The sequence below is a fragment of the Cornus florida genome, unplaced genomic scaffold (genome assembly GCF_030987335.1).
Source record: "Cornus florida cultivar Cherokee Brave unplaced genomic scaffold, ASM3098733v1 CherokeeBrave_3.0.0_Hap2_Chr11, whole genome shotgun sequence".
NCBI lineage: Eukaryota > Viridiplantae > Streptophyta > Magnoliopsida > Cornales > Cornaceae > Cornus > Cornus florida.
Window position 1 is genome coordinate 3083084 of NW_026775581.1, and position 144179 is coordinate 3227262.

The following is a 144179-nucleotide window of genomic DNA, read 5'->3' on the forward strand; positions in this document are numbered from 1 at the left end:
TCAAAAAGGAGGGAGGGACTAATGAGAGCTAATAAGGAGGAAAGTCGGTGTTTATGCATAATTCCCGGAGATCATCCTTAACATTTCTAACTTCTTCCCTTAGCATCATCACTTCATCTCGTGTTTGGCGAGCAATTGCTAAATGTTCTATCATTAGTTCACGAAGAGAATGTTCTTGAGAAGAATCCATAGCTGGTTGAGGTGGTTGGTTGTTGAGGTGGTGAACCAACCTCCATGGGATCATAAGGGATTTTTTCATTGCTGTTGTTGCCCTCTGTTTCTTCCTCTTATACTCCTTCTTCCATTACAACTTCTTCATCATTGCCTACAAACTTGGGGTCAAACCAATTTCCATGATCATCATCCTGTCGCCTCATGCGAGAAGGGCTAATGTATTAAAGCAGTGTGTAGGTAGTAGCTTCATCCGAGTTTACCCTACAATCTTAACCCTTTTTGCCCGAAATATTTTTGTGAGAGTCATGGCATAAAAAAGATGGGTTTTCTGTCTTTTCATGCAATCCATCATGTGGTGGTATATCAAGTAAGCTAGATCAAATTTCCACCCTTTAAGAACACACCAAGTCAGAAATGTTTCCACGAAGGAAACATCAGAAATACCACCGAATTTTAAGATGATAGAATGAATGATAACTTGATTGATCATCCTAGCCTCAATAGATAGTTGACTGGACTTAATGTTGTCAACATTCGTGGTGGTTTTATCATGACTAATCTCTTGGACAGCCGTAAAAACATCAAAATCTTCCCCTTCATACCATGAATGAGTTTCATAGTGTTGAAAGTCTCCCTCGGGAATGTTTAGCAAGGTCCTCAAATCTCTCTTTCGGAGAGGACTTTTAGTTCCCATTATATACATGTGAAGGGAATTAATTCCATCAATCTTTTTTAGATGAGAATAGAATAGGCGTACCAATTTAGGATAGAATGGTACCTCCATTGATAAGAAATCTCTTAAGCCAATAGCATGAAAGAGGTCATAGGTATTGAGATTGTTGTATGCACAATCTTCACTGGTGAGTACCTTCTCGTAAGCAACCTTTTTTTTGAATGAATATGGTTTCGACTATCTCCTTGTATTCAAGAATTTGGAAGGGTTTGAGGTTACGAGGAACTGCAGATGGAACAGGAGGAAGAGGATTTGAAGATCCTGCTTTATGATCATGAGAATTTCTAGTTCTCTTCTCTCGGGTTTGAGTGTCGCGTTGAGGATTCCTTCTGGGACCCATTCATGATGATTAAAGGTGACTCACTAAGAGGGTTTCGGTAGAGATGAGGAGGTTAAGGTTTAGAGATTCGACAAAAAGGGTTTCAGCCGAGACAAAGATTGAAGGTTTGATTAATTTAGAGATGTGTAAATGAATTAATCAATCACTAATTGAAAAGTAACGAAACCTAAATCAAGATTCAAGATTGAAATCATTGAGTGAATGTATTTCATAAATCTCAGTGTATCGAACCTGAACAATTTTCCAATTCCGCAGCCGAGCTAGATCTTAAATTTTAAACTTGAAATTACAACTCGATCGGATTTGTTTTGACACCGAAATTAGCCAATTACAAAAATTATATTTCACAATCTCCCCCTTTGGCAATTTCGTGACAAAACCCTAAAAAAACATGTAATCTACCAAAGTAGAAAAAGCAAATTACAATTTGTACAAGGACACGAAATTCTTTTTATTCTCTATTCTCTTCTCTTTTGGATAAAAATTTACCTGATTTTCTGCACATTGATCAAGCAAAACTACTAGTGAAAGTTTAACAAAAATAATTTATGAAACTCCCCCTGACTCTCCCTTAAGAAATCATCTAGTTTTTTCCCTCTTTTTGGAACAAATTGACAAAACTATTAATGTCAGAGCAAAGAAAATAGAGAGAAATAGTTAACGCAATTAAACATGTCATTAATCCAAAAAGTAATAATATCCACAAAATAATGTCAATGTAAACCGATCAAAATATGATGTCATGAATGTATGATTAGAGAACAAAATAAATCATGCATCAGCATCTCCCAAAAATAGTCAGAAGAATATCAATAATCATCACCATCATCCTGATCATCATCACCATCACCACTATCATCAAATTCCTCATCATCACCACCATCACCACTATCATTAGACTCCCCATCATCATCCTCAGCAACTAAACATGAATCTGGAGAAGCAAGTCTGTAAACATCCTTAGAAGAACCACTTGCCTGCTGACTTCTAATCTGCCTCATCTCAACCTTGAGATCTCATATCTCATTTATCATTCTGCCAAACATGGTATTGTAATTCTGAAGAAGAAGAGAGTACAATAGGTTTGCATCTTTTTTAGAAAAACTGTGTAATCTTAGGAATCTATGACGATGTCTCTTCAGATCCTCTATGTGCTTTCCTAGCATTCTCTCTTGCTTTTGTGGACTTGTTCGGAGTATGAATGTAACGACCCGGTCATTTGCCTTCCTTTCCTTTCTCCTGAAATTTTACGAATGAATTTTTTTCGTTTAATTTTCTTTTCTGAACTCTGTTTCGTGTCGCTTAGTGTCATCTCAAGTGCTCAGAATTGGTTTATGAGACTCTTTCATGTGAATTGACAACTTCCCTTGAGGACCGAGTCATTTTTGCATTTTTTGTTTTTCGGACACTATGCGCTATTTCGTTTTTTCCCTATTTTGTCATTTTCCCTATTTCGTCTTATCTCTGTTTGTCAGTTTTTGACACAACCTCACTTCTCATACTCAGAGTTGGGTTTTGACTTCACGTGCCTTCATTTTGAGTGGTTTCCTCGAAATACGTATATTTACTTTGGCAAGAAAGTACTCTGGTTGCTCCCGGTGTCCATAAGGGCATAGATGCACAATTCTTCAGAATCTTTTTCATTTCTTGGGGTATTTTTCGTAAATATCTTTTGAAGATATTTTATTTCAGGGGCATCTAAGAAAATATCTTTTGGAAGATATTTTCATTTTGGGGCAATTTCGCAGTTAACCCTTTTTGTAGAGGCCATTGTGCACTTAACGAAAGTTATTGCAAAAATGTCTCGTCTGGAGCCTGGATCCTCGTACGGGATTCATTTTCACTTTTCGTTGACTTGTAAATTCATAGAATTTCCTTCTGGTCATTTTTCTCCAGTTTCAGAGTTTTTGGACCCAGTTGCCGCCGAACTTGTTTAGGGCATAACTTTATGCTTGGGACTCAATTTTTGACGCCGTTTCTTCCATTATTCTTATTTTCTCATTTGGAATCTTTTTTGTTCATGGAGTTTTGCCGTTTGAGCGCGTTTGCTCAAAATCCACTTTTCTGGACCCGGCGGGGCCCTTTCGAGGCACTTTTTGAGACTTACTATAAATATAGGACTTAAGAACAAAAAAATTAGATTTCTTCTTCTTCTTCCTCTCCCATGGCCAACCAAGCTCCCTCCCATGGCTGCCACTTTCTCTTTCCTCCTTTGATCCACTTTTCTTTGATGAAAAATCGTCGGCCTTAACATTTGTTATTTGCCTCGTCGTGCTTTACCATTATCCCTTATTAGAAACCATTTTTGACCAAATTTCGAGTTCAGGATTGAGGTCAAGTTTGGATTTTCATGGGGCTTCTTGGGGATTCATATAGATCGTGTTGTCCCCGACAAAACTTAGGAGTTTCGTCGGATTCGGAGCCGTTTCAATTCGGTGGGGATTTGGGATTTTTATCTCAAATTGAGGTAGGAGGTGTTATAAGTTTAATTCTTGTTATATAACATGCTATTGATGCTTATACAACTTGATTGCATGCTTAAATATGAAATCTAGAGTTTTATTATTTAATTTTCTTGTATTGGATTTGATTTTTACGGTTGCTTATGATTTGTTTTAAACATGTGGCATGGTAATATAATACTCTATAATATGGTCATTGACATATATTAAACTGAGGGAATTTGAACAAGTAATAAAGATTTTATTTAATATTTATCATGAATAAAATTATAAATCATGTGGCCTTAACTAGCTTAAAATCAATATGTGTTAGCATATTAAATTAGGCCTTAGCATGCTCTCCAACATAGTTGAATTTGAAAGTAATTGGAGGTGTTTTGAAAATTAGCAATTATTAATTAATTTACCCCGAGTGCACTATTCACTCTATTTGATTTCCGACTTGATATTCTTAATTTACATGCCATATAGCTTCACATATATTTGATTTAGAATATTCGGTTAGGTTTTGAAACCTTTTATTTAATTAAATTCCATATTTAAGATTTAATCCTCATGGTGATATACAACTTGGAATTGTATTGTGGCATGCTAGAAAATTAAGCTTAGGTATAGTTGTTCACATATATTAAATTGGGATTAATTACATGAGAATTGCAACTTTTAATTTATATTTAACTTTAGTGGAAGTTTAATTCACAAGGTCTTAAATTGAATGAAATAAACTTGTAATGTGATATTACATTAGTTCTTGGCATGTTTTCCGACATAGGTTAATTTGAGAGCATTTGGTTAAGTTTGAAAATCAAGAGATTTTAATTAAAAGAATTAATTAAAATCTATTTTGTGATCCCATTAGCTTAATTAAGGTTTTAACTTGATATTTGTATTGGCCATGACTTGTTTACTAGTATATATTAATTTGGGACTATTTGAAGTTGTTTTAGAACCTTGGGATTTAAATTAGCATGATTTAATTAAAGTTCTACTTTGTTATTCTAACAACCTAATCGAGTTTTAGAATGGATATAGGTGATGACCTTGCCATGTCCTTTAACATGTGTTAAATTGAGGTTAATTGGAATTGAATCGGAATCCATAGAATTTAATTGTGTTTATCTATTTAAATTCTATCAATTTGCTCCATGATCTAGTTGTGTTTTAGAAGTGGTTTCTATATTCAAATCATGGACTTAGACTTGTTGTATATTCATTTGGTTATGTTGTGAACATTGGATAACATAGTTGCTATGTTTGTACTCATGAAAATATGTTTTCCTTATTGAATATATTGTTGCCTTGTGTAATGATTTGCACATTTCATATTTAACATCTTTCATGCATAGCGTGTAACGAATCGCACACTGAAGATTCAACATTCATCATATCATATTAGTTGTGGATTTAGAGCACGTATTGTATAGGTTTCCAAATTTGGTTGTGCTTGGTAGATAGTTGATCATTTTACATATTCCTGTTGATATATGTGTTGTTGCATAACTTGTTGATTTTGGAAACTTGGGGATGTCGTTGTTTGACTATGGCTAGGACGTGGTTCTAGTACGGGGGATAGTCCCTCTATATAGTCTAGTGCACACATAGGGAGGTTACCTATGGGCTTGTAACCCTAAAGTAACTGTGTTGTCGGTCTGATCCGGCGTGACGTCCGAGTATCCACTTTGCTTGATTTCGGATTTCATTCTTAAGTTGATAACTAGATGATGTTGTAACTTGTTGTTTCTTATTTGTCGTTCCATTTTAAGTTACATGATGTTAACTTTGCGAAATTGTGCTTTATGCGTTGTATTGGAAGTTCCAATGTTGGTTAAATTGCATCGATATTGAAAATTGTGTTTTGACGTTCTAACAAAGTTTAGGATTGATCCTATTGATTCATTTATAACTTAGACGTTAGGTGGCATGACCCACTTCTGTTGTTTTCGTACTTTAGATTTTAAGCTGATAGCTTTAAGAAATTGTATTTTGTTGTCTTATATAATATGCTTTTATGTGGTTAGATTGCATTGAAGTTGTAATTTGCGTTTTGATTGTTCAGCATGGCCTAGGATGATTCCTTAGACTTATTTAGAACATAGACGTTAGGTGACATGATCACTTTAGTTGTTTCTGTATTCGAGATTGCAAGTTAATACCTTTAAGATATATCTTGTTGCTTTGTATAACGTGCTTCCATATTGTTTAAATGGCATAGATGATGTGATTTATGCTAGAAACACTCTAAGGTAGCTTAGGATGCTCCCTGAGTCTCATTTCGATATAGACGTTAGGTCGCATGAACCCCTTTAACATGTTTCACCTTAAGGTGATCAATTTGTAAAATGCTAGGTCGATGCATGCTCATCTCCTACGAATAGCTTTATGTTACTCACTCCTACGATACTGGGGCATATTTCAGGTACGAAGACTTGGTTCGTGATGCCTAGCATTCCTTGGATGTCGTGTAGCTTTCAAGTTTCCATTTCATGCAAATGTTAGCATGAAATATCATTTTGTAGACTTATATGTCAAAATATGTATATTTGATTCCATGTATGTAATGTATACTTAAGTATACTCCTTTCAATGTATTTGATATGTATGAGATGAGGCCGGAGGCCAATGACCATTATATTTTATGCTATGTACTTTTTAACTTCATGAAATATTGTGAAAATCTTGAAAAATCGCAAGTCATTGTTTCACCATGGTTGCATCGGATGTGGGAATTCCATTCTCATTCTTTCATAGGGTCTCATTAATCTTGTATGAAGTGTGGCCAAGGGCCAAACGGTCAATTGACTCCATTTTGTATTTTGGATTCCATGTTTTTCATTCCAAATCCATTTTTGCCTTTTTGCCCGTTGGGGGGTCGGATTTTGCATCGGCTATGTTTTTAAGCCATGGACCATTGTAGCGCATCTAAATAGGTAAGTTACGTTTGCGTGCATAGTCATTTCCGGGCAAAACCTCATCGTTTGTGTTTTGAGCCTCCAACGGACTCATTTTGCGTTTTTGTTGCATATTCTGATTTAGGGGTATTCTAGACTTTTTAATTCAGTTTTATTTCCTTCTTTCAACATGGTTGAATAGAAAACATGATTTTAGGGGGGGTTTCTTTTTTGTGATTTTCCAGAAAATGTCGTCTTGACATCGGAAATCACTTCCAAAGTTCAGCTCTCAGTTTTTAAACTTAGCAGCTTTTTAGACCCTCTGGACCAGTTTTCTTGGGAGGACATTTTAGGAATTTCACAATGAGTATTTTTCAATTTTCCTTGAAATTCACATAGAAAACTCAATTTTGAGGGGGGTTTCTTCTTCGTGTTTTTCCAGAAAATGTCATCTAGGCTCTCAAATTTCCATTTTTTCCGGAAAAACCCCTACTGCCAAGTTTTTAGGTCGCACCCTTACTGCCTCTTCACATCTAAACGGATAGATGGGATCTCGTAACCGGTTCGATGAGTGTGGGTAGCGTTTTTGTCACTGTTTTTAGCCTCCTAACCGGTTAGGAAGGTCTCCTAACCGGTTAGATGATCTTTGGTTGGCACTTTTTGACCGTTTTGCCCCTTCTTAGCCATATCTTCTTCATCCGGACTCCGAATCAAGTGATTTTTGAGTCTAAGTTCATTGTTTTTTCGTTGTCTTTTCAATGGTATGCTCAATGGTACCTACTTTTAAGCTAGAAATGATGATTTTGCCCCTAGGTTCAATCTTGTTCGTTGTTGAAACGTTGTTTCCCCATTTGATTCCTTTGGATTCCGTGACTTCGTTGCGGGTCATAATGGTGTCTTAGAGCCATGTTGTATCTCTAGAGACCGTTGTTTTGTCTTTTGCTTCCACATTTCGGATCCATTATCGGGTCATCTTTCGGTTCATCACTGACGCACCTGGTTGAAAAACTTGGGCCGTCACAATGAAGATCCAATTCAATCAAGATAGTTTGATGGTAAGCCCTGGGAGGAATCAAGATTTTGTGTTTCCTATAGAAACTAATAATCACCATGGGAAACGGAGATAAATAGCGATGGGAGTTTTTCTTGTAATGAACCATTATCAATTACATAATGGATGGTGCGAGCTGAATGTGTTCACTTGTAGCAAGAAAATATAGAACTTGTGTTCACTCTAAGGTGATTGATCGTGTCTAATTTTACCACTTGCAATAGGACGATTCCGTGTAGAATAGTGCTATAGAAAGAGATGTTGAACCCACAGGGAGATGAGATTTATATTAGTCTTTAATTTCGCTTTATGATTTACAGATAACTTGGTTGGAGAGTTTGTTGGTTGTCACAATTAAAAACAAACTAAAATTAAACTAAGTAATCAGAGAGAAAAAATCTTAGGGCTTTGACTTCATCACAATCATCATACTATAGTTAACTACTCCAACTCTGGGGATTTAACGATTATGTTTTTCAAATGAATTGAACTCAATAACATTCGTTCAATTCGGTTTTTAAAGAAATAAGTTCTACAAAATTCAGTTAACTATAACCTATCTGCGGTTAGTGTGGACTATCCACTTACTTACTCTGACTACTTTAACCACTTTGTAAATAATCCACCTTTCCTAAGCATAGACTATGAAAACATTCTTTTGCAAAAGACATTAGAATACCATCATATGACCTCTATTCTTGTGTCCGGCAGGGCTCTGCCAGATACCGCACAACAAGATAGGTTGAGAATAGACAATACACCATTACATCTAAGATAAAGGAATAACAGCTTATAATATACTAAAGCATGAAAACCAGTTGAGTTGTCTCAATTGCTCATATTCATATAATCAAGTAAACATAATAAAATAAAATCCCAGAGTTAAAACAATCAAACCATAATTCTAGATTGGGTTACATCAGTGCCCTAAGAGAGGAATTAGCTACTCATAATGACGTTGGATGTCATCTGTGTTGGAGTTGTCTCCATCGTCATGGACGGTACTTCTCTTCTCAGGATCTTCACTTTCAAGGTTGTAGGAACCCTAAAAGTCACCACACTACCAACCTTCTGAATAACACCGTAAAAAGAACTTAAAATTTTGGACCCCTTCTATCAAGGCTTACGCCTTCTTTTATAAAAGAAAATAAGGATCTGGTGGGCTTTTAGGTCTTCTGGCCCATCTGAGATGAGATACGGCTGATAAAGAGAGCAATCCCGTACTTTAAATCTGACATGTTATGGAAGGCTTGAGCTTTAGGAACAGAGGCTTGAGCTTTAAGGTTTAGGCTTGAGCTTTAGGAACAAGGTTCGAGCTTCTCTGGATTAATACTCGAGCTTCAAGAATTGGTACTCGATCTTCACATTGACACTTAGCCAATTTTCTTCAACTATTTTTCGAAGCGTCTTTTTCTTCAACACTTAGAATATTTTTGGAATTGAAATCTTTTAACATTGCTCAATCAAAGCTTCATGGGCTTGAGCACTAAGTACCAAGCTCGAGTCCAGGCTCAAGTTTCAATGGATAGTGCTCGATCCTAAAGGTGAGGCACGAGACCTGGGAGCATAGCCTTTCAATTAAAATCAACTTTTCAACTTCCAACGCCTCATGCTCGAGCTTAAGGGTTAAGGCTCGAGCACCCTTAGGTAAGGCTCGAGCACCCTTTGTTCAGGCTTGAGCCTGAAGGTACAAGGCTTGAGTTTCAATGCCTTGTTGACTTTTCTTCTTTTCTTTGCTGTGATGCTTGAGCCTCTACACTTAGGCTCAAGCTCTGGAGCTTGAATTTCTTCAAACTTCACCATTTAAGTTTTTGGCTTGCTCTAAATGACCAGCAACGACTCTGTAAGCTTTGATATCATCATAAAGTCCCGGTTTTAACCATTTCTCTGGGAAAGTACCTGTAAACATACATTAAACATAAATCAGTCTAACTATGGATAGAAGTATCACTTTAGACCTTAACATACATATATTTAGAGGCTCGAATATGCATATATTCAGCGTTTATCACACCCCCAAACTTACTTATTGCTAGTCCTTTAGCAATACAAAACTAAAAAGCCACTTTCGTGGGAATCATAGTTGCATTTAACTTATGCAAGAAGCCTTTAAACCCCTAGGTTACTCATAGTGGACGAGTTATAGTCTCATGAGGGTTTCTAGTGAAGATACCCAAAAACTTCCCAAATTAGTGCCTTAACTGCACATTAAGCTTATTCAAGTCTGTTTTCAAATCATATCATCCTTGCAGTTCATTAATCAGTCAAATACAACAAGTATATCAATTATGTAATCAGAAAAACTTTCAACTTCCAATTTCAATTAAGCAACCATGGTCCCCACATGTCAGTTTAATCACTCATTCAACAATCTTAATCTCTAAAACACTTTTTGAAAGTGATCCTACAATTCAACATGTGGCTTACTGTCCATACTTGCATTTATTCCTTGCTATTCCGCAATTCATAGGCAAACTTTTCAAAGTCCGATTCCCAAGGCATTATTATTTTTCTATGAGTATGCATTTTTTCAAAAAGGATACTGTGCAATGTTCAGGTTTATTAAGCTTTCTAAATCACCCATGTAACGAACTTTCAGTCAGTGACTCCCCGACTAGATGATCTTAGGGCATTAAGTGTTGAAACACCTCTAAGGACTTAATTGTTCAAGTAATCTAGGCAACCTAAACCCCTTATGTAACAAGTTTTCAGTCAATGACTCCCAGACCAGATGATCTTAGGGCATTAGGTGTCAGAACACACCCCTAAGGACTTAATCACTCAAACAATCTAAGTATAAATCTGAACTTGATCCTTTTCTACTTTTTTCTTTCTTTTTTTTTTTTTTTTTTTTCATTCACATAGGTGAAGAATTTTTTTTCTTTTATTGTATTGCATACATATTAATATTTTTCTGTTGTTGTTGTTTTTTTTTTTTTTTTTTTTTATATGCCTTGGTCATTAAAATAATCAAATCCACTTACTCATCTTAGTCTAACTCGAAACAAAACAAGGCTTCCAATATTTACCCCACAAAATGCATGCAAGTGTGAATATGCGTAAAGTGTAGCATCTTAGAGATCAACATCATTAAACAATAATCATCCTAACAAAGTGGACCACAGGCCATCAACTGATTTCAAATTTTTTTAAGGAATCCGTTCTCATAGTATTTTAGCATACAAACCATTTTTAACCAATATCAGACTGCAAACAGAGTATATTACCATCAACAGACTCAAACACATGCTTAGATCATTAACTATCAAATCACATCCTTGTGTAAACATTTTAAATTTTAAATAACACAACCTTACCCCCAAACTTAGTGTACACATTGTCCTCAATGTGTGAGAACAAAAGAGAGTTAGAAAGATATTACCATTCAAGCAAACTAGCAAAGATATGACAAAATAATATATAGATGGGTAAAAATGAATATCCAGTATCGTTTCCTTCAACATAGTGGTTTCTCTCAAAACCACCCAATGGTGATGTTAGGCAAATCACCCCCAAACTTAATATGTAGTATATGGAAAAATCAATAAACTCCAACACACATCAGAGTATTAAGGAAATGGAGTAAGCATAGAGAAATATCATAGTGAACCAAAAATATCAACACAAGGAAAATAAAAGCAAAAAGTATGTATATATATCAAAAATCAGTACAATGCTTTTGAAAGAAAGACTTAGGGCAGATATACATCTTATAAAAATAAATACATCAAAAAAACTGCCCTAGTCAACAAAAAAAATAGGAAAGGCCTAAAAAAACTAATCCATAGGTGGTGGTGGTGGGTCAGAGGAAGTAGATGGAGCGGACGGAGTACGGCGCAGTAACTCCTCTAATATGCTTTGCTGCACAGTCAGCATCTTCCGCAGCACTACCTAGCTATCCTACACCTCAGCCACCCTGGCCTGTAAAGCTCTAATCTCAGCCTGAGAAGAACTCTCAAGTTGGGCTGTAGGAGCTGGCCTTCTCCTTAGTGAGGGCTGGCTATCGAAGAGATCTAACTCCTCTTTTGTAGCCTCATCATCATCATCATCCTTCCTAATAGTAACTGCAATATAACCCTCATCACCAAACTCCACTACATTGCAATGATATGCCGGCATGTGTCTCCATACTTTATCCCATTCCTTCATTCCAAACTGTGGCAACTCATTACCCGACTCTTCTCAGTGACATATCACAAAACCTTGTAGCTTTAATAGCCTGGTAATCATATATGGAAGAGGAAGCGCATGTGTAGAAATATCCTTATGTGTCCAATCTCGGACCAAAACTCCAGTAGCTGGCAGAAAATCATCCTAGGGAACGAATACCAGTGCTCAAACTGAATAACATAAAGTGCCTGGAGAAAGTCAGTATTCCTACTATTCTTATGCCCAAAAGGATGGACATTAGCTCAGATGATAGAATCTAAAATCTATAATCTCTTAAGGATTTTAGCTTTGGTAGTACTACTACGTTTTCTCCTAGCAAATCGACCATCACACAATTTTTGAATCAAATTTTCTACAATTGGTACTCTAGGGAAACGTGTGAAGGTAGGACAGCTACGCCTCTTATCTACAACCTTAGGAAGCGTATGATAGCATTCTAGAGCTACAATAATAGTATTAGGATTAATAATCAAGTCATGCCCATCAATCCTAGTCCTAAGCTCCCAAAGGTCATTCTCACTATAAATCAGATTGAGGTAAAACAAACGAACATGACGAGGATAAGCAACCTGAGTAACAGGAACCATGAGATGAAGAAGGTGCTTGTAACTGAAGAATTTCATAGCCCATCTAGTGCGATGATCATTGATGAACGGCTGATAATCAAAGGTCGTTTCATAAGAAATTAGAATTATCTGCTATGCACTTGGCAACACATCTTTCATCCCTCTAGCGCGCTTAGTAGGACAAGGACGAACCATCCTCAGGAAAAACCTTCAAATTTCCCAAAAATCTCTGGTTCCTACAATCTAAAAACTAAGGCTCGAGCTTCAACTTTCGGGCTTGAGCTTCAACCAATGCTCGAGCCTAAACTTGTAAAGCTCGAGCCTTACCTGGACTTCACCGAATCAGAGCACAAAACTCAGTTCAATAATCAATTAAGAGTGGATCTAAACAATTAGTCTATGTGGATGATGTATAAATGAAATTCATAGACTTATATATCCAAAGAATAACTCATACTCTCCTTCGTTAGATCTAGAAAATTAATGGACTAAGGAAAAGCCAATGGAAAAAGGATGAAGAAAGAGAAATTTACCTCTATATTTCCTGTGGATCTGGGACAAAAATATGAAGCATTAACGAATATGAATATTGAGAGAACTTGGAGAACCTATATAGAGAATGGATATACTTTATGTTTTAAGAGACAGAGTACTCAGTTTCCTGATTTTAAAACTTTTAGAACCTCAGGCTTGAGCTTTAAGGGTATGAGCTCGAGCCTGCGGCCATCAATCTTTACATTCATGGTGATAGAGGGCTCGAGCTTGAGGTACTAACGCTCGAGCCTTTAGTAGCTGTGCTCAAGCCCCAACTTTCAGGCTCGAGCATTGAGACCTATTTTTGGATTTTTGTTATTTGTTATTTTTTAATTTTTATTTTCTTTTTCTATTTTACTTCAACCTAAACTAATCTAAACCTAAATGAAGATTAAAATAAATCTAAAACCTAAAAAAGAAAATAATTAAATCAAAACTAAAATAACAAAAAAAAAATCAAAATAAACTACAGTACAACATACAAATGCTAAGTTTAACGTCAACAGGTCGATAGCATGCTAAGTTTAATGTCATAGCTCGACGTAAACTGACTCTTAGTCCAAGTAAATGGGATCATGAAGTTCTACTGCCTCAACTGTGCCTCTCTGCACACTACCCTCTATATAGGATTTAAGTTGTTGTCCATTGACCTTGGACAGTTGGCCAGTCTTGCAATCTTGTATCTCTATTACACCGTAAGGTGTAACAGAAATAACCATGTATGAACCTTCCCAACGTGACCTTAACTTTCCAGGAAAAAGTTTCAGTCGTGTATTAAACAACCAAACCTTCTTCCCAGGCTCAAAAGTCTTACGCAAGATATGCTTGTCATGAAATGCCTTGGTCTTTTATTTGTAAACCTTAGCACTCTCATAAGCATCAATACATAATTCTTCAAGCTCCGTTAGTTGAAATTTCCTGTCAAAACAAGCAAATGTCATATCAAAGTTGAGCTTTTTAATGGCCTAGAAAGCTCTGTGTTCTAACTCTATAGGAAGATAACACCTTTTACCATAGACGAGACGGTAAGGTGACATGCCAATTGGAGTCTTAAAAGCAGTACGGCAAGCCCACAAAACATCATTTAGTTTATAAGACCAATCTTTACGATCTGGCTTAACCATTTTCTCAAGAATTCTCTTAATTTCACAACTGGATGGTTCAACTTGGCCATTTGTTTGGGGATGATAGGGAGAAACAATTTTATGAGTAATGGAGTATCTTCGCACCGAGGTACGAAAATACCTATTACAGAAAATGAACCCTTCTATTTTCGCCCCCTCAGCAAATGCAACACAAAAACTCTCAAGAACACAATATTTCTCTCTCTAGAATAATCCTCTAACAACTCATAATGTTTTGCAATCATCACCCTTTCTTAAAAGAGGCAAAATGTTTATCAAACCTCCTCAATTTTGAGGTCCCTATCCCCAAAAAGCAATTTACAAATAACCTCAATTAAGGATGGAGTTAAATTAAAAGGTTCAAAATGCCAGCTGAGTCTATATTGTCTATACGAGCGCTCGGTTCTGATGGCTAAGTGTTCCGTTCTGGACAAGTGCTCAGTTCTGATGGCTAAGTGTTCCGTTCTGGACAAGCACTCGGTTAGCTTCGGAAGAGCGCTCGATTGGCTTTGGAAGAGTGCTTAGTTCTCTTTGGAAGAGCGCTCGGTTGGCTTTGGAAGAACGCTTGGTTGGCTTTGGAAGAGCGCTCGGTTCTCTTTGAAAGAACTCTCGGTTGGCGTTGGAAAAACGTTTGGTTCTCTTTGGGAAAGCGCTCGGTTGGCTTTGGGAGAGCGCTCGGCTTACTTTGCCGGACGAGCGTTCAGCTGCCTTTGGACAAGTGCTCGGCTGATGGACAAGCGCTCTACATTGTCTGGATGAGCGCTCGTTTAGTGAAGGGACGAGCATTCTACATGGCTTTGGACGACATATGATGCTAAGGCCTGGAATGACTTAATCTTCAAAAAGCCTTTAAGACTTCCATTTTATTTCTTTTTGGGAAACAAACCTGAAAATACACAAAAACACGAAACTGAAGATAATCTATATAAAATGATCAAATAATGGACTTAACTAATGGAATTAAGGGCGCTTGAATATGCAATATTCGGCGTTTATCACACCCCCAAACTTACATTTTGCTAGTCCTATAGCAAAACTAGAATGAAAACACTTAATGAAATGACAACAAATCTCCTCTTTCGTGAGAGTGACGGTTGCATTTAGCATATGCAACAAGCTTTTTAAACCCCTAGGCATCCCTAGAGGATGAGGGAAGTCTCGTGAGGGTTTAACAGGAATGTTACCCACAAACATCAAACATGGTGCATGAAGATGCACAAAGCTCATTTGCAAACTTGGAACACAGAGAACATTAGAAATGGAATCTGTAATACCCCTAATTTTAAAAGGATAGTCTCGGTATTTATTTATTTGTTTTAATTGTATTTTTTAATTATTTAATTAATTATTTGGCTAATTGCTTATGTGCTTAATTGAATTAAGTATTACTTGATTATTTGATTATGTGTCTATGTATTATTTGTATTTGTCTATGTGTTAATTGTTTAATTAGATTATGTGCTTAAATGGTGTTTTGATTAATTGTAAATTAAATATTTTCTTTTCTTTTATTATCTTATTTTATTTTTCTTTTATGATTATGGTTAATAGTAATGGGCCAACCAATTGGGTCCCATGGACTACTTGGATAGGAAGTTGGATGTGTATGGATTATTACCCATGGATAATGTATGTATATATATAGATATATATTATATACATATATAAAAAGGAAAGTAATTTATTAATTATTTTTATGGTAACTTGGGTAGTAATATTTAATCTGATATATATGTTTTATATTTAAATAATAAAAATATACATAGATTTGATACGTGTTATGTTTTAAGTTACTTTATAATATTATGGTAACTTAAGTATTATTGGATAATCCATTAATAAATAATGGAATGTGTATAATTTATTTATTTAATAAACATATACATAAATTATATACGTAACATATTTTACTTACCTTTTTAATATATATATAAAAGATAAAGTAATTTATTAATTACTTTTATGGTAATTTGGGTATTAATATTTAATCTGATGTATATGTTTATTTAAATAATAAAAATATACATAGATTTGATACGTGTTATGTTTTAAGTTACTTTATAATATTATGGTAACTTAAGTATTATTGGATAATCCATTAATAAATAATGGAATGTGTATAATTTATTTATTTAATAAACATATATATAAATTATATACGTAACATATTTTACTTACCTTTTTAATATATATATAAAAGATAAAGTAATTTATTAATTACTTTTATGGTAATTTGGGTAGTAATATTTAATCTGATGTATATGTTTATTTAAATAATAAAAATATACATAGATTTGATACGTGTTATGTTTTAAGTTACTTTATAATATTATGGTAACTTAAATATTATTGGATAATCCATTCATAAATAATGGAATGTGTATAATTTATTTATTCAATAAACATATACATAAATTATATATGTAACATATTTTGCTTACCTTTTTAATATTTTTATTTTCATTTTTTTAGTTGACTTGGATTAAGAAAAGGGTTAGGGTTATTTTATTTAGCCTATAAATATATAGCTATAGGTTATAAAAGGGGGTTAGAAATATTCACGTGATATATACTGTAGAGATAGTGTTAGAGAGGGAAGGAGGAAAATGAAGGAATGAGGAGAAAAAAACTCTATAGAGAGAAGATCAAGGAAGAAGAAGTTTAACTTTGGATCCGAAAGTTTAAGGTAAGTTCTTCTTCTATCTCTTTCCCTTTGATTCGTGTTTCTGTACATGCCTAGGAAATTTCAGAATTTATTAAACACATAAAATTAAATAATTATGCATGTTTAATTGGGTTAGAACATAGATTTTATGAAATTGGTTCATATCTGTTCTTGTGTTATGAATTGATAAAATGCATGATTTTGATTTGCTTTCTTATGTGAATTTTTACATGTTTAAATTATGTATTTTTCATATCTATGGAATGATGGAACGTAGAAACATGCCTAGGATTCCTGAACATTAAATAGGGACTAGGTTTGGGTTTTAATAAATTTAAATAGACTCAATCAGAATGATGCTTGCCATTTGAATGTTTTAAACAAACGAATGGATTTAATCTTTTAAAATATTTTAGCAATTGAGATTAAATGTGTAGGATGAATTGGATATAGAGAATCCTTATTTAACTGTATAATAAAATATCATCATGTATAAGATTCAGTTTATGTAGGACATATGATATAGGAAGTTTAAAGAAATAATAAGTCATTCCTATTATGTGATAACTTGATATCATATTTATTATAGTTATTTATGGAATGTTTGATATATTTCCTTAATTGTTACATCAATTGTTGGATTGTGTGGTTTAATACACCGGTATGGGACGGTGGCATTATAGGGATGGATTAACTTATCAGTTAAGTCCTACCTATTTTATATAAGGGAATGGATTAACTAAAATGTTAAGTTCTACTTATATTTAAGTCAGGTCAGCTGAACAAGTTGAATGACTTATGGAGGATTAATTTATTATATAAGGGAATGGATTAATTAAAATATTAAGTCCTATTTATATTCAAGTCAGGTCAGCTGAACAAGTTGAATGACTTATGGAGGATTAATTTATACTGGATAGGATGGTTACTAGATTATATATATATAAGTATGGTGCCATGATATGAGCTTGAGTCTCAGGATCAATGGTTAGGGCGCGTATATCGCCAGGGATGTGTAGCTAGATATAGTGTAGTTGTGTACCCTGGTAGGTCTAGGTACTCGTGCCCACTATATGTGCGTTTTGCATGTTGCATACTATTCAGGTTGAGACAACCCTATAGTCTAGTGAGGTTCCTTTAGTGTGTGTATATATATATATACGGACTACTAGTTACTGTTGGATTGACTAGGATGTATACGTGTATCAGATCTCTGCTTGGACTGTAGTAGAGTAGAACTTGTTTGTGGGCCTGACCCACCATTATTTTTCAAGTGTTCGTCACGAGTAGAGGTTGTTCGTGCTGAGCGGGGATCTGTCTACTTCATTTTTCCGATGCTACATAGGAGTTCCTTTATGATTCAGTTTCCTGTTTCAGATTACTGTCATTTGTTTAGTTTGGATTTTTTAGGGGTCCACATAGTATGGATTCCCGAGTTGTATTTTGGAGGATTAGTTGTATCAGAAGAATTTATTAATTAATGGAAATATATTATGAGATTTGTTATTAGATTATCATTTTAGTTTCTTGTCAGCATTTTATTTATTCTTCTTTATTCTTTTGTACTCTGTGTTCGTTTATTATCAATTTGTTTTGATATCCTCGGATATTCGGGCGTGGGCCTGGCCAACCCGCATTCGGAAATTCGGGGGTATCACAGTTGGTATCAGAGCACTCCAGGTTCAAGTGTCCTTTGGATTGTCTTTCGTTATGTGATTTCCGCGTTGCGTCTCTTAAAACTTAGAGCCCATATTAGGATTCGTTGTACTTTATTTACGGTTTGTTAGGAGGAGCTGATGTCAATTATATTCTGTAGTCATAGAATGGTTGGCACTAGAAAAAGGACGAGTTCAAGGCGAAAGCAATAAAGACCCAAAGGAGTAGAGAAGTATGTTATCGATTTCGTTGCCAGAAGGCAGAGTTAAGGATTGACGGTTTAGGTTCGTTTGGCGTTACTTTAAAAGTATAAGCCAAGGAAGGATTTAGGTATACGTGATAGGTCACCGCATATCGGGACCAACACGACTTCAGTTGATCTCAAAAAGGAGACAAGCAAGGAGTAGGAGCCGAAGAGGATCCTAATGAAGGAGATTTATGTGTATCCAATAGAGAGGGTACTAAATCTTGAAGAGGGATGATTACGCGAGGTGATCTGAATTGCTAGTAGTATAGCGAATGTTATTAGTAGAATTGGGGTTGATCAATTTACAAATAATTAAATCTTTCTTATCATCTCTAAAAGAGGTATATAAGAAGTATTGATCAGGAGTTTGGGGATCGGATGTGTTCTTATCAGAACGAAATACATAATTTTTAAATCTCATACAAAAAGGCATTGGTATTATGTTGTGACGTTCTAATTCGATTTATAAAGTCAAGTAAGGCAGTTTACATTCCGCATATAAAGAGGATGAGGGTTAAGCCCTTGGTATTTGCTTAGGAAAACATTTGTGCTTTTAAGCGATATTTTAAAGGATGTGTTTCGAGGTTGAATGATTATTTACAAAACTATAAAAGGAAATTTTGAAACAATCTAGTAAGGTTGATTTCAAAGGAGACTTTCTTTTCTAGAAAGAACGATGTCCTAAGTAGGAGTATATTTTGTTCTATTGTGTTTATCATATGTGTTTTATTTTATTTTATTGTTAATTACTCGAGATTTGGTATGTGGTTTAGTTGGGGACATAAGTGTGTGATCAACCAATTATTGTTTTAATGACATGGAATCATAGCGTTATTTACGCTAAATTTGTGAGCATACAGTCATAGGATTTGGTAGATACACATAAATCTAACCAATCTATTGGACCTGGACATGTGTCATTATGGTGTGTTTTGGGATGGGATAATTAAACCATCACTACGAGTCAAACAATTTAGAACGATTAATTTGATATACTTTACGTTAGTTATGGATTCGTATCATATTACAACGTCATGATATTGGTGATTGTTAATGTTTCGGTATGCCTGAGGTAGTGGTAAATAAAGATCACTAAAATGCCATGATGATATATCAGAGGTGCTAGATTTGCTGAACATCTTCTTAAAAATTTCAGAAGTTGTTACGAAGTCAGAAGGAGGATTTAGTACTGGATTAAGTACTTATTGGAATGACACCGAGTGAGGATAGGAGACTGAATAAATATTCATCAGTAAATTCTTAATTAAGAATTTATTCAAGAGGGTGTGTCATTGGGAGGAATTTGCCGGTGTTGCACATGGAGGAGGAAACTAAGTCTCTTCATTTCCATAAATAATATGGAATTATTTTTTTAGTCACAATTTGCAACAATTAGCTGTTGCAAGGAAATTGATGACTTATGTAGAGGATGGGAAGATTTCATATTCTTTTGAAGTTCGATAAAGAAGTCGGATTGTCATTAACTTGTCTTAAAGAAGCAGGGTGTGTCAAAGACAAGATGGTGAGACCAAATACTTATATAAAGATGAGGTGCATGGTATGTATGGAAATGTCGTAGTTTGTTGACTTTTGTTGAGTTAAAGTTATAGTTAACTATTGATAAATTGAATTACCGATTGATTTTTAATATCGGCAAGTTTATCACGGATCAGTGGTGGATAGATTTAGTTACAGAATTCGCTTTTGAAGATGCTCCAATTTAAACAATGGGTACGGACGAAAGCTGGTGGTACCGGACTAACGGTACTTTCTCTAGACAAATTTGATGGAGGATGCAAGGATTGAGTTTCACAACTCTTAGTTCTTTATTCACCTTAGTAGAAACATGATGCTTCACAGTATAAAGCAGATGTTTGGAGGACAGGCAGGAAGAGGAATATAGTGTTTTTTCTGTAAGTTTAATATTTATTAAATAGTAGAGATGGACCATCAAAGATCACTGGATTCTTGCAGCTATTTTCTATACTGAAGTGAAAATGACAGAGCATTTTCACGGATTTAGTTGAGAGATTGTTGATTTGATGCAAGGGTCAGGATTCTAGATGGGATATTGGTTGACTTATAAAATTAAATCAGTTTCATTTTGTCTATTTTGATCGAGCTGGTAAGATATCAGTTCATACGAATATAACGGATCACGAGACAGCTTAGATGGATGCAAATTGTGAATAATAACACTTGTTATTACCAAGGTAGTTTAGGAGGTCAATTTTGAATATCGGAGCTGACCCTAGAGAAGGTGTTACCTTACTCAGATGGAGTTTAAGGTACTGGAGGAGGAGTTAGTAGTTTCTATAAATAGTGATATGACTGTCGGGCGACTGAGATGGAAATTTATAATTTTTCTTGGTACACCCAGACGGTTAGAAGGTGCATCACGACATCAAATGTTAGTTTTGGTGAACAGGTACGGATAGGGATGTGTATATAATTGCCCTAAGTGTAAAACCTGCTACAAAGGTGGAAAGTTAATCATTAGATATCATAGGAATCTTTAGCCACTTCCTATAACAAATATGGAAGTTGAACTAAACAGGAGTGATAGTTGGTGGGAAGGATCGACATTGATTTGGAATTTTCCATATGGAATTCGAGTGGTGGATTGAGAAAGATCGCTTGAGGACATAAATTTGAGTGATGCTTATTTTAGAACTTCATAGTAGTTATATAGTTCAGTGATAGTGGTTTTATAGCATGTGGATGTCCATATTAGTGGATGCAAAGTGCTATTTCAAAGGAGCTTTATAAAGATTTTGGAGCAGCAGTTCTACTTCATATATATAGACGGAGGAATTAATCGAGAGATTAAATTAGACCATAAAGGATATGTTTGAGGCGTATATCCTAGATTTTCATGGACTGTTGGAAGTATTTACTTCACTTGTCAGAATTTTGTCTGTGATATTGTTGGCACAAGGAGGTTAGTGTGACAACTTTGGAGGTTTTGTATCTTTCACAATGCATACCTCTCATTTGTTGGTTGGAAATGAAAGTAAGAGTTGTACAATCAGACCTCGACTTTATTTAAAAATATGTCGAAAATAGATACTTCCCTTTATATTGAACTGCGCGCGGTTGGGAGGCAACAATAGGATGTTGTAAATAGTTGAACTCGTATATTAGAGTTTTTCTATCAGGGAGTAGTTTGCTCGCCCTGTTTTTTATGTAGGAAGAAAGGCGATTTTTGGAGAAAAGTCAATTTTATTTATTACATTGACTTTTAGAAAATTGTGTTTCGCAATTGAGGCAGTCACCTCTGAATTAGCGTTACCAAATTATTAGCGCTGGTTGCATAGGAGTTTGTGCGTATATTCTATGGCACTTGGAGGTATGTAGATCATTCCCTTGTCGACATAGGAGGATTACGTTGTTATTTGATACAACCTACGCATTGTATGATTATTGTGTTTCTTAAAATATAGGAACTTTGTATACCACTTGGTATATTGGAGTTAAGTGGAGCCCTTATAGTGAGGTTGCGTCTATTTGGGAATATGAGGATGTTTTTCGCTCACAGTTTCCAAGCATAATGGAAGAAAGTAAGGGCGAATTCCGAGGACGGAATTCCTTTTATTAGGGGAGAAGAATGTAATACCCCTAATTTTAAAAGGAAAGTCTTGGTATTTATTTATTTGTTTTAATTGTATTTTTTAATTATTTAATTAATTATTTGACTAATTGCTTATGTGTTTAATTGAATTAAGTATTACTTGATTATTTGATTATGTGTCCATGTATTATTTGTATTTGTCTATGTGTTAATTGTTTAATTAGATTATGTGCTTAAATGGTGTTTTGATTAATTGTAAATTAAATGTTTTCTTTTCTTTTATTATTTTATTTTATTTTTCTTTTATGGTTATGGTTAATAGTAATGGGCCAACCAATTGGGTCCCATGGACTACTTGAATAGGAAGTTGGATGTGTATGGATTATTACCCATGGATAATGTATGTATATATATAGATATATATTATATACATATATAAAAAGGAAAGTAATTTATTAATTATTTTTATGGTAACTTGGGTAGTAATATTTAATCTGATATATATGTTTTATATTTAAATAATAAAAATATACATAGATTTGATACGTGTTATGTTTTAAGTTACTTTATAATATTATGGTAACTTAAGTATTATTGGATAATCCATTAATAAATTAATGGAATATGTATAATTTATTTATTTAATAAACATATACATAAATTATATACGTAACATATTTTACTTACCTTTTTAATATATATATATAAGATAAAGTAATTTATTAATTACTTTTATGGTAATTTGGGTAGTAATATTTAATCTGATGTATATATGTTTATTTAAATAATAAAAATATACATAGATTTGATACGTGTTATGTTTTAAGTTACTTTATAATATTATGGTAATTTAAATATTATTGGATAATCCATTAATAAATAATGGAATGCGTATAATTTATTTATTCAATAAACATATACATAAATTATATACGTAAAATATTTTGCTTACCTTTTTAATATTTTTATTTTCATTTTTTTTTAGTTGACTTGGATTGGGAAAAGGGTTAGGGTTATTTTATTTAGCCTATAAATATATAGCCATAGGTTATAAAAGGGGGTTAGAAATATTCACGTGATATATACTGGAGAGATAGTGTTAGAGAGGGAAGGAGGAAAATGAAGGAATGAGGAGAAAAAAACCCTATAGATAGAAGATCAAGGAAGAAGAAGTTTAACTTTCGATCCGAAAGTTTAAGGTAAGTTCTTCTTCTATCTCTTTCCCTTTGATTCGTGTTTCTGTACATGCCTAGGAAATTTCAGAATTTATTAAACACATAAAATTAAATAATTATGCATGTTTAATTGGGTTAGAACATAGGTTTTATGAAATTGGTTCATATCTGTTCTTGTGTTATGAATTGATAAAATGCATGATTTTGATTTGCTTTCTTATGTGAATTTTTACATGTTTAAATTATGTATTTTTCATATCTATGGAATGATGGAACGTAGAAACATGCCTAGGATTCCTGAACATTAAATAGGGACTAGGTTTGGGTTTTAATAAATTTAAATAGACTCAATCAGAATGATGCTTGCCATTTGAATGTTTTAAACAAACGAATGGATTTAATCTTTTAAAATATTTTAGCAATTGAGATTAAATGTGTAGGATGAATTGGATATAGAGAATCCTTATTTAATGGTATAATAAAATATCATCATGTATAAGATTCAGTTTGTGTAGGACATATGATATAGGAAGTTTAAAGAAATAATAAGTCATTCCTATTATGTGATAACTTGATATCATATTTATCATAGTTATTTATGGAATGTTTGATATATTTCCTTAATTGTTACATCAATTGTTGGATTGTGTGGTTTAATGCATCGGTATGGGACGGTGGCATTCTAGGGATGAATTAACTTATCAGTTAAGTCCTACCTATTTTATATAGGGGAATGGATTAACTAAAATGTTAAGTCCTACTTATATTTAAGTCAGGTCAGCTGAACAAGTTGAATGAATTATGGAGGATTAATTTATTATATAAGGGAATGGATTAACTAAAATGTTAAGTCCTACTTATATTCAAGTCAGGTCAGCTGAACAAGTTGAATGACTTATGGAGGATTAATTTATACTGGATAGGATGGTTACTAGATTATATATATATAAATATGGTGCCATGATATGAGCTTGAGTCTCAGGATCAATGGTTAGGGCGCGTATATCGCCAGGGATGTGTAGCTAGATATAGCGTAGTTGTGTACCCTGGTAGGTCTAGGTACTCATGCCCACTATATGTGTGTTTTGCATGTTGCCTACTATTCAGGTTGAGACAACCCTATAGTCTAGTGAGGTTCATTTAGTGTGTGTATATATATATATACGGACTACTAGTTACTGTTGGATTGACTAGGATGTATACGTGTATCGGATCTATGCTTGGACTGTAGTAGAGTAGAACTTGTTTGTGGGCCTGACCCACCATTATTTTTCAAGTGTTTGTCACGAGTAGAGGTTGTTCGTGCTAAGCGGGGATCAGTCAACTTCATTCTTCCGATGCTACATAGGAGTTCCTTTATGATTCAGTTTCCTGTTTCAGATTACTGTCATTTGTTTAGTTTGGATTTTTTAGGGGTCCACACAGTATGGATTCCCGAGTTGTATTTTGGAGGATCAGTTGTATCAGAAGAATTTATTAATTAATGGAAATATATTATGAGGTTTATTATTAGATTATCATTTTAGTTTCTTGTCAGCATTTTATTTATTCTTCTTTATTCTTTTGTACTATGTGTTCGTTTATTATCAATTTGTTTTGATATCCTGGGGTATTCGGGCGTGGGCCTGGCCAACCCGCATTCGGAAATTCGGGAGTATCACAGAATCATTATGAAGACTACCTTGTGTATATGAAGCATTGATAGAACAAAATAGCTAATCATCTTTTAACTCTCATGTATTAACATCATAATCTATATAAATACTTCATTTGTCATATCTATAATAGAAATTATCTCAAGCTTCATTTAAAGTGAACCGGATTCCCAATATTTAGCTTTTACCCTTTTTTTCCAATTTCAAAAACGCAAGTTTTCAATTCATTGAATTTCCTTTTAAATGGGGTCTCTAAGGCATGATTTTATTCAAAACACGTTTATATATTTATTTAATTTAAATGGTTGTGTAATGTTGAAGTCCCTTAAGTTTTCTAACCAACCTATATAGCAAGTATTAGGCCAACAACTCCTAAACCAGATGGCTTTAGGGTTCTAAGTGTAAGGACACTCCAAAGGGTTAATAACTTGAATTACCAAGGCTACAAACTCAAACAAACCATATTTATTTATTTTTATTTTTGTGAATGACTGTGCAATGCCTAAGCCCCTTAAGCTTTCTAACCAACCCATGTACCAAGCGTTAGGCCAATAACTCCCAAACCGGATGGCTTTAGGGTGCTAAGTGTAAGGATACTCCAATAGCTTAATAACTAGAGTTAGCAATGGTACGAACTTAAACAAGTCATTTTCATTATTCAACTTTTTTTTTTCTTTTTTTGTTTTGAAGTTCATGCCAAAGATATCCATCCATTAGGGTCATCAATTCAAATCAACAGAGTCATGGTCAAGGTAAATTGGGTTGTATGCCTAACAATTAAGTTTCCGGTGTGCAGAAGTGAAGTGTGAAGCATAGAAGAGAGTGATACCTGACGAAAATTTAATTGAAGCATTCATACAAACTAGTTTGAATCCACATGATCATTTCAGATTTTCCTTATTATAAAACTATCATTTGCCTCTATACACAAAGGATTCGACACATGCTTCAATCTCCAACAAGTTCCAAGATTACAAATTCATTGCTTCCCAAAAATTATTTTATCAATTTACATGAACAAGTTAGCACATGCAAACAAAAATTAATACCAAAATATACCCCCAAACTTGAATATCACATTGTCCTCAATGGGTGAAGAAAAAGAATGGAAATGAAACATAGAAAGGATAAAAAGAGCAATAATACCAAGTATGGGCAGAAAAGTTAGTGGCGGGGATTATTTGGTTGCACCCGGTTCTTCCTGGATAATTACCAGTTTACCCTTTTTGCCTTAAGTGCTCATTTTTCTTCGTCATGCCGTTTCTCCTTCATTCAGACTCCAAATCATGAGATTCTTGAGTCCATCTTGATTAGTTTTTCGTTGTCCTTCCAGCGGTGTGCTCGGTAGTACCCAAATCTACAGTTTTTAGAAATGACTATTTTGCCCCTGGGGCTTATTTGTCATATTTTCGATCTTTTGCTTCCGCATCAGTTCTTATTGAGTTCCACGACCTCATGGAAGGTCACTTTGACTTCTTAGAGTCTTGTTATCTGTTTTCGCTTCCGCATTCGGATCCGTTATCGGATCATCCTTATGGTTCATCACAGGACACGCTGGCCTAAAAACCAGGGTTGTCACAATGACCCTGAGATTTAGAACATTCCATTGATATGAAATTTTGTCCAATTCCCTTACTTATGGTTTTCGAAATGAATTTTTTTTTACTGAAATTACATGCTGATTTTCTGCCCAAATTCATCTAAATTCAAAATTTATCTTTTAGATATGAATTGATATTATGATAATATAGTTATTTATCTTCCACTTAGACTTGGTTTCACACAATTTGGTTGAAAAATGAATTTACCATGAAATTATGAAGTTGGAGTCATCTTGCTAGAAATTCTGTTTTGGAGGCAGAATTTTTCACATATTTTCTCATCAAAACTGTTTTAAATGGTGAGGTATTTCGGGAAAGTAGATTTATATTTTCAAACCATGGTCTTTAAACTTTCAATTGACTTTGGATTCATTCAATTTGGATGAGAATTGAATTTTTCATGAATTTTCAAAGTTGGAAGTTACAGGCTGAAAATCTGTTTTCTAGGCAGAATTTAATTCAAATTTTTGTGTCAAAATTGTTTCAAGTGGGAAAGGATTTTGTTAAACTAACTTGATATTTTCAAATTATAGTGTTTAAGCTTTCATTGGGCTTTGGAATCATTCAATTTGTTAAAAAACTAAAATTTTTATGAATTTTCAAAGTTGAAGGTAACAAGTTGAAAATTTTGTTTTACGGACGAAAAATTTGGGATGAATTCATTTCGGTGGTAATTAGGATTTTCATTCCAATTGAGGTAGGGGTGTTCTAAGGTTCACAACCTTTGTTTCTTGTGAATTTAATCCTCCTTAATTGTTTATCATACCATGTTTACACTTGAAGCTTCTCTTTTGAATGTTAGATTTTAAATGTGATAACATGCTTGATGTTAGTGAATAGCATGCCTAATTTATTTCACTTTGGCTGAAAATGATACAATGTTGGACATGTCTTGTTTATTGCCACGTTAATGACTGTGCACTCATAAGCTTTAAGTTGTAATGAAATGTGGAATGTGACAATAATATGGTTTACAATATCATGTGGTCATCTTGCATGGCATTAGGATGACATTGGGATAAAAAGGAGGAATTTTGTGATGAAATCAAAAATGATTTTAGGATGGTTTTGAAATAATGATTTCAAAAACTGGATGACAGGGCTTACTCTGTGTCCATGTCATTAATGATACCTAGAGGGGACATACGGAAACACCCTACGCATGATTGAGTCACTAGGCCCTAAATAATGCTAGGGCTTACTCTAGGTCAGAGATAGATGACCAACTTTCTTCTCAAGGTGCTGGGGCTTACTTTAGGTCGGGTACATTAATGGTTTGACTTTGGAGGCGTTGGATTGAATTTTGTAAAATGGGGAGTGACATTGACATTGGCATTGCCTTGCATTACATTCCATCTTATTATATGATGTTATCTTCCCGAGTAGGCATGATCCCTTATCTTATTACTATTTCTTGTTTGGATTCACGGAGGTAATAAGGAGTTCATCTTAGACAACTCCTACTGAGCTGTTGTGCTCATTCATATTATATATATACATTTTTCAGGTTATGGAAAGGAAGTCATAGAGGACGTCCCTCCCCAGACTTAGGCGGGTTTTGAACTGACTTTTGTAACTTTTCTTTTGTGTAAATGAAAATATGCATTTTTGAGACAAGGCATGTATATTATAAATTATTTTGTAGCCATGTCATGTAGAGACATATAATGACGGACTATAGGACTCTAAACTTGTTGCTTGTTTCATTTCCTCTATAAATGGCAAGTATGGTATATAGTGGTTATGCGGAGTAGATTGTGTGTTGGAACATGATAGTAGGGTTTAGAAAGGTCTTAGAACCCAAGGGGTTCAATTGAGATGAAGCAAGGGTCATTACAAATTCATTTTATTTATTTTTTTGGTAGGTTGCTAGAGCTCGAGCAGAGATCCCTAAGCTCAAGCCTTTCTTGTCCTCTTGTATTTTCACAACCCAGACTCCCGTTTTGGGGATTGACAGTAACCCGAAGGCTACCGATGGTAAAGAAGAAGAATAAGGAAGAGGAAGTCTAGCTTTCGATATGAAAGCTTAAGGCAAGTTGTGATACCCCTTAATTTCAGAACACGGGTTGATCAGGTCCACGCACAAAATCAGGGGATATCAGCCAATCAATAATAGACAAGCATAGAATACAAAGGAAATAATAATTAAATAAATACATAATGCTGAAAGGGAAATCTAAATTAAATAATAGATCACCAATCTCAAATAAATTCTCATTATAAAAAAAAAAAACCTCCAGAGTACAACTTGGGAATCCATACAATGTGGACCCCTAAAAAAAATCCCAACTAAAGACGAAATAAATAAATGTCTAACTCAAAAATAATAAATAACAATGAGAACATAGTAAAGGTCCTACGTCTATAACACGGAAAAGTGATAAAGTCTGACCTCTGCTCTGCACGAACTAACTCTACGTCTGGAACTGTCGACGACCTGAAAAGATAACAACAAAGGTGGGCCAAAACCCACAAACAAACCCTTTCTACTACATCCCAAACCGAGACTCTGCTATGCACGAACTGACTCTACGTCTGGAACTGTCGAGGATCTGAAAAGATAACAACAAAGGTGGGTCAAAACCTACGAATAGGCCTTTTCTACTACATCCCAAACAGAGACCCGATAACAATCCATCCTAGTCCGACTCATGCAATAGCTATGTAGGTCAATATACATAAGTATACACACTATAGACTCTCACTAGATCATAGGACAGCCTCTGTAATGACCCAGTCATTTTTCTTCCTTTTCTGTTTCTCAGATTTTAACGGATATTTTTTTTCCGTTGTCTTTTCCTTTTTAGGTTCGGTTTTTCATCACTTGAGGTCGTCTCGAGTGCTCTGGAATGATTTCCGAGACTCTTTTCCTTGGATTGACAACTTTCTTTAGGGATTGTATCATTTCCATATTTTATTTTTCCAAACACTATTCACATTTTGTCTTTTCTTGTTTATCCTTTTTCCTTACACAACTCACTTTTTGTGCTCGGATTTAATTCCGGTTTTGCATGCATTCATGATATTTGATTTCCATGATAGTGGTATTTTTACTTTTCTAAAAAAGCATGTTGATTGCTTACTTCTTTCATAAAGGATATTAATACATACTTTAGTGTAATTATTCTTAACTTGTGGGGTTTAGTGTAATTAAATAAAGTAATTATTTTTCATCTTAGGGACCATTTTGCAATTAAATTTAAAAGATATTTTCAAAAATGACCTTTTTGCAATTTTTGAAAAGTGTAACAAGTGTCCCACTCTCATTGGTCCACTTGTTGACATTTGTGTGGAAACACTTTAATGCATTGGATGATGACATTTGGAGGGTGAGGATTCACCCACTTGTTGGCCTAGGATTGGTGCACTTGTTGGCTTAGATGGTTGACAAGTGTAGGTGTGGGATTAAGCCTAGGAAGGAGCCATGGATTGGTGATAAGTGTAAGTTCACAATTTAGTCTTGCAAATATCTTTAGGCCACTTTGGGATTATGGTTTTAAAGGAGGGTTTTTATGTAATTGACCATAGATGTGTGTATTGATCATGGTGTAAGAGCACATAGTGAGTGGAGGATTTCTATTTCCTCCACTCACACATTTTCACATTTCATCTCTTTCTTCCTCACCACAAAACCCTAGCCTCCATGGATAAAGCTTGAAGCTTTAGGCATTGACCTTGATCTTTAAGGCTCTTCCACTTACTTTAGACCATAAAGTTTGGAATACTTTTTGTTCCCCTCATCCTCCTCTTTAAAACCCTTGAAGGATCTAGCCTAACTCCTAATTTTGCTTTGGTATCTAGAGATTCAATTCTCTAGTGAGGTATTAATCTATTATTTTGAAGTATTTTTATGTCACTATTGAGTGTTTTACATGCATGGAAGAGAAGGACTTGTATTTTACCCTTAAACTGTTTTAACATGAAATTAATCTTGTCAAATTAAATATAGAATATGAAAATATACTCAATTAGCTTTCATTTAGTTTTGGTTTCATGTAATTTGGATTTAAAATGAATTAGTTATGAATTTTTGAAATTGCAAGCTAGTTGCTGAAAATTTGAAGCTTTTCCTTTTCGGTCCGGAAATGAATTTTTATATGGAGTTGTGGTGCTTCAATTGCCTTGAAATTTTTATTAGAATTTCCCCCATCGGTTTTACACTACTCAGAATTTTTTCACGATTTTAGAGCATTTCTAAAATTTTTTTAAAATCCGAAACTATCTGCTGTCCATGTTTTTATTGCAGCTGGAAAACATATTTTTAGATGATTTATTTCACTAACCTTTTGACATTGGATCATGTCTTAAATTTCCAATTTTATACTCTCATATGTTTACTTCCAAAATAAATTATTTTTGCCCAATTTGGATGTCGAATGAATTTTTCATGAATTTTCAAAGTTGGAAGCTACAGGCTGAAAATGTGTTTTCTGAGCAGAATTTGTTTCAAAATTGTGGGTTAAAACTGTTTCAATTGGGAAAATATTTTGTTAAACTAAATTGATATTATCAAATTACAGTGTTTAAACTTTCATTGGGCTTTGGATTCATTCAATTTGGTTTAGAATTGAATTTTTTATGAATTTTACAAGTTGAAGGTAGCAAGCTGAAAAATCTGTTTTGCAGACCAAAAATTTGGGGCGATTTCATTTCGGTGGTAATTGAAATTTTCATTCCAATTGAGGTAGGGAATGTTTTAGGATTATTTGTGTGTTGTATTGTGTGTTTGCCATGATTATACAACATATATGTATGTCTTATATCAAATCTAGTAAGTTAGTAATTTTTATTTCTTTGCATAAGATTTAAATTTTTTAATGATGTATAACTTTGATTTGAATTGTAACATGTTAGGAAATTATATTTAGATATATTGGTTAACATATATTAAATTTGGATCATTTGATTAAGAATTACAACTTTTATTTAATATTTATTCTTAGTGAAAGTTTAATTCACATGGTTGTATCAAGCATTAAATCAAGTTGTAATGTGGTATTTAAATAGGCCTTGGCATGTTCTCTAACATTGATTAAATTGAGGGCATTTGGAATTGTTTAAAAATCTAGAGGAAATTAATTAATTAGCTTGATTAATTTTGTTTTAAGTATTTTAATCACTTAACTTGTCATTTGATGTTATATATATATGATGACCATGACATGTCTTTCAATATATATTAAATTGAGGTTATTTGAATTAATTTGGAATTTAGAGAATTTAACTATTTATGTTTAATTAAATTCTATTTTATTACTCCATGGATTTAATAGCATTTTGGAAGTTATTTCTATATTTAAATCATGGATTTGGATTTGATGTATGTTCACTTGATTACTTTTGAGCATTGGATAACATAGTTGTTACTTTTATATTCATGAGAATATGTTTTTCTTTATTGAATATATTGTTGCTATGTGTAAGGAATTGCACACTTTGTATTTGACATCTTACATGCCATAGTAGTTGTGAATTTTGAGCATGTATTGTATAAGTTTCCAAATTTTGGATTGTGCTTGGTAAATAATTGATATCTTGTATATACATGTTGATATATATACGTTGTTGCACAATTTGTTGATTTTGGAAACTTGGGGATATCGTTGTTTGGCTACGGCTAGGACTTGGTTCTAGTACGAGGGATTGTCCCTTTATACAGTCTAGTGCGCACATAGGGAGGTTACCCATGGGCTAGTAACCCTAAAGTAACTATGTTGTCGGTCTGATCCGGCATAACGTCCGAGTATCCACTTTGTTTGATTTCGTATTTCAATTCAAGTTGATAACTAGATGATATCGTAACTTGTTGTTCCTTATTTGATTTCCTATTTTGAGCTTAAGATGTAGCTTTGTGAAAGCATGCTTCATGCGTTGTATTGGAAGTTCCATTGTTGGTTAAATTGCATCGATATCATAATTTGTGTTTTGATGTTCAAATGTAGTTTAAGAATGACCTTATAGATTCAGTTTGAACATAGACGTTAGGTGGCATGACCCACACTTGTTGTTTTCGTATTTTGGATTTCAAGTTGAAGACTTTGAGAATCTATATCTTGTTGCCTTGTACAACATGTTTCCATGTTGTTTGAATTGCATGAACAATGTGATTATGATAGAAATGATCTAGGTAGCTTAGGATGCTCCCTGGGTCTCATCTTGACATAGACGTTAGGTGGCATGAGCCCCTTTAACATGTTTCACCATAAGGTGATAAAATTGTAAAATGCTAGGTCGATGCATGCTCATCTCCTACGAGTAGCTTTATGTTACTCACCCCTACGATACTGGGGCATATTTCAGGTACAGGACTCAGGATTTGAATATTCCATTGCTCCTTAGATGGCTTACAGTTTCTAAGTTTCTATTTTATGCAAGTGTTAACATAAGATGCCTCTTTGTAGCCCTATTTGTTTAAACTTGTATTCATTGATTCGTATATGTAAAGTGTACGTAAGTGTACTCTTTTCAATGTATTTAATATGTATGAGATGAGACCGGAGGCCAATGACATGTATCTCGTTTTCTATGCACTTTTGTTTTCAATGTTTATTATGAAAATATTAGAAAATGTTAAGTCAATGCTTCATAACTTTCGCATCGGGTGTTGGAATTTCATATCTTTTCTGCCTGGACTCAGAATCAGACGATTCTTAAGTCTAATTTTGTTCATTTTTCGTTGTCCTTCCAATGGTGTGCACGGTGGCACCCTTTTCAGTGAGAAATGACCATTTTGCCCTTAGTTCATCTCTTTTCGGGTTAAGCATTCTTGCTTCATTTGCTTAGCTCATTTGAGTTTCGTGGCTTCATAGAGAGTCATTTTGGGGCCTTAGGGATGACGTACATCTCTTGAGGTCATTTGGTTTCTTTCACTTTCACATTTCGGGTCCGTCTTCGGATCAACTTCCGGTTCATCACTAACGCACTGGGTTAAGAAATCCGGGTCGTTACAGGTGGTATCAGAGCTCCTAGGTTTGAATACTTTGGACGACAGGTTTTGGGTGCATATCATGCTTATGTTGCCATGCTCTATGTGTTTATATGCTTTATCATAACATGTTTTGGTTTGATAACATGTTTATGTGCTTACGTGCTACATGTGGTATACTGTTTGTTTAGTATGATTTAATTATTATATAAAGAGCATGACATATGATGTATTCTAGATCAGATTTGTATGTGCATAACTGTGTTGCATATTTAGCATGACACGAGATTGGTCATTAAGGCTCGAGTTGAGGTTGATGGTGATTGTAGTCACGATTGTATTGTAGTTTAGGTTATTGTTGACCTAGAGTTGGTTTTGAGGTAAGTGGAGAGACACCTTTTGTTTAGGCTCTCGTGGGGTAAGCCATTGGCACAATCGTAGTACTGGATTTGTTCATTTTAGGCCATGGTTAGGTTTTGGACCTTTTGGGATCCTTGGTTGTTTTGGAAGGTTCCTCTGAGATTGCAATTTTCGTGGGCGGGTACGTTATGGGCCGGTGCATGGCATTGTCATGCTACCGTACTGGCAAGCTACGAGTGCAGTTCGGATGGAATCAGCATTGGGTTTTGTTCCGACGGGTGTAGTCCTTTTGATCGATAATGATGATGGTTGTTTTGGGGATCAGTCGTAGTGATCGATTTGGTTGTCTGATTGTATGGCTAGAGTTGCCATTTTCTTTGAGTTCTCCTTGTACGATGATGTTTTTAGGGTTAAGTCGATTGATAGATGCTTGGGGTAGAGAGAGCATTGCATTGTTAGTGTCACTTGTAGTGTCACCCTTAGATTCAGAGATAGATTGTAAGAGTTTTACCATTGTGGTAAGGGCCCACGCTTGTTTTGAGACAAGTTGTTGTTGCATTGGTTTTTGGAGTCAGTGTATGGTTCGGACTGGTCCTTCCTTTTTACCTAGGCACCCTTTTCAGTGAGAAATGACCATTTTGCCCTTAGTTCATCTCTTTTCGGGTTAGGCATTCTTGCTTCATTTGCTTGGCTCATTTGAGTTCCGTGGCATCATGGAGAGTCATTTTGGGGCCTTAGGGGTGACGTACATCTCTTGAGGTCATTTGGCTTCTTTCACTTCCGCATTTCGGGTCCGTTATCGGGTCAACTTTTGGTTCATCACTAACGCACCGGGTTAAGAAATCCGGGTCGTTACAGCCTCAACCGGATAGTAGATCTCATGTAAGCACACACAAGGTGGTTACGAGTACCTCTTTTACCAGGGCATACACATCCCTTAATCCAGCTACCCATCTCATCTGGCAATATACGCCAATTCTAACCATCGATCACAAGATCTCAAGCTCGTATCATAGTACCCAATAAAAATATATTTATGTAAGTAATTGTAGTCATATCCTGACAATGACACAATTTAAGGTCATAACTATATCCTGACAATGGTATGACAACACGTATGAGTCTTGACATATTAGTCAGTCCATATATATCAGCAAGCCATATCCTAACAATGGCGCCGCTAAGACCATATCCTAACAATGGCGCCGCTAAGACCATATCCTAACAATGGTCCTCCATCACGCACATAAATTCCAATATGTATAAGTATATAAACTGATATAAGTACCATAGAAATGACTTGCAATACAAGTAAAGCCATTTTCTGTTACATGAACAATTAATAAAATAACATCCTATACAATAATTGCTAATACAGTATAACAATTAATGGACATTAAATCAGTAACATACATATGTTATATATAAAACAACAACATACACATGCTACATTTAAAACAATACAACCAACCAACCAATCAAAAGTCAAAAATCAAAAAAAAAAAAAAAAAAAAACCCACCTCTGTAAATTCTACTTAACTTTGCAACACACCCACAGTAGAACAGTTCCATACATATACAATCTATATTAACATATTAACTCTAAGTATTTTTTTTTTTTTTTTTTTTTTACATGAAATAACTACCATCATATTAACTAAATAATAATAAAACAAATTACTCTACTTTATTAAAAGGAACACACATAATAGATGGCGACACTATCAATGGAAGAATCAATTGATTCTGCTAACAATAGTGGCTATAGATTGGTAATGAAAAATTATATATATATAGAGGTATATTTAAAGTGAAAAATATATTTTTGAAATGTCAACCAAACCTTGATCTGGCTAGTCCCATCTGTAATGAAATGACTTTTTCATATAACAGGCCATTTCAGGAACAATATGTTGCAATTTCAAACAACTACATCAATAAATTCCACAATAGAAAAAAAAAAAAATCAGCAAACACAAATACCGTCATATACATAAAATTCACACTGTAATGACCTGATTTATAACAGAACATGAAGATAATTACAGAACATGAAGCATGAACAACAACTAAATTCATGGCATAAAACGGAAGAAAATTATATCGCAATGACCCAATTAATTCATGCAATCACACAAATTTATTTCTTTGTAATTTAAACCCTACAATCATTCTAGAGATGGACTGAACATGAAGCCAAAGAGAATGAATTGAACAAGGACTTGCCTTTTATAAATTTTGGATCGCACTCCGATTTCCCTTTTTTCTCTCTTCTTTCCTCTCTTTCTCTCTTTCTTTTCTCGCCACCGCTCACTGTTGTTTTCTTTTCTTCAATTTCGTGTACAGCCTCCCCACCAGAACACAAACCTATGTATATATACATATATATTCTTATATAACCTAATTCTATACTAACTCCATACTTCCAACCACACCATAGCACACCTAATCCTCATAAAACTACACAGCCCACTCAATGCCACATTTGGCATTTAAAAGCTACCATTTAAATGAACTTTATAATATAAATATAAAGTTTAAATACTAATAACTAACCTTATTAAAAATCCTGTGTACATAAAACATTCTAATTACCTTTAACATAACTGGACATATATATTTTATATATATATATATATATATATATATATATATATATATATATTTACCCATCCATACAACTAGCCAAAAAAAAAAATAACATTAATGGAAAAACAAAATTACAACTACCTAGAAAAATTCTACTAATTAATTCACATTTAAATAACAAATAAACAAGGACTCCACAACTACCTAGAAAAATTCTACTAATTAATTCCCATTTAAATAACAAATAAACAAGCACTCCCCAAAAAAGAAAAAAAAAAATCAATTAACCTAGTAGATAAAAATAAAATAAAATAAAACAAAATAAACACCAAATAAATAGCTTTTAATTGATAAACAAATAAAACCCTAAAACAAACACACAAACAATTTAAATAGCCACGTAGACAAATAAAATAAAACAAAATAAATAAATAAAACCTAGAAAAATTAGAGGTATTACATTCTTCCCCCCTAACAAATGAATTCCGTCCTCTGAATTCATCATTTATCTTATTTAAGTAATTTTGGAAATTTTGAACGTATAACATCTTCCCGTTGCCAAGTGGATTCGGCCTCATTATAATGGCTCCACTAAACACATACAAGAGGAATAGTCTTGTTGTGAAGCACTTGATCACGGCGATCAAGAATACGACAAGGTGGCTCAACATATGTCGCATCTGGTTGCAACTCAATCTCGCCAACATCTATATGCTGATAGCAATCCTCATCTCGCAAAAAATTTCGCAACATGAACACATAGAAGACATTATGAACCCGATGTAGATGATCCAGAAGTGCTAACCGATAAGCTACAGCTCCCACTCGATCCGTAATCATAAAAGAACCGACAAAACGTGGTGACAACTTCCCCTTCTTCCCAAAACGCATTACTCCCTTCATGGGAGACACTTTAAGCAACACCTGATCCCCAACCTGAAACTCTAAACTGCGAGTATGACGATCTGCGTAACATTTTTGCCTACTCTAGGTAATGCGCATGCGGTCACGAATAAGAGTAATCTTCTCAAAGGTATCCTTAATAAATTTAGGACCCAAAAATCTGCTCTCTCCAACCTCTAACCAACAAACAGGAGAACGACATGGTCGGTCGTACAACGCCTCAAATGATGCTATACCAATAGTCTTGTGAAAACTATTATTATAGGAAAACTCTACAAGTGACAAATAATTTTCCCAGTTGCCCTTAAAATCAAGGACACAGGAACAAAGCATATCCTCCATGATCTGATTGACCCCCTCGGTCTTCCCATTAGTCTGGGGGTGATAAGCAGTGCTAAGATGTAGTTCGGTACCCAAAGCCTGGTGGAAACTCCCCCAAAATCCCGATACAAAGCTCGGATCCCTATCTAATATAATAGACATCGGTATGCCATGCAACTTCATAATCTCTGTAATGTAAAGCCTCGCTAACTGTTCTGAAATGAAATCAGTGCGAATAGGCAAGAAATGAGCTGATTTGGTCAACCTATCAACAATAACCCAAATAAAATTGTGGTTCCTGTTGAAATTTGGTAATCCCTCCACAAAATCCATAAAGATACTCTCCCATTTCCACTCCAGTATAGGAAATGGATGCAAGGAACCAGGTGGTCTCTGATGATTAATCTTAACCATCTGACAGGTACTACATTTGGAGACAAAAATGGCTATGTCTCTCTTCATACCTGCCCACCAAAATTATCACTTCACATCTTGATACATCTTATCTCCACCTGAGTGGATAGAGAACTCAGATTTGTGAACCTCCGTTATAACATCTTTTCTCAAATCATCAGCAGAAGGTACAACTTGGCGTCTTTTGTACCTCAAGCCTCCATCTGCCCCAATAGAGTAAAATGGAACATCACCAGAAGCTAACTTCGTAACTCTATCGATGCACTACTGATCTGCAAATTGTGACTTTAGTATCTTGTGGATAATAGTAGGTGTAATTACTATGCATGACACAAAAGTATTAGATAACTCATATACAGTCTTCAAAGCATTCCATTCTGTAGCAAACATTGCAGAAAGACTGGCATTAGGTCGGCGACTAAGTGCATCTACCACTACATTCGCTTTCCCTGGGTGATACTATATAGAGAAGTGGTAATCTTTCACAAACTCCAACCACCTACGTTGTCTCATATTCAGCTCCTTTTGCGTGAAGAGGTACTGCAAACTCTTGTGGTCACTGAATAGTCTGAAGGACTCCCCCAATAGATATGCTAACTCCAAATCGTACATCGGATAGTTAAGCTCATGAGGCTTAAGCTTACGAGACCCATAAGAAATTGATCGCTCCTCCTGTAATAACCCGGATTTTCACGGATAATTTTTTTTCGTTGTCTTTTCCTTTTTGGGTTCGGTTTTTCATTACTTGATGTCGTCTCAAGTGCTCTGGAATGATTTCCGAGACTCTTTTCCTTGGATTGACAACTTCCTTTAGGGATTGTGTCATTTTCATATTTTATTTTTACGAACACTATTTACATTTTATTTTTTTCTCGTTTATCCTTTTTCCTTTCACAACCTCACTTTTTGTGCTCGGATTTGATTCCGGTTTTGCATGCATTCATGATATTTGATTTCCATGATAGTGGTATTTTTACTTTTCTAGAAAAGCATGTTGATTGCTTACTTCCTTCATAAAGGGCATTAATGCATACTTTAGTGTAATTCTTTTTAACTTGTGGGGCTTTAGTGTAATTAAATAAAGTAATTATTTTTCATCTTGGGGACCATTTTGCAATTAAATTTGGAAGATATTTTCAAAAATGACCTTTTTGTAATTTTTGAAAAAGTGTGACAAGTGTCACACTCTCATTGATCCACTTGTTGACATTTGTGTGGAAACACTTTGATGCATTGGATGATGACATTTGGAGGGTGAGGATTCACCCACTTGTTGGCCTAGGATTGGTGCACTTGTTGGCTTGGATGGTTGACAAGTGTAGGTGTGGGATTAAGCCTAGGAAGGAGCCATGGATTGGTGACAAGTGTAGGTTCACAATTTAGTCTTGCAAATATCTTTCGGCCACTTTGGGATTATGGTTTTAAAGGAAGGTTTTTGTGCAATTGACCATATATGTGTGTGTTGACCATGGTGTAGGATCACATAGTGAGTGGAGGATTTCTATTTCCTCCACTCACACATTTTCACATTTCATCTCTTTCTTCCTCACCACAAAACCCTAGCCTCCATGGATGAAGCTTGAAGCTTTAGGCATTGACCTTGATCTTTGAGGCCCTTCCACTTACTTTAGACCATAAAGTTTGGAATACTTTTTATTCCCCTCATCCTTCTCTTCAAAACCCTTAAAGGATCTAGCCTAACTCCTAGTTTTGCTTTGGTATCTAGAGATTCAATTCTCTAGTGAGGTATTGATCTATTATTTTGAAGTATTTTTATGTCATTATTGAATGTTTTACATACATAGAAAAGAAGGACTTGTATTCTGCCCTTAAACTGTTTTAACTTGAAATAAATCTTATCAAATTAAATATATAACATGAAAATATAATCAATTAGCTTCCATTTAGTTTTGGTTTCATGTAATTTGGATTTAAAATGAATTAGTTATAAATTTTTGAAGTTGCAAGCTAGTTACTTGAAATTTAAATCTTTTCTTATCCGATCCGGAAACGAATTTTTATATGGAGCTATGGTGCTTCAATTACCTTGAAATTTTTACTGGAACTTTCCCCATGGATTTTACACTACTCAGAATGTTTTCACGATTTTAGAGCATTTCTAAATTTTTTTAAAAATCTGAGACTATCTGCTGTCCATGTTTTTATTGCAACTGGAAAACATATTTTTAGATGATTTATTTCAATAACCTTTTGACATTGGATCATGGCTTAAATTTCCAGTTTTACACTCTCATATGTTTACTTCCAAAATAAATTAGGGTTACCCAATTTGGATGTCAAATGAATTTTTCATGAATTTTCAAATTTGGAAGTTACAGGCTGAAAATGTGTTTTCTAGGCAGAATTTGTTTCAAAGTTGTGGGTCAAAACTGTTTCAACTGGGAAAATATTTTGTTAAACTAAATTGATATTATTAAATTACAGTGTTTGAGCTTTCATTGGGCTTTGGATTCATTCAATTTGGATTAGAATTAAATTTTTTATGAATTTAACAAGTTGAAGGTAACAAGCTGAAATATTTGTCTTGCGGACCAAAAATTTAGGGCGAATTCATTTCGGTGGTAATTGGGATTTTCACTCCAATTGAGGTAAGAAATGTTTTAGGATTTATATGTGTTGTATTGAGTGTTTCTCATGATTATACAACTTATATGTATGCCTTGTATCAAATTTAGAAAGTTGGTAATTTTTATTTCTTTGTATAAGATTTAAAATTCATGATGATATATAACTTCGATTTGAATTGTGGCATGCTAGAAAATCATGTTTTAATATGTTTGTTAACATATATTAAATTGGTATTGATTGAATAAAAATTTCATATTTTATTCAATATTTATCTTTTGTGAAAGATTAAATCACATGGCCGTACCTTGCATGAAATTGACTTGTGATATGCTTTTAAATTATGTCTTAGCATGTTGTTTAACATACTTTAATTTAAGAATATTTGGACAAGTATGAAAATCTAGAGATTTTAATTAAAATGATTAATTAAAATCTAATGAAGGGTTCCATTGGCCTAATTAAGTGTTTAACTTGATATTTGTGATAATTATGACTTATGTTCTAGCATATGTTAATTTGGAACCATTTGATATTGTTTTAGAAGTTAGGAATTTGATTATCATGATTTAATTAAGTTCCACTTTATTGTTCTTATGGCCTAATCGAGTTTTGATGTGGTGTATGTAATGACCATGCTATATTGTTTATCATGTATTAATTGGAGGCCATTTGATTGAGATTTGAAACCTAGGGAATTTAATTAGTTTATAGATTAAATTTCGTTTCTGTGGTATTATTGATTAACTCATGTATTTGACATTGATAATATGTTTAAAGCATGACTTTTGACTTCTAATGAATTTATGAGTTTATATTTTCAATATTGAATTATATTATTATAGCGTGTAACGAATCACACTTTGAAGATTCGACATTGTCATCCTATAGTAGTTGTGGATTTAGAGCATGTGTTGTGTGGATACAATCTACTTGTGTATGAAAGGTGACTTAGTGCATTATATAAATTACGTATAAGTTGTGAACTTATTTGATTATTTTAGAGTCTTGGGACATTGTTACTGTAATATGACTAAAGTTCGGCTTTAGTGCGGAAGGTATGAGTTCTCCCCAATTGAGATAGTGCGCACTAGGGTGGTCTTCCCAGCGGGTTAATGCTCGGAATAACTAATTTGTTCTTGGTTTAGTCCGAGACGTGATGTCCAAGTCTTCCACTATTTGTTTTCGCATTTAATTCCAAGTTATCAATCATGTTTATATTGTGACTGTGGTTTTGGCTATTGACGATTTGATGTTGTTAAGTACATCCATACTAAATTGCTATATTTAGTTGATTTAGCATTTAGATTTCAAGTTGATAACTTTGAGAATCTATATCTAGTTGCTTTGTGTAAGTATGTTTCTAACTAGTTGCTTTGTGTAAGCATGTTATATCTTGTTGCTATGTGTAGCATGCTCTTATATTGTTGAAATTACATAAAGGATGTGTTTTATGTTAGAAATGATCTTAGGTAGCGAGGATGCTCCCTGAGTCTCACCTTTGACATAGACGTTAGGTGGAATGAACCACAATGATTAAATCATGTAACTTGTAAAACGTAGGTCGATGCATGCTCATTTCCTATGAGTAGCTTTATGTTACTCACCCCTACGATACTGGGGCATATTTCAGGTACAGGATACAAGATTGGAGATTGCAATTGCTTGGGTGATTTGCTGAGTTGAGCTTCTTTAGAAACATTCTTGTTCACATGCAAGTGTTAGCATGTTCATGATTTGTCTATGAAATGTAATTTTTCTAACTTTGAGGTCTGACATGTCAAATGTTGTAAATGAGTTATAATAAGGCTATAGGCCATTGTAGCATGTTTAAAATACCATTTTACACTTGCGTGTATGTTCACATCATCACACAATAGCATATAATGCAATTTGATCATGCCATGGGGAGTCATTTTGATGCCTTAGGAATGACGTACATCTCTAGTGGCCACTTAGTTTCCTTCGTTTCTGCATTTCGGATCCGTTATCGGGTCATTCTTATGGTTCATCACAGGACACACTGGGTTGAAAAATCTAGGGTCGTCACACCTCCTGCATTAAAACATATCCCAGACCCTGCAAAGAAGCATTCGTATAGACAAGATACTCTATCCCACTCTGTGGTGTAGCTCGAACAGGTGCAGAAGTCAACTTACTCTTCAATGTGTCAAATGCAATCTAACAATGCTTATCCCACACAAACGGTACCCCATTCTTAGTCAAATGGGTGAGTGGTCCTGCTATCTTCGAAAACCCCTGAATGAATCTACGATAATATCCTGCCAGTCCCAGAAAGCTACGAATCTCAGTGGGTGAGGTAGGCTGTCCCCACTCTAAAACGGCTGAGACCTTGGCTGGATCTACCGCTATCCCTTTCTCGACACCACGTGACCCAAAAACTTCATTTCTTAATGCCAAAAGTTACACTTTTCAAACTTGGCATACAACTAATGCTCACGAAGTATCTGCAACACTATACGAAGATGTCTAGCATGGTCCCCTTCTGACTTAGAATAAACTAGAATATCATCGATGAAAACAATGACAAACTGATCTAAGTAAGCCCTGAAGACCATGTTCATCAAATCCATAAAGACAGCTGGCGCATTAGTCAATCCAAAAGGCATGACTCGAAATTCATAAGATCCATATCTAGTGAGAAATGTTGTCTTAGGAACATCCTGCTCCCTAACTCGAAGTTGATGATAACCAGATCGCAAATCAATCTTGGAGAAGTAAGTAGCTCCCTTCAACTGATCAAATAAGTCGTCGATCCTAGGCAAATGATACTTGTTATGAATAGTAACCTTGTTCAACTCCCTGTAATCTACACACAGGCGAAGTGAGCCATCTTTCTTCTTCACAAACAACACTGGTGCTCCCCAGGGTGAAGTACTTCTACGAATGAAACCCTGGCTGAGAAGTTGCTGAATTTGATCCTTCAGCTCTTGCATTTCCATCGATGCCATCCTATATGGTGCCCTATCAATCGGTGTAGTGCCTGAAGTTAGATCAATCACGAACTCTATCTCTCGATTCGGTGGCAACCATGGAATCTCTTGAAATACATCCTGAAATTCCTATACAATCGGTATACTATCCAGTGCTACAGTAATCTCCTCCCTAGACTCCTCCTCAATATACAATAAATGAGTGCTCGATCCCCTGTTAGAATGTGGCATAGCAATAATATACATATCCTGACCCGGTATAGCAAATACAATAGACTTATCGTGACAATTAACCTGAGCATGGTAATGAGATAACCAATCCATCCCAAGTATCACGTCATAAGAATGCATATCAAAAACCAATAGGTTAGCTATAAATCTAAGTCTACCAATATCCAGTGTCACAGGCTCATCACTCTCATACAAAATAGAAGTAACATTGATACGTGTACCAATACTACGGGATTGATCACATAACTGTGTAGTCATTCCAGATAAGGTAACAAATGAACTAGACACAAAGGAATGTGTAGCACCTGTATCAAACAAAACAAGCCCATATCTACCGTATATAGGAAACATACCCTCAATAGCCTGAGGAGTCTGAACGTTCTGTGGCATGTGGTTATACACCCTACCATAATGCAACTGTTGCGGTGCCTGCCCCTATGGTGGCGGTGGTGCTGGTAAAGCCAGGAACACCTGTCCCTGAATGCGTGGCACTTGTGGAGCAGGAAAGGGAAATGGTGGTCGCTGCCCCTACTGCACATGATGCCCCTGCATAGCCTTGGGACACCTCTTGGCTGTGTGTCCGAGCTCTCCACAACCTTAACAAAAACCTCTAAAAGGGCCAAATTATTTCTTGTGCTGGTTACCCTGAGGTTAACCCTGTACTATTTGTGGTGCCCCATTCTGCTGCCTCTGAATAGATGCCCCATCTCTCTGAGCATCTAAACCATTCTTGTGCTTTTTCCAAGGCTGTTGTCCCTGGAATCTGCCCTTATCATTCTGTCAGTGCCCGTTGCCATTCCTTTTCTTAGCTGGCTGATTGGCAGAGTCTCTGTCACCCCGCTTCTCACCCCTAGTCTGTCTGAAGTCCACATTTAACTGATAAAGCTATAAAGCGGCATCCACCACCTGAGCATAAGTAGTGTATGCTGGATTACTCGTAATAACTTACTTAATAGACCAGGTCAGCCCCTTAACAAAGCTAGTACGTTTCTTTGTCTCGGTATCCACCTCCTCTGGAGTAAATAGAGATAAGCGTGTGAACTATTACTCATACTCTGCTACTGTCATGTTCCCCTGATCTAAGTTAAGGAACTCCTTCTTCATAGCTGTTCTAATTGCATATGGAAAGTACTTCTCATTAAAGCGAGCACTAAACTGATCATAAGTTAATGAAGTCCTCTCCTCTACGGTGGTAACTGACTCCCACCACTGGAGTGCATCCCCAACAAGCTTGAAGGTAGCAAGCATCTGTTTCTGCATTTCTGTGCACTCAACCAGGCAAAGATGACGCTCTATGTCCTTCTTCCATTGATGAGCCATACTCACATCAGTGGAGCTTGAGAACTGAGGTGGGCTCCCCTTTGTGAAAGAACCCTTAGCCTTCTCCCAAGGACTAGCCTGAACTACCGGTACTGGCACAGGTGCCTGCTAAACCTGTGGCTGATTCTGCAGTGTAGTTGCTGCGCCTGCTCCAACAGCCCGAGCAATGATGTCAGCTAACTGAGGAGGGTACTCAAGATACCTGCCCTGATGTTCGTTCTAATCCCGAGACTCCTGATTCTGCTGCTGCTCCTCCTTATCCTCAAACCTAGGCAGATGTTGCTCCTCTGCAACCTGCTGACATCGCAGACAATCCTGTTATCTACGCGCCGCTCTCCTTTGCTGCCTTTCCCATCTTCTTCCAGCATTAACCATTGTCTGTTAACACGAAAGATAAACATTAGTATGATTTAAGTGGACCGTAAAGGAATTTAAGAATACACTACGCTGAAGTCTTATACGAAAGAACCCTAGGGACACTTAAACCTGGGGTGCTCTGATACCAACTGTGATACCCCCTAATTTCGGAATATGGGTTGATCAGGTCCGCGCATAAAATTAAGGGATATCAGCCATTCAATAATAGACAAGCACATAATACAAAAGAAATAATAATTAAATAAATACATAACGCTGAAAGGGAAATCTAAATTAATAATTAAATAATAGATCATCAATCTCAAATAAATTCTCATTATAAGAATAAAACCTCCAGAGTTCAACTTGGGAATCCATACAATGTGGACCCCTAAAAAAAATCCCAACTAAAGACGAAATAAATAAATGTCTAACTCAAAAATAATAAATAATAACGAGAACATAGTGGAGGTCCTATGTCTATGACACGGTAGAGTGATGAAGTTTGGCCTCTGCTATGCACGAACTGACTCTACGTCTGGAACTGTCGAGGATCTGAAAAGATAACAACAAAGGTGGGTCAAAACCTACGAATAGGCATTTTCTACTACATCCCAAACAGAGACCCGGTAACAATCCATCCTAGTCCGACTCATGCAATAGCTATGTAGGTCAATATACATAAGTATACATACTATAGACTCTCATTGGATCATAAGATAGCCTCAGCCGGATAGTAGATCTCATGCAAGCATACATAAGGTGGTCACGAGAACCTCTTCTACCAGGGCACACACATCCCTTAATCCAGCTACCCATCTCATCTGGCAATATACGCCAATCCTAACCATCGATCACGAGATCTCAAGCTCGTATCATGGTACCCAATAAAAATATATTTATGTAAGTAATTGTAGCCATATCCTGACAATGGCACAATTTAATGTCATAATCATATTCTGACAATGGTATGACAACACGTATGAGTCTCGACATATTAGTCAGCCCATATATATCAGCAAACCATATCCTAACAATGGCGCCGCTAAGACTATATCCTAACAATGGTCCTCCATAACGCACATATATACCAATATGTATAAGTATATAAAGTGATATAAGTATCATGGGAATGACTTGCAATACAAGTACACCCATTTTCTGTTACATGAACAATTAATAAAATAACATCCTATACAATAATTGCTAATACAATATAATAATTAATGGACATTAAATCAATAACATACATAAGTTATATATAAAACAACAACATACACATGCTACATTTAAAACAATACAACCAACCAACCAATCAAAAAAAAAAAAAAAAAAAACCACCTCTGTAAATTCTACTTAACTTTGTAACACACCCACAATAGAACAATTCCATAAATATACAATCTATATTAATATATTAACTGTAAGTATTTTTTTTTTTTTTTTTTCGATAATCTAAAATGAATAAGTTTGTACTCTTAGTTGTTGTTGTTATTTTTTTTATTTTTTTTTTTAAAATGAAATAACTACCATCATATTAACTAAATAATAATAAAATAAATTACTCTACTTTACTAAAAGGAACACACATAATAGATGGCGACACCGTCAATGGAAGAATCAATTGATTCTGCTAACAATAGTAGCTATAGATTGGTAAGGAAAAATAATATATATATATATATATATATATTTATTTATTTAAAGTGAAATATATATATTTGAAATGCCAACCAAACCATGATTTGGCCAGTCCCTATATGTAATTAAATGACTTTTTCATATAACAGGCCATTCCAGGAACAATATGTTGCAATTTCAAACAACTACATCAATAAATTCCACAATAGAAAAAAAATCAGCAAACACAAATACCGTCATATACATAAAATTCACACTGTAATGACCCGATTTATAACAGAACATGAAGAAAATTACAGAACATGAAACACGAACAACAACTAAATTCATGGCATAAAACAGAAGAAAATTATATCGCATTGACCCAATTAATTTATGCAATCACACAAATTTATTTCTTTGTAATTTAAACCCTACAATCATTCTAGAGATGGACTGAACATGAAGCCAAAAAGAATGAATAGAATAATGACTTGCCTTTTTTAAATTTCGAATTGCACTCCGATTTACCTTTTTTCTCTCTTCCTCCTTCTCTCTTCCTTCCTCTCTTTCTCTCTTTCTTTTCTCGCCACCGCTCACTGTTGTTTTCTTTTCTTCAATTTCGTGCACAGCCTCCCCACCAGACCATAAACCTATGTATATATATATATTCTAATATAACCTAATTCTATACTAACTCCATACTTCCGACCACACCATAACACACCTAATCCTCATAAAACTACACAGCCCACTCAATGCTACGATTGGCATTTAAAAGCTACCATTTCAATGAACTTTATAATATAAATATAAAGTTTAAATACTAATAACTAACCTTATTAAAAATCCTGTGCACATAAGTTTACCTTAACTTATATATTTTAACTTTTAATAATAAAACTAACATTCTAATTACCTTTAACATAACTGGGCATATATATATATATATATATATATACACTTTAAATAAGGATTTATGCGTTATATATTTATATATATATTTACCCATCCATACAACTAGCCAAAAATAAAAAATAAAACAAAATAACATTAATGGAAAAACAAAATTACAACTACCTAGAAAAATCCTACTAATTAATTCACATTTAAATAACAAATAAACAAGCACTCCACAAAAAAAATAATAATAATAATAAATCAATTAACCAAGTAGATAGAAATAAAATAAAATAAAACAAAGTAAACACCAAATAAATAGCTTTTAAATGATAAACAAATAAAACCCTAAAACAAACGCACAAACAATTTAAATAGCCACGTAGACAAATAAAATAAAACAAAATAGATAAATAAAACCTAGAAAAATTAGGGGTATTACACAAGTCCTCTATTCTATACTTCTCCTTTAAATCTGTGTTCTGTATGCCTTTAGTATAACTTTAGGATCTATTAAAGGATTAGTAAAATATGTATTCGTGTTTAAAATTGATCTAGAACATAGGTTTTTGTGGATATATGTTCATATTGTCTTTATTGAATGATTTTGTAAAATTGATGGCTAAAATCAGATTTAAGTTGATTTTTAGATGTTAAAGTGATGTAAATTCGTGCATAGATGTTTATGGGACTTAGTAACATACCTTAGGACCCTTAACAAGGAAGAACATGGCTGGAAATAGGAGTTCTTGAGCTATTTCTCGAAAAAGAGCTGGAGCACTCTATTACAACACTCGAGCGCTATATTCTAGTGAATAACGCTCAAGCGTTATATAGTATTTTTAGGCAAACGTATCCCGTTTGGCCCAGAATTGATTATTTAAGGTCCCGAACAATAAGTAGGGACTTAGGTACAGTGATATGTGAATTTAAGGCATGATGATATCGATGCATGTTTATGGGATTTATTCGATTATGAATTTCTAAATTTAATCTTATAAATTATTCTAACAGATGAGATTAAATGTTTAACATGAGATGACACTGTAGATCTTGTTATTTGCTAGATGAATAAATTATCAGCATACGTATATTCTTGATTTATGTTAAAATATCTGCTTGAAGGTTAAAATAACTTATAAGTTATTTTTATGATGTAATGAGCAGTTAATTGTTGTAATAAATGCAATACTTTATAATATGATAATAATCATGTGCGTAGTTGATTTATATGACCTTATACATAATCTATATATATGTGTAGATTGTTTAGGAACCATTGTTAGGATATGGTTCTATGTCATACCATTATTAAGATATGGATGACATGACATTGCTAGGATTTGACCATTTTATTTATTTGTTTCCTACCCATTGTTAGGATATGGGTACGGTTGTTATTGGTGCTCCATTGTTAGGATATGGTTAGCTTTATCTATAATAATATTATGTGTACCATGATATAAGCTTGAGGTCTTGTGATCAGTGGTTAAGATGGAGGCGTATTGTTGTCAGAGTTTTGGGATTGGCCAGGATGGTCCGATCGGACATATTTGGACCATATCTCAACTCTCACAAAATGTCTGGTTTCCGTGGTGCTTTTGGTAATGATCGTTTTGGACATTAATGTCATTTGTATTGATAGGTTTCACGGGTAAGCTAGTTGGGGGCCGGTGATGAATTAGGACTTTATACTATCATGCTACCGTACAAGTTGTGTGTGGTGGGCGAGTGCTAGTTTCCGTCGATGGTACCTTGCATTACCTAGCTAGTAATGTAAGTGTGGGCGGGTACTAGACAATGTCGATGCTACCGCACCTTGAGTACGTCGTGGGCGGGTTCTGGTCGTTGTTCGTACTGCCATGTCGCTCTTTTCTTTTGTCGTGTTTCAACATTTCGTTGTCTTGGGATTCTCTTGGTGGTTGACATTGAATTGACATGCTGATTCATTTGAGGAGTTATTTTCGGTTCGTGGTTTCGAGTTCCTTCAGTTGGATCTTGAGGCTTCTGGAGTTATTCTTTAGTTCTTTAAGATCCTTTCCTCGATGTGACCTTGTGTTCGGTCCTTATTTGGTTTTCCTCGATATGTTCCTAATTTCGGGAACGAAATTTCCTTAAGGAGGGTAGGTTGTAATGACTCGGTCATTTTACTTCATTTCCTTTTTCTGAAATTTTACGGATAAATTTTTTTCTGTTGAATCTTCTTTTCTGAGTTCGGTTACTCATCACTTAGTGTCATCTCGAGTGCTCAGAAATGGTTTCCGAGACTCTTTCCTTTGGATTGACAACTTCCTTTAATGACTAAGTCATTTCCGCTTTTTCTTTTTTTTTTGACACTATTCACTTTTCGTCTTTTTCCCGAGAATGATTTTCTTCGCGTAACCTCACTTTTTGTGCTCAGATTTGATTCCAATTTTGCATGTATCCATGATATTTAAATTATATGCTTTATGTATTTTTACTTTTCTAGAAAAGTATGCTAGTTGTTTACCTTTACGTAAAATGGCATGGATGCATAGTTTCTTAGGAAACATTATTTGTTCTTGGGATTTTTTCGAAATTATAAAAAATAATTATTTTTCTTTTTAGGGACCTTTTTGTAATTTATTTTGGAAGATATTTTCAAAAAGGACCTTTTTGTAATTATCGAAAAGTGTGACAAGTGTCACATTCTCATTGGTCCACTTGTAAACATCTCATTGGTTTACACTTAAAAGCCTTGGATGATGACATGTGGAGGGTAGAGATTCACCCACTTGTTGGCCTAGCATTGGTGCACTTGTTGGCTTGGATTGTTGAGAAGTGTAGGCATTAGATTAAGCCTAGAATGAACCATTAGATTAATGACAAGTGTAGGCTTCTAATTGAAGTCTAGCTTTTGTGTGTGTGAGGGGATGGTGCAAGACTAGATGTGTTTGCCTTCCATTGACCAAGTGAGTAGAGGAATACACAAAAGTGTTTTAATTAATTCATTTTACACATTAAACTTCTTCTTTGGCATATGGGAGTCTTATATATGCCATGGTCTATACCAAGCAAGACATCCGCTATATAATAGGGATAGTCAGTAGATATCAGTCCGAACTCGGACTTGATAACTAGTATGTTGTGAAAAATATCATAAAGTACCTTAGGAGAACCAATGATCTCATGCTCATTTATGGACGTAATGATGTGGTTCCAGTCAGGTATGATAGTTCTGTTTTCAAATCAGAAGTAGATATTATGAGGTTCATGACTTATGTATGTTCACTCAATGGAGGGGAAATCAATTAGTAGATTATTAAGCAGATTTTAACTGCTAACTCAAACCTGAAGGTGGAGTACATTACAGCCTTAAAGGCAGCAAAGGAAGCCTTTTGGTTTGATCTCACTGATTTAGAGGTTGTGGAGCATACTAGCCTGCCTATCGAGCTATATTGCGACAAAAGTGCAGAAGTAGTCCAAACCAATGACCGAAGGTTCCATATAGGAACAAGGTACACTGAGAGGAAAGTATCATGTCCTACATGATATTGTCTGGCAAGAAAATATGCTCATGGCTAGAACATTGCATTGGAACACAACTTTATTGATCCATTAACAAAGGTGTTATCGATCAATAGTTTTGATCATCACCAGGATAACATTGGAGTTAGATGCAATTTGAATTGGCTATGAAGGCAAGTGGGAGCTAATGTCTTAGCCGAGCGTGTGCATAAAATAATGCACAACACTTTAAGTTTGGAAATTAGTGTCAAATGGGCATCATACTTTAAATTTATAAATCGCTTAACACCTATACTATGTAGTATGAGTGAAAAGGGATCGTCCCAAGGGATTGAGGTGTCATACTAGGTTGAGGAATCAAAATTATGGTTAGTAGGTCAAGTGATCAAAATAGTGATTGGTTGGTTGAATTAAACTAGATGCAAATTAAACTAAAGTAAACAATAATGCAATAGAGAGAATAAAAGAGAGAGAGATCTTGGGGTTTAGAGATCACCACTAAGCATAGCTTTTCTACACCTTTAATGAATGATTAATGAGGGGAAGAACATGTATTGCAACAAAGTGTGTGTGTGTGTGGTTGTTTTAACAAGCATGGATAACAAATTAAGCATATATTGTCTGAACAACATGGTGGATAGCACAACATATCAAATTAAGCCATTAATCATTTCTTTAAGCTCACAATCCAAACACATCACAAGGTTAGAGATACATGTTACTTGCTTTTCATAAGTATGGAGCATCAACAACAAGTATGGATTGTCCTCTTATTTAACAACTACACTACAACTCAGCTAATGACATGAAATTAAACTAATTAAACTAAGGGAGAGGTACAATCCATCAACCAATGAATATGAACCATCAAACAAACCACAAGAATATGACATTAAGCACTATGTCTAGACAATCTCTAGATCTATAGCATCAATACACATAGACATGCATCAATAACACAAGAAATAGAGACAAACACATGAACATCTATTCTAGCATACATAGACACATAGATAGAATGAAATGATTAATTGGAAGTATTAAACCACATAAATCATTGAATAAACAAGATCTAAATATATAAGAGTGTCAAGACATGAATCACAATACAAATCCCCTCAAAAATACATAAATCAAGTAGTAGAAAGCATGCTTAGGGCTAACTCTAGCCCCAAGAGGATGTCTAGCCACTCATGGATGATGTCCTCCAACCCTCAAGAGCAAGCTCCATGGAAGAAATCTACTCCTTGGTTGATGAAGAGTCTCCAATGGTGTCTCTAGCCTCCTCCTCTTCTTTGCTTCCTCTCTAAGAGTTCTACAACGTATGATATGATATGATGTAAAAAGTAATCCTTATCTTATATAGGTAGGTCAAATGACACCAAAAATGAGCTGGGGTCGTACAGCAAATAATCCCCAATGATTGGAAAGAGGACAACTTTTTGTGAGCTGGAAATTTAACTTTTTCGCACTGGAGGAAGTTCGATCGATCAAACCTTGGACTTGGATCGATCAAACATGGCTAAAATCTATTGAAATTAAGCTGGATCGATCCACGATGGTGGCGCCTTTTTGGATAAAAACAAATCTAAGATATTTTGAAGATATTTTTGGGAAAAGGACAAAAGCGGTTGGTAGGGTGGTACAACTGGATAAGATTAATCATTTGGATAAGGATAAGAATGTTCGATCGATCAAAGAAGAAAGTTGGATCGATTGAACTTGTGGGATCTTTGAACAGGGACAAACATGGCTCAGATCCATCTTGAAGTGCTGAGATCGATGAAAGTTGGATCTATCGAACTTTTCTTGAGATCGATCAAAGTTGCTGAAATTCCACCCTTTGCTTCCTTTATGCTCTACTTTGCTCCTTTCTTTGATTCATTCCAGTATTGCTTCAATTATGCTCTTATTTGGCTGAGTTAGCTTATTTTAGGGATAAGTACCTGAAAATGAAAATAACACGAAATCAATACAAAATGGTAAAATAAGATAGATAAAGGTCCTAGAATACCTAAGCTTTAGTGATTTAAATATGCACTTTTCAGCGCTCATCACACCCCCAAACTTAAATATTGCTTGCCTCTAGCAATGAACTAGAAAGTAAAGGAATGACACGAACAACCATACAACTATGAACTAGTAAGTAAAGGAATGAAACAAACAATTATATAACTATGAACTAGAAAGCAATAAATGGATAACGCCACTTTCGTAGGGAACATGACTGCACTTAGCATATGTAACAAGCCTTTTAAACCCCTAGGTTACCCTTAGTGGACGAGTGAAGTCTCGTGAGGGTTTCTAAAAATGATACCCACAAACATTAAACTCATTCTTTCAAAAGAGACACTAATATTGCAAACAAGTATTAGGAGAAAACTACCTCAAGTATGCAATTTTTCAAACATTTCTGAGCAATTCCCAAATCTCAACATCAAGTAAGTAAGTATGGTCCTCCACACATTAAGAAAATGATCATGCAAATCAAAACAACTCTAGAATCCTTTTTTAGTGGACCGGCATCAAGTGTGTTGTTATCTAAGCTAACTAAAGAAATAATCACATCCTTATCCTCAAACTAGCACACAAATCTAGTACCAATCAGTAAGACAAAAAGTGAACCTTTTATTAAAGCTTTATTGTTCTAGGTGCGCTTATTCTTTTCACTAATCATTTTTTTTTTTTTAATAGGATCAAAGATGGAAGCATGGTGCAATGTGTTGATCTATTAAGCTTTCTAGCGATCTATGAGGTCAAGCGTTAGGTCAATGACTCCCAAACCAAACGGCTTTAGGGCACTAGGTGTTCAAACACCCCTACGGACTTACAAGCTCAAATCAACTAGGCTACAAATCAAGACAACCTCCATCTAATCATTTCCCACTTCTCACCTTTTGGGAGAAGTCCTCACTTTTTTATTACTTTTGCAACTTTTTCTTTTTCTTTTTTTATATTCAATTATTAACCTAGAGTTCGGGCCCTTCACCTTTCGGCGCTAGAATTTCAGTGCTTGATGAGGCTAGAATCCTGGCTACTTAGTGAAAATGGGTTGTTATCCACCTTTATCAAGAATAAAAGCTTTCAATGCATTAGCTCAATTGGGATATAACCAATTCAATAATCAACAAAGCATGTACCCCACAAATGAATGCTAGCGTGCGCCTGTGCTAGTGTAGAATCCTAGAATGAATCTCAAAATAATCACAAAATCAAGATGATGTGGACCACAAGTGCAAACAAGATATCAATTTTTCGAAAAATTTACTCCTAAATGGCATTCACAAGGCATACAAGGAGTATTGGACTCTTAAGTCAAGCAATTTTTAAATTTTAAGCAATATAGTCCTCAAAAATCAAAATCATAGCTAACATGAATCTCAAATCTCAATCTTACAATTAAGTCTCAACTTAAGTAGAATGCAACAAAGTCACCTTATCCCCAAACTTAAACCGCACATTGTCCTCAATGTGTAATGAGAACAACGAATAAGATGGAAAGAATATACCGTGGTGGTGAAAGACATGAAGCCCGGTAATGATCCAATTTGAAAGACGTCTCCCCCAAACTTGGAATCAACAACCCACTTGAATAACCACACTAGAAAATGCACATCAAACATCAAATGGGAAAAGAATAATCAAGCATTTTAAGGCAATATATCACAAGATGAAAGAGAGATGTGAGATCAAGCCCGATAGAAAAAGTAGCATGACTACACATAAGGGCACAAGAGAGATTTTTTTTTTTTTTTGAATAAACAAAAAGGAATTCAAGAAAGTATAAACAATAATTGCTAAGTTTAACGTTTCTAGCTAGACGTAATGCTGCTTTGAATAGATAAGCTTGAAATCCAAAAAGGGTCAAACCAAAGATGCTCAAATCGATCAAGGCAGATCGATCTCAAAAGATTTTTTGATCGATCGAACATGCATGAACCTGCAACAAAGTTCGAACGATGAGACAGAGAGGTCTTTAGATGCAGGTTCAAAATTTTTCTAAGTGTTGGAACTCAAGATCGATCGAACTTGAAGTTGGATCGATCGAAGAAGTTATGATCGATCTGAGAACAAGTTTGAATGATGGGACAGAGAGCTGAAATATGCAGGTTTTGTTCAAACGATTGGATAGAGAAGGACTTGGATGCAGGTTTGATGCAGGCATGATGTTCGATCGATCGAACTTTTCTTGAGATCGATCGAACAGACAAAAACTCTTCCATTTGCATTACATCCTAGATATCTTCATACACAGGGTCTATTAGATGTGCAGCTTCCAAATGTCTTTGGAAGACCTGTCCCTCAATGTAGGGTTTTAGTCTCTCTCCATTAACCTTGAAAATGTTCCCCTTTTTCAAAGTTTGAATTTCAACCGCCCCGTGCGGTGCAACAGAGATGACTTCATAAGGACCCTCCCATTTGGTTCACAACTTCCCCGGAAAGAGTTTCAGTCTAGAATTGAAAAGCCAAACTTTTTGACCGGGTTCGAAAGACTTCTTCACAATATGTTTATCATGAAAGGCTTTAGTTCTTTCTTTGTAGAGTTTGGCATTGTCATAAGCATTAGTCTCAACTCCTCCAACTCACTCAATTGTAACAATCGGTTCTCTCCGGTCTTATCAAGGTCAAGATTGAGCTTCTTAACCGCCCACAAGGCTTTATGTTCCAACTCAACCGGAAGATGGAAAGGCTTTCCATATACAAGTCTATAGGGAGACATGCCAATGGGAGTCTTATATGCCATCTGGTAAGCCCACAAAGCGTCATTTAACTTCCGTGACCAATCTTTCAGGGTGGTGTTAACCGTCTTCTCAAGAATATGCTTAATTTCCCAGTTAGACACTTCTACTTGCCCACTTGTTTGAGAATGGTAAGGAGTGGCCACTTTATGAGTGACGGAGTACTTAAGAAATAAATGCGAATTGATTACAAAAATGCTTTCCTCCGTTACTTATCATAGCCTTAGGCATACTAAAACGAGCAAAGATATTGGACTTGATGAATTGAATAACCACGGAATGGTCATTTGTTTTGGTAGCACATGCTTCCACCCGCTTGGAAACATAATCAACGGCAAGAAGAATGTATTGAAAACCATAGGACATAGGAAATGGACCCATAAAATCAATGCCCCATATGTCAAAAATTTCTACAATAAGAATGTTGGTCAAAGGCATCATATCTCTTTTCGACATTGAACCCATTTTTTGACATCTCTCACACGACTTGTAAAAATTGTGGGCATCTTTATGGATAGTGGGCCAAAAGAGCCCACTTTGAAGAACCTTCAAGGCAGTCTTCTTAGCACTAAAATGCCCACCACATGCAAGAGTGTGACAAAACACTAGAACACTTGGAATCTCGCTCTTCGGAATACATCTCCTCACAATTTGATCCGGACAATAACGATACAAGACAAGATCTTCCCAATAGTAATTCCAGATGTTGGCAAAGAAACGATTTTGTTCTTTGACCAAGAAGTTGGAAGTTTGCTAATTGCCAAATAATTCACAATGTCAGCAAACCAAGGCATTTGTCTATTAGAAACTTGGAAAAGTTGTTCATCCGGAAAAGAATCACGAATTGGTGGACTAGGAAAAAGTTCTATCGATAACCTAGAGAGATGATCAGCAACCACATTTTCAGTGCCTTTCTTGTCCTTGATTTCAAAATCGAATTCCTGAAGAAGCAAAATTCATCTAATCAATCTAGGTTTTGTTTCTCTCTTCGTCAAAAAATGTCTCAAGGCAGCATGATCAGAGTAAACAACCACCTTAGAACCTAAAAGATAGGATCGAACTTTATTAAGAGCATACATTACGGCAAGTAATTCTTTCTCGGTAGTGGAGTAATTCAATTGAGCTCCCGAGAAAGCTTTACTTGCATAGTAGATAGCACAAGGAAGCTTTCCTACTCTTTGGCCCAAAACCGCTCCCATGGCATAATCAGAAACATCACACATAATTTCAAATGGCAATGTCCAATTGGGAGGTTGCATGATAAGAGCAGAAGACAATAAATTACGCAATTTATGAAAAGCGTCTAGGCATACTTGATCAAAGACAAAAGGAGTTTCCTTGGCAAGGAGATTGCACAAGGGTCTAGCAATTTTGCTAAAGTCTTTTATGAATCGGCAATAGAAGCCGGCATGACCTAGAAAGGAGCAAACCTCTCTCACTGTTGAAGGTGGTGGTAATTCAGCAATAAGCTCCACTTTCGCTTTATCGACCTCAATCCCCCCCCTTGAGATGGCGTGACCCAAAACGATACCCTTTTGAACCATAAAATGGCTCTTTTCCCAACTAAGAACAAGGTTTATTTTACGACATCTCTTAAGCACTAATCCAAATTTTTGAGGCATACATCAAATGAAGACCCAAAGACAGAAAAATCATCCATGAACACTTCTAGATACTCTTCCACCATGTCCGAGAAAATTGACATCATACACCTTTGGAATGTGGCAGGGGCATTGCACAAACCGAAAGGCATCTGTCTATAAGCAAATGTACCGAATGGACAAGTAAATGTGGTTTTCTCTTGGTCCAATGGGTCAAGGGCTACTTGATTGTAAACTGAATAGCCATCAAGGAAGCAATAGTACTGTTGTCCGGCCAATCTTTCTAGAATTTGATCAATGAATGGCAAAGGGAAGTGATCCTTTCTAGTGGCCGCATTTAATTTGCGGTAATCAATGCATACACGCCATGAATTTCCTCACCCTTTGCATTCTCAACCACGATAATCCCTGATTTCTTGGGAACTACTTGAGTTGGACTCACCCATTTGCTACCGGAGATTGGGTAAATGATTCCGACATCTAAGAGTTTAACAACTTCCTTTTTGACTACCTCCTTCATGTTAGGGTTAAGTCTCCTTTGGGCATCCCTAAAGGGTTTTGTATCCTCTTCCATAAGTATGCGATGCATACAAATAGAAGGGTCAATTCCCTTAAAATCTGCCACACTCCATCCTATGGCTTCCTTGTTTTCTTTAAGCACATTTAAGAGAGCGTCTTCTTGGTCTTTTTCAAGACTTAAAGAAATGATAACCGGAAGAGTCTCTTTTGGTTCTAAGAATGCATACTTGAGATTGGAAGGTAGAGTTTTAAGTTCAAGAGTTGGTGGAGAAACTAAAGATGAGATCGGTGGAGTGCTAGAGAGTGGAGGAAGAGGTTCTATTGGAGTTTTCCAAGATGGAAAATCCAAGCTTGCAACAGATTCCATGAGATTGCTTACTTCATCCATTGATTTTTCATCATCAAACCCACAATTTCCATACATTTCAAGAAGACAAGAAGCAAGAGGATCATTCAATAGAAGAGATGAAAGGTTATCCTCAATTGGTTGTTTCATGACCATGGTAGGAATTGATCCCTCAACAATCTCATCCAACACATCTACAAGACAACACTCGTCTTCATCTACGGGATGTCAATTTGCGTTGAAAACATTAAGCTTGACCATCATGTTACCAAACGAAAGGTCTATAACCCCGGATCTACAATTGATTATTGCATTTGCGGTGGCAAAGAATGGCCTTCCCAAGATGATTGGGATGTGATTGGTGGGATTGGCAACTGGTTCGGTATCAAGAACTACAAAATCAACCGGGAAGTAAAACTTATCAACTTTGATAAGGATGTCCTCAACCATGCCCCTAGGTGTTTTGATGGATCTTTCAGCTAATTGAAGCATTACCGAGGTTGGCTTCAACTTATTCAAACCTAGTTGGACATACACGGAGTAAGGAATCAAATTAACACTTGCACCTAAGTTAAGAAGAGCTCTACGAACTTCATAGTTCCCAATCACACATGAGATGGTCGGAGCATCGGGATCTTTGAACTTAGGTGGAGTGTTTTATTGAATAATGGAGCTCACTTGCTCTGTAAGGAACACTTTTTTAGGGCTTGGTCCCTTGCTCTTCCTCTTTTATGTGCAAAGATCTTTCAAGAATTTTGCATAAGGTGGAATTTACTTAATGGCATCCAAAAGAGGAAGATTGATGTTTACTTGCTTAAAAACTTCCATCATATCATGTATTTTCCCTTCTTGCCTCCCATAAGGCTAAGTTTTTTTAAAAGCATAAGGGAATGGAGCTTTTGGCTCATGAGACTTTGCAATTTGAGGAGATGATGGAGATGATTGAGAATTCCGGTTAGGAACATTTTCATTCAAGGAAGTAGGAGTGGAATTAGGAATTGGATGGGTGATAACTTTAGGTTGCACCGATTCACTATCTTTCTTTGGTAGCTCAACCTTATTGTCCACTTGCTTACCACTTCTCAAGGTGGTGATGGCTTGCACTTGAGCTTGGGAAGAACACCCCGATGTAGGGTTTGCTTCCACACAAAATTGGGCTTTTGGATTCCTCTCGGGTTGACTAGGTAATTTCCTAATTTCTCTTACATTCAATGCATTAGCTATGGTCCCAATTTGGGCTTCTGGCTTTGATATGGATTGAGAATGGGAATGCAACAAGTTGGTATTTATCTCTAAGCTACCCAAAGCTACCAAAACCTTATCTTCAAATGTAGAATGGCTAGAAAGTGCATGAGGATAATGAGAGCAAATTTGCGAATCATACATTTGAGGATGTGAAAAGTGATTAGTTTTTTGATGAGATGAAGAAGAAACAAATCCTTGGGAACCTCCTTCCCTTTTATGAGGTGGAATATATTTGCCTTAAAACTTTTTAGCTTGATAGAAATTCGGATTTTCATTCCACATTGGAACATATGCACTTGAGTAAGGGTGAGTGAATGTAGCATTGACTTGTTCAAAGTGCTCATTGAATGCATGTCCATGGGGACAATCGAAAATAGTATGTAAAACACTTGAACATGTCATGCATGGCTCACTAAGATGAGAAGTATGATGAAAAGAAGGTGATTTTATAACCGATTTTTGACTCAACCAGAATTAATTAAGTTTTTGAGAGAGAGTTTTAACCTCGGCTACAATCTCTAATGGACTCTCTACTTGACATACTTGCAAATCTCTCTTCTTTTCCTTTGAACTATGGTTAAATCGAGAAGTATAATATTTTTGCAAAGAGTTTTCGCTCATTTTCTCAAAGAGGTGCCATATGTCATCTTTATGTTTTCCAAAATATGATCCTCCACATGATGTATCGAGTATGTCCTTATGAATGTCGGATAGGCTCTCATAGAAATATTGAACCACTTGCCATTTCGGAATGCCATGATGTGAACATTTGCTTAGCAATTCATTCAATCTTTCCCAAGCCTCATGTAACCACTCCCCTTTCCTTTAAGAAAATTCTCTAATTGAAGCACGCATTACATTAGTCAAACTTATGGGGCAAAATTTTTTCAAAAATTCATTGTGCATTTGTGCCCAAGATGTTATTGAATTTGCCCCCAAAGTATTAAACCAATGCTTTGCTTTATTTTTTAGTGTGAAAAGGAAGAGAAGTAGCCTAAGAACTTCCTCCGGGACATCCATATATCTTACGGTGGAATATATTTCAAAGAATTCATTAAGATGTTTATAGGGTTACTCATCATCTAAGCCATAAAAGAGTGGACACATTTGAATAGTCTCGGGCTTGATTTCATATTGATTTGCTTCAAAATTAGGCAACACAATACAAGTAGGTGCATGATATGCATGAAGATTGTAACGATCACGAAGGACCATTGGAAGAATTAGAGCTTGAACTCCGGGGCCATGTTGATTAAAAGGTGGGTTTTGCATGAAACGTGGGTCTAAGTAGCCAAGATTATCCTCTAGATTTTCCATGTGAATGCCTAGGACGAGTGATATGACAATGACTATCCAAGACTTCTAGTGACACACAAAACACAACAAAACAAGCAAGCACTTCTCCTTCACAACAAATCAACAATCAACAAACTTCCTCCACAATACTCCCGTGCTATCAACAATATGCAAGAAAAGTAAATTACCTCCACGTGGGCTCACGATTTATCTAAGAATTGAAATACAAGCCTCCACGCGGGCCGACGATTTAACTAAGAGTTTGAGTAAAAAGAAGCTCACGAGGGTCCTTTAGCACTTTAACACCAAATTTTTAGCTTAGCTTAGCAAATTTTTAGATTTTTAGTATTTTTCCTTGCTTGCTTAGCTCTTTTGCTTAGAATACTCTTTTGCTCACCTTCTTAGCCCAATGCTCCTTGTCAAACAAGAACAAACACAATAAGTAACAAAATTGAAAACAAAGTAAAGACACGATCAAAAGAGTACTAATTCCTAATTGATTCCACAAATATGATATTGCCAATCAATCAATCCCCGGCAATGGCACCAAAATTATGATGTCTTAGCTGAGCGTGTGCACAAAATAATGCACAACACTTTGAGTTTGGAAATTAGTGTCAAGTGGGCATCATACTTTAAATTTATAAACCGCTTAACACCTATACTATGTAGTATGAGTGAGAAGGGATTGTCCCAAGGGATTGAGGTGTCGTACTAGGTTGAGGAATCAAAATTAGGGTTAGTAGGTCGAGTGATCAAAATAGTGGTTGGTTGATTGAATTAAACTAGATGCAAATTAAACTAAAGTAAACAATAATACAATAGAGAGAATAAAAGAGAGAGAGATCTTGGGGTTAAGAGATCACCACTAAGCATAGCTTTTCTATACCTTTAATGAATGATTAATGAGGGGAAGAACATGTATTACAACAAAGTGTGTGTATGTGTGGTTGTTTCAACAAGCATGGATGACAAATTAAGCATATATTGTCTAAACAACATGGTGGATAGCACAACATATCAAATTAAACCATTAATCCTTTTTTTAAGCTCACAATTCAAACACATCACAAGGTTAGAGATACATGTTACTTGCTTTTCATAAGTATGGAGCATCAACAACAAGCATGGATTGTCCTCCCATTTAACAATTACACTACAACTAAGCTAATGACATGAAATTAAACTAATTAAACTAAAGGAGAGGTACAATCCATCAAGCAATGAGTATGAACCATCAAATAAACCACAAGAACATGACATTAAGCACTATGTCTTGACAATTTCTAGATCTATAGCATCAATACACATAGACATGCATCAATAACACAAGAAATAAAGACAAACACATGAATATTTAATCTAGCATACATAGACATATGGATAGAATGAAATGATCAATTGGAAGTATTAAACCACATAAATCATTGAATAAACAAGATCTATATATAGAAGAGTGTCAAGACATGAATCACAATACAAATCCCCTCAAAAATACTTAAATCAAGAAGTAGAAAGCAAGCTTAGGGCTAACTTTAGCCCCAAGAGGATGCCTAGCCACTTATGGATGATGTCCTCCAACCCTCAAGGGCAAGTTCCATAGAAGAAATCTGCTCCTTGGTTGATGAAGAGTCTCCAATAGTGTCTCTAACCTCCTCTTCTTCTTTATTTCCTCCCTAAGAGTTCTACAAAGTATGATATGATATGATGTAAAAAGTAATCCTTATCCTTATATAGGTAGGTCAAATGACATCCAAAATGAGCTGGGGTCGTACAACAAATATTCCCCAATGATTAGATAAAGGACAACTTTTTATGAGCTGGAAATTTAACTTTTTCGCACTGGAGGAAGTTCGATCGATCAAACCTTGGACTTGGATCGATCAAACATGGCTGAGATCTATTGAACTTAAGCTGGATTGAGCACGATGGCGGCGCCTTTATGGATAAAACAAATCTGAGATATTTTGAAGATATTTTTTAGAAAAGGACAAAAACGGTTAGTGGGGTAGTACAACTGGATAAGATCAATCATTTGGATAAGGACAAGAATGTTCGATCGATCAGAGACGAAAGTTGGATCGATCGAACTTGTGGGATCTTTGAACAGGGACAAACATGGCTCAGATCCATCTTGAAGTGCTGAGATCGATGAAAGTTGGATTGATCGAACTTTTCTTGAGATTGATCGAAGTTGCTGAAATTCCACCCTTTACTTCCTTTCTGCTCTACTTTGCTCCTTTCTTTGATTCATCCCAGAATTGCTTCAATTATGCTCTTATTTGGCTGAGTTAGCTTATTTTGGGGATAAGTACCTGAAAATGGAAATAACACGAAATCAATACAAAATGGTAAAATACGATAAATAAAGGTCCTAGAATACCTAAGCTTAAGGGGTTTAAATACGCACTTTTTAGCGCTCATCAGGAGCTGTTGGGATTTATATGCCCTAGCATAACAAATTCCTATCTGGATTAAAGTGACATATGTTCCTGAAATATCTGAAATATTTATGATTTATATAATTGGTGAATTTAATGTATTATGTTTCAATTTATTATAGAATTGATAGTGTCCATTTGATTACAAGAGATATTTATATATGTATGTGATGGCGATCAATACATGAATATAATACTAATCATAAATGGTTCATAATTGGTAATTATGGATGGACTCATAATTAATTAAGACTTGAACTGGATCCGCGTTAGGTTGAGATATATTGCGAGAGCCATCGTATGCAATTGCTCTCTATCACCGTCATGGTATTTAACTCTTAAGCATGAGAGAAGTATAGACTCTTTTATTAATTTGTAATTACTTTGATTTATTCAGCGGAATCTTTGGAATCCTTAGACCGGCACTTTGGGTAATTATGTAATTAATAGTTAAAGGGTTATATTTTTAATATTTGGATAATTGCTACTTGTATTTATTTTGTATTGATTATGGTTGATCACAAAATAAATTCGAAGGCCTTCGTGTGTTTTTAGACAAAATGATTTATTATATATTTATTTATTTAAATTATTATTTTTTGTCAAACTAATGTTTTATTGTAAACGAGCCAGAAATAATCAATGGTACCAAAATAAATATATTAATTGTGTAGTCGGATTGATGGCTTTATTTATCCGATAACTAATTATGCATGGAGGGGTCAAAGTGCAACATTGACTTAGAGGTTATTTATTATTTAATTGGAGTTCAATTAATTTCTTTTAGTGGAGTAGAAATTAATTTATGAATTAATTGAACTGAGTCCATGGACCGGGCCAATTATTAATTCATTGTAGCCAATAAAATAATATACCTAAAGGATTCTCACTCATAACCCAACTTGATATTGGAATTATATTATATTTGAGACATGTGAATTAGAAATTGAGAAGGATTTATTGTTTCCTTTTCTTTATCTTTATGTTGCCTATATATATACATGGTCTATGTATATTTTAGGGGTGATTTTTGGAAGAAGGAAAAAAGAAATATATTTTCTCTTTCTAGAAAATTAGGGTCATTGTTCTCATCTAATGAAGACTCCCACAAGCCTAGTTTTCCAAGGTCATTCATGGAGGCTTATGAGTGATTCCTAAAGGCAAAATAATTAACAAGAAGATGGAGATCCAAGGAGAAGGCATCTTACTAAAGGATCTACAATAAGTGAGAAAATTCACTATAGAGGAAAGTTTTAAAGGTTTACTTAGACTATTGATGTAAGTATTCAATCTGTTAATTAAATGATACATCATATTTTATTTTTAGATAAAACTTGTCTCTATGTGATAAATCATGATCTATGAATGAAAATCCCTTAAAAAGTTTTCAAAACTTACACGTTTCCCAACAACATCACCGCCGAATATCCCCCTCCCCCTGATCAAGATATTGACTGTGGTGATACTGTTGCGCATGTCGGACCATTGTTGACAATCTGATGGACCATATTGAATCGGTCTAGGGATGAATACTTGGAAAGGATAAGGAAGATTCGGTTGTATGTGAAAGAGTTGTGGCGGAACTTAGGGGATGGATGAGTAGTAGAATTCGAATAAATCTTGGGCTAGTTTTGAGGGATTTGAGGATTTGCTTGGATTCATATAATTATGGATTTGATTGGTGTGTTTGCATTCATTGAGAAATTTTGGGATTGATTCACGGTGGTTCTTGCATGTAGTGAAAATTGTGTTTTTGAATTTTTTTTTAGTTGGTGGTTATGGATGGGGATGGTGGTGGTGGCAATGACATCACCAGTTATGGTGATTATGGTGTAGACGGCTGTGTTGTTGGTGGTGGTGGTAATTCACATTGGTGACCCTAACCCTAATTGTAAAATTAAAATTGTAATTTATTTAATTTAGTTATTCTAACAAATAATTATTGATTTATTTTATTTAAATAAATATGATTTAACTATTTTTTAATTAAATATAATTAAAATATTTTAAATTTATTTTAATTACATTATAATTATTGTAATTATTTAATTAAATGCATTTTAATTACATTTATTACTCAAATATAATTCATTTAATTCCATTTACATTTAGTGATCTCATTTACATATAAGGTGTTGTTTTGTCCATTGATTCAATTAATTATTATTATTATTATTTTAATGGCACTATAAGGGTAATAAAGTCTTTTCTATTTAGCTGAAGGGTATATTTGTCCTTTCAAATCAATTTTCTGACAAAAAGTACTGCTTTTTGTACGGAGGAGGAGGTCTTTGCAAAATTGGGTCAAACCTCAAGGGGCACGTTGCAAAAAAAAATGTAAACCTCAAATTTATTTGCAATTAAGTGAAACCTAATGAGAGGTCATTGTAATTTACCCTTACAAAATTTATATCTCACATACATAAACAAGAAATAAATTTATATCTCAAAATTTATATAATGACATTGCCTAATAAATAGTCAACTAATTTTTTTTTTTTTATAAGAAATAATCACTTTCTATTAAACGGAAACGTTACATTTTCATTTAATTCAACTGGAGTATCCAAAAAATTTTAGTACCGTACCTTCCTATTGAAATTTTGTGTTAATAATATAAAGGTGGTATAGGAAAAAAATGATTATGTTTTGGTTGTTGCACCTACTCATGCACATGGTTATGGTTGTGTATTGTACGTAATATGGTCCATCTTGAAAGTCATTTTCTTGGAATACCAAGATTAATATCAGTTGAAATTAAAATAATAATAATATGATGTGATATGTTTTGCAGTCCTAAATAAACTTATTATTTCCAATTGTCCTTCTAAAATGCTTTTGAATTATAAAAGATAATAATAATAAAAAAATAATAAAATCATTTTGAATTCAAAGAATATTGTTTGACATTACATGAGATCACTATGACATTATGTTTTCTCTTTTATGCGGTTGAACTCAATTTTATTTTATTAATTATACATAATTTAAATATAATTTTATTGGCTTTCCATTTTTTATTTTTTGAGGAATTTTTCTTTGTTGCTTCACATACTTTGTTTAACGGGGAGAGAGGGAGAAAAAAAAAATATCTTTGAAGAATAATCTATTAAGGAATAATTTGGTTCGAAAAATTCCATCAAACAAGTACTTAGAGGAACACAGTTAAAAAAATATTTATAAGAATTTTTTGCAATTGGATAACAGTCAGGGAGGATTTTTTTCAATTCGCCCTTGTTTTAATGATAAATCACAGAATTTTCCTTCCTAGTTACAACGAGGTTGAATGAGTATGGGCCTGCAAAGTCAAATGGGCCAAAATGGACCGGGCCAGAAGTACCAATCACGGACCGTATTCTCTCAATCCCGATCTATTTTATAGAGTGAGTTTTAAAATTATTACTACTAAAAAAAGATAGATAGGGATATTAAATAAGCAGTAATTTTTTTAGTTGATCGCTATTATAATATTACCCCTCTGATGGAGAGAGAAAATGAAGGTAGTAGATAGAGTGGAGAGAAAGAGACATCAAAAGAGATCTATATTCACAAAATATGAGACCATGAGAGAGACGTTATAAATCTATATTCACAAAATATGAGACCATGAGAGAGACGCAATAAATAAATAGTAATATTTTGGTAGGTAATTTACACAAATCTTTTGATTTGTCATAATTACAGACGGTACCTTTTCTGTTCCTGAAATTACGTGATCCTCTCTATTTTTTAAAATATCTTATACGAACCTCCCTTATTTGTGATAGACCGTCAAATACACTAACGGATTTGACTAATTTACTGAAATGCCCTTAATTTTTTATGATAAATGACTGAAGTACCCTCTATATATATATATATATAGAGAGAGAGAGAGAGAGAGAGAGAGTTGGATGCTTCAGTTCAAGAGTTAGACATCTTCTCCATCTTCATGTTGCTTCTGGAATGCAGAGATATTTGTTGCGCTTGCGGCAGTGTTTCGCAAACAACCAGCAAGCTATGGTACAGGAGGGTCAGATGTTGATTGAATATGTAATGATGAATGCTATTGCTATACAAAAAATTCTTAAGAAATATGATAAAGTAAGCATAAAATGGTTTTGCCCCAATTGGATTTAACCAGTATTTAGGATTTCATTGTGCTGAAAGAGGTTCGTTTTATTTATATATATATTTTCTTCCCTTTTAGGTCCATAGCTCTGTCAATGGGAGGAACTTTAAGTCCAAGATGCAGGCTGAACACACAGAGATTCTGCAATCACCTTGGTTAATAGAACTAGGAGCTTTCTATATGAATTTCAATAAATCATATGGTGGAGGGTCTGATGAAATTTCCAGTCCATTCTTTTGTGATCTGAGCGCCACAGAGCCCGTGTTGACTTTGAGGCTTCCGGATTCTGTGAAATTAGAATATTATCTCACTTGTGGTATTTGCTTGGTAAGATCATACTTTTGATTGCAGGCTGAACACGTATGCATTCTCGCCGGAAAATATGATTTGGTTATTAAGATTTTATCAGTCTCTTGAGATTTTATCAGAATAATAACATAACAAAACCAAGATGATTTCGATTCCGAAAAGGATGACACCAATCTCAACCAGAGAATGGATGAACGAAAAAACCCATTAGTTGAAAGTTGTGATTGGAAGAAAAAAATTGAAAACTCAGACCAATCCAGTGACACTGATACTACACAACCTAAGAATTGAACTAATAGTTGGAGAATTTCACAAAGAAAAGTCCCAATCTTTCATGGGCGAGAGCTAACACAGAACAATTCTTTCTCACAATGCTTTAATTGAATGATAACAAACTCAAATAACAAATCGATCAAGACTTGCTTGATCCGAGAATTTTTTTTGGAAAAATGAACAGGGAAATAAAATATACATAATAAGACTACCATGGATTCACATAACTTGATCTGTTGAGATTCAACTCAAAAGATCTACAATATGGTCACCGGTTGAATAATTTAGAGAGAGAAAGTGAGGAATTCTGATCTTATATATATATATATATTTTTAAATATAATATGAAATAATATAAGTAAGGATATTTTTGATATTTCATGAAAAATAGTAGCTGATGTCGTTATTTTTTTACAGTTGACTGACATTGACCGTAACAAAGAGAGGTGCGTGTAGAATATTTTAAAAATCAAAGGGAATTCACATCGTTTTCGAAACAGAAAAAGTGTTATATGTAATTATAACAAACCATATAGGAAGTACGTGTAAATTACCCTATTTTGGTTGTTAGCAATTATTAATTATTATTATTTTAATACAACCTTTGAAGAGAGAGAGAGAGAGAGAGAGAGTAAAGCAGTTGAAGAGGGGTTTCAGTTGGTAATGGTGTTGAGGAGATTGAGAGTGACGACAAGTGAGGGCGTTACCGTAATTTTAACGGTGGTGGTGGTTTTCTCATTCATGTTCATCTTCTCCGGCGGTGATGGTCGGACTGGAGGAGGGATCATTTTCGTCGAGGGAAGCACTGGCAGCGGAAGGAACGGGGCTCTCTTCGGCGGTGCTGGTGGTGGCGGAGGCTTCTGGGCTACGGGCTCGCCTTCCAATGTTGGAATAGCTGTCGCCGTGACGGCCATGGCCGGTCTCGCCTTGGCCGCCACTCTCGTCTATTCGCATAGGTAAACAAACACAATCGATCAGTAATTTCCGCTCCAATTCCTCATCAACACCAAAATTCAAACAAAACCCTAGAAACAAATCGACCAATTTTTAGATATATACATAGATTATAAAGATGCTGACACAACAGAAACAACCCTTAATGAGGGCGCTCCGGCGGAGTCACACTTCGTCGTCACCGTCATCGTCCTCGTCAAATTCTTCCTCACCGTCGTCGTCATCTTCGTCGTGGATACTTTTGCGATCGGTTCTCTTAGTCGTTGCTTCCTCATCCTCACCAGTTTCCTCTGATCGGTGAGTTCCTTTCCATCTTCTCTTCGATCGTCTTTGGCTATTATTCTATTTGCCCTTCAGATCTCGATCTGTAACTGTTAACTGATGCTTCTGTCTATCAATTTGGTTCAAGTAGTTATCAGTTGGATTCGTCCCTGTCTTTCTCTCTATATAGAAGTTGTGAGTTCAAAAAGGATACATTGTGTAGTCAATAGGCTTGGAAGTTCTCAAATGGTAGCAAATTTAGAATCTATTCCAGTAGCATTAGTAATTGGGTGGTCCGAAATGATGTTTTTCCTAGAATTCTCAGCAGGCGGCTTGATATATACTTCCATGATAGAATTAGCACCTCAATCTGGTTTCTCACGAACATTTTGACTACCTTAGCTGAAATGATTGGAACTTCATAGTTTCACAAAGTTGTTTTTTTTTTTTTTTTTTCAATAACATAACATCCTATCCTTAAAAATTCAATTGATTCTGAATGCATGGTGCAGCGTTACATTCAGTCAAGAAGCTATTATAAGCAAAGTCTTCACTTTTTCATTCACAATCTTTACCCTAGACCTGTTTCTACTTCCGTCATTTATCATGGCAACCACTTTCAACTTTTGTGATGCATGCATATGGGGATACACTAAGTTTGCTAAAAAGGAGAATTTGCCATTGCTTTGAACAATATTCCTTTTTCTACAGTGCATAACAATTTCTTTTCCTTGCTTGTGCTTATGCATCTCAGGTCATTACTGGTATCTTTTTGTGGAAAATTAAATATTCTATGTATTTGCTTGCAGGGGTAGCCTTAAATCGCCTTGGTCTCGAAGGAGAAGGAAACATGCCCTTCTGCCCAAACAATGGAAAAGTTTTTTTGATTCTGATGGAAGACTCTCTGATGGTGGCGTCAAGTTTTTGAAGAAAGTTCGAAGTGGGGTATGTTATTAAATTTAATCAGCCAATGTATACATATATGCTTTTCTATGAACCTTGTTTCCTGTTGCCTACTTGCCTGTGTTTCCATGCATGTAATTGTTACCCTTTTTGGAGTTCTAACCCTTATAACTTTGTTGCAGGGTGTTGATCCAAGTATTAGGGCAGAGGTTTGGCCGTTCCTTCTTGGACTGTAAGTGTTGACAAGCCTTGACATCTAATTATATACATATATATTATGATATTATTGATTTAAATGAGATGTGTTTTGCTATTCTTTTATAATTCCATGTGTTTTTCTAGTCAGAAGTCGTAAAATAGCATGTTTTCCTAGATTGTTTCTAGATTGAGTGGTTAGTGGCAGGCTTGTGTGGGCTTCCAGTTTCTTGCTTCCATTTTGCTAATAACTTTTGATAATTTGGTAGTGTATATTTCTTTTTGATTTGATATCTTTTTCTTTTTTCCTTTTTGATTTTGTGCTTCTCTTCACTAAGTTGATATTGGGTTGTATTTATGATCAGAGTAATAGAGTATAACATGAATTTTCTTTTTAAAATTGAATATTATTTGAAATCTAAAAGGTGTGAAGTGTGGGTAAATAGGTTGGTTACAGTGTTAGCAATATTTTTTTTTTTATAAGTAAAAAGTATATTAGAAAAGCGTTCAAAAGGGGAACGCGTCCCTAATACAAAAACGAAAAAAGGATCTAAGAACCAATATCATCCAAGAGATTAAGAAAGTGTTAGCAATATCTATTCAAGTTTTTATGTAACGCTGTTTGCGGGCATTCTTTGCGCTTTTGACGTTCAACTGATAACTATTTCTGCAGAGGGGTTTACATTTTTTGTATTTCCCTTGAAGTTAATGGATACAAGCCATCCATGTATTATAATTACTAGTAAAAAACACACATGGTGCACGTGAGGGAAGGCCTTTATATGAATGTAAAGAAGAAAATTAAAAAGGACAAAAATAAAGTTATTTATTTAATTATTTGCTCAGTTCCCTTTTATGAATTCGGTTTATCAGTATCATACGTTATCATAATGAATCATATACTACATATGTATTGAAGTTTTGTGTTTTTGTACATCAAATATTGATAGTGAGTGAGGAGGCCCAGGATGACATGGGCCGGATATGACTTGCAAACACGACATCCGGTCCGTATAGCTGGGTCGGCCCATAAAAAGACACTGCCATATGGGCCGAACGCGAATAAGCCCATCAAAGGTGACCAGGACTTATGGAGGAACAGGCCCAGATCCAGCAATCCGTCAATATTTGTAAATATCTATAAATAGGAGAAGGAATGGAAAGATTTTTTTTGGGTTGAAATGTAAGAATTCTAGAGAGAGAAAGAGAGTATGAATTTCTTGCATCTTCAATTGGCGCCGTCTGTGGGAAGCGTTGAAGATTGATTGATCAACTGATCAATATCGTGTGGATTCAGACCAATTCGTGAAAACGAAACTCAATCTTTGGGAGTTGAATCCAGATCTGAGCGATTGTGACCTACTCTGGAAGAATCTTAGTTCCTGCTGCTTTGGCGGAAGTGGCTTCGGAACAAAGCAACAACGAGTTGCTCGATTGTGGCAGGATCTGACAGATTTAGAATTCGGACAATTCAGATCTCGTCAACCGTAAGCATAATTCGAAGAATTCGAAACCAGATCTGAAAAATTCGCACTCACGAAGCTCAGATCTACTCACGAATCTGAGATTAATGCCTTTACTCCGTTCAGGAATAATGATAGGTGAAAGCTCCAATCCGATGGAGGCTATCCAGCAAACGAAGCTTGAGGAGTTGATGAACTTGATCGAAGCTCTCAAAAAAGAGAATGCAGAATTGAAAGCTGGAATGCAACATCAGCAAATACCTGCGGTTTCGCATCCACTTCCGGTCGGTGAAGGAGGTGTTCAATCTAATACCGCGCATCAGGGCGAGCAGGACGAGAACAATCAGTCAGCTCATCACCGTGATGAAAGGATGATGGACAATTTGCCGCCAAATGTTCGTCGAGTTGAGGATCACGAAGGATCGACTCACGTTGATCCGCGACATGAGCAGATCAGACAGAATGAAGCCATGACCTTAGATCCACATCAGGAAAGGTTCAACCGAGAGGAGGTGACAGAGGTTGATTGCCGCCGAGTTGCGTCGCCTTGGCAAAGAGAGCTCATGGAGGAACGGTCGTTCGATCCGTCCTACCGGCCTTCCATGGCTACAATCACTCATCGCGGTTCGGAGAGCAGAACCGTAGCCCACAGAGCTACCACTGGCCGCCAAAGAGAGAATGAAGCGCTCCGATCCGCAGCTCGAACGGTTGATTCACCATTCACTGACGAGATCCTGAATGCCCCTCATCCAAGGAAGTTTGCTATGCCAGTGTTTATTCTGTTTGACGGAACAACCGATCCGATCGATCATGTGTACCATATCCAGTTGAAGATGGCCCTGAATACGGAAAACGATGCTTTAATGTGCAAATGTTTCCCTACAAGCCTAGCTGGACCGGCGCTCAACTGGTTCAAGAACTTGCCTAAGAGCTCCATTGGTAGCTTCCGAGATCTGTGCGATCGGTTCATAAGTCAGTACTATGGGAACAAGCGCCCGCCAAAGGACATCTCAAGCCTATTCACAATGAGACAGCACAAAGATGAACGTCTCCAGGCTTTTCTCACCAGGTTTAATCTCACTAAGAGTATCGTGATCGAATGCCACCCTTCTACAGCGGTTCAAGCCTTCAAGTTGGCCATGACACGTGGCACTCCGTTCCATACCAGTCTGGTAGTGAACACGCCGACGACTATGGATGAACTTAATGAAAGAGCCGACGGCTTTGTGCGCCTAGAAGAAGAGGAGGCAGCCAATGCTCGGACAGCATCGCTCGTGTCGACCGAGGAGAAGTCCAAGGCAAAGATCAGGCAGAAGCAAATTCAGCCGCAGCGTCAGACCTCCTGGAAGGCAGAAAAGAGGTCCAGGGAGGAAGAGCTGATTACTCCGCTGAAGGTCACTCTGGCGAGGCTATATCAGGAGAACAAAGATAAGTTTCATCCACCACTGCCAATTAGGCAACCCCTCGAACAGAGGGATCAGACTAAACATTGTGCTTTCCATTCCGATTTCGGTCATCAGACTAACGAGTGCAGGAATTTGAGAAGGCAAGTGGAGATGTTGATAGCTAGAGGGGAGTTCGCGAGTTATGTTCAAGGCTCGGCGATAGAGCAGAATCGACCAGCGGAACAAATAAAAAGGAGTCACAAACAAAGCTCCCACAATTCACAACCAGTTCGTATAATCAATGCTATCCACGGTCGACCCGAGTCTAGTGAAGAGTCAGATGAGCTACTCCGAGCGCGCCTACGGCAGGCGCAGATGAAGAAAAGGGTCAGCAGTGTGAATACTCTACACCAGCAGATCACGTCGATGCAGATAAAGTTCGACAGGACAGACCTGCAGCGTGTTCAAGTCCCCCATGAAGACCCGTTGGTAGTCAGTTTAACAGTGGCGGACTGCTTGGTGCGCAGAGTTCTGATCGATCCCGGGAGCAGCGCGAATGCCATGCCGAGGGACACATTTGATCGGCTCGATATTAAACCAGAGAGGCTCAAGCCCACTGGAAATCCCCTGTTAGGGTTCGATGGCAAGAGGGTGGAGCCCGTCGGGATGGTGGAAGTAGAAGTTCAAGCTGCAGAACGAGCTCTTATGGAAACTTTTGTGGTTGTAGAAATTCACCCCTCGTATAATCTCCTGATGGGAAGAGGATGGATTCACAGAGTCCAAGGTGTACCCTCAACTCTGCATCAGGTCATGAGGTGCCTCGGACTCGATGGAGATAAAGTGATAGACATTCGGGGGGATCAGGTTGCAGCCAAAGAGTGCTATTCCGTCACACTAAAGTCTGCTGGGAAAGGGAAGGCGTCCGTCCGATCGGCAAGCCCCAGATAGCAATTACAGGAACCTCCGCCCGAGCAGAACAAGGTGGAGGAGTCAGTTGACTTGACCGAAGAGCCCCTTCTGGATGTGCAGATCGATCAGTCCAGGCCAGAACGAACTACCAGAATAGGTATAAGACTGACCAGAGAAGAGCAGCAAGAGCTAGTGGACTTCTTGTCCCGCAATGCCGACGTATTTGCATGGAGTCACCTAGACATGCCTGGAATTAATCCCTCCGTATCCTGTCATTCCCTGAATGTCAATCCCAATTTCAAACCAGTGAAACAGAAGCAGCGAAGATTTGCTCCAGAACGCAATCAAATCATAGCGGAAGAAGTCGATAGGCTGCTTGATGCGGGATTTATCAGAGAAGTGCACTACCCTGATTGGTTGTCCAACGTCGTTGTCGTGCAGAAGAAGAATGGGAGATGGCGAGTATGCATTGATTTCACCAATTTGAACAAAGCCTGTCCGAAGGACAGCTTCCCGCTGCCTAAGATTGATCAAATGGTGGATGCCACCACCGGGTATGAGCGTTTAACCTTTCTGGACGCTTATTCAGGTTATAATCAGATCCCTATGGACCCCGCAGATGAAGAAAAAACTTCTTTTGTAACCGAGCGAGGAACATACTGCTACAAAGTTATGCCTTTCGGACTAAAGAATGCGGGAGCAACTTATCAAAGACTTGTTAGCAAAATTTTCAAGAATCAAATGGGAAAGATTGTGGAAGCCTATATTGATGATATGGTGGTAAAGAGTAGGAAGAAAGATGATCATCTGAAGCATCTGCAAGATGTATTTGATGTACTGAAGCGATATGGGATGAGGCTCAATCCAACCAAGTGCTCGTTCGGTGTGAGTTCCGGTCAGTTTTTGGGACACGTGGTCAACCGCAGAGGCATCGAAGTTAGCCCCGCTCAAGCAGAGGCTTTGATTAAGAATGCCGAGCCAAAGACGATCAGAGAGGTGCAAGCCCTCACAGGACGAATAGCTGCATTAAGTCGATTCATTTCAAAATTGTCAGATCACTGCAAGCCGTTCTTTGACACGATTCGGAGCCATGGAAGGCAGGTCTGGGGGGATGAGTAACGACAAGCATTGACTCATTTGAAGGAATATATGCAGAATCCACCAGTCCTGTCAGCCCCGGATCCAGAAGAAAAGTTATTTCTATATCTTGGAGTATCTGGTGTCGCGACAAGTGCCGTTCTGATTCGTTGCAAGGAAGGGGTGCAATACCCGGTATTTTATGTAAGTAAAACAATGACAGAGGCAGAACAAAGATACTCAAAGGCCGAACGGGTGATACTTGCACTTGTAAATGCAAAAAGAAAGTTGAGGCATTATTTCGAATCCCACCCTATAGCTGTTCTAACAACTTTTCCAATCAGAACGCTTATGCACAAGCCAGAGCTCTCGGGCAAAATGACAAAGTGGGCCATAGAGTTGAGTTCATTTGACATAACGTATGAGCCGAGAACAGCTGTCAAAGGGCAAGCGGTAGCCGATTTCCTGCTAGAATGTGATTCCGAGGATACGGAAGAAGACCTTAGATGCGGCTCTTGGAAACTTTTTGTGGATGGCTCCTCTAACCAGATGGGGGCTGGAATTGGGGTCAAACTGCAAACCCCAGAGGGTACTTCTTTAAGTCAAGCACTCAGACTTGAGTTCCGAGCCACCAATAATGAAGCGGAATACGAGGCGTTGCTAAATGGGTTAAAGTTGGCCAGAGAGCTACAGGTCAAAAGTTTGACTGTGTATAGTGACTCGCAGTTAATTGTTCGGCAGGTAAATGGTGAGTACGCGACCAAGGATGACACGATGGGGGCATATCGTTCTGCCGTTCTGCATAAAGCCAAGGACTTTGCAAAGATTGAATTCATACAGTTACCGAGGGAACAGAATGCAGATGCGGACCGGTTAGCATGTAGTGCTTCGAGTTCCGGTGAAACATTGGCGAGGGTGATTCCAGTAGGAATATTGACCCAGCCATCTATTTTCGAAGAACCCTTGGACTCTGATCCTTGGCAAGTCAACGTCATACCGTATGAACCGAGTTGGATTGACCCCATCATTACTTATATTCGAGATGGCGTTTTGCCTATGCAAAGGGATGAAGCTAGGAGACTAAAAAAGAATGCTGCAAAGTACGCCATCGTGCGTAACCAGCTGTACAGAAGGTCCTACTCTGGCCCATACTTGAAGTGTGTCACCCCCGCGGAGTCGCAGCAGGTATTGCGAGCTATTCATGAGGGTGTGTGTGGCAATCATTCTGGGGGAAGATCGTTAGCGCATAAAGCAATGACACAAGGGTATTTCTGGCCAAACATGTCAAGAGATGCGGAGGAGTTCTCTCGAAGGTGCGATAAATGCCAACGATATGGACCACTGATCCACCAACCACCTGAGGAATTGCACGTAATGGCCTCGCCATGGCCTTTCGCGCAATGGGGGATGGATGTGGTCGGTCCTCTGCCAACTGCAAGAGCTCAGAACAAGTATGTGTTACTGGCCACGGATTACTTCACTAAGTGGGTGGAAGCAGAACCATATCCTAGCGTGACTCAGACTCATGTGAGACGATTTATTTGGAACAATATTATCTGCCGTTTCGGCGTTCCAAGATCAATAGTCATGGACAATAGCACAAACCTCGACAGCAGGCAAGTAAGAGAGCTGCTGGAGGAGTATGGAATCAACCAGAAGTTGGCTGCAGTAAGTCATCCTCAGGCCAACGGACAAGCAGAAATCACAAACAGAACCATTTTCGCCTGCATTAAGAAGAAGCTGGAAGACCATAAAGGGAAGTGGTTGGATGAGCTCCCGAACGTTCTATGGGCTTACAGAACCACCCCAAGGCGGCCGACTGGGGAGAGCCCGTTTGCAATGGCATATGGTACCGAGGCAGTTATACCGGTTGAGCACTTGGTCCCCACTATCAGAAGCTTAGCATGGAGTCGAGATCAGAACGACAAGATGTTAAGATTGAACCTCGATATGATAGACGAAAGGAGGGACGCTGCAGCCATAAGGTTAGCATCGTATCAGCAAGTATTGGCGAATAGTCACAACAAAAGAGTGTAACACAGGGATTTTGCCCCTGGCGATCTGGTTCTGAAAAGAAAGGTGGGGATAGTCAAAAAAATGATGCCACCCTAGGAAGGCCCATACAGAATCGCAGAAGTCATAGGCAAGGGAGCATATACATTGGAAACCATGGCGGGAAGGTTGGTCAGCAAGCCCTGGAACGCCACGTCTCTGAAGAGGTACTACCAATAAAAGCTAAGTTTCGGCTTTAATTGGATGTTGTTTGTTGTCAATCAAGTACGTATGAATTTCTTGCAAATTACTGAAGTTTACAAAAATAACTTTCTTCTTCAATGGGTTGCTAAATATATATATATATATATATATATATATATATATATATATATATAATAAAAGCCAAGTGGCAAGTGGCATTCTAGCCGAGCGCCAGGCACTTAAGCGAGATAAGTGGCAGCTGGCACCACAAGTCGAACGCCAGACACTTGCTAAAAATTTAAAGCCAAGTGGCAAGTGGCATTCTAGTCGAGCGCCAGGCACTTAAGTAAGATAAGTGGCAGCTGGCACCACAAGCCAAACGCCAGACACTTGCTAAAAATTTAAAGCCAAGTGGCAAGTGGCATTCTAGCCGAGCGCCAGGCACTTAAGCGAGATAAGTGGCAGCTGGCACCACAAGCCGAACGCCAGACACTTGCTAAAAATTTAAAGCCAAGTGGCAAGTGGCATTCTAGCCGAGCGCCAGGCACTTAAGCAAGATAAGTGGCAGCTGGCACCACAAGCCAAACGCCAGACACTTGCTAAAAATTTAAAGCCAAGTGGCAAGTGGCATTCTAGCCGAGCGCCAGGCACTTAAGCAAGATAAGTGGCAGCTGGCACCACAAGCCGAATGCCAGACACTTGCTAAAAATTTAAAGACAAGTGGCAAGTGGCATTCTAGCCGAGCGCCAGGCACTTAAGCAAGATAAGTGGCAGCTGGCACCATAAGCCGAACGCCAGACACTTGATATAAAATGAAAAGCCAAGTGGCAAGTGGCATTCTAGCCGAGCGCCAGGCACTTGAGCAAGAAGAGTGACAGCTGGCACCGCAAGCCGAACGCCAAGCACTTGCCATAAACAAGCACACGACAGAGTTAATATAAAAGAAAAGAGAGAAAAGGTATATATGTATTGAAAATAGGTTGAACAGAGTACAACACAAAGGGAAAAGGGAAAAAGAGTTCTGTCATTTCATTCATAATAAGCATTGAGTTTACAAAAAATGAGATATTCAAGTCACATTGTTACAAAAAAGTATGGAATCGAAGAGTCCGGAGGAGTCCTAGCTAGCTGCCTCAGTACCGACAGCATCCTGGTTGTGCTGACCCGCCTCCTCGGTCCCATCAGCCGTCTCACCCTCACGAGGTGGGGAATCAAGATGAATGACAGAATCATTCTGCTGGGGTTCAACGTCAACAGTGGCTATGGGAAGTACCACAGTTGACGATTGAGGAGCGGTTAGAGGCAGAGCGGTAGGAGGAGCTGTAATGACCCTTGAGGAAGCAATGTCCTGGCACTCATCAAATATGCGCTCCGCTTTGGTGGGTTATGGGTCAACATAGACCCCCAGAGGGTCGATACCTAGATCCTTGTCGACCTCATCTGGAGTGGAGCTGGTCTGTCCCTCATCCGGAACTCGGTCGGAGAAACCTTCTCGGAATCCTTGAGCATATCTAAGAGCGCCTACCCTTGAGAACCGAGCATGAAGAGCCAGCATCCCACCGTTCACTCTGCTGATTGTATCAATCAGAGCGGTACGCTCGTCCAGAGCTCTCTTCTCAAAAGCCATCCGAGCAGACTGTTCATCAGCCAGAAGGCGCTGGAGCTCTGCCTTTTCGTCTCTAATTGAGTCACGCTCAGTCTGCCAGACGCTCTTTTCCAGCTGGAGGGCATCATTCTCATCCTGAAGAGAGTCGTTCTCCTTCTTCAGGACATCTCTTTCTTGTTCAGTTTTTTCAAGCCGAGCTAGTACCTCGGTATTCTTGCTGGCGAGAAGGTCGTTTTCTTTATTGGCCACCTCCAGGCTATCAGAAAACTTACGAGCCCTGGCGTTCCCCATCTCTACCTGCTTCTGCATAGCCATCATTCCGAACAAAGTCTGCATAGATGTACATTAATAACGGTTAAGCCAATAGTCGGGTCGGGCGAAGGCAAGACCAAATAATATGAGAGAATTCATAAGTTGGAAAATAAAAGTCACCTCCATGGCAGATTGGGGAAAGCGGCTGAACACATCCTTCTGGGATAGGCCCTTCGCCGCCTCAACGTCTTTCGGAGTCCACATGCTCCTATAGTACGCCATGGCGGTCTGGCCATCCTTCAGCATGGTCTCGTTCGGTTTCATGAACGTCCCATCCGTTCGGGTGTACCGAGGGGCCCACGGTGGTAAAGTGGGCAGAGAAGGGGAGCCTGAAGCAGAAGCAGAGGCACCAGCTGCAATAGGCCCGGAGGGGACAGGAGCCCTGACCGGGCGATGCAAGAGAGCACCCGGCCCGGAGACCCGGGTCCTTCTTATGAGAGGTTCCTCCTCAGGATCGACTCCACTGTCAGGATGAGGCCTTTTGCCTCGTTCTTTGTCCTGAGCGCCCCCCGCGGCAGCAGGGGCTGTGGTAATTTGGGGAGACGCGCTCGGGTTGGCAGCAGGGGTGCTGACAACAGAGTCAGTAGCCACCGTGCTCGGGATAGTGTCAGAGATGGTGGCTGAGGAAGAGGCTAATGCAGGAGAGGAGGTTGCCCCAGCAGCAGGAGTGGCTGGGGGAGTATTTTTCTTCCTGCCAAAAGAAGGAATCTGAAGCCTGCTCATGTTGCAGCCGAGTGATGAGAGCGCTAGGAGGTTGTCTGAAGTGAGGAGGTCTGAGCAGGAAGGAATATCGCTCAGAACGTATTTCTTCAAGTAATTACTCCTATCCCTGCAAACACTGTAGCTCAAGTCATCACAAGGTATTCCTAAGGAGCGGCATAAGAAAGTACAAAAGCGAGGAACACATGTTTCGCAGGGGCAATCATGTTTGTGAGATTTGAATTTCTTATATGAGGAAACAGAACAGACGCCAAAGGCGCTCGGGATTGGGTAACCCTCTGCAGCCGGCGAAGACCAAGCCCCACTAATGCCCACGATGTTATCCCTCCAACCCTTTTCAGATTTTATTGTGTCCGTACATATGGACATCTTCTCGAACGGGTAGAGGTGGTAGAAGGGCTCATTAGTTCGGATCTTATTGACCTTATAACACAGAAGAAGATCTATGAGGTCAAGGTCCAGACTTCTGTCACGAATCAACAGAAGCATAACAGATATGATTCTAAAGAAATTGGGGTTTACCTGCAGGGGGGATATCCCCAATCTATTGAAGACATAACTAAAGAAGGGGTGCAGAGGGAACCTAACGACATTCAGTTGAAGGTTCGTAAATAAAACTTCGCCGGGCAGGAGGCCGGCACCGGTCATAATATTAACATCCTTAGGGCAAACCCTAACTTCGATGTCGTCAGGGAGTCTAAGTCTCATACGAAGAACATCTAGATCTACAACCATGGTGGAAGTGTTTGAAGGATCTAAAAGGGGTAAAAAGAAGCCTGCCGAAAGTAAAAAGGAACAAAACTAACCTCTGAGGTAGAGAGCAATAAAGAGCACTGCAAGATCGCTGGAAGAATGACTCTTGAAGGATTTCACCAGAAAAAAGCTTAGCACTGTTCTAAAAAGAGAGAGATTTGACTGATGATGGAGCCGGTAAAAAGGCGTGAAGTGGTATTCTAGAGCCTTATAAAGGCGAGGGGGACCCGAGGGCCGAAGCGTCACGAAGGCGAGAAATTCATCGAGCCCCGGAACATTGATTCTGGATCTGACCGTCCGTTCCCCCACGTGGTTTTCTCGAGCCGTCAACGTCATGATGAGACGCCATCAATAATTACCCCCTTATTAAATAAGGGACAATTATGGGGGCAGTTGAGGAGGCCCAGGATGACATGGGCCGGATATGACTTGCAAACACGACATCCGGTCCGTATAGCTGGGTCGGCCCATAAAAAGACACTGCCATATGGGCCGAACGCGAATAAGCCCATCAAAGGTGACCAGGACTTATGGAGGAACAGGCCCAGATCCAGCAATCCGTCAATATTTGTAAATATCTATAAATAGGAGAAGGAATGGAAAGATTTTTTTTTGGGTTGAAATGTAAGAATTCTAGAGAGAGAAAGAGAGTATGAATTTCTTGCATCTTCAGTGAGTCATTTAGTTTGTAACAATTCAATATTTCATTACCCTTTTAAGAGAACTTAAAGCACAACTCAAAATGAGACTCTCTTAAAAAATTGCAGATTTAAATCAGTCTTAACCCTACACTTGGGTTGTAGAATATTCAAACACTTTTATTTTATATTTCTTTGAATTCTTTCAATTGAAAAGATTATCTCAGCCACAAATATTTGTGTTAATCATTGAGAAGCTATTTAACACCGTTTTTTTTTGCCCTCATTTACGATGCGGATCCTCTCCAGAGATATCTCTCTCCAGCTTTCCCTGAAACTCAATCTGATGGCTAAAATAAAGACACATCACTGCCAGTTCACTTATCTTTTGGAACCAAACGGACTCCTAACGTTAACGGGAAGACCTTTTCTATACATATCCCTCTCTCTTAGTCAACGATATGCTTCGATCTCACCATCGATCTCTGTATCTGCTTTGCTCTCTCGCCATCAATCGGAAGAATTCGCTAATGTCTTAGCGATAATGGAAAGGCCTAGGTGTTCGAAAATCCGAACAGAGTACTCCGAATCTTGTAGAGTGAGAGACATTGGAATGAAATCTCTCTAGAGTTTGTGAATATTCCGATCTGGGATGTGTACGAGTCCGTTGCCAATTGGTAGCCCACCAGCTTCACCGACGTCCAAATCAACTCTTTCATAAAATCCCTCGCTCCTTGGTCTACCTTTCACTCTGCCCAACATGATGTTCTTCTTGTACCTTTCGATACTCACTCGGTGTACTTTCCTCAGTCGGAGCCTTTCAACAATATCTTCATGGTTTAGCCTATTCAAACCAAAGACACAACTGATTTTATTAGCAACTGAAATCTTTATGTTCCTTGGCTTAATATAAGCTTAATCTCATCTACAAAATCCCACAAGAAAACATCAACTTAGGTACCTCAGTGAGTGTTGATAGAGGACAAGAGATGTTCTTGAAATACAAAAACCTTATCTGACACTCCTAAATCTTTAATCTGATCTCAAAACCCAAATCAAACTGAAATCTTTGTGGCTTCAAGACGTCAATGGAGGTTGAGATTGAATCGGGAAGACTGTGAGCGTGAAGTATAGAGAATGACCTTGGGTATTGTTGGCTAACAAGAGAGGAAACTAAGGTTCTTACAGAACATGATAGAATTTTGATTGAGGGGAGATGGAAAATACGAGGGAAATTTAGGATAAATGATCGGCGCAAAATGCCAGGGATTATGATTATTATTATTATTTTGGAAGTTGAAATTTTGGTATGAAAGTAGTAGTGAAAAGGTCTTCTGTTAGCATTAGTAGTAGTCCTTTTAGTCTAAAATGATGTATGTAGGTAAGTGAACTGCCATTGACGTGTCTTTATTTTAGCCATCAGATTGAGTTAAAGGGAAAGCTGGAGAGAAATCTCTATGGAGAGCATTCGTACCCCTCATTTATCCTCTCTTTCAATCTCCCCCCCCCCCCCCCCCCCCCCCCCCCCCCAAAAAAAAATCATTAGTTTAGTTAGGAAACTATTTAAAGGATATGATTCTATATTATATGTTATAAAGAATATCATCTTATTTTATCAACAATGGATTTGGAGATTGTTTATTAGTTTAGTTAGGAAACTATTAGTAATGGTCATATGATTTAAAAAGGATGTGGCCAACCGTTATACAGAAAACTCCGAGGAACCAACTAGTGTAGCCAATACCTTTTGGATAAACGAAAATATTAATAGTAGTATAAATATATGTGTGTGTATATATCTTTTGGATTAAATAAAAACAATTATCATATAAAAAATAAAAAAGTGTATAGAAATTCTCAGTGTTGTTAAAGGTGCCCTTAGGCTCCAAGCGCAACACTTGCGCCTATTGTGTGACCATTTGCCCCTTTAATATGGAATATGAATATGTTTTAATAGTAATTTAAATTTGGGTAAAGTGCAAAAAAACCCCTTGAACTTTACTCTCTCTCCCAAGAAACCAACTTCAATTTTTACAGAAACCCCCCTAAACTATCCCAATTTTTGCAAAAAAACCAGATGACACTGTTCCGTTAGGTTTTGCTTAAAAATTGGCACGTGACCTTGCTGTAATTTCCCTTATTGCCGTTGTAGTATGAAATTAATAAAACCCTAAATCTAAGGAGAAGTTGAAGCAAACAGATGATGAATATATATGTTTATATATAGACATAAAAAAAGTAAAAAATAAAAATAAAGAAGTAAAAAATCCTCAATTTTTTTGCTCACCAACAAAGCATCTTGCTGGAAGACATGAATATATACAAAACACAATATAACTTCTTTCAATCCTTCTTTTTCTATTTCTTAGAAGATTGAGAATGGTTGAATCATTAATCACGAAGAAAAAAAATTGAATTTTAGGGGAAAAAAATTTGTAACTGAACACAATCAAATCATGGACTTTGGCTGATGGAGTGTTCCAAACCAACAAATCTGCAAACTCATCACCCACGTACAAAGAAAAATATTCCCCATGCCACACCAATCCATCATCACCTTCAATTCTCCCAAAAAAGAGCTTTTTTGCCCAAATATTCAAACCCAACACCAGTGGACAACTCAATCATGGCGGCTTTGGATTCCAAAGATTCATACAGCAACAGTAGCCATGGCTGGAGAGAACAACAACGACAAGAACAAAATTCAGAGCTTCACTCCGTCTCCATCTATGATTTAATTGAGGTTGATTTCGCGATTAATTTTGTTTTATTTACCAAATCAGGTCCCAATCAAAATATCAGGAGTTGTCTATGGTTGTCGCCGGTGATGGTCGTGGGTTGGTCGGCGAAGTCGGAGGTTGCAATTGATCGGTGATATCGCTACTGCCAGACAACGAGTGTAAGGGAGAATAGCGCTCTATATAGGTGGTGTTTGGTTAGCTTCTTTACAGGTGGTATTTGGTTAGCTTCTTTACAGGTGGTATTTGGTTTAGTATAAAGTGGTGTTTGGCAAGTAAAGTTGGTTGGTTATTGTGATAAGTTGATGTTGTGTCACAGTGCTATTGGCTGTTCTGATTGCAATTGACACATTAGCAACAACAATTATTAAAATAGTGAAACGACGTCGTTTTACTCAAGGGCACTTTGGTAATCTAACATTTCCGGTGACGGCGACTACGACTATTGGCTTTGTACTTAAATTGCACACATTAAATAGTTCAGGGGGGGTTTTGTGTTTTTGGCCAATAGTTCCCCCCAAATTTTCAATTGTCCACCTCACTTCACTCAGGCATGCGAGTAGCCTTGCGCGTAGAGGCTTCAAAGGACCTCTAGCTCCGTGGGACTTTGATAACACTGAAAATTCTATGTACATTTAATAGTAGTATAGATAGATAGATATACATAAGAGGCAGTGGCACACTACATGCAACGGTTGTGAAATTAAACCTTGATTCAACAAGGGGAAGTTTCAAAATGCTTTTGAAATAATTTATCTAGGAATTTAAATTGATCTTAAAACATTAAGGATTGCTTCTTGAGTTAAGGGAAATATTACTGTTATATAAATCGGGTGCTTTACATAAGTGGTGCTTCATCAAAATCTTTGGATAGGTAATTTGATACATAAGGTAGTTTTCCTGTTGGTATGCGATGGGATTAATTTGAACCTTATTACCTTTCGTCTTGGCAACTGAAGAAGCAATTAACTTACTTCCCTTTAGTAGTAACATTATATACTTTTCAAAATTTATTTTAGAAAAACATTATATCGTTGGCTTTGATTCCTTTTTCAAATTCCATATTTTGGTTTTGGGTAGCATCTTCTGTTCCATCATTGCAGCTTGTCTGGAGCAGCATTACTTTTACTCTATGAAATAAGTTTCTTTCATATTTATTCTCTGCCATTCTGTTTATATATATATATATATATTTGCCATCATCAACTCTTTGGATCTGCATTGATAAATTTTTCATTATTATTGGGTGTAATGGTAAAGTCAAACTTACCAAGCAATAATCATGATGTGATGTTGTGGCTTGAATTTGGTGTCGAGTCGTGTTGCGACCCGTTTGAAAATTTTGACCCATTTTTTTGCTTGTGGGTCGTGGATCCTAATTAGTACTCTCTTGTAGCCCGATATATAAAGGCACTTATGCTATGTTCGGTAGGAAGGAAGGAAGGAAGGAAGAGGTATTGAGAGAATATAGGAAGGAAGGAAGGAATGAACTTTCATTGTTAGGTAGAGATGATACAAGGGAAAAAAAGGAGAATAGGAAGGATGCTACAAATTTTCATCCGCCCAAAAATGGGCGGAAGAAAGGAGGGAAGACAATTGGACTATTATAGAAGTTTTAAATTAAATAATATCCTAAAATTATACAAGTTTTAAATTACAGTACTATCCTCTATAAATTACAATATTATAAATAATATTGGATATAATGGTAAAAATAATTAAAACTTTCTCTTTCCTTCTCTCTTAATGAACATAGTAAATTATGAGCTTATTCTCTTCTCTTCTATCCAACCGAATAAAAAGAAGGAAATACACTATCTCTTTCCTAGGGATGTCTTATCCATCCCTTCTTCTCTTCCTTCCATCCAATTTTTTTTTTTCATACCGAATAGAGCATTAGGGTTTGGAGTGTGATAATCAAGAGAGACTGAAAATCATAGGGGGAGTGAGGGGCTGAAACTTGTAATATCCGATGTTACACTTAGTGAAGACTTTCACCGGATCTCCACGTATAAATCTTTGTGTGTGGTGTGTTTATTTTTTTGTCATGTTTCGTAATTGTTGCTTGGGTTCTCTGCGTTTGTCGTAACACATGAGAATGCACTTGGTGTCTAAATTAGGCACTCTTTTTGCAAATAATGTAAAAAGTTAGGCCTACATCTACTACACCGTCTCCAGCACTACACATTGGTGGGACCACCACTGGCATGGCAGAAAGCTTGCATCTTGCAGGTCTAATTATTTTTCTATTAGTAGTTTTTAGAATTGTCTCAGTTTGTCTTGGGGTTGGTGGAATTCCTTGTTTTCTATAAAACTGGATGAGTTCTGTTCTTTATGATAGAAGCTTAAAAATGATCATGCTCACACCAACTTATTTATCCATATGTTAGGCCTTGTTGCCATGACCTTGCTGCAGTTACCAAAGGAAGATACATACATAGTCTACTTGTTCTTCTTCTTTTCTATTTTCTATGGAAAATTGTTCTTCTGCCATTTTACGTCTTCTGTGCCTTGTATTTGCCATTAGCAACTTCTTATACAGTGTGCTGCTTGGGCATAATGCTTGATGACTTTCCCGTGTCTTGACTTTTGACCTAGTGTTTTCCTTCCACAGCTATGACATTAACAGTACAAAGGAAGAGAGAGATTCTATTAGAACTCAGAAGAGGTATTTCACCTAGTTCATATCGTCTATTCTTATTCTGATAATTTAGTGATTGGTACTTTATTCTGTACTTATAGAAGGTGGGATGCTTTGTTGTATCACAAACTACCCCAGGACATTTCCCGAACATGAAAAACATCTCTCTCTGTATAATAATAATATATTATCTCAATTTCCTATTTTTCCCCTAGTCCAAATTTTGAAGTCTTTACTTTTATTTATCTCTCACAGGAAAGAATATGAGAACCTGAGGAGACGGTGCAGGCAAATTCTAAAAAGGAGTGAGAAGAGTTTCAAGTTGAAGGAAACTTCTGTAAACAACTGCAAGGAGGGCAGCGGTGATTTTAGTCAAGTTCTAGATTCTCCTGGCTTAGAAGATGTTAGTGCCAGGGGTTCCCTTTCTGCTGAGGGAGGTGACGATTCTGATCACCCTTTATGCAATCCAGCTTCTCAGAGCACTGAAACATTATTGGAAGGAGATAGGGATGAGAGTGGAATCACTTGTGAAAATACCTCTGATGGTGACTGTGTGTCATCTGACTCTGACTCCTCTGACGAAGCTGATAATATAAAACCTTTACTTGACCCAGAAGTAACTGAAGAAAATTACGTTGATGAGCATGTTGACGAGAAATCCACTCCTTCCAAATCAGAAAGCAGCTGCAAATCCTGCACGGCCGAAGATTTTGTGACGTGGCAGCGGATCATCCGCCTTGATGCTGTGAGGGCAAATGGTGAATGGATTGTTTACTCACCATCTCAAGCTGCAGTATCCGAGATGAAGGCACATCGCTTGGCTGAGAGTGTTGGGTTGAAGGATTATGATCACCTAGAACCATGCAGAATCTTTCATGCAGCTCGCCTGGTTGCCATCCTTGAAGCCTATGCATTATATGATTCTGAGATTGGTTACTGCCAAGGGATGAGTGATCTACTGTCTCCAATTATCTCTGTGATTGAGGAGGACCATGAGGCCTTCTGGTGCTTCATGGGTTTCATGAGGAAAGCCCGGCATAACTTTCGGCTTGACGAGGTTGGAATCCGGCGGCAACTGAACACGGTGTCTAAAATCATTAAGGGGAAGGATTCTCATCTGTACAAGCACCTGGAGAAGCTCCAAGCAGAGGATTGCTTTTTTGTGTACAGGATGGTGGTAGTTCTGTTCAGGAGAGAGTTAAACTTTGAGCAGACTCTTTGCCTATGGGAAGTGATGTGGGCAGATCAGGCAGCAATTAGGGCGGGCGTTGCCAAGTCTGCTTGGGGGAGAATAAGACTTAGAGCCCCTCCTACCGAAGACCTACTGCTTTATGCAATAGCTGCGTGCGTGCTGCAAAGGAGGAAGCTGATCATAGAGAAGTACAGCAGCATGGATGAGATAATGAGGGAGTGTAATAGCATGTCCGGACAGCTGGATGTTTGGAAGCTTCTAGATGATGCCCATGACTTGGTGGTGACTCTCCATGACAAGATCGAATGAAAGGCTTCTATCTATCTTTCACTGAAGGGATCTTCAATTCAGTTTACACTGCTTGGAACAAGCATTGATATTGATAGGCAAATTACTGTCTGTATTAGGCAAGTAAAATTATGGATTCATGATGTTGTTGCCCGCACTCACTGGTTTATTTGAGTGATAGTGGCAACCTGCCCTTCAAGAACCAGTGATGATCTAATTTTGCATTGCTTTCCCTGCTGACTTGGTGTCCCTTGCTGTTGCTTGTCCAACTAATGCCACTGGTTTGTTTTCTTTCCAAAGAATGGCAGCAGGTGGAAAACATATTCCCTTTCAAAGGTTAATTTCAGGTTACATAAGATATAGGCTGTGCGTGTCTGAAGGAGTGGAATTATTTTGCATGATAGTTAAAGATGATGTTCCAAGAAGATGAAGAATAATAATAAATAAACAATTACTCCGTAGTACCACCTTCTTTTGACACGTGTCTGGGTATGCATAATTATTTTTATTTGTCTTGGTATGCATAAATGATCCCTCGTCTTTGGCCGTGGTTGCCAATTCAAATATATATATATATGGTCGGTGGTCTGTACCAATTTTAAACAATATGAAAAATCATACATGTGATTAATTGGGTTCCACCACGTGTTGGGTAGGCTTACACTCGATACGAGTTGGTTCTTCGAAGCCACAACGGGATGGGGGAAGCTATAAAGGTGGCTACAGTGTTCGTCTTCTTCAAACGCCCAAGACTCACCAAACGAATCACAACCTCCTCCTCCTCCTCTCCTCTTTGCAGCATATGGTCAGATCAAGAACCTAAAGACAACGGAATTCAAACAAATCATGAAGTAGTCCACACCACTCGAACACTTATTCAGAAAACATATCATAAGTAAAAAAAGAAGAGAAAAACATATCAAGGAAAGTATTGAGAAAATTTCACTCCACACTTTGCTCTCAATTCCTTTTATAAATCTAATTCGTGCAAAGAATTATATCGGTCTTTTGGAAGTAGAGTGGATTTTATATGTTAGGATAAAGTACAGTCACACCTCCCTCTGAGGTTTGGCAAAAAGACACTCAGATGAAACTTACTGTTTTTTTTAGACAAAGACACCCCTGAAGGTTTAAAAATGGACAGAGACTCCCCTTTACATGATAAATTAACCAAATTACCTTTGACTGTTTATGAGACTTTTTTTAACTGTACAATTTAATAAATTGGACCAATTTACCCTCATGAATAATTTATGCATAAAAAAAAAGTAAAAAAAAAAAAAAAGTGACACTTTTTTTTTTTTTTTTTTTAATGTTCACTTTTTTTTATTTACTTTATAAATGTCCTAACTTCTTAAAAATATAGATGTCTAAAATAATTTTTTGATTCAATACATATTTTTCAAATAAATTATATTTTGTTATTACTTTTTTTCTTTTTATTTTTTATTTTTAAATTAAGATACTTCATTCTTTCATCCAAAAAAGTTAAAACCAATCTCTTTTTCTTAAAAATAAAAATATAGTTCCAGTATAACTTTATGTATCTTAAATTATATATTAAATATTATGCATTTCCTAACATAAAAAGGGAAAAAAATAATAATAAAACAAAAGGGAAAAAAAAAGAAGGCATGCATAAAGTTATATTGGTACCTATTTTCTTTTATATTGAGAAATTCATAATATTTGATATATAATTTAAGATGCATAAAGTTATACTAGTACCATATTTTTTATTTTTAAAGAAAAGAGATTGGTTTAATTTTTTTAAATGAAAGAATTAAGTATCTTAAAATAAAAAAAAAAAAGAAAAAAAAAAGAAGTAATAACAAAATATAATTTATTTGAAATATATGTATTGAATCAAAAAATTATTTTAGATGCCTACATTTTTAAGAAGTTGGGACATTTAAAAAAATAAAAATAAAAATAAAAATAAAAAAGTGAATAATATAAAGTTTATTTATTTATTTTTATTTTATGCATAAATTATTCATAGGGTAGATTGGTCAAATTTATTAAATTGTAAAGTTAAAAAAGTCTCCTAAATTGTCAAAGGGTAATTTGGTCAATTTTTCATGTAAAAGGATGTCTTTGTTCATTTTTAAATCTTTAAGAGATGTCTTTTTTAAAAAACAGATAAATTTTCTATGAGTATTCTTTTGTCGAATCTCAAGGATAAGCTGCACTTAATGTTTCATCGTTGCCCTTTTAGGGAGTTGTTTGCTTGGACGTCGTGCTGCTGTTTTTTCATTCTTTCTCATTCACACGTTATTGCTCGTGCATATGGTTATGATCTTGGAGCTTTGCACTAAGAGAACAATTTTTGGCTTGGGAAGTTCTTCCCTGCACGATCTCTTGTTCATCTCGCGTGCGAAGGTCAATCCTTTTTCCTTCAATTTCTGTTTCGCTATTCTTCTTTTTCTGCTTAACTCAACTCAGCACGCCATGAATCACATTTTTGTATCAATCAATTAAGGCAGGCAAACATAATACTAGTAAAAATGGTTAATATCAAATAAACAGAAACAATTGCAAAGAAATTAATTCTTGTTATAGATACATATTTAAAAAACAATAATGCAACAATCAGATAATCTAAGAAACCACCAAAGGTTTGAGCAATTTTAAGCCTACAAAAAAATTGTATGAGCAATTTTTCATTTGATCTGCAGCAAAAGTCCCATGTTAAATAGGAGTGGGACTAACTCGAGCAACCCGCCGAGTCCAAAAATAATTATTTCTAGTTTTTATTGACTTGAAGGTAAAGATTGCAAAGAAAGATGCCAAAAAAGTGTTATGATTTTATATAGGTTGTAGAACAGAATCATGATTATGTAGTAACATAAACAAATTTGATACAAAGATCACTCTGAACTTGTCTGATATTAAATCATATTCCAAATCCAGTTATTGGTTATTTCAATTGAACATCATCCAAATATTAAGAACAGCGCACCCTAAAATGGAAATTGTATATTATACTCAAAATTCATTAAAGGAAAAATTCACGAAACTGAGACAGATTCTCTTTAAAAGACAATATATCCCATTGATTTATATAAAATATTTAAACCTCCACGTCAGAAAGCAAAACCTAAAACACACCTCACAAACAAAAACACCCAACTCGTACAACCAATTATAAGTAGCAAAGAAAGACTCAAAAACAGGACATTAGAAAATCATAAGCCAATAGGAATGATGTGCCATCTTTTAATTCAAGCAATCTTGACCTCAAAGGTCTTGGGTTTCTTGGGTTCCGGAGGAGTCAACTTGTGAACCGTAACAGTAAGCACACCGTCCTGACAAACCGCGGAGATGGCATCAATATTAGCATTTTCAGGCAACACAAACTTCCTCATGAATTTCCCAACCCTCCTCTCCATTCTCACGTACTTGGCTCCCTCTTCCTCTTCCTCTCTCTTTCTCTCACCACTTATCAGCAGCACATTGTCGTCCTCCACCTGCACCTTGATGTCCCCTGACTTCAGCCCCGGCATGTCCACCACGAACACGTACGAATTCGGCTACTCCTTCACGTCGGCCGGTGTTCTCGCCATTGCTTTGGCGTCGCGGACGTATTTGCGAGTCGGAGCGTTGGAGGACTTGTCGGCTTCATCGGTGGCGTCTAGGACGTGTTGGAGGGCGTGGAAGATTGGGGCGTCGAAACCCACTGGCCTGAATTCCATTTTCTGCTTTGTTTGGGCCGGGAAGACAAATTACTGAAATGGTTTTGGGTTGTGACTTGTGAGAGAGATTCCAAAACTTTTGATTTTGCTAGGATTGTTTTGTTGAATCAATGTGTTGAAGGGATGAGAATGTCGCGGCCAATTTATAGGTGTGGGTATGTGAAGTTTTAGTAGGGAATATGCGAGACACTCTTCTAGGAGGTTCTGGTAATTTCTCCCACTGAAGTCCGTTGGAACTTGGTATGTTAGTGGGGGCATCCATCTATGAAATTTTATATGTTGGACCAATTTGTGTTCTTATTTTATTTGTAAAAATAAATAAATAAATCTTGGAATATTTATTTTAGAGAAAAAATATTTAATATTTATTTAAAAATGATATTAAATGCAACAAAATGAACGAATTCATTTCCAATTTTATGTTGTATAGCCATATTGTCTCCTTGATAATAATAATAAAAAATTATAATAATAAATAACAGTTAAAGGGAATAAAATATTCTCTTACAGAGAAGAATAAACTTTTCTTTAATTTCGATTTACTTCTCTACCTCTATCACTTTCTTTTTTTTTTTGAATTGACTTTTTTTTTCAAATTTTAATTTACTTCTCTTCCTCCGTCTTTGTTCTTTTTTTGACAATTTCTCTTTTGAATTATGAATTCTTTCTCCTACTTTTCTCTTTCTAATCTTTTTTTTCGAATCTAAAATTGTATTATAGTCTTCTCAGCCCTCTTTTGAATTTGCATATTTATATTTCTAAATTTGTGTGTATGTATTTTTGAATTTTGGTGGGTATTTTATGGGAAAAAAAATTGTGAATTTTTTAAATTTATTTTGAAGTCCTTTTTTTTTTTAAATAAAAAAAAGGTTATTTTCGATTATTTTAATTTATTTTTGAAATTTAAAAACTTTACTACAAGCTTCACCAATTAATAGTCAAGTCAAGCAACGGAAGGCCAGAGAATATGTAAAGTTGGCCCCACAACTCGGGAAGTAAAAAAATGGCAAAAGGAGAAGCTCCTAGAAACGTCCCCATGTCTTCCTTGCGTTTCCAGAAACTTCACACACCCACCTATTAATTGCCCACAGCATCCACTTCCTATCTTCAAACGCACAACATCCAGATTTCAAACTTATTCTTAAATCAAATACAGTGATTTTCTCTTTCAAAATTTCCACAGACAAAACCCAATTCATCACAAGAGAAAGATGGATTTCAGGCCAAAGATGGGTTTCGACGGTCCGATATTCCATACCCTTCAGCACATTCACGACGCCATCGACGAAGCAGACAAGTCCGTCAACGCTCCGACGCGCACATACTTCCGAGACGCCAAGGCCATGGCGGCGACACCGGCCGACGTGAAGGAGTACCCAAATTCGTACGTGTTCGTGTTGGACATGCCGGGGCTGAAGTCAGGGGACATCAAGGTGCAGGTGGAGGACGACAATGTGCTGTTGATAAGTGGAGAGAGAAAGAGAGAGGAAGAGAAAGAGGGAGCCAAGTACGTGAGGATGGAGAGGAGGGTTGGAAAATTCATGAGGATGTTTGTATTGCCTGACAATGCTAATACCGATGCCATCTCCGCGGTTTGTCAGGACGGTGTGCTTACTGTTACGGTTCACAAGTTGCCTCCTCCACAGCCCAAGAAACCCAAGACCATTGAGGTCAAGATTGCTTGAATTCATATCTCAGATTAGTGTACTGCTTTGGTATTTCATCAGTACTAATAATAATTATTGGTTATTCTAAGTATGAGTTGGGTGTATTTCTTGTAATTTTGTTTTCTGGCTCTGGATCATTTGCTTTCTGATCATCAGCAAGTTTGATGCTTGTTGGAATATATGGGTTATCTATCTAAAGGAATTCCTTTCAATTGTGATTTTTTTTTTTTTTTGGCTTTTTACCCTGTATATGCTCAAGAAGTGGTTTCTTATTGTTTAGCTTTTTATTTATGATTTTCGGACAAAGAAAGAACTCAGAAATGACAGTTATAATTGAACTGAAAATGTGATTCCATTTCATCAATGACAGTAGAATATGCAAAGAGAGTACTTGGGTTCTCCCAAGTACTAAAAAGTGTATCATGCCTGAATCTAACTGGGGTTCGCGGTGGTGGAGGAGCTGGATCGGAAAAAAGAGGGATTCTAGTTGGAAGATATCTAATGAAACCGTCGCTCGAATTGAGATCTTATTTAAAGAGAAAAATATCAAAAAGTTTGTTGCTGGAAATTACTTTTAAAGTAAATTTTTTTAGTAAATCTCTGAATATAATGCAATTAATGGAAACTTGAGAGATAATCATAGTTATACATCACATGAAATGATATCATGGTTTTTCATTTTGTTTTAAATTCATTTGCTTTTCTTGTTTTAAGATTTTTCTGTTTTCCTGGAACATAGGTTGAGAATGAGAATGAGAGATCAATGTGGCGTCATTGTGTGAGGGTCTCGTGGAGTGATACACTGTGCAAGGTATTGAATTTCTCTCTTAGCTACAGTCATGACATTCTCAAATTAGGCTGACTTGTAATTTTTTATGGATTTATATATAATCTATTGTACTGTTAGGACTTTGTAACAAGGGTTGATGTATTTTATGAGAAAAAATTGTAACAAAGCTGTAATTAAAATTGGTAAAATTAGACCTTCTGAGTGAGTCACTAGAACAATTCTTTAAGATTAGTAGAACAGATGTCATTGAAGATTAGGGTTGTCATTCAGAATATACTTTTAATGCCAATTTTATCCAACGTTATGCTCACATATATTAAGCAATGACTTCCAAAGAATTGAGCCTAGAAATATATGTGTCAATAAAAATGGACAAAACTCATTAAAATTATTGGAATTAAAGTCAATATATAATGAAATATGTGTGTAACGTGTGTTATGACTAAATATATATATATTATGAGTTGCAGTCGGCTTATATTTGTATATATCTGCGAGAGAGAGAAAGAGAGAATGGAGCAGAGGCTTAATGAAGCAGCAATGGAAGGGAACATAACATCATTGCATGAATTACTTCAAGAAGATCGATTGACTGGTTCTTGACAGAGTTGTTATGAATTGCTTTAAGGAAACTCCTTTGCATGTTGCAGCATTATGCGGCCATATGGATTTTGTAAGAGAAATTCTAGCTAGAAATCCTGAGCTTGCTGGAGAGTTAGATTCGCGACGATCATCCCCTCTTCACTTAGCATCGTCTAAAGGGCATGTTGAGATAGTAAAAGCATTGTTATTAGCCAAGCCTGAAATGTGTCATGCTTGTGATCGAGAAGGTAGAAAGCCCCTCCATCTGGCTGCCATGAGAGGCCGAGTCAATGTATTGAAAGAGTTAGTTCAAGCCAGATCCAACGCAGCTCAAGCAACATTGGACCAGGGTGCAACCATACTGCATGTGTGTGCAGCATAATCAGTTGGAGACACTAAAGCTGTTGTTGGAGACTGAACGATCACGAGTTTTCAAATTGTAAGGATGGGCATGGCAACACCATATTACATGAGTTTTCAAATTGTAAGGATGGGCATGGCAACACCATATTACATCTAGCAGTCACGGATAAACAAATTGAGGCATGACCACGATTAAGTTTATGCACGACTAGTAATTTAATATTTCTAGTGTGTATCCTACGCCTGTGGTTATTTCATTATTATCATTTTTCCTCATTAATTTATGACCCAAAAAATAGCGTAGGTCAACATATGAAGGTTGTTGTGAAGTAAATGAAGTACTTTTGCTTTGTAGTTGAAGTAACTCTTTTGGTGCATTATGTTAGATAAAATACTTTTAGTTACCATGTTTAACCAAATTAGACAAGCAAATCCAAATTTCTAATTAATTGTGGTGCCATCGCTTTTTGCAACAATGGCTTTCCAAGCTGGAGTAAACCCTCCAGGCGGTTTTTGGCAAAACAATACGACAGTGAATCCTCAAACTAATAGCCCTAATTTAGCTCCACCCAGAGCAGGGGGATCTATAATGGCGTATAACTATCCAGATGCATACCCGATTTTCCTTGCTGCTAACACGACGGTTTTTGTAGCATCTCTGAGCATAATCTTGTTGCTTATAAGTGGATTGCCCTTCAAGCGTAGGACTTTTATGTGGATTCTGATGGCGATCATGTGGCTGACAGTTTCAGCAATGGCAGTAACTTATGTTATATATGTCAACTTGAGAGATGAACATGTGTATATATATCACATGAAATGGCATCACGGTTTTTAATTTTGTTTTAAATTCATTTGCTTTTGTCGATTTAAGATTTTCTGTTTTCTTGAAACATAGGTTGGGATTCATGAGAAGGAGAATGAGACATCAATGTAGCCCCGTTGCGTGAGGGTCTCATGGAGTGGTACACCATGCAAGGTATTGAATTTCTTTCTTAGGTGGGCTACAGTTTTGATATTCTCAAATTAGCCTGCTGTTTAAATTTTTATGGATTTTTATATGATCTGTTGTATTGTTAGGACTTCATAACAAGTGTTGAGGTATTCCATGAGAAAAAATTGGAACAAAGATGTAATTAAAATTGGTAAAATTAGGTCTTCTGATTGTGTCACTAGAACAATTCCTCAAGAGTGATTCTTTTGTAGATGCACTTACACATACAGACACTCTTCACAATGTAGTGTTATGGACGATGAAAGAATGAGCAATATTAATGAAAAGAAGAATTTTGAAAAGAACAGCTATAAAATTTGAGATGGCTTCCTAATTCCTTGAGTTAGGGGTTGGAGCGTGACTTTTGTGGGGTGATGAACAAGAAGAATGTAGAGAGAGATTCCTTTAGTTATGACAAGGAGAAATATATTTGATTAGGATCTACAATTCAGTTTTTCAACAAGCCAACAAGGTTGCACAAAATAGCAAAATAGGCTTGGCTTCCAGATAGTGTGAATGGTGCTTTGTCTTGTGCACGTGGAGATGAAGATGGAGGCTCAAAAGAGTTTAGTTCTTTTTCTTTTCTTTTTTTAATTGAACAAAAGTTTTAATTTGTTTGCCAGGGGGAAAATGTGATGAATATTAAAGTTTTTTTTTATATATGTCATAATGAACTTACATCGACACAAATAATTTTATTTCGGTATCTAGAATGCACTACTCCTGACTAATAATTAGTTTTTATTTCTTATTATCGAAGGAAATAGTGGTTATTCGTTGGACTGGAGTGCTACATAGTAAGTACTCCAAAGTATTCAATGATTAGAATTAAAGTATGTGACCTAGTGGTAACTTCTCTTCTTTTGTATCAAAAGGTGAAGGGTTCAAGTCCACAAGCATTGTGAGAATAATGTGAGTGAAAAAAATTTAAATAATGATGAGAGAGAGTATATGTAGATCATGTTCTTTGTATTGGTTGTGGTCAAGTCCGTTCACTGATATATGGGTGAGACTTGAGAATTAAATGAGTCTGGGCTGAGTCCGTAGGAAATCAGTGGAGTCTTTGGAAAGTCAATCGAGTCTCAGTCAAGTCCTTAAATATTTATCTGAGTAAGCACAACTAATAACATGCAAGGTTGATAAAATTTCACAATCACAATAAGTAATTCTGTTACGTTACATTTGATATGATCCTACATCCGTATTTGCATCGATGGCCATGTCTGTGTCCTCGAACCATCTCTAGAGTGATGAACATGGAATATGTGGAAGAAATCAAAAGGTTATAGAGATTCAGGAATGATCCAAATAACTCTTTCATTTCTTTTGGAAATTAAGCAGAATAGGCATTTAATGTCTTGAAACAAGACAGCAGCTTATACTTCCTTTCAAGGTGGAGATTATATGGCACTTTCAAACCTTTTAAGAAGATAACATTATTTTAAGTTATAACGAATAAAGTTACTGGCTTACAGCTAAGTGTCTAAATTTCTTACTTTCCATGGAAAAATAAAAATGTATACCCCATGGTAAGTAGTATAAATTTTTTATTTTCCCATGGTAAGTAGTCTAGACTTCTTGATGATAATATTTTTAAACTTCTGCAGTACTTGTTTTTCTATCCATTTGCTTCGGCCAGAGGCAATTCAAGTTGAACACACAACGTTCATTGAATTCTATCAATAAAATTTCACGGAAACGTATAAAATGGTCTGATATCATGTGGAACATCTAGGAATATTTTTACTTTGGAAATTGTAGACTAAATAGTATATACCAGATTATACTTTGAATTCAAAAGATTTAACATTCCAAGAAATTCATTTCCTTGCAATAACATTCATGTTAATTGTTTGCAACTTAAAAGAACTATGAATCTGAAGGCATATCTTTCCTGCAAAGAATTATGAATCATAAAGCAACAAAGTCTCCTCTGAACATATATATATATATATATATTTATACTATTACATGGTAAAGTCAAGCATATATAAATAGCTGCTCTGTGACGTCCACTTGTTAATTAAACTTTTCTCTAAGATCAGAAGCAATAATTTTCAGCAGTAGTTTTGAATAATTGAGCCCAGGAGGTAGCTAGGTCGATCTGAACATACACTTTCCCCAGATCATTCATATAATTGATTTGTTATAGGCCTTAATTTTTTAACTTTGTTCACGACACTCATTGTAATTGGCTCATTAACAATAGGCCCATGTTTTTCACTAATATATATTGACTCAACTACCACAAAACTTATAAAAAATAATTGGAATAAAAGTCAACAAAGAAATAAATAGTTTTCATAGTATACATGTATAAATATATATGTGGAGTAGCAGTTAGCTAACTTAGCTTATATCTGTATCAATCCATGGAGCAGAGACTTTATGAAGCAGCAATGGAAGGGAACATTACTTCATTGCATGGATTACTTCAAGAAGATCGACTTGTTCTTGATAAAGTTGTTTTGAATTCTTTTAAAGAAACTCCTTTGCATGTTGCAGCATTGCGTGGCCATGTAGATTTTGTGAAAGAAATTCTAGCTCAAAATTTCGATCTTGCTCGAGAGTTAGATTCACAACGATTGTCCCCTCTTCACTTAGCATCTGCTAAAGGGCACGTTGAGATGGTAAAAGCATTATTATTAACCAACCCTGAGATGTGCCATGCGTGTGATCGAGATGGTAGAAACCTCCTCCATCTCGCTGTCATGAGAGGCCGAGTCAATGTATTGAAATAGTTGGTTCAAGCCAGTTCCAACTCAGCGCAAGCAACATTGAACCAGGGTGCAACCATACTGCATGTGTGTGTGCAGCATAATCAAATAGAGGCACTAAAACTAGTGCTGGAGACTATGAATGATGATGAATTTGCAAATTGCAAGGATGAGCTTGGAAACACCATATTACACCTAGCAGTTGCGGATAAACAAATTGAGGTATGACCAAAAATTAAGTTTGTGTAAATTTTTTTAATATTCCTAGAGTGTAGCCTACACCTGTATATGATTATTTCATGTTTCCTCATTATTTTATGACCCAAACAATAGCAGATGACGACATCATGGAATACTGTAGTTTAATCATGTTAATCTTGTACATAATTAAGGTTGTTGAGACCTTAATAAAGTACTTCTGCTATGCAGTTGAAGTGACTCTTTGGGGGCATTAGTCAAATACTTTTAGTTACCCTTTTTTTTTTTTTTTTTTTTACCTTGTTTAATTTAACCAAATTAGACAAATTAAAATTTCTTCAATTTGTAGACGATAAAGTGTTTGTTTTCGAGTGTCAGAATGGATGTAAATGCGATTAATGCAAATGGGCTAACGGCATTAGACGTTTTAGAACAAAGTCAGAGAGATGTGAAGGATTTGGACATTGGAAAGTGCCTAAGCTGGAGCCTTGAGAGCCAGAGACATAGCTTTAGCAGATGGTAATGAAAATCAACCATTAGGCCTAATGGTATGCCCTTGTTTGTACATGATAATGATAAAGGGAATGCTCCAAAAAACATTTTCACACATGAGGGCGAGTGGCTGGAGAAGAAGCGGAACACATTAATTTTAGTAGCATCACTTATCGCAACAATGGCTTTCCAAGCTGGAGTGAGCCCTCCGGGCGGTGCTTGGCAAGACAATAACACTGATACAAATCCACACAGAGCAGGGGAAGCTATAATGGCATATAACTATTCAGAGTCGTACCCAATTTTCCTTCGTGCTAATACGATAGGTTTTGTTGCATCTCTGAGCACAATCTTGTTGCTTATAAGCGGATTGCCCTTCAAGAGGAGGATCTTTATGTGGATTTTGATGGTGATCATGTGGTTGACAGTCACAGCAATGGCAGTAACTTATGTTATGGCAATTGTGGTAGTCACACCCAAAGATGAAAGGGAGCCGCTCACCCACGTGACAGCAGTTGCAGTGATAGTATGGGGTGTCTTGATGTCATTGCTTTTGCTGGGGAACACAATTCGTTTGTTAGGAAGGGCACCATTGAACAGGCTTGGAAGATCTACAAAGAAGTTTTAATTCGGTTTGTGGAAAACAATAGCAATGGTGAACGAGAAGCTCCCCGAATTCAGTTGACCTAAACCATGCCATTTAGTGTTTCTTTCTTTGTATATGTTGTGTGAATTTCCATTTATCACGCGTGCATCGTGTGTGTATTATAGAATAATACATGTGTATGTGTATGTGAATATGTGATGTAACTGATGTTGTATTACTGCCTGTAAGATATTACTATGTTTGTCTTCGTAGGAAAGTTTGTGTGTTATTGTTTTGAGGAAAATAATTTGCGAAGGCAAGTCCATGGGATTGTTTTCGCACCAATTTTTCGGTAAGAGTCAGAAATCACACAAGACTTTTTAGTCGAGTTCTTAATCAGACCAGTCTCGTCTGAAGTTTTTAGAAAATTTGCAAAGTTTTTCAACTGCATCAGCACAATTGATATTGTATAAGGTCAATAAATATCATTATGCTCAAATTATTGTTTGGAGACAATTGTTAATTCATTAAGCTTCAGATACTTGGTTCATTTTGGAACTCAAATGAAAATGAGCATCTCTGTTACAATTTGTAATTGTCAATGCCGACATTTTCCAAATAATAATAAATAAAGCATAGCCTAAACTGAAAATTGCATATTGTAACTCCAAATTCATGAAAAACACAATACATGCAATACAAAGGAAACAGTTCAAACAGGACATTATAAAACCTTATGCAGATGGGGATGGTGTAAGATGTGAGAATTTCAACCAATCTTGACCTCAATGGTCTTGGGCTTCTTGGGTACCGGAGGAGGCAATTTCTGAACAGTAACAGTAAGAACACCGTCCTGTCCTGACAAACTGCCCAGATTGCTTCAGTATTAGCATTTTCAGGCAAACACAAACTTCCTCATGAATTTCCCAACCCTCCTCTCCATCCTCACGTAGTTGACCACCTCTTTCTCTTTCTCTCACCACTTATCAGCAGCACATTGTCGTCCTCCACCTGCACCTTGATATTCCCTGACTTCAGCCCCGGCATGTCCACCACAAACACGTACGAATTCGGCTACTCCTCACGTCAGCCGGTGTCGTCGCCATTGCCTTCCCGTCGCGGACGTATGTGCGAGTCGGAGCGTTGGAGGACTTTTGGGCTTCATCGGTGGCGTCCAGGATGTGTTGAAGCCTGAAGGGCTTGAAAGATTGGGTCGTCGAAACCCGTTGGCCTGAATTCCATTTTCTTCTGTTTTTGGGCTAGTATTGGTCCTATTGGAAGATAAATTACTGAAATACTTTCGGGTTGTGGCAGAGATTTGAAAGATTTTGGTTTTGCTCTGATTGTTTTGGTGAAGGATAAGAATGTACTGCGGATTTTATAGGTGTTGTATATGAAGTTTCTGGAAAGGTAAGGATTATGCGAGACAATTGTAGGAGGTTCTGGTAATTTCTTATACTAGAGCCTTGAAAGTCTTGCTATATTTATAGTGGGGCCATCCATCTATGAATTTTGTACTCTTCCAATTGTATAGTCTTTGGAATTCCAATCTGAATTTTCACGGTTATGCTTTTAAATCATTTTTTTTTTTTTTTTTTTGGTATTTTATGAACAGATTTTTTTTGTAGTTATATTTTTTTTTCTTTTTTCTTTGGAATGCCAATCTGAATTTTCACGTTTAGTAATTTTATTTTCATTTTCATAAGCTTTTTTAAGAAATTTAATCAAATTCATCATTACGTTACTAGTACAAATTTAACTAAGGATGATAATTTCTTTCGACCCGGTGGGTTTTCAGCCCACCCTACCCCTAATGGGGTGGATTTAGTAGTCCCTAAATGGAATGGCTATGATAAAATAATTAAAAAGCCGAAGTATGTTTGGGGCGGGGGCGGATTTAGATGAACCTCCACATAGTGCTTGAGGCTAATTTGCCCACCCCGATTATATATATCCCTTTTAATTTTTTATATATATAAAATATACATTTTATATTTTTAAGACTCTTGTTACTTTGCTAGAAATGTCCGTTAATATATTAATATTCACTACTTAATAATTTAAAAGCTGGGCCAACTTATTTATCAGTCCAATTTAAGCATATTGGGCTAGTTTTTTTTTTTTTTTTTTTTTTTTTTTTTTTTTTTTTTTTTTTTTTTTTTAAACGTAATCAAATGGCATAACCTGACCCGCCCCCACTGTGCCCCGCAATTAAACAAAGTATATAGGGCAGAGTTGGTACTTTGTCTATCGAAATAAGGACAGAGATGGTATAACAATTACAAATCCGTTACGAGAGTTGGAGTGATAGATTTTCTATCGGAGCAGAGTAGGACTTAGTTAAACCCGTCCCAACTCCGCCCCGTTACCATCCCTAATCTCAAGTCAAGCAACGAAAGGACTATGAATAATTTTTTCAACGTCAGAGAATATGTACAGATGGCCCCACAATTCAATGAAAAAAAGAAACTCCTAGAAACGTCCCTATATCTTCCTTACGTTTCCAGAAACTTCTGACAGTAACCTATTAATTGCCCACAAATCCCTGATCCTCTCAAACGCACTACATTCAAATCTCTTTTCGAATCAAATATAGTGATTTTCAGTTTTATTTAATTTTCACCCACACACAAGAGAAAGATGGAATTCAAACCAATGACGGGTTTTGACGCTCCAATCTTCTACGCCCTTTATCACATGCTCGACGCCATTGACGAAGCCGACAAGTCCGTCAACACTCCGACACGTAAATATGTGCGTGACGCCAAGGCCATGGCAGCGACACCAGCCGACGTGAAGGAGTACCCGAATTCATACATGTTTGTGGTGGACATGTCGGTGTTGGAAACGGGGGCATTAAAAAGATAAACTTTGGATGAGATTTTGAATAGATTTTGCTAAGAAGTTTTTTGCGGATCTATAGATGAGCGCGTTCCGCTCGGTAAGGAGATGAATGTGGTATATTTACTTTCTTAAATCCGTTTCTGAGTGAATGAGAAATTAGCTTCAAAGTAAGGTGTTTGATAAGCCCAAATGAGTTTTCAAAATGTGGGAAATATTTGTTCCACATCGGAAAAATATGATAATCAAAAGGCACTATGAGGCCTATATAAACCCGCCCTTGGGTTCATTCCAAAGCACTCCAATTCAGAATCCTTTTCTCTAATTTTGAATTCTCTCCTTCTTTTCTCTTCTTCTATAAATGTTTGTGGGAACGAGCCCTTATCTTTGGGTTCGAGCCTTGGTCAGTCACTTTGAGTTCTAGTTCGAGTCAGGGAGTACTACACCCAGCTGGTTCGCCTATTCTTTTGGTTTGTAGTGCTACTACCGAAGGAAGTAAAAGTCAATGTATCTTGGGAGATAGAAGCCACTGAATCCGTTAGCACGATAACGGGGTGAATCTGTCTTAAGGACATAGAATAAAATTCTAGCCTCGACTTCTAATCAGGTTCTTTTATCTTATAGTTTTATTTTATTATATTAAACTATATATTATAAGTAATTATATATTTATAGATTATTTTTTTATCATAATAATTATATTTATATACATTATATTTTCAGATAATATTTAAATAAATAATACTATAGTATATGGTATAATTAGACCATATTTTTGGACTACAATCTTAAGACAGATTCGGCTTATACTATATATATATATATATATATATATTAGACGAATGGCAAGTACAAGTACTACTATACCTAATGTTCCCGTCAGTCACGGTGAGAAGCTCGAAAAATTTAATGGGGCGGAGTTTAAAAGATGGCAGCAGAAAATGATGTTCTACCTTACAACTCTAAATCTGAACAAGTACCTAGCTGAAACTGCCCCAGTGCTAGAAGATGGAGAAACTAACATTACGAAGCTAGGAATTGTTGATGCATGGAAGCATGGAGACTTCCTATGCAAGAACTACATCCTTAATGGATTGTACAACACGCTATATAATGTGTACAGTCTAATAAACAAAGCTAAAAAGCTATGGGTGTCACTAGACAAGAAATATAAAACTAAGGATGCTGGCTTGAAGAAGTTCGTGGTCGGACAATTTCTAGACTTCAAAATGATAGACGATGAGCTAAATGCAGGAGCTCCAACTGATCCTACATGAGATACATGTTGAGAAAATGAATTTAAGTGAATCTTTTCAAGTAGCTTCAATTATTGAAAAGCTACCACCTACTTGGAAAGATTTTAAAAACTACTTGAAGCATAAGCTCAAGGAAATGGGGCTTGAAGACCTGATTGTCAGGCTAAGAATTGAAGAAGATAACCGCACATCTGAATAGAAAGCCAGGAATTCTTCAATGGTGTCAAAGGCGAATGTAGTGGAAGTTGGACAGAAGAATAATAAGTGGAAGTATTCTGGAGAAGGTCCTAGCCAAGGAAACTACAAAAGGTTCACTAGAAAGTGCTTCATATGCAGCAAGCTCGGACACCGAACTAAATACTGTCATAGCCGTAAAGCACAGCATAACCCCAAGAAAAAGACTACTGAGGTGCACATTGCTGAGGAAGATAAGTTTATAGCTGATGTGTTAGAGCTAAATCTTTCAGCCGTGATTTCTGAAATCAACCTTGTGAGCAACAATAGAGAATGGTGGGTGGACACAAGAGCTACTCATCATGTTTACTCAGAAAAGAGGATGTTCACTACCTATGAAGCTATAGATAATGTAGAACAATTCTACATGGGGAACTCTTTTACTACAAAGGTTGAAGGACAAGGAAAGATCAAGCTACTAATGATCTCAGGAAAATAGCTTACTCTTAATAATGTGCTGCATGTACCAGACATCAGGAAGAACTTGGTTTCTGGGTCACTCCTAAGTAAGAATGGGTTCAAGCTAGTTTTTATATCTGACAAGTTTGTGTTGACTAAAAATGGAGTGTATGTGGGCAAATGGTATCTAAGTAATAGAATATTTAAGTTCAATGTAATGATTGTTGTACCCAAAGCTATTAATAATAATAATTAAACTAATGCTTCTTCTGCTTATATGATTGAATCATCTTGTGACGACCTTGGATTTTTCAACCCAGTGTGTCTTGTGATGACCTGAAGCGTATCCAAAATGTAGAAGCAAAACAAAAACAAGTCCTTATAGATATACATCATCCCTAAGATAGAAGAATGGCTCTTCGAAGAGTTTCGAGGCTCAACGGAAGCAAAACGAAGGCAAAGGTATCAAAACCCTACCAAAAGAAGGACCAAGGGTAAAATGGTCATTTTGCCCTAAGAGGGAGGAATTCGACTTCCAACAAGTCAAATGAGTTCAAAAACATCTGAAAACATCCTTTGGTAACTTCACATGAAGTGCCAAGGCCAAAGGAAGAGAAATCCCAAATGAACCTTATCCCGGTTCGAACTAATTCTGACACCCTCTCACTAAAACAAGGATATATTCAGCTAGAAGAACAATCTAAAATTGAAATTGGTGCCATTGGAAAGGTTACTTCGACACGGTTAGTTTAGACTCAAGAATGGACCATTTTGGAGTTAAAACGAATAAGTTACAATCGATCAAAGTTGGAAGGCCAAAGCTAGACCTGCAAAATGATTCTGCAAGACTTGAACCGGTTCAACCCCGTTGAACTGGTTCAACATGGGCAGTAAATCCATGCTGGACCAAAATCACATCTTAAACTGGTTCAACATTCTTGAACCGGTTCAACTCGACCAGAATTGAACAAATGCAGCAGAAACAGTGAAATTGAAAAATGAGATTGGAACGCGGTTTTCAAGACCAAGATGACATCTTTTGGAAAAATGTCGTGAAGAAACTCCCCCTAAAATCATATTTTCTACATGATGGAGTCAAAACTGGAATTTATTTCCTAAAGAAAATCTCCAAAATGCCCTTAAGCCAAATTTTTCAACAAAGATGTGAAATGAGTCCATAGGAGGCTCATTTCACCAACGAAAGAGTTTTTCCTAGAAACGATCATGCATGCAGATGTAACTTACCTATTAGGATGCACTACAATGATCTAGGGCTTTAAAATACCGCCGTTGCAAAATCCGACCCCCCCCCCCCCCCCCCCAACGACCAAAAAGGCGAAAATAAACTTGAAATGAAAATTTTGAAATCCAAAGTTATAAAATGGAGTCCAATAACTGTTTGGACCTTGGCCACACTTTCATGCATGATTAATGAGACCCTATGAAAGAATAAAAAATGGAATTCCCACACCCTATGCAACCATAGTAAAACAATAACTTGGCATTTTTCAATATTTTCATAGTATTTCATAAAGTCAAAAGTTACATTGGATACAAGATGCATGTCATTGGCCTCCGGCCTCATCTCATACATGTCAAATACATTGTAAAGAGTGTACTCATGTACACATTACATATATGGAATCAAATATACACATTTTGATAAATAAGGCTACAAGTGGCATTTCAGCCAACCTTTACAAGAACTAAAGCCTTCAAGTCCACAATCATCCGAGTAATGATGAACATCACGAATCAAGTCTTCGTACCTGAACAATGTCCTGGTAACTTTAGGGTGAGTAACATAAAGCTACTCGTAGGAGATGAGCATGCATAGACCTAAAATTTTACAATATTATCATCTTAAGGTGAAACAAGTCAAAGGGGCTCATGCTACCTAACGTCTATGTCAAGATGAGACTCAGGGAGCATCCTAAACTACTCATACAATTGAAATGAACAATGGCATACAAATATACATGCTCGAGTATACTAAACCATATTGAAACAAGATATACGACATACAAGCATACAATTACAAGAACACTAGGTCATGCTAAACAAGGTAAGCAATATCTAGCATATATCTCCAAGTATACTAAACCATATTAAGACAAGTCATGTAATGTCTAAGCATATTTACACAAGTATACATTTAATGTGGAAATCTCGTGAATCAAGTACACAACACAAGTATACTAACTAATAGGATTGCGCATAAGACAAGTATACTAAATGAAATTTAAACTCATGGTGCAAGTATAAAAGTTCAAGTATACTAAATAGGATTCAAATATCCAAGTAAGCATTAATTCTCAAGCTACAATTAATCCATGATTAATAACTTGAAATTAAATGCGAAATAAAATAGTGGAAAGACTAGGACATGCGGTCTTTAGACTAAGCAAGTATTTTTAGGTAATTATGACCCACAAAGTACCACCTAGTGCGCACTTATGACTTAGAAGACTCTTGTCTCCGTACTAGAGCCAAACCCTAGCTATCATATAATTTATGTCCTGACAAGCTTTCCAAAATCAATAAATTCAAAACTTATACAAAATCAAATGCAAGTTACCACATTGCATGCACAAGTAAGGTTAAATCCACACAATTCATGTCCTAGAATTCAATTCTAAATAGCATATGAAAAGTCATGTCCTCAATATGCAATTTATACACAAAGTAAGAATATTTTACAACAATTGAGCCACATTACTATCCTAAGCCACAAGTACTAAATAAGCTTCAATTTAGTAACAAGCTTTCAAGGTAATCAATTGTAATATTCTAAACAAGCTATATACCTACACAAGATATATTTAAAAGTCAAACTCAAGAAATGGTCATAAATGAATTCTAATAAGGGGGAAAGGTAGAGCACATCAAGGGGAACGATAAACGTTAAGGCCGAAGAGTTTTCACTAAGAAAATTCAGTGGAGGAAAAGAAACAATGAAGGCAGCCCCTTGGGCTCCCATGGCTGCTGGCTAAGAGGGTGAAGAAGATGATGAAAATCTGACTTTTTGACTTAAGACCCCCTATTTATAGAAAATCTCAAAAAGTGCCCCCGAAAGGGTCCCGCTGGGTCCAGAAAAGTGGATTTTGAGTAAGTGTGCTCAAATGACAAAGTTCTATGAACAAAAAAGATTCAAAATGAGAAAATATGAACAACGGAAGAAACGGCGTCAAAAACTGAGTTCCGAGCAGAGAGATATGCCTCAAACAAGTTCGGCGGCAACTGGGTCCAAAAACTCTGAAACTGGAGAAAAATGACCAGAAGGAAATTCTATGAGTACACGAATCGACAAAATGTGAAAATAAATCTTGTACGAGGATCCAGGCTAAAAATAAGGTATTTTGCAATAACTTTCGTTAATTGCACAATGGCCCCTCCAAAAAGGTTAACTACAAAACTGCCCCAGAATGAAAATATCTTCCAAAAGATATTTTCTTAGATACCCTGAAATAAAATATCTTCAAAAGATATTTATGAAAAATACCCCAAGAAAAGAGAAAGATTCTAAGGAACTATGCATCCATGCCCTTATGGATACCGGAAGCAACTAGAGTACTTTATTGCAAAAGTAAAGATACGTATTTCGTGGAAACCACTTAGAATGAAGATACGTGAAGTCAAAAACTAACACCGAACACAAGGAATGAGGTTATGCCAAACAAGTGACAAATGGAGAAAAGACAAAATAGGGAAGAGGACAAAACAGGGAAAAGAACGAAAAATGAATAGTGTCAAAAAACGAAAAATGTGGAAATGACTCGGTCCTCAAAGGAAGTTGTCAATTCAAAGGAAATAGTCTTAGAAACCATTTTCGAGCACTCAAGACGATACTAAGTGACGAGAAACTGAACTTAGAAAAGAGATTTCAATGAAAAAAAATTCATCCGTAAAATTCTTAGGAAAAATGAAGGGAAGGAAATGACCGGGTCATTATAACCTACCCTTCTTAAAAAGATTTCGTCCCCGAAATCAGGAACATTCCCAGAAGAATTGAAGAAGGACTGTACACAAGGTCACACCAAGGAATAGATCATTAAGTACCCAAGGACAACTCCAAAGGTCTCAAGATCAACGAAAGGACACGAAACCACGAACTGTGAGTCACCTCTCTATCGAATTGACATACTAACCCAATGTCAACCACCCAAAGGAGATCAAGGCAATTACATAACTAAACAAGGAACACAACCAGAAGCAACATGGCACCACGAATACTGACTAGAACCCGCCCAGAACGTACCCAAGGTTTGGTAGCATCCATAGTGTTAAGTGCCCGCCCACACTCACATTACTAGCTAGGTAATGCAAGGTAGCATTGACAGCAACCAGCACTCACCCACACATAACTTGTACGGTAGTATGATAGTATAAAGCCCTAATTCGTCACCTGCCCCCAACAAGCTTACCTGTGAGACCTATCGATACAAATGACATCAATGTCAAACAATCATTACCAAAAGCACCATAGAAACCAAGCATTTTGTGAGAGTTGAGATATGGTCTAAAGATGTCCGACCAGACCATTCTAGCCAATCCCAAAACTCTGATAACAATGTCATAGACACCGCTATACTTAAGGTCTCAAATCCTCAATACTGGAAACTAATAATCCCAAGTCTCAAAAACACCATTGTCAACCACATCAGTCACGAATCTAAAGCCTGACAAGTCTATGCCCTCAAGCCAATGGATCGGACTTTATAAAATCAAACAACATCACCTCCACCCTAGTTACAACGACTCCTAACAAGACAATGCACCCAAAATCCTCCACGTCATCCTAAAGCTGACCTACTACAAGGCTACACCTAGGAATCAAGACATCGGATCAAGCTCACACACACAATCCTGATAACCAAGGTCATACAACCCCAAGCACAATGGGGAATGATAAATGAAATGAACTAATAAAGCAATTAGTCATGAAACATACACGTATATATACACAAGTATACTAAACAGTACTAAATCCATGGTGAACAAGTATACTAAATCAAAGTGAAATGAAATAAACAATGCGCAAGTATGCTAGGTACAAGTATACTAAACGTAAATAAAATTCTACGAATAATTTCACAGAAACAATATCGCACCATACAACTAAACACATAGTGTATAAGGGCAATCAAATATGCTACCTATCACATAGGGGTCAAGCATTAGAGACACGCTACACGTCACCTATGACGCTAGCATGATATGCAAACATAGTAAATGAAAGACACAACATCTACACCTGCACATAACCATCAAATAGTCACATCCCCTAACATGTTTCTAAGGTATGCTCAAAATAACAAGGCATATAAACATATAGGAATCACTATACAAATAATAATCCCACAAAATCACAAGCAAGAATGGATGAAATGCCTCTCAGAAGGACAAACTCTCCGAAAGTGAATCCCAAAAACCAGAATGAGTCTAATCCCTCACCGCAAGGAAATGAATCATCTCCTAGAATGAACACTAAGGTCCCTGAAACAAAGAGTCTACAAGTCTTTCCCAAGACTGGCTCAAACGCAAGGTGGAATCCTAACACCACACAAAACAAACAACGAAGTAATGGGTAGTCCCAATATTAACCATTACGAGACACCAACAAAAGAAATCAACTCAAGATGTCGATGAGTTCGATAAGAACTCTACAGGATACTATCAGAACCTTAAATATAACCCCAAGTCTCCTATGACGAGGGAGAGTAATTAATCACACTAAGGCAATTATTTACACGGAAACACACACACCCTAACCTTAGCTCGCAAGAGCTGTCCAAGGCAAGACAAGAAGAATCACAAGTCCATGCACCTATCAAATCCCTAACCATCACTCTAAGAAGAAGAGACATAAGAACCCCGCCATTGAGGCTCACGAAGACAAACCTCCCAATCCCCAAGGATGGACTCGAGTCAATTCGACTCATCGTCCCATGACACTAGAAACAAGACCCCAATAAGGTCATCACATCAAGGTTACCATGAAACCCTAAGTGACGATACTAACCTTAACACTCCCCGATCACGTCGTGAAGCCACAAAAGAAAAGGGAAATAAAACGATGCCTCCATGGCCTACGTCTCATTCCACCAGACAAGGACTGTGACTCCACGCTTACATGAGCCTTACTCGCATCAAACATCAAACCAAGGTCTTCAAACACCCAAACCAACAAAATAGACAACAAGGTTCCCGACATGGGGCCCTTACTGAATGAATTTCTCCTACCCAAAGAAGAAACTCTGCAAGATAAGAATGTGTCTAAGGGATACAACGATTCAAAGAGACAATGCCTTAGCATCAACCTCTACTAACTAGGCTGGAACAACCCACAATGCCTAAGCAAGACACATGAATAAATAGCTACCAAGTAACATAGTAACGGACTACATACTCACACAAGTAGTAAAAAATCACAAAAAGCATGTTAATGTATACATCATATAATCATGCTAAGAAAATAAGCACATGCAATACGCCAAAGCAAACAAGCATAACCCTCATGCTAAGCAGACAAGCGTAAATCAACCAGCTAAAACAGACAAACACATACAATTCACTGAAGCCGACAAGCATATACAGTATGCTAAGGCAGACAAGCACATACAACATGCTAAGACCTATAAGAATATACAATGTACTCAGACAGACTAGCACATACAATATATTAGAGCAACAACTATATATATCATGCTGAGACAGTCAAGGTAAACTTTTAAACATACGTTCATATAAGCACGTAAACATGTTATCAAGAAGCAACTAAACACATAGAGCATGGCAACGCAAGCATGATATGCACCCAAAACCCATTGTTCTAAGGTTTTCGAACCTATGAGCTCTGATACCACTTGTCGTGACCCTGGATTTTTTTTTAACCCAGTGTCTTGTGATGAACTGAAGATTGACCCAATAACGGATCCAGATGCGGAAGCAAAAGAAACAAGACAATGGTCTCTCAAGGCATAACACACCTCTAAGACCCTAAGATGACCTTCCATGAGGTCACAGAACCCAAAGGAATAACTGAAAGTGAAAGCTAGAATGAAAAGGGGTCACTTGGTACCCTATGGCACCAATGACAACCAAAGGAGCAAGATTTAGTTTAAACTAGACCATGTGTGCCACAGAATGGCTCAAACAAGATAAACAAAGTCCTGTGGGAACAAACAAACGAAGTTAACCTGTCTAGGTAACAAACCAAACAAAACCCACAAGGCAACCCCATTTCGGTCGAACGAAATAGAGCTTCGGTCGGCTGAAGTAAGCCAGGAAAAAGGAGAAGAATGAGCCTTCATTTCGGTCGACCGAAATGACAAACCGGTCGACCGATTTATGGCTCGAGATGAAAAATGGATACTGGAATTGAGTTTTCACTGTTCAATTGAAATTCAAAGGGCATCGGTCGACCGAAACAAGCCACCGGTCAATCGAAATAGGTCGAAAATGTGAAAATCAGGCCTATTATGCACCAAGGCTGAAAAGAATTACTAAGCTTCATTTGCATCCCCCATGACATGATCAAAATACATTATATGCTAATGTGTGATGATGTGAACATACACGCAAATGTAATATGGCATTTTAAACATGCTACAATGGCCTATGGCCTCATGACATCTCATTTACAAAATTTGACATGCCAAGCCCCCAAGGTTGATAAAAAATGCATTTCAAAGTCAAGGTTTGAAATTTACATACATACACTTGAACTTTAAAGTTTATGGCCCTTGGCCTCATGTCATACATATCAATTACGTCACAAAAGGTGTACTTGTGTACACTTTACACATTTAGAACAAAATTACAAGTTTTGTCATATAAAGCTATAAATAGGATTTCATGCCAACATTTTCATGAAAATGATACTTCAAGTCTATGAACTTCTATGGCGTAGTGTGCATCCCAAATGAAGGTCCCTATACCTGAAAAATGTCCCCACTACGTGGGTGAGTAACATAAAGCTACTCGTAGGAGATGAGCATGCATCGACCTAACATTTTACAATTATATCACCTTAAGGTGAAACATGTTAAAGGGGCTCATGCCACCTAACGTCTATGTCAAAATGAGACTCAGGGATCATCCTAAGCTACTCATGCAATTTAAAGTGAATAACGGCATACAAATATACATGCTTAAGTATACTAAGCAATGTTAAAACATGTTCTACAACATACAAGCATACATTTTCAAGTATACTAAACCATATTATGACAAGTCATGCAATGTCTAAGCATATTTACACAAATATGCATTTTATAAGGAAATCTCGTAAATCAAGCATACGAACACAAGTATACTAAGCTAAAAGAGATACGTCTAAAACAAATAAACACGGCCCAAGCATACTAAATGAAATTTAAACTCATGGAGCAAGTATGCAAGTTCAAGTACACTAAATAGGAATCAAATATCCAAGCCAAGCATTAATTCTCAAGTTACAAGTAATCTATGATTAACAACCTGAAATTAAATACGAAATCAAATAGTAGAAAGACTAGGACATGCGGTCACTAGACCAAGCAAGTATTTTCAGGTAATTATGACCCACAAGGTACCACCTATTGCGCACTTATGACTTAGAAAACTCTTGTCTCCGTACCAGAGCCAATCCCTAGCCATCACAAAAATTATGTCCTCACAAGCTTTCCAAAACCAATAAGTTCAAAATTTATACAAAATCGAATGCAAGTTACCACATTCCATGCACAAATAAGGTTGAATCCACACAATTCATGTCCTAGAATTCAAGTCTAAATAACATATGACATGTCATGGCTTCAATATGCAATTTATACATAAAGTAAGAATATTTTACAACAATTGAGCCACATTACCACCCTAAGCCACAAGTACTAAATAAGCTTCAATTTAGTAACTAGCTTCCAAGGTTAACAATTATAATATTTTAACGAGCTATATACCTATACAAGATATATTTAAATAAGCTATTCAATACATTGATATCACATATCATGCTAAGTCAAATTACCATCTTTAGAGACGACAAGTACTAATTCTACAACAAGTTAGTAGCATACTCACAAGGTAATTAAACATATTACATTTCAAGAGATTTTCAACCTAACATGGAAAGTCTTTAGATTTCAAATCAAGTCCAAATAGGCTCAAATTAATACACGTTAAAGGACATAGCACGGTCTTAACATATATTGCCTCTAACATCAATTTAAGTGACTAAAACACTTAAAGTAAAATTAATTAAGCTAATTAATTAAATTTTCTTTAGATTTTCAAACAAATCCAAATGTCCTCAATTTAATATATGTTGAAGAACTCAACAAGGCCTACTTTAATATCACATTGCAAGTTGATTTCATACTTGATACAACTATGTAAATTAATCTTTCACAAAAGATAAATATTAAATAAAATTTGCAATTCTCATTCAAATGCTCCCAATTTATTATATGTCAACAAGTATACCAAGGCCTAAATTACTAGCATGCCACAATTTAATTCTAAGTTACACACCTTCATGAGAATTAAATCTTAAACATAGAAAATAATTAAATTAAATTCTAAAACTTGAACAAAGGCATGCTTACAAGTTGTATATGCTCATATAACCATCAATACAACATTAATATAAACCTAAGACATCCCTTACCTCATTTTGAGATGAAATCTCAAATCCCCACCGAATTGAAACTGCTCTGAATCTGACGATACTTCTAGGTTTTGTCGGGGACAACACGGTGAACAAGAATCCGAAGGAAGCCCCATGAAAATCACAACTTGACTTCAAATTCGAACTTAAGAAATGGTTAGAAATGAATTCTAAAAAGGGGGAAAGGTAGAGTACGTCGAGGGGAACGATAAACGTTAAGGCCGAAGAATTTTCACTAAGGAAATCAAGTGGAGGAGAAGAAAGAATGATGGCAGCCCCTTGGTCTCCCATGGCTGCCAGCCAAGAGGGTGAAGAAGATGATGGAAATCTGACTTTTTGACTTAAGACCCCCTATTTATAGAAAATCTCAAAAAGTGTCCCGAAAGGGTCCCGCCGGGTTCGAAAAAGTGGATTTTGAGCAAACACGCTCAAATGACAAAACTCTGTGAATGAAAAATATTCAAAATGATAAAATATGAATAACAGAAGAAACGACATCAAAAAATTGAGTCCCGAGCAGAGAGATATGCCCCAAACAAGTTCAGCGGCAACCGGGTCCAGAAACCCTAAAACTGGATAAAAATGACCAGAAGGAAATTCTATCAGTACACGACTTGACAAAATATGAAAATGAATCCCGTACGAGGATCCAGGCTAAAAATAAGATATTTTGCAATAATTTTCGTTAATTACACAATGACCTCTACAAAAAGGGTTAACTACAAAACTGCCCCAGAATGAAAATATCTTCCAAAAGATATTTTCTTAGATACCCCTAAAATAAAATATCTTCAAAAGATATTTATGAAAAACACCCCACGAAAAGAAAAAGATTCTAAGGAACTGTGCATCCATACCCCTATGGACACCGAAAGCAACCAGAGTACTTTACAGCAAAAGTAAAGATACGTATTTCGTGGAAACCACTTAGAATGAAGATACGTGAAGTCAAAAACCAACTCCGAATACAAGGAGTGAGGTTATGCCAACCAAGTGACAAACGGGGACCAGACAAAATAGGGAAAATAACAAAACAAGGAAAATGACAAAAAGTGAATAGTGTCGAAAAACGAAAAATATGAAAATGACTCGGTCATCAAAGGAAGTTGTCAATCCAAAGGAAAGAGTCTCAGAAACCATTTCCGAGAATTTGAGATGACACTAAATGACGAGAAACTGAACTTAGAAAAGAGATTTCAACAAAAAAAAAAAATTCATTCGTAAAATTCTGAGGAAAAATGAAGGGAAGGAAATGACCGGGTCATTACATGAATTACCCTCTTTAGGTACAATGTTATACTATGGTGAAGCCAAAAAGAACTATGGACCGTTTTTTTCAAAAAATGATGTGCCTTCTGAGGCTTCTGCCTCTAATGTTGATGTTTCGGTTCATAATAACCAATATCTTCTAAAATCTCCAAGAGTTGAACATACAAAAGTTGATCCTACCTTTTTAGAACATGATCCAGGATTACGTCATCAAATATGTGATTATCCTATTGACAAACGTGATGAAGTTCGATGAGCTTATATCAAAGCGAAACGATACCAAATTGTGCTTTTAGTATATCCGCTTTCTAGATCGGAAAAGCATCGTCGTCGATTTCAATCATCTTGGTTTCAATTATTTCCTACTTGGTTAGAGTATTCTCCTTTAAAGGATGCTGCATATTGCTTACCTTGCTTTCTTTTTGGAGCAAAACCAATGGGGCATCCCGGAACTAATGCATTTACTAGTGAAGGATTTCGAAGTTAGAAGAAAGTTAATGATGGTAATAGGTGTGCTTTCTTAAATCATATGGGGGGAAGTCCATGTTCTGCTCACAGCATTGCTGAGAGAGCATGTAAGGACTTAATGAATCAACCTTGTCATATTGATACAATGATGGTTAGACAAACTTCCGAGCAAGTTTCAAATAATCGATTGAGATTGAAGGTCACAATTGATGTAGTCCGATCAGGGGTAGAGGGAGGACTGGGCAAGCAGGGGCCAGGCCCCCCCCAAAAAAAAAAAAATTATTAGTAAACATATATATATATATATATATATATATATATATTAAAATAATAATAATAATAATTATTATTTTAGTACACTTGGCCCCCCCACCCCCAAAACATTCAGCCCGTAAATTAGGGCGCACAACCAAAATTTCCTTTCCCCCTCCTTCCGTGGCTCCACCCTTGCCACTTTCCCTAACCCCCTGTTCTTCACCTTCTCCTCCACCTTCACACAAAATGTTTGCATCACCGTCGGGCCGGCGTAGGCTAATAGTTGCAGTCCTCACTCCTCAGAATCATTATTTTATCTTTTTAGTACTGATCTTCTCTCTCTGACTCTGTAATTGACCAAGTATAGTTACTGAGGTACACCTTATTTCTTTAAATCTGTCTCTACAAGTCACCTAATGGTCCTTATTTATTTAAATTTGACTCTGTAATTGACTCTGTGATGGAATTTTAATTGATTTTGTGTATCTAATTGTACCTGTTGATTTTGAATTAGTCTACCGATTGGTCCATTTTTGAGATTAGTCCACAAAATTTAAAGTTTTGTGTTAGCAAAATGTAATAACTCGGTCATTTTCCTCCTTTTCCTTTTTCTCAAATATTACGGATAAATTTTTTTCGTTTAATTTTCTTTTCCGAGTTCTATTTCTTGACGCTTAGTGTCATCTCGAGTGGTCAAAAATGGTTTCTAAAACTCTTTCCCTTGGATTGACAAATTCTTTTAAGGATCGAGTCATTTCCACATTTTCACTTTTTGGACACTATTCACTTTTCGTCCTTTTCCCTATTTTGTCTTTTCCCCGTTTCTCACTTTTTGGCACAACCTCACTTTCTGTGCTCGGAGTTGGTTTTTAACTTCACATATCTTCATTTTAAGTGATTTTCACGAAATACGTATCTTTACTTTTGCAATAAAGTACTCTGGTTGCTTCTAGTGTCCATAAGGGTATGGATGCGTAGTTTTTCAGAATCTTTTTCTTTTCTTGGGGTGTTTTTCATAAATATCTTTTGAAGATATTTTATTTCAGGGGTTTTTAAGAAAATATTTTTGGAAGATATTTTCATTCTGGGTCATTAGTGCAATTTTCACTTTTTGGAGATGCCATTGTGCAATTAATGAAAGTTATTGCAAAAATGCCTCGTTTTGAGCCTGGGTACGGGATTTATTTTCACATTTTGACGAGTTGTGTGCTCTTAGAATTTTCTTCTGGTCATTTTTCTCCAGTGTCAGGATTTTTGGCCCCAGTTGCCACCGAACTTGTTCGGGGCATATCTCTCTGCTTGGGACTCAGTTTTCGATGTTGTTTCTTTCGTTGTTCATATTTTCTCATTTTTGTTCTTTTTTATTCACGAATTTTTGCTGTTTGAGCACGTATGCTCAAATTTCACTTTTTCGGACCTAGTGGGGCCCTTTCGGGGCACTTTAACGTTTTCCTACAAATAGGGGGTTATAAAATTAGAAAGTCATCTTCCCCTCTCTTTATGCATGACCAGAAGCTTCCATGGCAGCCTAAGGGGGTCTATCACACTTCTTCTCTAAATTAAACCTTCTTCTCTTTGTTAAAAAGTCATAATGCCCTTGCGTTTTGTGTTTGTCTTGACTACGCACATCTTTCCCCCTTATTAGAACCCATTTTTGGCCAGTTTTTGAGTTCGGGTTTGAGGTCAAGTTAGAATTTTGGTAGGTCCTCTTTGGAGTTTAATGTTCACGACGTTATTCCCGACAAAACCCTGAAGTATTGTCAGATTCGGAGCCATTTCATTTTGGTGGCTTTTGAGATTTTCATCTCAAATTGAGGTAGAGGATATCTTAGGCTTTTATTTATGTTGCATTGATGATTTTATAAGCTTATACCACTTGTATGCATGTTTTATATTAATTCTAGAATTTAATTTAATTATTTTCCTTGTATAGGATTTAATTCTCAAGGATGTGTATAACTTAGAATTAAAGTATAGCATAGTAGTAAATTTGGCCTTGGTATAGTTGTTGACATATATTAAATTTGGGTCATTTGAATAAGAATTGTAACTTTTATTTAATATTTTTCTTTTGTGAAAGATTAAATCCCATGGCCGTACCTTGCATGAAATTAACTTGTGATAAGTTATTAAATTAAGTCTTGGTATGCTCTTTAACATACTTTAATTTTGGAGCATTTGGATGGGTATGAAAATCTAGACATTTTAATTGAAATAATTAATTAAAATCGATTTAAGGGTTCCATTCCATTGGCTTAATTGAGCTTTAAACTTGATATTTGAAATGACTAGGACTTGTTTACTAGCATATATTAATTTGGGACCATTTGAAGTTGCTTTAGAAGTTAGAGATTTAATTATCATGATTTAATTAAATTCTACTTTGTTGTTCCATTGGCTTAATTAAGATTTTGAATGGATGTGTTTAATGTTATTTAACATGTGTTAATTAGGGATCATTTAATTGTGATTTGAAACTTAGAGAAATTAATTAGTTTATTTAATTAATTTTCGTTTCTATAGCGTTAATGATTTAATCATGTGTTTGACATTGGTTATATGTTTAAATCATTATTTTAGACTTGTATTAGATTCATGAGTTTATGTTTTCAATGTTAAAATATATTATTATAGCGTGTAACGAATCATACACTGACAATTCGACATTTGTCATGCCTTAGTAGTTGTGGACTTAGAGCATATATTGTATGTGTTTCCAAATTCTGTTGTGCATGGAAGATAGTTGATTATCTTGTATATATATGTTGATATATATACGTTGTTACATAACTTGTTGATTTTAGAAACTTGGGGATGTCGTTGTTTGACTACAGTTAGGACATGGTTCTAGTATGGGGGATTGTCCTCTAGTGCGCACATAGGGAGGTTACCCATGGGCTAGTAACCCTAATGTAACTATGGTGTCGATCTGATTCGGCGTGATGTCCAAGTATCCACCTGGTTTGATTTCGCATTTTATTTCAAGTTGATAACTAAATGATATCCTAACTTGTTGTTCCTTATTTGATTTTCCATTTTGAGTTTCAAGATGTTAATTTCAGAAATCATATTTTATGCGTGGTATTGGAAGTTCTAATGTTGGTTAAATTGCATCGATATCATAACTTGTGTTTTATTGTTCTAATGTAGTTTAGGATGATTCCTTAGACTCATTTAAAACATAGATGCTTGGTGGCATGACCCAATTTAATTGTTTTTGTATCTTAGATTGCAAATTGGTACTGTTGAGAACCTATATCTTGTCGCGTTATATAATATGCTTCTATATGGTTAAATTGCATGAATGATGTGATTTATACTAGAAATGATCTAAGGTAGTTTAGGATACTCCCTGAGTCTCATTTTAATATAGACGTTAGGTGGCATGAGCCCCTTGACATGTTTCACCTTAAGGTGATAATTTTGTAAAATGCTAGGTCGATGTATGCTTATTTCCTACGAGTAGCTTTATATTACTCACCCCGAAGTTACTGGAGATTTGTTTCAGGTACGAAGGCTTGGTTCGTGATGCTAATCATTTCTTGGATGACTTGTAACTTTTTAGTTTCCATTTCATGCAAATGTTAGCATGAAATGTCATTTTGTAGCCTTATATGTTAAAACTTGTATCCTTGATTCCAAATATGTAATGTGTACCTAAGTACACTTTTTGGATGTTTATTTTGTATGTATGACATGATTCCAAGGGCCATTAATTTTAAGATTTACAAATATGTTTTTTTTTAAAACTTAAGATTTTCGTACTTGGTACTATTCATTGACTTTTTTTTGAAAAATGTGTCGACCAATCCAAAATTTTCGGGGGTCTTGTGGGTGTATTTTAAAATTGCATTTTCAATTTAGACAATTTAAAAACCTCTCGAAGCCCCATTTCCTTTCCTTTGGCAGCAGCTCAGAAAGATTTTAAACTTCTTGACTTGATTTTATTGGGGGTATTCTAGGCATTTTATAATGCATTTTCCTTGTTTCCGTTTGCGTGGTCAGGTAGAAAACTTGATTTTCGGGGGGAGGGGGGGTTTCTTCTTCATGCTTTTCTCGAAAAATTCGTTTGATGTCCCGTTTTTGCTCTCAGTCGTGGACAGATCATGTAGCATCTTTTTTGATCCTCTTGACCTCTTTTGATTTAGGGACAATTTGGTATTTCACAGTGAGTTTTTTGTGTTTTCATTTGCGTTGTTTTGGGGGGGGGGGGTTTCTTCTTCGTGCTTTTCCAGAAAAATTCGTTTCGGACCTCATTTCGGCTCTCAGTTTTGGCTGGAACTTTTCTTCCCCTAGCATGTCATGGTGCTTGTCGGGGTGCTCGTCTCGATGTCGCGATGTCAACTTTTGTTTTCGCTCGTTCTCCTTCGTCCGGACTCCAAATCGAGTAAAAATTTTTTTGAACTTGATTAATTTTTTGCTGTTTTTCCAACGATGTGCTCAGTTATACCTAGATTGTGATGACCCTGGATTTTTTAACCCAGTGTGTCTTGTGATGACCCGAAGCGGATTCAAAATGCGGAAGCAAAATGAAAACAAGTCCATAGAGATGTACATTATCCCTAGGACACAAGAATGAACTTTCAAAGAGTTTCGAGACTCAACGGAAATAAAACGAAGACAAGGGTATCAAACCTTACCGAAAGAAGGACTAAGGGTAAAATGGTCATTTTACCCTAAGAGGAAGGAATTTAACTTCCAACAAGTCAAATGGGGTCAAAAAATCCAAAAACATCCTTTGGTAACTTCATATGAAGTCCCAAGGCCAAAGGAAGTGAAAACCCAAAAGAACCTTATCCCGATTCGAACCAAATCCGACACCCTCTCACTAAAATAAGGATATCTTGAGCTAAGAAATGAATCTGAAACTTAAATTGGTACCATTGGAAAGATTATTTTGACGCGGTCAGTTTAGACTCAAGAATGGACCAATTCGAAGTTAAAACAAAGAAGTTACATCAGTTTGAAATTGGATGACCAAAACTGAAAACTCTAGAGAACTTGAACCGGTTCAGCCCCCCTTGAACCGGTTCAACATTGGCAGTATGCCCAAGCTGAACCAAAATGACACCTTGAACTGGTTCAACCCACCCAGGTTGCAAAAAAACAGCAGAAACAATAAAAAAAAATGGAGAAAAATGAGTTTAGAATGCGGTTTTTGAGACCAAGACGACATTTTTCGGAAAAAAAATTGTGAAGAAACTCCCCCTAAAATAAAATTTTCTATGTGACATGGTCAAGAACGGAATTTATTTCCCAAAGAAAATTCCCAAAATACCCTTAAGCAAGATTTTTGAACAAAAGTGTGAAATGAGTCTACCGGAGGCTCATTTCACCACGGAAGAGGTTTTTCATGAAAACGACCATGGACGCAAACGTAACTAGTGATTTTGAGTTTGCAGAAATGGTCCGCGGCTCCCGAAAATGGTCAAGTCAAAATCTGACCCCCCCAATGGCCAAAAAGGCAAAAATGAACTTGAAATGAAAATTTTTAAATCTAAAATTAACAAATGACTTCAAATTACCTTTTGGCCTTTGGCTACACTTCATAAATTATTAATGAGACCCTATGAAAGAATGAAAATGGAATTACCACACCCGATGCACCCATGATGAAACAATAACTTATCATTCTTTAATATTCTCATATTATTTCGTGAAGTCAAAATTTACATAGGATACAAAATACATGTCATTGGCTTCAGCCTCTTCTTATACATGTCAAATACATTGTAAAGGGTGTACTTACGTGCACATTACATAAATGGAATCAAAATTACACATTTTGACAACTAAGGCTACAAATGGCATTTTAAGCCAAACTTTACAAGAATTGGAAATCTTCAAATCTACAATCATCCAAGCAATGATGAACATCACGAACCAAGTCTTCGTACCTGATCAAAACCCTCAGTAACTTTGGGGTGAGTAAACAAGTTTACTCGTAGAGAATGAGCATGCATAGTCTTGATTTCTTTAAGATTTTTACTTTAACTTTGAACAATTCAAAAGGAGCCATGCCACCTAACGTCTATGTCAAGATGAGACTTAGGGAGCATCCTAAGCTACTCATGCAATTGAAATGAACAACGACATACAAGTATTCATGCTCAAGTATACTAAACGATGTTAAAACATGGTGTACGACATATAGGCACACATTTCTAAGTATACTAAACCATATTAAGACAAGTCATGCAATGTCTAAGCATACCTACACAAGTATACAGTTAATATGGAAAACTTATGAATCGAGTATACATACACAAGTATACTAAACAAGATGAGTTGCACATGAAATAAGTATACATAACACAAGTATACTAAATGAAACCTACGCACACAGAATAGGTATACTAGCTCAAGTACACTAAAAGAGGCTCGACTACATAAAAAAGGACACTAGTCCAAGTATACTAAATGAGGTCAAAATACACGAAGCAAGTATACTTACTTAAGTATACTAGAAACACGAAGCAAGTATACAGTTCCACATATACTAAAGGAGAACAAAATACACGAAGCAAGTATACAGTCTCAAGTATACTAAAAGAGATCAAAATACACGAAGCAAGTATACAGTTTCAAGTATACTAAACAAGATCCATATACACAAGGCAATCACCAATTCACAAGCTACAAGTAATCCATGATTAATAACTTGGAATGGAATGCGAAATCAAGAGTGGAAAGACTAGGATCCTTGGCTTCAGACCAATCAAGTTATTCTGGGTTACTAGCCCGTAAGGTACTACCTAGTGCACACGTGTATAAGTTATTCCGGGTAATTACGACACACAAGGTACTACCTACTGCGCACTTCATATGACTTAGGAATCTCACGAATCTGTATTAGGGCCAAACCCTAGCCATCACATAGACATGATCCTTACACGCCTCCCAAAACCAATAAGTTCAAAACTTATACAAAATCAAATGTAAGTTACCACATTCCATGCACAAGTAAGGTTGAATCCACACAATTCATGTCCTAGAATTCAAGTCTAGATAGTATATGACATGTCAAGTCTCCAATATGTAATTTATACACAAAGCAAGAATATTTTACAACAATTGAGCCACATTACCATCATAAGCCACAAGTACTAAATAAGCCTTAATTTAGTAACTAGCTTCCAAGGTAAACAATTGTGATATTCTAACTAGCTATATACCTACACAAGATACATTTAAACAAGCTATTCATGACAACGATATCACATATCATGCTAAGTCAAATTACCATCTTAAGAGGCCACAAGTACTAATCCTACAATAAGTTAGTAGCATGCTCACAAGGTAATTAACATATTACATTTCAAGAGACTATCAACCTAACATGGAAAGTCTCTAGATTTCAAATCAATTCCAAATAACCTCAAGTTAATATATGTTAAACAACAAAACATGCTCATTTCATATATCAAATCAAAAGAGCAAAATGAGCAAGACATCATCATGTAGAATTTAATTAATTTAAATTAATTAAATCTCTAATTTTCAAAAGTTGTTCAAATGATCCCAATAAAATATATAATAAGGATTAAGTCATGGTCATGCCATATATCAAGTCAAAAATGGAATACAAGTAAGGTACAATTAACTAGAATTTAAATCAAATTAAGTTCATTAAATCTCTAGATTTAAAAACTTTTCTCAAATTAATATACAACATGCATACAACTTGTATTTCATACAAAAGCAAGTAAAACTACTTGGAAAGCAAATTATAACACTCCCTACCTCACTAAAGAAGAGTCTCTCTAGAATTTAAGGCAAATCAACACAAAATGGCAAACCCTTCAAGGGTTATGTAAAGGAGGATGAGGGGTACAAAAAGTGTTCCTTCTAAAGTGAGTGGAAGGGCCTCAAAAAATAAGGTCAAGGCCTAAGGCTTCAAGCTCCATCCATGGAGGCTAGGGTTTTCTTTACAAGGGAGGGAAATAATAAAATCAAGTGTGAAAGAATATGAGTGGAGGAAATAGAAATCCTCCACTCACTATGTGGTCTTACACCAAAGTCAACACACACAAGTTTGGTCAATTGCATAAAAATCCTTCTTTAAAACCATAATCCCAAAGTGGCCCAAAAATAATTGCAAGACTTAATTGTGAGCCTACACTTGTCACAAATCCAAGGTTCCATCCTAGGCTTAATCTCAAGCCTACACTTGTCAACCATCCAAGCCAACAAGTGCCCCAATCCTAGGCCAACAAGTGGGTGAATCTCCACCCTCCATTTGTCATCATCCAAGGCATCAAAGTGTTTCCACTCAAATGTCAACAAGTGGACCAATGAGAGTGTGACACTTGTCACACTTATCGAAAATTACAAAAAGGTCCTTTTTGAAAATATCTTCCAGATTAAATTGTAAAATGGTCCCTAAGACGAAAAATAATTACTTATAATAAATACACAAAAACCCCACAAGTTAAGAATATTACAAAAAGGTTATGCATACATACCCTTTACAAGAAAAGTAAACACTTAGCATACTTTTCTAAGAAAGTAAAAATACACATCGCATGGAATTTAAATATCGTGGATGCATGCAAAAACCAGAATCAAATCCGAACACGAAAAGTGAGGTTGTGCCAACAAAGTGACATACGGGAAAAAGACGAAAAGTGAATAGTGTCGAAAAACGAAAAATGTGGAAATGACTCAGTCCTCAAAGGAAGTTGTCAATCCAAAGGAAAGAGTTTTAGAAGCCATTTCCGAGCACTCGAGATGACACTAAGTGACGAGAAACTGAACTCAGAAAAGAAATTTCAACGAAAAAAATTCATCAGTAAAATTCTGAGGAAAAAGGACAAGAAGGAAATGACCGGGTCATTACACGGATCTTTCTGGATAATTACCAATTTACCCTTTTAGCCTTAAGGGCTCGTTTTTCTTCGTCATACCATTTTTCCTTCGTCCGGACTCTGAATCATGTGATTCTTGAGTCTATCTTGATTAGTTATTTGTTATCTTTTCAGCGGTGTGCTCGGTGACACCTGAATCTATATTTTTATAATGACTATTTTGCCCTTGGGGGCTAAATTGTTACTTTTCTGATCTTTTGTTTCCGCGTCAGTTCTCATTGAGTTCCAAACCTCATGGAAGGTCATCAAAGTGTCTTAGAGGCATGTTGTGCCTTGGGAGACCGTTGTCTTGTTTCTTGCTTTCGCATCTGGATCCGCTATCAGGTCAATCTCCGGTTTATCACAGGACGCACTGGCTTGAAGAACCAGGGTCGTTACAGGTGGTATCAGAGCTTGAATACCTTTGATGATGGGTTTTAGGTGCATATCACATTTTTGTTGCTATGTTATACGTGTGTATATGCTATTTGTTAACATGTTTCGGTATTATAACATGTTTATGTGTTTCTTGATAACACATTTGGTATTATGTCATGTCTCTATGCTTATAGGCTTATATGTTTAAAAACATCCTTGTTTGATATGTACGCTTATTTGCTTAAGTGCTAAATTATTTAAACAGCTTTCTTTGATTGTTTTAGCATACACGTATGTTGCATACCCTGTCTTGCCTTGTGTTTGGTATATTCATAGTATAAGTTGCATTCGATCATAATAACTTGTGTTATTATTGATGTTGTTTCCTTTCCACACATATAGCGTCACAGTCTTGACTCACGGAGAGTCTTCTTGTTAGGGCTCAGGTGAGCGTAGGGTTGTAGTATCCATCTGGCGAGATGAGACGTAGGCCACGGAGGCACCGTTTCGTCTCATTTTCTTTTATCTTTTTGTGATGTGGTTATGGTGGCGTTGAAGGTGTCGGTGTCATCTCTTAGAACTTCATAGTGGTCTTGACGTCATAATGTCATTGAGGTCTTTGTTTTTAACATCATGGGATGATGAGTCAGGACTGACTTGAATCCTTCCTAAGGGAGTTGGGAAGTTGCCTTGTGAGCCTTAGGGCGAGGTTTTCGTGTCTTTCCTTCTTAGGGTGATGGTTTCGGGATTTGGATGGGTGTGTTGACCTAGGATCCTTCTTATGTTGCCTTGGTTAGCTCTTACGAGCTACGGTTGGGATGTGAGTGGTTTCGTGTAATTAATTGTGTTAGTGCAATTAATTACTCTCCTTTGTCATTGGAGACTTGGGGGGCGTTGTGTTAGGGTTCTGGTAGAATCCTGTAGAGTTCCTATCTAGCCCGTTGGTATCTTAGTTTAGGGGTTTTCTCGTAGATGTCTTGTAACGGTTAGCCTTAGGACTATCCATTTCGTTATTGCCTTATTTCGTGTTGTGTTGGGATTCTATCAGGGTATAAGCTGGGAAAGACGTGCTGACTCTATGTTTATGAGACCTTAATGGTCATTAGGGGGAATGATTCATTTCCTCGTAGTGAGAGATTGGACTCATCCAGGTTTTGTGTTACCTTTTCTGAGAGTTTGTTCATTTTGAGAGGTATTTCATTCATTTCTTTTGATTTTATGAACTTGCCATTTGTATGATCACTTTTTCATGTTTATGAGCCCCATTGTTTTCGGGCATACCTTAGAAACATGTTTAGGATTTATGACTATGTGGTAGTTATATGAGGATGTATATGATACGTTGCTTATACAGTATCTGCTTACCATGTTTATGCCGTTGGTGGGGTATAGCGCGTCGCTATTTGTTTGACCCCTATGTGATAAGCGGTTTATTTGGTTTACCTTATGTGTTCTGTGTGTTTAGTACTATGATATTATTTAATTTAAGTTATTTAATTTTTGTGAGTATGCATTATGTGAGTATTTGGTTTATATTGTTTCATCTTTCCTACACTTATGTTGGGTTTTGTGACCTTGGTTGTTGGGATAGAGATGTGTGAGCTATGTTGTAGACTGACATTTTGAGGTTTTAGCTGTCCACTATAGGGATTTTGACCCAGCGTTTTGTCTTCTGTATGTGGCCTTATGGTAGGTTTACTTCAAATCGGTGTATAGGTTTTTAGTTTTGTGGGTTCGATCAATTAGCTTGAGGGCATAGACTTGTCAGGCTGTGGGTTCGTGACTGGTGTTGTTGTTGTAGCATTTTCAAATGTGGGGGTCGTTGTTACTCTAGCGTTAGGGAATTAAGGCTTTAAGCGTAACGGTACCAATGACATTGTTATTAGAGTTTTGGGATTAGCTACCCCAACTCTCGCAGATGCTTGGTTTTCATAGTGCTTTTAGTAATGATCATTTTTGACATTGATGTCATTTGTATCGAAAAGTTTCTTTCTGAGTTGATCTGTTGGGGGCATGTTATGAACTAGTACCTTATACTGTCACGCTACCTTACTGACGAGTAAGTGTGGGTGGGTTATGGTTATTGTTCGTACTGCCATATCATTCTTTGCCATTTATTTTGATTCGACTTGTCATTGTCTTGGGATTCTTTCAATTATTAACATTGAGTTAATATACTGATTCGTTCTGGGAGTTGTCTCTTAATTCTTGGTTTTCGTTTTCCTTCGGATTATCTTCAGGCTTTAAGAGTTGCCCTTTAGCACCTTATGGTCTATTCTTTGGTTTAACCTTTCATTTAGTCTTAGTTCTATTCTCCTTAGATGTTCCTAATTTCAGGGAAAAAATTCCTTTAAGGAGGGTAGGTTGTAATGACCCGGTCATTTTCTTCCCTTTCCTTTTTCTCAAATTTTACGGATAAATTTTTTTCGTTTAATTTTCTTTTCGAGTTCTATTTCTCGGCGCTCAGTGCCATCTCGAGTGCTTAGAAATGGTTTCTGAGACTCTTTCCCTTGGATTGACAACTTCCTTTAAGGACCGAGTCATTTCCACATTTTTACTTTTTGGACACTATTCACTTTTCGTCATTTTTCCTATTTTGTCTTTTCCCCGTTTGTCACTTTTTAGCACAACCTCACTTTCCATGCCCTGAGTTGGTTTTTAACTTCATGTATCTTCATTCTAAGTAGTTTCCACGAAATACGTATCTTTACTTTTGCAGTAAAGTACTCTGGTTGTTCCCGGTGTCCATAGGGGTATGGATGCATAGTTTTTCAGAATCTTTTTCTTTTCTTAGGATGTTTTTCATAAATATATTTTGAAGACATTTTATTTCAGGGGTTTTTAAGAAAATATTTTTGGAAGATATTTTCATTCTGGATCGTTAATGCAGTTTTCACTTTTTGGAGGAGCCATTGTGCAATTAATAAAAGTTATTGCAAAAATGCCTCGTTTTGAGCCTGGATCCTCGTACGGGATTCATTTTCACATTTCATTGAGTTGTGTAGTCTTAGAATTTCCTTTTGATCATTTTTCTCCAATTTCAGGGTTTTTGGCCCCGGTTGACGCCGAACTTGTTCGGGGCATATCTCTCTGGTCGGGACTCAGTTTTTGATGTTATTTCTTTTGTTGTTCATATTTTCTCATTTTGGTTCTTTTTCATTTACGGATTTTTGCCGTTTGAGCGCGTCTGCTCAAATTCCACTTTTCCAGACCCGGCGAGGCCCTTTCGGGGCACTTTTAGGATTTTCCTATAAATAGGGGGTTATAAATTAAAAAGTCATCTTCCCCTCTCTTCATGCACGACCAGAAGCTGTCATGGCAGCCCAAGGGGGGCTGCCACCCTTGTTTTCTCAATTAAACCTTCTTCCCTTTGTTAAAAAGTCATAGTGCCATTGCATTTTATGTTTGTCTTGACTATGCCCATCTTTCCCCCCTATTAGAACCCATTTTTGGCCAATTTTTGAGTTCAGGTTTGAGGTAAAGTTAGGATTTTGGTAGGTCCTCTTTGGAGTTTAATGTTCACGACGTTGTCCCCGACAAAACCCTGAAGTATTGTCGGATTACGAGCCATTTCATTTTGGTGGAATTTGTGATTTTCATCTCAAATTGAGGTAGGGGATGTCTTAGGCTTTTATTTATGTTGTATTGATGATTTTATAAGCTTATACCAATTGTATGCATGTTTTGTATTAATCCTAGAATTTAATTTAATTATTTTCCTTGTATAGGATTTAATTCTCAGGGATGTGTATAACTTAGAATTAAAGTATAGCATGCTAGTAAATTTGGCATTGGTATGGTTGTTGACATATATTAAATTTGGGTCATTTGAATTAGAATTGCAACTTTTATTTAATATTTTTCTTTTGTGAAAGATTAATTCCCATGGTTGTACCTTGTATGAAATTAACTTGTGATTGGCTATTAAATTAAGTCTTGGAATGCTCTTTAACATACTTTAATTTTAGAGCATTTGGATGAGTATGAAAATCTAGACATTTTAATTGAAATAATTAATTAAAATCGATTTAAGGGTTCCATTCCATTGGCTTAATTGAGTTTTAAACTTGATATTTGAAATGACTAGGACTTGTTTACTAGCATATATTAATTTGGGACCATTTGAAGTTGCTTTAGAATTTAGAGATTTAATTATCATGATTTAATTAAATTCTACTTTGTTGTTCCATTGGCTTAATTAAGATTTTGAATGGATGTGTTTAATGACCATGTAATGTTATTTAACTTGTGTTAATTAGGGATCATTTAATTGAGATTTGAAACTTAGAGAAATTAATTAGTTTATTTAATTAATTTTCGTTTCTATAGCGTTAATGATTTAATCATGTGTTTGACATTGGTTATATGTTTAAATCATTATTTTAGACTTGTATTAGATTCATGAGTTTATGTTTTCAATGTTGAAATATATTGTTATAGCGTGTAACGAATGGCACACTGAAGATTCGACATTTGTCATGCCTTAGTAGTTGTGGACTTAGAGAATGTATTGTATGTGTTTCCAAATTTGGTTATGCATGGTAGATAGTTGATTATCTTGTATATACATGTTGATATATACGTTGTTGCATAACTTGTTGATTTTGGAAATTTGGGGATGGCGTTGTTTGACTACGGCTAGGACATTGTTCAAGTACGGGGGATTGTTCTCCTACAGTCTAGTGCGCACATAGGGAGGTTACCCATGGGCTAGTAACCCTAAAGTAACTATGGTATCGGTCTAATCCGACGTGATGTACAAGTATCCACCTGGTTTGAATTCATATTTCATTTCAAATTGATAACTAGATGATATCGTAACTTGTTATTCCTTATTTGATTTTCCATTTTGAGTTTTAAGATGTTAACTTGAGAAATCATGCTTTATGCGTGGTACTAGAAGTTCCAATGTTTGTTAAATTGCATTGATATTGTGACTTATGTTTTAATATTCTAATATAACTTAGGATGATTCCTTAGACTCATTTGGAACATAGACACTAGGTGGTATGACCCACTTTAATTGTTTTTGTATTTGAGATTTCAAATTGATACTATTAAGAACCTATATCTTGTCATGTTGTATAGTATGCTTCTATATGGTTAAATTGCATGAATGATGTGATTTATGCTAGAAATGATCTAAGGTAGCTTAGGATGTTCCCTGAGTCACATTTTGATATAGACGTTTGGTGGCATGAGCCCCTTGACATGTTTCACCTTAAAATGATAATTTTGTCAAATGCTAGGTCGATGCATGCTCATTTCCTACGAGTAGTTTTGTGTTACTCGACTTGAAGTTACTGGTGATTTGTTTTAGGTACGAAGGCTTGGTTCGTGATGCTCATCATTCCTTGGATGCCTTGTAACTTTTAAGTTTCTATTTCATGGAAATGTTAGCATAAAATGTCATTTTGTAGCCTTATATGTTAAAACTTGTATCCTTGATTCCAACTATGTAATGTGTACCTAAGTACACTTTTTGGATGCTTATTTTGTATGTATGACATAAGGCCAAGGGCCATTAATTCTAAGGTTTCCAAATATGTTTTTTTTAAAACTTGAGATTTTAGTACTTGGTACTATTCATTGACTTTTTTTTTGAAAAATGTGTTAACCGATTCGAAACTTCTAGGGGTCTTGTGGGTGTATTTTAAGATTGCATTTTTAATTTAGACAATTTAAAAACCTCTCGAAACCGTATTTCCTTTCCTTTGGCAGTAGCTCTGAAAGATTTTAAACTTCTTGACCTGATTTTCTTGGGGGTATTATGGGCATTTTACAGTACATTTTCTTTGTTTCCATTAGTGTTTTCAGGTAGAAAACTTGATTTGGGGGGGGGGGGGGGGGGTTCTTCTTCGTGTTTTTCTAGAAAAATTCGTTTGATGGCCCGTTTTTGCTCTCAGTCGCGGACAGATCTTATAGCAGCTTTTTTGACCCTCTTGACCTCTTCTGATCTAGGGGCAACTTGGGTATTTCACAGTGAGTTTTTTGTGTTTTCATCCACATTGTTGGGTAAAAAACTTGATTTTGGGGGGTGGGGGGGTTTCTTCTTCGTGTTTTTCCATAAAAATTCTTTTCGGACCTCATTTTGGCTCTCAGTTCTAGCTGGAACTTTTCTTCCCCTAGCATGTCATGGTATTTGTCGGGGTGCTCGTCTTGATGTCGTGACGTTGACTTTTATTTTCGCTCGTTCTCCTTCGTCCGGACTCCAAATCGAGTGAAGTTTTTTTTGAACTTAATTAATTTTTCGCTGTCTTTCCAACGGTGTACTCGGTTGTACCCAAATCTTCCTGAATAATTACCAGTTTAACCTTAAGGGCTTGTTTTTCTTCATCATGTCGTTTTTCCTTCGTCCAGACTCCGAATCATGTGACTCTTGAGTCCATCTTGATTAGTTTTTCATTGTTTTTCCAGCGGTGCGCTCGGTGGCACCCGAATCTTTATTTTAAAAAATGACTATTTTGCCCCTGGGGGCTAAATTGTCACTTTTTCGATCTTTTGTTTCCGCGTCAGTTCTCATTGAGTTGCAAACCTCATGGAAAGTCATCAAAGTGTCTTAGAGGCATGTTGTGCCTTGGGAGACCGTTGTCTTTTTTCTTACTTCCGCATCTGGATCTGCTATCGAGTTAATCTCCGGTTCATCAAAGAACGCACTGGCTTGAAGAACCAAGGTCGTCACACAAAAAGTGCTTGACTGCAGACTGCTTGATTTTGTGGCTAATTTGTTCACTTCTATATCTCAATGGTACTGATGTTTATAACTTTTTACATCTCAGGAGCAGAACTGCATAATATTCCGAGAGAAACTATCACAGAAGCTCTGAAAATCTTAATTGGTACACACTTTTTTAATCGAAAACTTATTTTTTCTTATTTTTTTTTTTAAATTCACTTGAAATTAGTCATGTAAGTGTTGCTATATATACAAATTCTAAGCTCACTTCACAGGCGCACAATTTATTGTTTAGACATTTCATAGGCGCACAATTTATTGTTTAAACATTTCACAGGCGCATAATTTATTGTTTAGACAATTCACAGGCGCACAATTGTGAATGATAATTTTTTTATATTTTAAATTAGTTGTTTTATATGCAATGAGGGTGTAATATTATTTTTACTCAATTATGCTTATTAGGAATTTAGGATCGGTGGTTTAAATTACAATATAAAACCTAGGTATTAAAAGTTTATATTTGAATTACCCTCTTTAGGTACAATGTTATACGATGGTGAAGCCAAAAAGAACTATTGACTGTTTTTTTCAAAAAAATGATGTGCCTTCAGCGGCTTCCACCTCTAATGTTGACGTTTTGGTTTATGATAACCAGTGTCTTCCAAAATCTTCAAGAGTTGAACATACAAAAGTTGATCCTACCTTTTAGCCTATAAAAAAAACATTTTTAATAAGGAAGGGGATATTTATCGAAGTAATTAATTGCATTAGCTTTGGCATGATTTCTCAATATAGTGCACCCTTCATCCTTTTGATGTTGAGAGGAATTCATGACATGATTTCTCTTCAAGTGCTTTTGCCATCCATATTTGTGTATCCACTTGTTCTTGAGTGAAATGGATTTTGAATCTACAAAACATACTCAAGTGGCAATCTTTGGTACCCTATTCTTTTAGGGTCCTTGTGAATTAGCACACAATGATAAGGTTCTATTTGGAAACCAATTCAATACAAGGCACAAATGTGGTACTCTCTTTAATTAACTTGCTTCAAACAAGATTAGAATTTTAAATGTGTCTAGCATGCTAGTGCATTTGTCATTCCAATCAATAAATATGCTTATGGCTACATACAACCCAACGAACCAATATGAAATGAGTAATAAATAAGTGGAAGGCATAATTTCATAAATGGGTCATAATGTAATTCCATGTGCATTATATGATCAAATTCAAGAGATAACAATGAGATTCTTTCTAGGTGGGCAAAAGTGAATAAAGTGCCTTTTTTTTTTTTGGAAATCTTTAAGAATTCAACAATTTGGAATAAGAACTTTTCGTTCCAAAATTAAAATTTCATTTTCAAAGAGTGTTAGCTTGTTGGAAAGTCGTGTTTCTCTTGAGAACTACACTTTTCAAATCAATTTTGTCTAATTCTAAGTGTAGTATGCCAAATGCAATTTCAAGATTGTAATGCATAGATAAAATTATTTTAAATCAATAAAGCATGCATTAAAAATAGTTTGCATATACAATGAGTACTTGTAGAATGAAGATAAAATTCCATAATCAATAGCATATTATCCTAGTCTTCATTTCTCTAGTGTAATACATTCAAGGACTCCTCATATGTGATGACCAAAAGCTTAAGGATTTGATTTCATTTAGCAACAATTTATTGATCATACATGATTGTAACATGCCAAAAGAGTCAAGCAATGAAAAGTTTATATGAAGCATAGCAATTACCATGCTTTTGTAATTGTTCCCAATTATAGTGCTCCTTTGCTTTGAGAGTGAAGAATTTGAAACATTTCTTACATCACATGTAGAACAACCATTGTCAAGAAGCCATTTCTCTTTAGATGATGAAGATTCCTTTAAGTAACCCTACAAGATAAACTTAGAAAATCTTCGTTTGGTACCCAAATTTTATTGGGTCCATAAGTGTTGGGCAATGGCACAAAAGTTCCTTTTGGAACCCAAATCTTCTTGATTCTTTTCTTCTTTCTAAATAGACAATTGTGAATTTTGTATCCTAATCTTTTACAATAATTTCATTTAGGATATTGAAAAGAACTTTTGTCAAATGAATCATTTAAGAGCTTTCTCTTTTTTAATAAGCATGCATCTTTATTACAATGATCATATCTTATACCATTTTTGAAAGAGACCTTTCTTTGATTTTCAAGCATAGTATTCAAGTTCTCTTTTCCTTTAGTTAACTTTGCTAAGATGCCATTTTGATCATCAATGACTTCTTTTGAAAAATTATTTTCGAAAACACAATCAATTGATGTTGATTCTTTATATAGTACATTATCTTTTTCCTTTTTGAAAGGCTCATTTTCAATTTGAATCTTTTCTAATTCTTGCACAAGATAATGATTTTCATTTTTCAAAGAATCATTTTCTATTTGAACTTTTTCATGTCTTTGAGAGGTATCATGATTTTCCTTTTTAAGAGAATCACATTTTTCAAGCAATTTTTCTAGCATACCATGTAACTCTTTAAATGCATCATGCAAATCATTATGCTCATCAACTAACTCATTATAGGAAACATTTAAATCAAAAGAATCATGGTTGGAGTTTGCCTCATCTTTGTCGGCCATAAGACAAAGAGCAATATCTTCATAATGATCAACCATATCTTTGATGTCATTTGCTTCTTTACTAGAAGCTTGGAGAGTTTCACTATTCTCTTGAATTGCTTCATTTTCTTCGCTATAAGATAATGAGTAAGTTCTAGCAAGATCATTCACATGATTAGTAATGTTAGTAGAACTAAAATTCATCTTATTATTTGAATCTTTGTCATTCATGCGACAAGATTCGTTTTCATTGATAAGCATGCATAAATTTGATTCCTCAACATTACAAGTACTAACATGGAATATCTCAAGTGAGTCCCAAATTTCTTTTGCCGTTTTACAATTTGCAATTCTATTGAACTCATTTTTGTTCAATGCACAATAAAGATTATTTATGGCTTTAGTATTGCATTGAAATAATCTACGGTCATTTGCATCCCATTCTTTCTCTTCTTTAGGAACCATTGTCTTTTCTATTTCTTTCATAGGAATGAATGGTCCATTTACTATGACAAACCAAATTCTACAGTTTATGGATTAAAGAAAGTCTATCATTATACTTTTCCAATAGCTATAATTGGTTCCATCAAAAATTGGAGATCTATCAATACATTGCCCTTCTAGGTATGTGAATATGCCATTGTTGGCCATGATCGTACTCTAAGATGGTTAAGTCTTTTTAATTAGAGTTAGGCTCTGATACTAATTGTTGCCCAAGTATAGACTCTAGAGGGGAGTGAATAGAGTCTTTGGCAAACAATGGCCAATTTTTCGATTTGCAAATTCTACCAAACCTTTCTAACAATTATGTTATAATCAAGATACAAACATAAGCAATTAATAACATCAATATAAAGGAGATAAGGGAAGAGAGATTGCAAACATTCACAAAGCAATTTTAACGAGGTTCAGAAACTCCTACTCCTCGACTCAAGGCCCCTCTTGAGACTTCTCAATCCACTATGGCTTCTCTTTACTGGTGGAGAACAAACCTTTACATGAAGCAATACCTTGCTTCACCTTGCTAAGAGACAATCTCTCTTAGTCTTCTTTTGGGTTACACCAACCCTTACAAATTGAAGCTAACTTGCTTCTTCTTTCCTGGGCCACACCAGCCCTTACAAATTGAAGATCAAATTTGTTGCATACAAGTATATCTCTCAAAGATTGATATGCAAATCAAAGCTCACAACTTTCAGCTCACTCTAGAGTATATATATGAATAGATTGAAGCTCAATACTCTATGAATGATATGGGATGAGAGAGTATGATATGAATGATGAACAAGAGCTCTTTGGATGCTAGAAGATGTTTCTATATAGTAGCAACAACAAATCCCGAAGTCCCCAACTCTATTTATAGAGTTCTGATGCAGCTATTCAAAAATATAGCTATTATGCACGGAGTTCAAGGCAAAATAGCCGTTCAGATTCAGATCTGGGCAAGGTTCGGTCGACTGAAATGAAACACCCTTGTGTTTCGGTCGTCAGAAATGGTTTTAAGATTGGTCATCATCCTCAGTATCTCTATTTCGGTAGACCAAAGTAAAACCCTTCTCTGTTTCGGTCGACCGAAACACCTAGTAGTGTTCTTTCATTAACTTATTTCGGTAGACCGAAATGAATTGGTCCTTTGTTTCGGTAGGCCGAACTGGAACTGCTACTTCAAAATTGTTCTAGGCTAACAGATGAAACAGTCTGTGCACAGGACATCTGAACATACCTTATTTCCATTGAAAATATTTAATTTATATGTCCATTTACTTTAAATTTACAATGTAAATAAGGAAGTACCCCCCATTTGGATTCAAAAAAAAAATACTAGAAAATTGAAATCCAACTAAATCAAAATGTAGAAATTCAGTTTTAGTATAAATTTGGATTTCCGACAGTTCTGGTAAAATTGAATCCTTATGTAGACCAATGTAGACTTGGTCAAAAATTCTGAAATAATCAGTTTAGGCTAGTTGAAGTATAAAGAGTTATTACCGGAAAAAATTATTTTGAAATAATTATTATTTCAAAAATCCATTTTTCACACTTAGCCAAAAACATAGTTTTTCATGACGCGCATTCTGGGGTCCTAATGTCCGTTACCAACTCATGGTAATGAAAGTTTCTCATGCCTTAATTGTTAACCAATATGAATTATATGATTGATGTGCATGGTCTTAGCATTTCTAGCACAAGTGATGAGTTCTTTCAAAACTTATGCAAGCTTGAATTAACTCACTCTTTAGCAATGACTTTATGTATAATTATATATAATACCTCTGATTTTAAAAGGATAGTCTCGGCATTTTTTAAAAATTATTTTAATTGCATTTAATTATTTAGTTGATTTTTTGTCTAATTGTTTGCTTGTTTAATTGATTTAATTATTTGTTTAAATGTGTTAATTTAATTATTTGTTTAAATTGAATTGTATGTGATGATGTATATTAATTTTGGAATTTAATTGTTTTATTTTATTTTTATTTTATTTATATTTTTAAGGAATTGGATATGGATAGTAGTAATTGACCAATCAATTGGACTGATATGGACTACTTGGATAAGTGGTTTAATGGGTACGGATAATTACCCATATATATGTATATTTAATATATATATATATATATATATATATATATATATATATATATTAAATATACATATATATGGGTACGGATATATATATATATATATATATATAAAAGGAAAGTCCTTTAATAATAATCTGATATATATTTATATATTATATATAAAAAGGAGTACACATAGATTATATATAATATATATTTAAGTTACCTTTTTAGTATTTGAATTTTATTTTATTTTATTTTCATTTTATTTTAGTTTGTCTTGGAATGGAAAAAGGATTGGGGTTATTTTAGTTGCCTATAAATATATAACTATAGAGTTGTGAAAGAGGTTAGAAAATATATCACGTACTATATTTTAGAGAGAGAAAGAAGGAAGATGAAGGAAGAGAAAAAGGAAGAAGGAGGTTAGGGTTTCTATCAAATCCCTAAAGGCAAGTTTTAATTCTTCTCTTCTCCTTTGATTCGTACTCTATGCATGCTAGATTAATTATAGGTTCTTTAAATAAATTAATTGATTCAAATTTCATTGATTAATTTGACAATTTAAATTCATATTTTAATAATGAAATTTAATTCTTTTCCTCCACCAAATTTAGCACTGTTGATGGCTTTGGGGTTTTAATTTAATTTATTTACTTAGTTATTTTTGTTATTTTTCTTACACATGAATTAATTGTAGCATGAATTAATTTGGATACATGTTAATTTATTGTCTGCAAAACAAAAGGTGCACGCCGAACAAGGCGAATGATTGTTTACATGAATCAGTTTATATGCTAAAAGTATATGAAATAAAATTTTAGTTTTATCCATAAAGAATGCACGCCGAACGAGGTGGGGAATCAATTTGTAGAAATAAATGTGAAACTGGACATTGTTATCACTTACTGTATTCATTAAGGGTGCACGTGATTAAACTATAAATTTGGAATGTCATGCCTTGCATAAGGTATACACGCCGGACGAGGCTATATATAATACTGCTTTGGTTAGAAATAAATCAATTGGGTATAAATAAAATAATTAGGCATTAAATATTTTAATATTTTATTGTAAATTTGTTTAAGGTTGGAGTATTAAATTAATATTTGTTATTTTTGGATTGATGAATCTATATTAAATATTTAATTAATGTAAGTAAATTCATTAAGAATTGGAATGCATGATTTAAGTTTACATGCTATGTATGAAATTTAATTAATTTTGAAAGGATAAATTAATTAAATATCATTGAATTAAATTATTTTAATCAATTGTTTAGATTTAAATTAATTTAATCAGAATTGGGAGATGTACAATTTAGTTGATAAGCATGTTAATTTCTTGTGATGTAAATTAAATGCATGATATTTTAGAATTGATATTTTGCTCAGGTAAATGCAAAGGATGTGTATAAGATTTATATCATGCTAATTTGGTTTATTAGATGTAAAAATTATTTACATTATCCTTAGATTTGAAACTTTTATTTGGTTATGATATGGATTAATGCACCATTATGGGATGGGGGCATATTAGGGATGGATTAACTTAAGAGTTAAGTCCTATCTATTCTTAATAAGGGAACGGATTAACCATAGTGTTAAGTCCTACTTATTCGTGTCAGGTCAACGGAATAGTTGGATGACATATTATTAAAATAATATTTGGATAATTTACTTTGATGGTTGGATAGGACGGATTATATATATATATATAATTATACGCCATGATATGAGCTTGAGTCTCAGGATCAGTGGTTAGGGGGCGTATATTGCCAGGGATGTGTAGCTAGATATAGTGTAGTTGTGTACCCTGGTAGGTTTAGGTACTCATGCCCACTATATGTGCGTTTTGCATGTTGCCTACTATTCAGGTTGAGACAACTCTATAGTCTAGTGAGGTTCATTTAGTGTGTATATATCTACGTATGGACTATTTAGTTATTGTTGAATTAATTAGGATGTGTACGTGTATTGGGTCTCTGTTTGGGATATAGTAGATTAGAACTTGTTTGTGGGCCTGACCCACCATTATTTTTTAGGTGTTCGTCAGTTCCAGTCTTAGAGATTGTTCGTGCCAAGCAGAGACAGTCATTCACTCTTCCGACTCTACGTAGGACTCTTCTACATGGTTTAATTATTTGTTTTTATTTCAGTTCAGTTATGTCAGTGAGGATATTATTAGGGTTCCACATTATGGATTCCCGAGTTGTAGTTTAATTAACTATTGGTCTCAGAGGATTGAAGGATTCTATTATAGGATTTTTAATTATTATTTATTTGAGGATTTTTAAAATAGGGATTTATTATTTAGTTTTGTTTTCAGCTTATCTATTTATTTTTAATTCATCTTGTATTCTAGTGCTTGTTTAAATATTAATTGTTTGATATCTCTTGTATTCTATGCTCGGACTTGATCACCCGTGGCTCTAGAATCGAGGGGTATCACAGTTGGTATCAGAGCACTCCAGGTTCAAATGTCTCTAAGGATCTATCATTTTAAGACTTCCACGTGGCGTATTCTTTTATTTAGAGCCTAAGATTAGCATTCGTTGTATTCTTTGCGGTTCGGTTAAATCGTACTAATGTCTGTCTTTCTATGTTAACAGAATGGTTAACGCTAGAAGAAGATGAGATAATCAAAGAAACAGGCAATGAAGGGAGGCAGCCCGAAGGCAGCGTTAGGAGGATGAGGGTCAGTTCTATGAGGAGCATGAGGAAGTTCAGCAGACTCGGGATCAGGGAGGAGATCCAAAGTTTCATCCTCATATCAATGACCTTATTGCTCGGGCTATAGAAGTAGGGGTAACCGCTGCACTTCGCAATCAACCTCAGGTACAGCCAGCACCGTTACCAGCACCAGTTGTTCAGACTGATACTTGGGAGAAGGCTAGGAGTTCTTTCACAAAGGGGAGCCCACCTGAGTTCACAGGCTCCACCGATGCGAGAGTAACTCATCAGTGGAAACAGGACATCGAGCGACATCTTCGCTTGGTTCAGTGCACAGAGGTTCAGAAGCAGATGCTTGCTACCTTCAAGCTAGTTGGGGATGCACTACAGTGGTGGGAGTTAGTTACCACCGTAGAGGAGAGGATGGCATTGACTTACGATCAGTTCAGTGCACGCTTTGATGAAAATTATTTCCCTTATGCAGTCAGGGCAGCCATGAAGACTGAGTTTTTTAATCTACAACAGGGGAACATGACAGTGGTAGAGTATGAGCAGCAGTTCACGCGCTTATCTCTTTTTGCACCGGAGGAGGTGGATATAGAGGAGAAGAAGCGCAACAGTTTTGTTAAGGGACTGATGTGGTATATCAAGAGAGCTATTATAGGTAGTCCAGCTTATACTACATATGCTCAGGTGGTAGACGCCACTCTACAGCAGTATCAGTTGACAGTGGACTTCAGACAGGCTAAGGGTGAGAAGCGGGGTGATTGAGACTTTGCTAATCAGTCAGCTGAGAAAGGGAATGGGAACGGACACCGACAGAATGACAGGGGAAAATTCCAGGGACATTAACCTTGGAAGAAGCACAAGGGTGGATCAGATGCTCCCAGGGATGTGGCACCTGTTCAGCGACAGCAGAATGGGGGACCACAGGCAGGACAGGGTCAGCCACAGGCTAACCGACAAAGGAGGCCATTTGGTACTTTCCAGGGTAGTTGTTATACTTATGGGGAGTATGGTTACACTTCCAAGCAGTGTCTTACAGCTAGGTAAGGACAGAGACAGGGATAGGGACAGCATGTGCAGCAGGGGCAGAGGGCACCAGTGCCTTTACCAGCTTCACATGTTCCACGGATTCAAGGATAGACATATCCGGCTTTACTAGCGCCGCCGCAGCCTTAAGGACAGGCACCGCAGCAATTACATTATGGCAGGGTGTACAACCCCATGCCACAGAATATGCAGGCACCTCAGGCTGTTGAGGGTAAGTTTCCTATTCATGGTTTACTTAGACGTGTTTTATTTGATACGGGTTTTACACACTCATTTGTAGCTAGGTCATTTGTTGCTTTGTCTAGGATGATGACTAGGGTATGCAGTAGACCACATGGAATTTCTACACCGTTAGGCAATACAACCATTCTTCATGAGAGTGATGGGCCTGTGACACTAGATGTTGGTAGACTCAGATTTCTAGCCAATCTTTTGGTCATGGACATGCACACTTATGATGTAATACTTGGGATGGATTGGTTATTGCATTACCATACCCAAGTTGATTGTTATGATAGGTCAGTTGTTTTCACCATACCTGGTCAGGACATATACGTCATCGTTATGCCGCATTCTAAGGGGGTCACTAGCACCTATTTGTTTCACATGGTGGAGGAAACGGAGGAGGGGACTACTGTATTATTGGATAACATACCAATTGTACAGGATTACCCGGATGTATTTCAGGAGATTCCAGGGTTGCCGCCTAGTCGCGAGATCGACTTTGTGATAGACTTAGCTCCAGGCACTACGCCTATTGCTAGGGCACCGTATATGATGGCACCAGTGGAGATGCGCGAGTTAAGGGATCAGATTCAGCAGCTGCTCAGCCAGGGTTTCATTCGCAAGAGTACTTCACCCTGGGGAGCACCGGTTTTACTTGTGAAGAAGAAGGATGGTTCGCTCCGCTTGTGTATAGATTATAGGGAGTTGAACAAGTTTACTATTCGTAACAAGTATCCTTTGCCCAGGATTGATGACTTGTTTGATCAGTTGAAAGGAGCTACTTATTTCTCTAAGATTGATCTGCGGTCTGGATATCATCAACTTCGGGTTTAGGAGCAAGATGTTCCGAGGACAGCGTTTCTCACTAGATATAGATCTTATGAGTTTTGGGTGATGCCATTCGGGTTGACTAATGCACCAGCGGTTTTCATGGATTTAATTAACAGAGTCTTTAGGGCTTACTTGGATTAATTTGTCATTGTCTTCATAGATGACATTTTGATTTACTCGAGGTCAGAGGACGATCATGCTAGACATCTTCGGATAGTCTTATAGACGCTTCATGAGCACTAGTTGTATGCCAAGTTTGAGAAATGTGAATTTTGGCAGCGGGAAGTGAAATTTCTGGGTCACGTGGTGTCAGAAAGGGGAATAGCGGTGGATCCAGCCAAGGTTTCAGCAGTGGTTGAGTGGGGGCAGCCTACATCACCTACCGAGATTCGGAGTTTTCTCGGTTTAGCAGGATATTACAGGAGGTTCATCCAGGGGTTTTCAAAGATAGCGGGACCACTCACTCATTTGACTAAGAAGGGTGTACGGTTGGTGTGGGATGAACATTGTCAGAAAGCTTTTGATGAGCTGAAGACTAAGTTGACTTCTGCACCAGTTTTGTCTATCCCACAGAGCAGGATAGAGTATCTTGTGTACACAGATGCTTCGTTGCAGGGTCTTGGATATGTTTTGATGCAGGAGGAACGACCGATTTCGTATGGATCTCGGAAGCTTAAGCCTCACGAGCTTAATTATCCAACGCATGATTTGGAGTTGGCAGCTGTGGTTTTTGCCTTACGTATTTGGAGGCATTATCTGTTAGGTGAGTCATTCAGATTATTCAGCGATCACAAGAGTCTGCAGTATTTGTTCACTCAACGGGAGCTGAATATGAGACAGCGCAGGTGGTTGGAGTTTGTGAAAGACTATCATTTTTCTATACAGTATCATCTAGGGAAAGCGAATGTGGTGGCGGATGCACTCAATCATCGACCTATTGGTAGTCTTTCCGCTTTATTCACTACTGAGTGGAATGCGTTGAAGAGGGTGGATGAATTGTCGGATGCTTTCCTGGCTTGCATGGTAGTTACACCTTCTATCATTCACAAAGTTTTGAAGGTACAACTCACGGATCAGCAATGCGTTGATAAAGTTGCAGAGATAGCTTCCGGAGAGGTTCCATTCTACTATGTTGGGGCTGATGGAGGTTTGAGGTACAAGAGACGGTTAGTGGTACCTTCTACTGATGAG

At 36.4% G+C, this 144179-nt stretch overlaps 3 protein-coding genes and 4 pseudogenes across 5 annotated transcripts; 5 read left to right on the forward strand and 2 right to left on the reverse strand.

Annotated features, from left to right (window-relative positions):
* The first annotated feature begins 47168 nt into the window (after positions 1–47168).
* On the forward strand, positions 47169–68917 carry LOC132286806 (probable E3 ubiquitin-protein ligase BAH1-like). Its single transcript, XM_059789199.1, has 5 exons — positions 47169–47228; positions 65538–65628; positions 67640–67851; positions 67958–68206; positions 68879–68917. Exons 1-5 carry the CDS (start codon positions 47169–47171, stop codon positions 68915–68917), a joined length of 651 nt encoding a protein of 216 aa, XP_059645182.1.
* Positions 68918–69053: 136 nt separating this feature from the next.
* LOC132282636 (rab GTPase-activating protein 22-like) lies at positions 69054–89052 on the forward strand. Of its 3 annotated transcripts, XM_059784379.1 has the most exons (6): positions 69054–69403; positions 69549–69712; positions 70486–70621; positions 70762–70811; positions 87186–87239; positions 87468–89052. In XM_059784379.1, the coding sequence occupies exons 1-6, from the start codon at positions 69125–69127 to the stop codon at positions 88711–88713; spliced, it is 1929 nt and encodes a 642-aa protein (XP_059640362.1). In that variant the 5' UTR covers positions 69054–69124; the 3' UTR covers positions 88714–89052. The 3 variants fall into 3 exon arrangements, with proteins under 3 accessions (XP_059640362.1, XP_059640360.1, XP_059640361.1); XM_059784377.1 differs by lacking the exon at positions 69549–69712 and having other exon boundaries at positions 69055–69417; XM_059784378.1 differs by having other exon boundaries at positions 69278–69712.
* A 2860-nt stretch (positions 89053–91912) lies between these two features.
* Positions 91913–92387, reverse strand: LOC132285318 (17.1 kDa class II heat shock protein-like; annotated as a pseudogene).
* A 1002-nt stretch (positions 92388–93389) lies between these two features.
* LOC132286139 (17.3 kDa class II heat shock protein-like) lies at positions 93390–94266 on the forward strand. The gene has a single exon (XM_059788404.1). The coding sequence runs from the start codon at positions 93599–93601 to the stop codon at positions 94070–94072; it is 474 nt and encodes a 157-aa protein (XP_059644387.1). The 5' UTR covers positions 93390–93598; the 3' UTR covers positions 94073–94266.
* A 616-nt stretch (positions 94267–94882) lies between these two features.
* LOC132286813 (uncharacterized) lies at positions 94883–96726 on the forward strand (annotated as a pseudogene).
* Positions 96727–98887: 2161 nt separating this feature from the next.
* On the forward strand, positions 98888–101101 carry LOC132284752 (ankyrin repeat-containing protein ITN1-like; annotated as a pseudogene).
* A 258-nt stretch (positions 101102–101359) lies between these two features.
* Positions 101360–103145, reverse strand: LOC132285069 (17.1 kDa class II heat shock protein-like; annotated as a pseudogene).
* Between the last annotated feature and the right edge of the window lie 41034 nt (positions 103146–144179).

Bases quoted from the DNA above. Each gene is read 5' to 3' on its own strand.
- LOC132282636 (XM_059784379.1), top strand. From the start codon at position 69,125: ATGGTGTTGAGGAGATTGAGAGTGACGACAAGTGAGGGCGTTACCGTA. The intron at 69,404-69,548 runs GTCTATTCGCAT...CTGACACAACAG, and splicing joins TCGCCTTGGCCGCCACTCTC to AAACAACCCTTAATGAGGGC. The intron at 70,812-87,185 runs GTAAGTGTTGAC...TTCCTTCCACAG, and splicing joins TGGCCGTTCCTTCTTGGACT to CTATGACATTAACAGTACAA.
- LOC132286139 (XM_059788404.1), top strand. From the start codon at position 93,599: ATGGATTTCAGGCCAAAGATGGGTTTCGACGGTCCGATATTCCATACC.
- LOC132286806 (XM_059789199.1), top strand. From the start codon at position 47,169: ATGGCGACACCGTCAATGGAAGAATCAATTGATTCTGCTAACAATAGT. The intron at 65,629-67,639 runs GTAATTCACATT...ATATAGAGAGAG, and splicing joins CTGTGTTGTTGGTGGTGGTG to AGAGAGAGAGAGAGAGAGTT. The intron at 68,207-68,878 runs GTAAGATCATAC...ATTTTTTTACAG, and splicing joins TCACTTGTGGTATTTGCTTG to TTGACTGACATTGACCGTAA.